The 120,000-nt window shown below is 42.9% G+C and overlaps 1 protein-coding gene across 1 annotated transcript; it reads left to right on the top strand.

Moving 5' to 3' along the window:
* The first annotated feature begins 31,438 nt into the window (after positions 1 to 31,438).
* Positions 31,439 to 93,236, top strand: LOC127907881 (uncharacterized). Its single transcript, XM_052464335.1, has 6 exons — positions 31,439 to 31,687; positions 52,991 to 53,134; positions 75,493 to 75,696; positions 78,860 to 79,549; positions 79,688 to 79,804; positions 93,018 to 93,236. The coding sequence occupies exons 1-6, from the start codon at positions 31,439 to 31,441 to the stop codon at positions 93,234 to 93,236; spliced, it is 1,623 nt and encodes a 540-aa protein (XP_052320295.1).
* The last annotated feature ends 26,764 nt before the right edge of the window (positions 93,237 to 120,000 follow it).

The raw sequence follows: 120,000 nt of genomic DNA, 5'->3' as shown, positions 1-120,000 counted from the left end.
ACGCAATGCCCTTCGGGGGTACGCCAAATAAAAATGTGATTCACATTTTCAAACAGTCCATTTAGATTTTCCAACGGGGCTATACATTTGGGTGAAGTTTTTTTCTCGCCTGAGTAGCCTCGTTTCACTGCCAAAAATAAAATTCAACCATCTACTGTTCTGCGAAATAACAACACAATGTCAAACACAAGTAGCCAAATAATATAGTAGTCAAATAACGAACATCCAATCACATGAATTAATAATTCACATCAATCACGCAGAGTATCCTGCCTTGGCAAATCGCGCTGTTAAGACACTGATGCCCTTTGCAACCACGTACTGATGTGAGAGTGGATTCTCGGCCCTCACTAGCATGGAAACTAAATACAGGCACAGACTGTGTGGAAAATGATTTAAGACTGAGACTCTCTCCAATACAACCCAACATTGCAGAGTTATGTGCATCCTATCAAGCACATCCTTCTAACTAACCTGTGGTGAGTTACTCACAATATTCCATGAACAAATAAGGTTTTATGTGTAAGACGGTTAAATAAAGAGCAAGATTATTGATTATTATTAGATTATTATTTGTGCCCTGGTCCTATAAGAGCTCTTTGTCACTTCCCACGAGCCGGGTTGTGACAAAAACTCACACTCATTCTTATGTTTAATAAATGTATCGTATCGTGTGTGTGGCAGGCTTACAATGATGGCAAAAAACAACATTTGAGAGTGCGCTGACCCTGGTGCTAGAGGGGATACGCAGCTGGAGGTTGAATGTTTGAAGGGGTACGGGACGACAAACGTTTGGGAACCACTACTCTAAGGAATAAGCCTGGTCTGTCTGGACTCAAGATCTGTTATATTTTGTTTTGCTTAGCTGACGTCCTTATCCGGCATAATTTCCACTCGTGTTTCTCTCCTCCGCTGATGACTGCTCTGGGTTTAAAGTGTTGTAGCCTAACAGTCAGTGCCCCTTTCGCTATTTTAACCCTGGGACCTGCCCTGTCATGCCACAGTCCGCTACCTTGTGCGCTGCTCTGTTGCCAAAAAAAAAACAGAACCGGCAGGTAAATAAACGGTTTTATGGGAGCAAAATGTTACGTCCAAGTTGCAGGCTCATTGGACAACAGATCATCTCAGCCAGTCTGTCCCGAACCAATCAAGACACTTCCTTCGGCTGGTTGGAAGTAATGGACCTGACCTTGGGGTTCTTGCTCTCAATGGTCATCACCAAGATTCCCCCAATAATCTGTGTAAGCACAGTAAACTATGTGATCCTTTAGATATCTGGTGTAACTGGAGTAAATAATTACCATAGTTAACTCTGGCCTAGATGTAACCCCACAAGCCGTAGAATTCCAACCAATATATTTGCAATATTCCATCGATACATTCCAAATAAGCATTCCTTGTCTAAGGGCCTCATCTGGTTATATCAAAAACAATGCGCTCGCTTGGCTAAAGCCCTGTTTGGTTCCATTTGGATCACTTCTTCTGTCTTCATATGCATGACTGGATTATGACAGGGGTGACAGAAAGCGAGTAGGGTGGCCCGTGTCTGTCTGTCTGTCTGTCTGTCTGTCTGTCTGTCTGTCTGTCTGTCTGTCTGTCTGTCTGTCTGTCTGTCATCACCTCTATACACAGCCAAGGTACTTTAATGTTATACAGTCCCTCTGCCTCTCAGACCTGTAGACACAAATGCAGATCATACAAACTGGGTTCAAATAGTATTGACTTCCTGTTTTCTTTCAAATACTTTAGCTGCGTTTAATTGAGTGCAATGAATCCAATGGAATGGCACAAAAGCGCAAAACTCACTCATCTGGTATTCCGGGCAATCAAATGGCTAAAATCAATAGAAAGATGAACAAACACTTGTTGAACCCAAGTCTGCTGCTGTAATGTCCATTCCCTCAGTCCCTCAGTCTCTGGGATAAACAGACAGACACCAGCGCAGTCTTGACATTTCAGTCTGAGAGATCAATATGTCGCTCGCATCCCGCTCACACCATTGGGGCGCCAAGAGTTTAAAGGCTCTTTCAGCGGCTCTCATTTAGAGCCCATTCATCTGGATAAAGTTGTCGGAGCTTGGCTCGTCCTCCCAGGGTCCAGAGTAGACTGGAGATGGAGATGATAAAGACACTCACATTCGCAAAAAAAAAAAAAAAAAATAAAAACTCTCGGACTCGTGTCCCGGCTTAAACCTTCCCAAAAATTGCAACAGGGCTATGTATTCAATTTGGAGGACCTGCACTGCTGATGACAGTTTTGTGAAAGAGCTAAGAAACCATTGTGTTTTGTAAACCCAACCAAAAAGGTTTCTACATCTGTATTTTCACTTCACACCAGAACTTCCAAAGTTCATTTTGACCGTTCATGATTTCTTTTTTTCCTCTGACATTTTTTAAAGTGATGCCCGACTTTTCCTGAAGAAGCCTTTATAACACACTGTCGGTGTTGGGATCTTAATATCACAAACAGAAATGGAGTTCTAACCAGTTCTAGGAGGACATAGCATTATTACATAGCACCTATTTATGGTTGTAATTTTCCCTTTTGTTTTTCAAACTAAAAGCATTGTCTGGAGATATAAGTACATCTGGCGTGATTCCTGATTTTCAAAGATAACATTCAGAAGTGCTGTAATTAGCTAAATATTCCCTATTCTAGTCAGCAACAAAACATATTTGTTAGCAACTGTAGTCCAAAAGGAATTTCTGACAAAACAGTCCATTTAAGTTGTAAAATGACACACAATAAAAAAATCTGCAGGAGGACAGTGATGAAACAACCAAGGAACATCTGGGAATTTCTATCATCTTTACTGAGCAAAACCTCTGGACAGCTCACAGATTAGCCTCCTTGTAAAAACAAGGCGACTACTTCCATGACAGGAGCATTGGGACACCGTCCTATTGCAGTCCACAGGCGAAAAAGGGGGAAAATACTCCCAAAGACTCCCAAAAAGGGTCAGGGACACCCACATACCACCTCACCTCCCACAACACTCCCTCTCTCAGCTGTGGGAAAATACTGTTAATGTCAGAGGAGCACAACCTCCCTCCGCCCCAGGACGGATATTATCAGCCAAGACAATAAACATCCCCATAGTTTGGGGCTTTGCCTCGGAGCATCAGGTTAAGAATTGAGTCTTAGCCTCCAAACTAAAGGGAAAACAAGGCTGGAGAGTCCAAGGGTGAATCTCAGTAGTCTTTGCATAATTCCTCTTGTCTCATTGCCTCCTTCTCAAATCCCATTGGAGGAGAAAGTCAGACAGGATGGACCTTGGAGCTTCTCCTCGAATAGGGTGTGAGGATGCAAGGAGAGAGGATACGAGGAACAGAGGTAATACTTGTCAGATTCACCCCAGTGTGCCAGCAGTCTCGATGCCATCAGTACAGAGGAGCCGTCAACATGCAGAAGGAAAGAGAAACTGACCCACTCTGAGAAGAAGTGCAATATAACAATGTCCAGACTGGTGGCATGAAATAATACAAAATAAACATTTTGTACATTTTGTCCATTAATCTTATTGCTGTAATATCTTGTTGCCAGTGAAAGTCAGGGTAACGTGTTTCCCAACTCCCTTTTTGTTCCCGTATTTGTGTTCCAAATCCTGTTTAAATAAACCATCCGGTAGTTTACAAGACTTGTTGAGCCAAGTCAAATAGGGTTTTGTGTAAACTTTTGTTCACGTCGCTTACTTCTCTGCTTCCCACCATGGTCTTTCTCATGGTGGTTTAATTACGCAGGTGAGTTTTAGTTATACTGGTTCGTTCCAGTAATCAAACACTTTTTTTTTTCACGTTTAGGCAACGTTAAAGGTTGCGTCCCATAGGGCGGCACACAATTGGCCCAGCGTCATCCGGGTTTGGCCGGGGTAGGTCAACATTGTAAATAAGAATTTGTTCTTAACTGACTTTCCTAGTTAGATAAAGGTTAATAAAAATAAAAAAAATCGAAATAAAAAGGGGAAATTCAGTGCCCCTATCACTTCTTTTGATTTTAAGCACGATGTGGCTAACGTTAGCGGAGGTTTGTGGTGGCTGTTTAAAGAAATCTGAACAACATGGATTAGAGTTTCCCCTGGCCCATAGACTACTGTCAAGGTGAGAAATAATCTGCTGTAGAATGACATTACAAAATAATTAACTGCATCTTTAACCTATTTCAAATGACTTCAATATAACTTAGATTATTGCTAGGATCCTACAAAAACTTGACACCGATATCCACACTTATTATTAATATTAATATTAAACATCCATTAATATTTTTTTTAGTATCAAGTTTAAGTACCCATTCCCACCCAATTCTCAAAGAGCATCTCTCATCCGATTACCAAAGACACGCTCATCCCTGTTACATTCTAAACCGAACGCATTTAAACACTTAGCGTTGTTGCTTTGTGAGCAGCTGAACGTAGTTCCTTGGAGTAGACTTCTGGGCCTGTATTCATCAAAAAGGGAAAGGGGGAAACCTAGTCAGTTGTATAACTGACTGCCTTCAACTGAAATGTGTCTTCCGCATTTAACCCAACCAGGTGCGGGGGGGCTGCCTTAATCGACATCGATGTCATCGGTGGCCGGGGAACAGTGGGTTTCACTGCCTTGCTCAGGGGCAGAACGACACATTTTGACCTTGTCAGCTCGGGGATTAGATACAGCGACCTTTTGGTTACTGGCCCAACACTCTAACCACTAGAGGGTCTCAGAGTAGGAGTGCTTATCTAGGTTCAGGTCTCCCCTGTCAATGGATTTTTTTCTCTCCATCGTGAACTAAAATGCTAAACTGATCCCAGATCAGCACATACACCCGAGAGTGTGAATACAGGCCCTGGGTTTCCTGCTTTCCATGTTTTTTAGTCACACTTTTCCATAAATGGATTCATCAGATTGAGACATTAAGTCAACATAATAGTTATGAAAGCTCACTGTATGCCTCGATGCAAAACATGGCGGATGTTCACAGCTATGTGTCTATGTAAATGTTTCCTTGGCCAAGGACTTAAAAAAGAAAGAAAAAAAGTCCTTTTGATACAACTGAAGAGCACTTAATGTAATTGTATGACTTATAAAATCCAATATTATGTGGAAGTGGTAGGCATACAGATCTTTTTTTGTTTTTTGTCCTCTGTGAGAATTCATCAGATATCACTTCCATTGCAGGGAGGACACACCATGTGAGCACACACCATGTGAGCAGAAGCGATAGGCAACCATCGACTTTCATTATTAACTCATGTCCGAGTGAAGAATGCTCCTGATCCTAACATGTAGCTAATCCCTATTGGTCACAGCAGCAGATATCGACTTCACCATCTCCATTACCGAGATTGAATGCCACCTGCCATTGAGAAAGACCTTTACCTGTTATATCAAAGCGCCATCCATCCGTTAGCCTTCTCGCTAACTTTAATGACAGTGTGATATAGAAGATGGATTGATGTGGTACTGATAAAGCCCATGCCTTGGCAATGATGCTAGTGTGTACAGCTCACAGCAGTCATATTGAATCATGATATAGGGCACTGTGTCTTTGAGAACGGGGGGGGGGGGCATGAGGCGTGGGCGAACCGGTTCCCCCTGTCATCATGCGGTGTAGTTTGTTACGAAGAGCAGTCAGTACATGATGCCATTTCTTGCGGCCGGCTGGCTAACCACTGTGTCAGCAGTATTGAGATTGGATTCCTTTGGAAGGGTGGCATTTGGATAAGACTAGAAATAATGAGTTTCATTAGGAAGAGATGAGAGAGAAAGAAGAGAGGAGAGGGGGGGGATAGAAGAGAGACAAAGGGCATGAGATTCAGGCCGCCTTCTTCAGTGTGTGGAGCAGTTAGAAGGGCGAGACCTGGGTTCAAATAGTGTTTTTCTTTCAAACAACCCAACTGCGCTTGATTAAGCACGTCTGGCGCAATGGAACCAATAGAGTTGTCCCGAAAGTGCAAACTCTGCCCATCCGGCGCTCCAGATCAGGCTCAATCAATATTTTCAACATATTTTAAAGAAAAACCAACACTATTTGAGCCCAGGTCCGGTTAGCGCCAACTCCTTCTCTGGTCTGAATCTCTGGGCCCAAGCTGAAGGAATGAGAGGAGATAAGAGGAGAAAATAGAAGATAATCAAGTAAGTAGGGTCCTTATTATCCTCCTGGTAAATAAGGGCCATATAGCCGCAGTCTTTGATTTAATTTCCTTCTGAATATAATTTGGCAGAACAGAAGCTATATTTTTGAATACCTTTTCATTTTCTCAAGTCTCTCATCAGTCGGAGAATTTCAATCAAACAGCTCTCGGGAGAAATATCTAGCCTTCACGAACTGTCCAGCCACCACCGTTGAGCAAGTTATTTATTTGTCTTGCAAAGTCACTATCTTTAGCCTATCTGTAACTTTTTCATCATAGGTTTCATAAACCGTGGCTTGTGGTATTGGACACTGATGGCGTTATGTATGGACACGGGTTGTGGCTGAGGGGAAGGGGAGCGCTTGGTTAGGTTTTGATGGGTTTTTACACGGCGGCACCATTTTCCTACCATGACAAATTGAAGCGCTGCAATCGGGAATCCTACGCAGCGAGAATCCTACGCACTCGCAAGTCCTAATCCCGCCCCCGTCCCGCTCCTGCCCGTTACCACGGTTACGGGGTGTCATTGTTGACTCGACTGCTAGGATCTCGTCAGTCCAGCGGAGAACTCAATAGCCTGAACAGAAGTCTCTTAAACCTTGACAGACCTCAGGATCTTACAAAGGGCAGCGATTAGCCCAGAGTTTTCTTTAGAGCACAACAAGGCCAAGTAAACTACTTCTACTGCGGTCAATTTATCCAAAATGTTTGAAAAAAAATGGATGTTTTGAAATCGAGCTAGTTTCTTCAGAGTTTCTGACGCTATACAGAAATCAAATGTCTTACCTGCATGTGACTCTGTAGGACATTTCCTCTTAAAACGGCTTAAAATACAAATTCTGTTTGTGATATCAAAATATAAACAAAAAATGTGTGTTATAAAATAGACTTATCCAGGAAAAGTCAAGGACGGAGGGCTGCATGACTTAAAAAATGGCAGAGATATTTCAATTTTGAATTAATATGCAGTCAGAATGACTGCCTCAGCACTTCTAGTGTTAAAGTGTATGCTAAAGTGACATAAATGAGTATTCCTCTTAAATCAGGGAGATTGCTCTTGTCTTCATGATCTGGGGATGTATTATATTGAATGTTGAATGATACAGCAATGCATCATCTCTAAGAACTAACTAAATGATCTGTGCTGGCTCTTGGATCACATTCAAGTCAAAGAAGGGAATTGGAATATGTACTTAGATGTTTAAGTGCTCGATTTGTAATCCAGAGTTGCCATGTCTCAATAGAGCAATGACACAGCCACTTTGTTGTTGTTCTGAAGTCTACCAGGCATATCATCCAATTAAAAAAAGACTTAAGTACACAAAGGAAAAAGCTCTTTTTTTGTGGCAGATCTCTCATCTGCTGTTTTCACAAGGCTGGACCCACACATTGACTTAGTCATAGCAAAGGAGTTTTCTAATTACCTGTATGTATCTGTTTTCTGACAAACTTTGTGAATGTTTGGTCAGGCTTAGACTGTCACGGACTCACCTTAGTTCATTTTTTTATGTCTCTGTTTTAGGTTGGTCGGGGCGTGAGTTGGGCTGGGCATTCTATGTTTGTATTTCTATGTGTTTGGCCTGGTATGGTTCCCAATCAGAGGCAGCTGTCAATCGTTGTCTCTGAATGAGAACTATACTTAGGTAGCCTGTTCCCACCTGGTGTTGGTGGGTAGTTGTTTTCTGTCTTTGTGCGTCTGCACCAGACAGAACTGTTTCGTTTTTTTGTTGTTGTTGTTCTAGTGTTCAGTTTTTTTATTCAATTTACCATGAACACATACCACGCTGCAACTTGGTCCTCTTCACCTTCTTCCACCTATGAATATCGTTACATAGATGGCTGACAAGATAGCCTCCTCTGATTTCCAGGTAATGGCCGCTCTAGGGGGTGAAACGATTTTCACAATCTCTGACTGCGCTAATTCTAGGACAGATTGGCAGGTCTCAAGGTCATTGGCTACCTATTGGCATTTGAACACACCTCTAAGCCCATGGCCTGTTGCCCTGTGGCACGTCACAATTCAACATTAGGCGTTGCCTTGAGGTGTGTATGGACTCATTCGGTACAACCCACAGCGTCACTCACTCCGTCTCAGTCTATACCGTCATCGGTCGCTTCCAGTAGACCACGAATTCATTGACCTTACTTGACCGTTAAATTATCTTTGAGGGAACATGTACACTAGTGCTTCGACTGATGTATAGGGTAGACTGAACGTTGAGTATGCCATTGGCGTTTCAGAGAGCCAGGTTTGTCATGATTAATAATGTTCTGAACGTCAATCTTATATGAAAATATACCCCCCTCTCTTTTGGAAGTTGAGCCATCTCTAGCCATCTCTCATCTCTCATTAAACAATTACCTTCATGAGCCCTCAGAAAACGTGTTCTCCTCCAAATGACACACTGAAAAGGGTGAACTTTAAGAGGAAGTCAAATATAAACAGCTGGTTAAATGTAAAATGTCCTTAAAAAAAGAGCAGTTTTTTTTGCCATGTCGTCTTGACTGATGAGTTTGTTCGCCGTGCATGCAATCAAATCAGAGACAGGTTTGACATTGGCGACAAAGTGAGTGTTTTTACAGTAGCTATTACACCTAGATACTGTATGCATATCTGATCCTCTCTCAAATGTTGGGAACAAATCAATACATTTGTGAACATTGCAAAATCAACAGTGGAAGTTGTGAAATATGTGCTCTGTCAAAATTGTACAGCAAACAAACAAAACAGATTGTATTCCTTCTATCCTGTAGTAATGTACTATGCCAGCTGTGTATAGAATTGTGCATTTACGGAAAAAAATAGCACACAATTGGATTATTTATGGAATCCTCCGATATATGTTTGATCTTGTTACTTTAATCCAATTTCATGGAAACCTTGTTTTACTGAACCCATAAATGTTCATATTGCAGGTTTCCAATCTTTGAAGCCAGGCATTCTCCCCCTTAGAATCATCCAACCCACTCAAGGTGCACACACATTTTTTTTCATGTGCAGAAAATCGGATTCACATCATAGGGGAACCAAACAAACCAGGACAGTTAGCCACACTGGCCGTCATACCATCAATCAAATGTATTTATAAAGTCATTTTTTTACATTAGCCGACGCCACAAAGTGCTATGCAGGAACCCAGCCTAAAACCCCAAACAGTAAGCAATGCAGATGTAGAAGCACGGTGGCTAGGAAACACATAGAAAGGCAGGAACCTAGGAAGAAACCAAGAGAGGAACCAGGCTCTGAGGGTTGGCCAGTCCTCTTCTGGCTGTGCCGGGTGGAGATTATAACAGTACATGGCCAAGATGTTCACAAGTTCATAGATGACCAGCAGGGTCAAATAATAATTCATCACAGTGGTTGTAGAGGGTGCAACAGAGGGTGAAACAGGTCAGCACCTCAAACCCATTGTGAACCTGCTATTCACATATTCTCAATGTGTTGCCCAATTTCCTGCCCCGAATGTACTTTCAGGCTTTGAGTAGGATTCAGTGGAAATGGAAAAGGAACTGAATATCACTTCGTTTCATCTCACTGATTAAAATCAAATCAAGTGCAGCTGGCTCAAACAGGAAACATGAGCATTGCATCAGCTGATATTACACCAATTAGATTGGTGCAGTAGGCTGCAGTCTAGAGGTTTTTAACAACACCAACTACAACCTCTTTGGTCCCACGGTCACCCTGGAACGTTTTGGACTAACCCCTTTTAAACATGTGCTTGAACGACAGACTGCTGTTGTTGCATTTGGATTTGTCTATTTACTCTGCAGCCGCTGATACCAACCATTAGTCTGTAATTGACGGGGGTTGAGCTAGGGCTGTGTTTTTGAGACAAGAGCAGATCCCCCAAAATGGTTATTCTCACAAAAAAAAATGTCTGGTTTGAGCTGCAAACTCTTATGACCCATCCACGAAAAACGCTGAGACTCACGAACGCTCACATGTAACCGTTTTTTCTCTCTGTGACTCTCACAATCCACACCAGAGTCCTTTGAAGGTAAAGAGGTTCTTCTACATCAAAGAGCATAGAAAATCCCAGGACATAGTGCCTATAACACATGGTTGCTGTCACGAACTCCGAACTCCATACCGTTGTCACTGACTAGTTAGATATTAATTTTCCACCGAGAAAACCATTTCTGTACTTATAGAAAGTCTTATAAAAACATTTTTGTAATCAGGTTTGGGTTTGGCGGAGGATATTTTTTTCTTGACATTTGTCATTATAACTCATGAATGCAGCTGTTTATGTCAAATCGTTTGGTGTTCTACTTATAGCCGTGGTTGTCCTGACAATAAAAGGGTGCAACACTTCAATGTGAGGCTAAATATGAGAGCAAGCAGATTAATGAAAGTAGTGATTTCAACTTTTTAACTGTGGAAGCCCTGGGACCAATGTAGTTAAGCCTGGGTAGTCCTGTAAACAGTATAGAATAACCATATTCCCATCTGTACGTGATACTGTCAATACCATTCATACTTACATTTACATTTACATTTAAGTCATTTAGCAGACGCTCTTATCCAGAGCGACTTACAAATTGGTGCATTCACCTTATGACATCCAGTGGAACAGCCACTTTACAATAGTGCATCTAAATCTTTTAAGGGGGGTGAGAAGGATTACTTTATCCTATCCTAGGTATTCCTTAAAGAGGTGGGGTTTCAGGTGTCTCCGGAAGGTGGTGATTGACTCCGCTGTCCTGGCGTCGTGAGGGAGTTTGATCCACCATTGGGGGCCAGAGCAGCGAACAGTTTTGACTGGGCTGAGCGGGAACTGTACTTCCTCAGTGGTAGGGAGGCGAGCAGGCCAGAGGTGGATGAACGCAGTGCCCTTGTTTGGGTGTAGGGCCTGATCAGAGCCTGGAGGTACTGAGGTGCCGTTCCCCTCACAGCTCCGTAGGCAAGCACCATGGTCTTGTAGCGGATGCGAGCTTCAACTGGAAGCCAGTGGAGAGAGCGGAGGAGCGGGGTGACGTGAGAGAACTTGGGAAGGTTGAACACCAGACGGGCTGCGGCGTTCTGGATGAGTTGTAGGGGTTTAATGGCACAGGCAGGGAGCCCAGCCAACAGCGAGTTGCAGTAATCCAGACGGGAGATGACAAGTGCCTGGATTAGGACCTGCGCCGCTTCCTGTGTGAGGCAGGGTCGTACTCTGCGGATGTTGTAGAGCATGAACCTACAGGAACGGGCCACCGCCTTGATGTTAGTTGAGAACGACAGGGTGTTGTCCAGGATCATGCCAAGGTTCTTAGCGCTCTGGGAGGAGGACACAATGGAGTGGTCAACCGTGATGGCGAGATCATGGAACGGGCAGTCCTTCCCCGGGAGGAAGAGCAGCTTCGTCTTGCCGAGGTTCAGCTTGAGGTGGTGATCCGTCATCCACACTGATATGTCTGCCAGACATGCAGAGATGCGATTCGCCACCTGGTCATCAGAAGGGGGAAAGGAGAAGATTAATTGTGTGTCGTCTGCATAGCAATGATAGGAGAGACCATGTGAGGTTATGACAGAGCCAAGTGACTTGGTGTATAGCGAGAATAGGAGAGGGCCTAGAACAGAGCCCTGGGGGACACCAGTGGTGAGAGCGCGTGGTGAGGAGACAGATTCTCGCCACACCACCTGGTAGGAGCGACCTGTCAGGTAGGACGCAATCCAAGCGTGGGCCGCGCCGGAGATGCCCAACTCGGAGAGGGTGGAGAGGAGGATCTGATGGTTCACAGTATCGAAGGCAGCCGATAGGTCTAGAAGGATGAGAGCAGAGGAGAGAGAGTTAGCTTTAGCAGTGCGGAGCGCCTCCATGATGCAGAGAAGAGCAGTCTCAGTTGAATGACTAGTCTTGAAACCTGACTGATTTGGATCAAGAAGGTCATTCTGAGAGAGATAGCGGGAGAGCTGGCCAAGGACGGCACGTTCAAGAGTTTTGGAGAGAAAAGAAAGAAGGGATACTGGTCTGTAGTTGTTGACATCGGAGGGATCGAGTGTAGGTTTTTTCAGAAGGGGTGCAACTCTCGCTCTCTTGAAGACGGAAGGGACGTAGCCAGCGGTCAGGGATGAGTTGATGAGCGAGGTGAGGTAAGGGAGAAGGTCTCCGGAAATGGTCTGGAGAAGAGAGGAGGGGATAGGGTCAAGCGGGCAGGTTGTTGGGCGGCCGGCCGTCACAAGACGCGAGATTTCATCTGGAGAGAGAGGGGAGAAAGAGGTCAGAGCACAGGGTAGGGCAGTGTGAGCAGAACCAGCGGTGTCGTTTGACTTAGCAAACGAGGATACTTGTTGAGAGAAGACTTTGACTAGGCTATTAAAGAATATAAATTAGTCAGGATATTTACTTGATCAAATTGTCTTTCAATGTTGATACGGTGTTTATATCATCAAACATTCTCTAGTGAGTCTAATATGCGTGATTAGTGGATTCAAATTGGTGATAACAAACTTTATTGAACTTTAAGTTACACCCTGTATTGATATTGCTAAAATATCAGCCATTGTTGTGACTGACTCAGCTCTTGGACCGTAGCCTTATTGCACATTTTGTTGTGTTACAGCCTGAATTCAAAATAAATTAAAAGCGTTTTTTTCCTCACCCTTCTACACACAATGCCCCATAATGACAAAGTGAAAACCTTTTAACACATTTATTGAAATATCTCATTTACAGCACATAAGAATTCACAACCCTGAGTTAATCGCACCTTCGGCAGCGATTACAGAGATTTTAAAAACCATGTTAAACACTATTATTGCACACGGAATGAGTCCATTCAACTTATTATGTGACTTGTTAAGCACATTTGTACTCCTGAATTATTTAGTCTTGCCTTAATAACAAATGGGTTGAATACATATTGACTCAAGACATTTCAGCTTTTCATTTTTCATTTATTTGGTTTCAAAAAAATCGAAAGACGTAAAGTCCAGTTTGACATTATTGGTTATTGTGTCAAGACTAATGATAAATAAAAATCTCAATGACTTATCTGCTCTAATGATATAGTCATTACGGTAATATGACTGTTTCAGCTTGAAAACGGATCCCCTTTTAAACATCTCAAATGAGAGTCAGATTCAAAATAATAACAAGTAACATTTGTTTTTGCCTGGGAGCAGAAAACAAATGATCAATTGCGTCAATATGTATTGATGTATAGATACACATGTGTATATTGATACTATCGATACACTATATATACAAAAAAATGTGGTCATCCCTTCAAATGAGTGGATTCGGCTATTTCAGCCCGCATCCGTTGCTGAAAATCGAGCACACAGCCACGCAATCTCCATAGACAAACATTGGCAGTAGAACAGCCTTACTGAAGAGCTCAGTGACCTTCGACGTGGCACTGTCATAGGATGCCACCTTTCCAACAAGTCAATTCGTCAAATCTCTGCCCTGCTAGAGCTGCCCCGGTCAACTGTAATTGCTGTTATTGTGAAGTGGAAACATCTACAAGCAACAAGCTGCAAAGTGATAGGCCACACAAGCTCATAGATTGGGTCCGCCGAGAGCTGACGCACAGAGCACGTAAGAATAATCTGTCCTCGGTTGCAACACTCACTACTGAGTTCCACTAGTGAGTGTTGCAGTTGTACTGAACATCTGGAAGCAATGTCCGTACAATAACTGTTAGTCTGGGGCTTCATGAAAGAGGTTTCCATGCCAGAGCAGCCGCACACAAGTCTAAAATCCATTGCGCAATGACAAGCGTCGGCTGGAGTGGTGTAAAGCTCGCCGTCATTGGACTCTGGAAAGGTGTAAACGCATTCTCTGGAGTGATGAATCACTCTTCACCATCTGGCATTCCGACAGAAGAACCTGGGTTCGGCGGATGCCAGGAGAACACCACCTGCCTGAATGCATAGTGTCAACTGTAAAGTTTGGTGGAGGAGGAATAATGGTCTAGGGCTGTTTTTCATGTTCGGGCTCCTAAGTTCCAGTGAAGGGAAATCTTAATGCTACTGCATACAATGGCATTTTATACGATTCTGTGCTTACAACTTTGTGGCAACAGTTTGGGGAAGGCCCTTTCCTGTTTCAACATAACAATGCCCCCATGCACAAATCGAGGTCCATACAGAAATGGTTTGACGAAATCGGAGTGGAAGAACCTAACTGGCATGCACAGAGCCCTGACCTCAACCCCATCGAACACCTTTGGGATGAATTTGGGATGAACACTATCTACCAGCCAGGCCTAATCGCCCAACATTAGTGTCCAACCTCACTAGTGCTCTTGTGGCTGACTGGAAGAAATCCCTGCAGCAATGTTCCATCATCTAGTGGGAAAGCCTTCCCAGAAGAGTGGAGGCTGTTATAGCAGCAAAAGGGGGAGATGAATGAGATGTTCAACAAACAGGTGTCCACATACTGTACCTGTGTTCATGTAATATACTATTGTTACTATCAATATATCAATAGTATAAATATGAGTATAAATATTCCAAAATGTTATTTAAATACATAGGAGGTCAGGGCACCTGGACAAGTGCTAAACCGGCCCTACACACACACACACACACACACACACACACACACACACACACACACACACACACACACACACAGAGAGAGAGAGAGAGAGAAAACATGTACACACACACTCTTCAGGGCCTATGACCGACCTCTGTTGTATTGGAGAAAATGGGGAGCAGCAACTGCATGAAGTTACCGTGGGACCAAGGTAAACAAAAGCAATTTTTCTCACTTCCACGCTATGAACAGTTACTGCATTTTTGCTTGGTAGAGCAGTATACTAAGTTACATATATGCCAGGTTGACGGCGAGACGTGTCCCAGCTCTCTTCTAGATATACCCTCTGATTATTCTTATCTCTAGATACATCCATTACAGCTGTGTGAAAGCCTGACCGTGTCGTAATGGGGCCTGATTGCTCCCCATTTGCACGAAATGGACATAATTTTGATGCCCCAATTACTTGCTCTCACACTGGGTGTGACGGGTAGCGAAGAGATGCTTCCTGTAATTTGATGGCCTAATGAATTGTTTTGCTCGTTGCGTGCCGCAGGGATTTCAGACGAGTGCGGGTGTGCGGTTTTATTCAATCCGGACGTGAACTCCTCCGCAGTCAATCTGCTGTATCTGCCAGGGTCTGGCGAGCTCATCCAATGTTTATACAACCCAAATGAAAACTAGCCCTGCTGTTGATAGGCTGTTTGTTGATGCAGTCAAACGAGTGGTATGACTGACCGCTGAACAGTCATTCTCAAAACTATGAACGTGCTGCCGGCCAGCTCATGTCAGCGAAATCACTCCAAACACTCTGTGCACCTACATGGCAATATATATGTGGTCTGCTGTCCCTCTATTGGCAGATCATGACACTTGCAACGCGATTTGCAATTTGAATCTCAAGAACACCCATATGTAAAATGCACGCGTGACTGTTAGTCGCTTTGGATAAAAGAATCTGCTAAATGGCATATATTATATTATCTGAAATTAAACCCAAAGGGGGATCAGTTTTGGAGAAGCATGTTTTATTCCACTTCGTCCGACAATTTGTACATCTGCTCCATTGATGGGAATAGCAAATGTGTTATGATGCTGTTGGTCCAGGCCCGGCACATTCAAGGGCTACCACTTCATGGCTCATTGAAGGCAGCTGCTTTTGTTGGTTTTATTAAAGGACTAGATCATGATGTTGAAGTATATGATTTTAAACCACGGTTGGCTCACCATCTCTGTGCATCCATCGTCACTCAGCGTCTCTACTGGGAGTGGCGTTTTTATTTTTCTAATCTAGTAATCATGTTCATTCTGAAGGTTGTAATATAGACTTCATACAATTACCAGGCTTTGAAAAAGACCGCCTCATCGTTTCCTTGCTGCCGAGATGATGTGAACATGCACAGAAAAGGGAATCACGCCGCATAAAAGTGACAAATATACAATACTTTTTTCAGTGCTGTACTTGAGTAGCTGTCGTGTCTATATTGACCTTGTCTATTCAAATTCCAATGAGAGGTTCTGCTTTTTCTGCTCCTTTTTTGATGGCGTTCCACCTAGCTGTTTCAACTCAGCCTGCTACTGCTGCACTTAAATGAGTATATCGTCATTGTTCATGTGTTAAATGAACAATTACTAGTGCCTCATTGTTTGAATAAAAACACTTGCCCTAGGTTTATTCAAATACAAGTATCCATTTTTTATTATTGCCATCTCAGAATGGTAAATACTGCTGTTTTAACTCTGCTAAAGTGGTTATACTCTCATCATCGGTGTGTGAACACTACGTACTTCAATAATGTCTAAATAAAAAAATCCTCCCCTGGGTTTGGAAATGAGGCACAGAGACATAAATATATAAAACGGGTTAGCATAATTGAATAAAGACCATTGTAATTTTGCTGGACATGACCAGTAGGTTTCAAAAAGAGATTAGGAACTGGAGTTACCACAGACCTGCACTAACACTCTGTGATCCCTTCTCCTCCATTTAAATTGAAGTGGAAAGTCAAATTCGTATTCATCAAGCTGCCGTGGAAGGAAGCGCAAGGTTACGCTGACCGAGGCATGCATGCACGAGCACACACACACACACGCGCGCACACACACGCGCACACACGCACGCACACACGCGCACACACACATGTGCACACACACGCGCACACACACGCGCACACACACGCGCACACACACACGCGCGCACACACGTGCACACACACACGCACACACACACACACATAAAGACACAAACACACACGCAATCGAATGAAGCATGTTAGCATGTCGGCCTGACATGACATTAATACGGTTGGATATGAAAAATCATGAGACAATACTCTCACTCAGACACTTATCTGAAAATGCTCTCCCACCGAGACATCTCATAGACACATCCCAAATGACAACCTACTCACTATTTAGTGCAATACTTTTGTGCAGAGCCCTATGGAGAATAGTATGCCATTTGGAATGCAGGCATTGTCAAGGAGTGATTACGAGTCTGTGACTGTACATTGGCTGTACAGTCAGAGGGAAGTCAGACATACAGTACCAATAGTATCGACTACCTATAATTCAATGTGTATCAAACAATGTAAAATACATACTTGACAAAAAACAAACTCGTTTGATGAGAAATGACGATGTCCCTGGAAAGCATTTAGAACGTTGTGGCTGCATCCAAATGGCACCCAATTACCTTTGAAGTACACTACTTTTGACCAGAGCCCTATGGGCTGTACTCTACATAAGTAATACTGTAGGGTGCCATTAGGGACATACACAGTACAACGTAATGCGTATGATGTACGAATGTACAGTATTTTGCCTGTAATGTAATTTGCTCATTGGAATAACGTTCCTGTCGGTTGCGCTCAGAGCCTCGATGTTGATGTCCCTCAGTGCACTTTGTCAGTTTGGTATTGAGTATGTGTCCATCAGTCTATCTCAGCTAATCTGTAAGCAAGGCACGAGGGAGTGAGTCACACAGAAACACACACACACACACACGGTTTACTCTCCTTGTGGGGACCAAAACATTTATTCCCATTCAAAATCCGAATTTACCTAACCGTTAACCTAACCCTTAACCTAAACCGAACTTCCATGCACGCTTCGAGGCAAGCAACAATAAACCATGCATGGGAGCACCAGTTGTTCCGGACGACAGTGTGATCTTGCTATATGTAGCCGATGTGAGTACGACCTTTAAACATAACATTCACAAGGCCACTGGGCCAGACAGATTACCAGGATGCGTACTCAGAGCAAGTGCTGACCAGTGGCAAGTGTCCTCACTTATATTTTCAACCTCTCCCTGGCCCAGTCTGTAATACCTACATGGTTCAAGCAGACCACCATAGTCCCTGTGCCCAAGAACGCGAAGGTAACCCATTTAAATGACTATCGCCCCATAGCACTCACAACTGTAGCCATGAAATGTTTTAAAAGTCTGGTCATGGCTCACATCAACACCATCATCCAAGACATCCTGGACCCACTCCAATTTGCATACCACCCCAACAGATCCACAGATGATGCAATCACTATTGCACACCACCCTGCCCTCTCCCACCTGGACAAGAGGAACACCTCTGTCTGTTCATTGACTATAGCTCAGTGTTCCACATTATAGTGCATTCCAAGGTCATCACTAAGTTCAGGACCCTGGGACTGAACACCTCACTTTGCAACTGGATCCTGGACTTCCTGACAGGCCTCCCTCAGGTGGTTAGTGTAGGCAACAACACATCCACATGCACACCCTTGACACAGGAGCCTCTCAGGGGTGTGTGCTTAGTCCCCTCCTGTACTCCCTGTTCAACATCATTAAGTTTGCTGACGACACAATGGTGGTTTGCCTGATCATGGTCGATGACCTATAGGGAGGAGCTCAGTGACCTTGCAGTGTGGTGCCAGGACAAAAAACCTCTCCCTCAAAGTCAGGAAGACAAAGGAGCTGACTGTGGACCACAGGAAACGGAGATAGGGCTTAAGTGGAGAGGGTCGAGAGCTTCAAGTGTCCACATCACTAAGGAATTATCATGGTCCACACACACCGACACAGTCGTGAAGAAAGCACCATAATGCCTCTTCCCCCTCAGGAGGCTGTAAAGATTTGGGATTTACTCGCAGATCCTCAAAATATTATACAGCTGCACCATTGAGAGCATCTTGACTGATTGCATCTTCGCTTGGTATGGCAACTGCTTGGCATCCGACCGCAAGGCGCATCACTGGGGCTGAGCTCCCTACCATCCAGGACCTCTATACCAGGCGGTGTCAGAGGAAGGCCACCGCCCCAGACAATGACGGCCTGAGCACGGATGGAGGGTTTGTGCGTTCCTGGTGTAACTCGAGCAGTTGTTGTTGCCATCCTGTACCTGTCCCGCAGGTGTGATGTTCGGATGTACCGATCCTGTGCAGGTGTTGTTACACGTGGTCTGCCACTGCGAGGACGATCAGCTGTCCATCCTGTCTTCATGTAGCGCTGTCTTAGGCATCTCACAGTAAGAACATTGCAATTTATTGCCCTAGCCACATCTGCAGTCCTCATACCTCCTTGCAGCATGCCGAAGGCACTAAGTTTTCATAACTGTGACCTTAATTGCCTACCGTCAGTAAGCTGTTAGTGTCTTAACGACCGTTCCACAGGTGCATGTTCATTAATTGTTTATGGTTCATTGAACAAGCATGGGAAACAGTGTTTAAACCCTTTACAATAAAGACCTGTGAAGTTATTTGGATTTTTACGAATTATCTTTTGAAAGACAGGGTCCTGAAAAAAGAGACGTATCTTTTTTTGCTGAGTTTATAAAAAATAAAAAATACATCTCTGCATTGTCGTGAAGGGCCAGTAAGCGAGCATTCACCTGTTGCTTACGAAGCATGTGACAAATACAGGCGATTCTGTTCTTGAAGTTAGGTCTTGACAGTCGAGTGCGATATTAAGAGTCGATGGCACCCTGCTTAGACAGCACCTGTATCTCCCCTGACAATCTACAGGCATACAAGATTAACGAGGGGGCACGGGACCCCACTAGTTTTCTTTCTTTCCCCCCAAGCCCTTTCTTTCTCAGTTGTTTACTGCACGTGATTAGAGTGATTCACCTCAGCCTTACTCCTCAAACCACACCAAGGTAACTGCTGCTTTAGAGTCTTTACTGCCATCCATAGTTGTTTGCCGTATGCGTTTCACCTCCGCTTCACACCTTCAACAGGACATTGGCAAGGTTGCAGCTGCTATGTCAAATCATGTTCGACGGGAGAATCACAAGGGAAGTAAAACAAATATGATGTGTGTGTGTGTGTGTGTGTGTGTGTGTGTGTGTGTGTGTGTGTGTGTGTGTGTGCGTGTGTGTTAATCAGTGGCGGTCAGTGCCATTTATTAAGATGAGGGAGGACTTTTTTTAATGAGCTTGGCCTTATTTATATCACAGCACATTGGATGGGGCGGCAGGGTAGCCTAGTGGTTAGAGCGTTGGACTAGTAACCGAAAGGGTGCAAGTTCGAATCCCCGAGCTGACAAGGTACAAATCTGTCGTTCTGCCCCTGAACAGGCAGTTAACCCACTGTTCCTAGGCCGTCATTGAAAATAAGAATTTGTTCTTAACTGACTTGCCTAGTAAAATAAAGGTAAAATTTTATTTAAAAAAAAAATGACTGACTGACATTCATATTCCATTCACCCAGCTCAATGTAACATTGATAGGTTTAGGCCACTACAAAGGTGGAGATAAAAATACATTGTAATCAAGGTGACAGACATACATTCAATACGGCCTTGCACATTCTTGCCTACATCTGGCTGATCTAGGGTGTACTCATTAGTCCAACAGCAAATGAGAGTTTCTATTGGATGAATTCAGGTATGTTTATCCCGGCTTTGTTCCATTTGCCTCCGTTAAAGAAATGTTTTTCAACAGAATTGATGGAATGAATACACCTCTGTTCACCGCAAATACAGTTCCCTTTCATAGCAGCCGCATACAAACAGCATGATCATTTGCTCATTATATAATTCCTTCTCGCATCACGCGCTCTCCTCCTCTTACCCTTTTCCATCACTTGATGACTTCAGTGCACATTACAACAGCTGTCTGTGACCAGGCGAGAAAAGAAAACATCATACCTTAACTGCTAACCACTACACACAGCCTACTTCATTGTCACCTGCTAAGCATTCGCTGTGGCATTGGCCAAGCAATCACAAGAAAACACTTGATTGTCCTGCTTTTAAAATGCTTTACTTCTTTTCCGAACCATGGCTCCCTCTTCTGTCTCTGAATGTAGCATGTAGCCTCAAATGTGACTCATTGCCAGGTGCTGTGTGAGAGAAGAGTAGCAGAAAGCTGGTGGTCTCATAACTCACCATAGATGAAAAATAGAGCCTTGTTCTCATGGCAACCAATTGAAATGCACATGCAGATCCCATTCAATTGTAAAGTTCATGGCACAGGATTTACATGTCCATTTATACCCTGCCCGTGTCCCAAATAGCACCCTATTCTCTACATTAGAGCCCATTTTTAGTAATTTAGCAAACACTCTTGACTTACACAAACAATGATGGCTAAGTGCCTTGCTCAACTTGTCAGCATTTGGGGATGAACTTTTTTGGTTAATGCCCCAATGGTCTTACTGTAACTGCTAGGCTACCTGCCACCCTGTGCCTGCTAAGAATTCTAGGGAGAGGGGACATTTTTGTAATCTAGTAATGTTTCCCTAATGTTTGAGTGTCAGTTTTCCGTTAGTTAGGGCAACATTCTGACTAAGTTAGCAAAAACGTTCTGAGAACCTTTTCAGCATGTTTTGGTAATAAAGCTAGGCGAACATTGCTTGAATGTCAAGCAGAACCCATCTAGAACGTTGGCTACAATGTTCTCAGAATATACAACAATAATGTTCACATTTGTGCACACTTTTCTCAAGGTTATTAGAATATTCTATCAACGTTCCACCAAACATGCACAGAACATGGTTGCCATGTTTTCAGAACGTAATATATTTATGTTCTAGACACGTTTCATGGGAACATAGCAAGAACATTCCCGTGTCCAGTTTTCTGAGGGTTAGAAGAATATTCAAACAAAAGTCACATCAAACATAATACACAGAACATGGTTGCCATATATTCTCAGAATATAACATATTAATATTCTGTTTCATAGGATTTTGCAAGAAACTTAATGTGCGGTTTTCTGAGGGTTAGGAGAACATTCTTTCAACGTCCCACCAAACATGGGTGCCATGTTCTCAGAATGTAGGATATTAATGTTGTAGACACGTTTCATGAGAATGTTGCAGTGTATCAGTTGTCTGATCGTCCAAAGAGACGGTCTCTTTTTTTTACACCTCGTTACTGTTGCCATCAAGGCCCTGATTGGTGAACTACTGATCCATCCAAAGCTCTTTTTGGTCTCTGGATATGGGATACTCACAGACAGTGTGCTTTTAACACACTTCAGCAAACACGATTGCATTGTGCATTTTCATTTATAGAGTAATTATTATTTCGTATGTTTTCACTTGGGATTTAAACTCACAACTTCTTGGTTCACGACATTCAGACCTTCCTGCTACACCACAACTTCAGTGTCAGTTAGCCGTCAATTTGACTATATTCTCTCATCATTGATCTGATTTACTTATTAAACAACTGCAGGGCTTTCTGTATTGTTGTCTAGTGTTGGTAGGGCATTTTAAGCTGTTTTAACGATACTCTTGAATCATGATCAATACAAGTTTTTCTTGAGTTTACTTTTAACAGAGCTGATATGTAATTCAAAAGGCATTCACCCTATTCCTTACACCTTTCAAGTATTTCAGTTATACACAAGTGCCTATGGGGGAGGGTTTAGGGTTTCTTGTGGACAGGGCCTAACTTTACTGGTCCAATAAGCACATCTCCTAGAGATATCCCTTATTGGGACAGTGGGTAGGGTGCTCGTCGTTGGTGGTCTGGGTTCAAGACCCTCTAGGGGAGTCACTCTACTCTTGCATTCTTAGCAACGTATGTTAATGTCATTATTTGGCAACAGTTACAATCTAATTCAAAGTTTCTCATTGAAAGATGGGAATCGTTAGAATTCTAGACAGCTGAGCATCTTGCTTTAATAGAACTCTCTATTGTAATTTCTGAAACCTAAAACACATATACCATGTAGAACAAAGATGTGTCTCTGATAAGGAATCAATCACACCATCGCTCATCATTGCAGTATCTACAGTATCTGTAACATTCCTAATTTGTTGCCAAAACATGGCCTGGGTGGTAGTGTTGCTTCTGATAGAAACATACCTAGAACATGGTAGCCATATTCTCAGGACATCAGAATTGTGTATATGTACAGTAGCATGTCTGTACTTTCTCACATTTGTCATGACACATTTTAAGCAGTGATGATGCACGATATACCGAAACAATACACAACAGAGAGTTCCATTTCAAAGGTTTAATGTGGAAACATAGACACATTGCAACAGAATCACTTGGGACCTGTGTTGGGGGTAATATATTACTTACACAACTTTTATGAGTAATGAAGTAATACAACCATAGACTGTCTTTAAATATTGTAATATTATTTGTGTAATATTAAAGTAACTTTTGCAATTAACCCGAATATTACTTTCAGAAGTATATATATATCTCTCCCGGCATGTTATATATATTTTATAAAGCCTTGTCTCATGCTGACGGATATCATTCTGTAGGCTAACTTGTTTCCAATAGGCTATTGTAAAGCGTCATCACGAAGAATGCTAACCCGCCTTTTCCTTGTGGTAATGCTCCCATTATTGTTGAGTTAATTGAGGAGAAGAGAGCAGCATTTTTGTCAAATGAAATAATCTGCAAAGGCAGCATTCAAATCAAATTTATTTATATAGCCCTTCGTACATCAGCTGATATCTCAAAGTGCTGTACAGAAACCCAGCCTAAAACCCCAAACAGCAAACAATGCAGGTGTAAAAGCACGGTGGCTAGGAAAAACTCCCTAGAAAGGCCAAAACCTAGGAAGAAACCTAGAGAGGAACCGGGCTATGTGGGGTGGCCAGTCCTCTTCTGGCTGTGCCGGGTAGAGATTATAACAGAACATGACCAAGATGTTCAAATGTTCATAAATGACCAGCATGGTCGAATAATAATAAGGCAGAACAGTTGAAACTGGAGCAGCAGCACAGTCAGGTGGACTGGGGACAGCAAGGAGCCTTCATGTCAGGTAGTCCTGGGGCACGGTCCTAGGGCTCAGGTCAGTTGAAACTGGAGCAGGAGCATGGCCAGGTGGACTGGGGACAGCAAGGAGTCCTCATGTCAGGTAGTCCTGGGACATGGTCCTAGGGCTCAGGTCCTCCGAGAGAGAGAAAGAAAGAGAGAAGGAGAGAATTAGAGAACGCACACTTAGATTCACACAGGACACCGAATAGGACAGGAGAAGTACTCCAGATATAACAAACTGACCCTAGCCCCCCGACACATAAACTACTGCAGCATAAATACTGGAGGCTGAGACAGGAGGGGTCAGGACACACTGTGGCCCCATCCGAGGACACCCCGGACAGGGCCAAACAGGAAGGATATAACCCCACCCACTTTGCCAAAGCACATCCCCCACACCACTAGAGGGATATCTTCAACCACCAACTTACCATCCTGAGACAAGGCCGAGTATAGCCCACAAAGATCTCCGCCACGGTACAACCCAAGGGGGGCAACCCAGACAGGCCGACCACAACAGTGAATCAACCCACCCAGGTGACGCACCCCCCCAGGGACGGCACGAGAGAGCCCCAGCAAGCCAGTGACTCAGCCCCGTAACAGGGTTAGAGGCAGAGAATCCCAGTGGAAAGAGGGGAACCGGCCAGGCAGAGACAGCAAGGGCGGTTCGTTGCTCCAGAGCCTTTCCGTTCACCTTCCCACTCCTGGGCCAGACTACACTCAATCATATGACCCACTGAAGAGATGAGTCTTCAGTAAAGACTTAAAGGTTGAGACCGAGTTTGCGTCTCTGACATGGGTAGGCAGACCGTTCCATAAAAATGGAGCTCTATAGGAGAAAGCCCTGCCTCCAGCTGTTTGCTTAGAAATTCTAGGGACAATTAGGAGGCCTGCGTCTTGTGACCGTAGCGTACGTGTAGGTATGTACGGCAGGACCAAATCAGAGAGGTAGGTAGGAGCAAGCCCATGTAATGCTTTGTAGGTTAGCAGTAAAACCTTGAAATCAGCCCTTGCTTTGACAGGAAGCCAGTGTAGAGAGGCTAGCACTGGAGTAATATGATCAAATTTTTTGGTTCTAGTCAGGATTCTAGCAGCCGTATTTAGCACTAACTGAAGTTTATTTAGTGCTTTATCCGGGTAGCCGGAAAATAGAGCATTGCAGTAGTCTAACCTAGAAGTGACAAAAACATGGATTAATTTTTCTGCATCATTTTTGGACAGAAAGTTTCTGATTTTTGCAATGTTACGTAGATGGAAAAAAGCTGTCCTCGAAATGGTCTTGATATGTTCTTCAAAAGAGAGATCAGGGTCCAGAGTAACGCCGAGGTCCTTCACAGTTTTATTTGAGACGACTGTACAACCATTAAGATTAATTGTCAGATTCAACAGAAGATCTCTTTGTTTCTTGGGACCTAGAACAAGCATCTCTGTTTTGTCCGAGTTTAATAGTAGAAAGTTTGCAGCCATCCACTTCCTTATGTCTGAAACACATGCTTCTAGCGAGGGCAATTTTGGGGCTTCACCATGTTTCATTGAAATGTACAGCTGTGTGTCATCCGCATAGCAGTGAAAGTTTACATTATGTTTTCGAATAACATCCCCAAGAGGTAAAATATATAGTGAAAACAATAGTGGTCCTAAAACAGAACCTTGAGGAACACCGAAATGTACAGTTGATTTGTCAGAGGACAAACCATTCACAGAGACAAACTGATATCATTGAGCATTGAGCATTGATCTCTTCATCCAGAAACGCCACATCAAACCTGATAAAGCATCTGGAGGTCGCGATCAAAGACGTGTGTGAAAGAGGAGAAATCTATTACACATGATGATAATAAACAAGGAAGAGAAATAATATTTCCAAGTGTTCTAACACAACTTCCAAATAAACAAATCGACGTGTCTGATGAATACAACTCAAAAAGGCAACAACCCCATCAACATATATCGCTAAGACTCTAGCGGGTCTCAAACCCAGGCCACCAATTGCATTGACAAATACCCTAACCACCGTGCTGGTAAGGGATATCTCTAGGTCATGTGCTTTGGCCAGTCTAGTTAGGGGCAGAAACAACTTGATAGGCATAAGCAATAGAGTCTGTTAAAAGTGCACTCAATGAAATGCTTGTTTGACTGTGTAATTAAAATGGGTTAACATGCCCCACCAACATTAGACAACTATACGGAAAGCCCGTCAGTTGCTGAAATAAGTACATCAAATCAATAACGAGAGAACAATCAGATTTCATGATACCTGACATGGACATGTTGTCATAACAGGAAGATAGGGATTCTATGAACCAACAGGTTGTGAGTTCAAATCCCCAGTGAGGACATGTTGAATAATAGTTACTCTATACTTACACAATGTAATGGTGAGTGGTGAGTGCGTTCGTTAAAAGCACTGTGTGTGTATTCATAACCTTGCCTACAAAACGAAAGGTTTTGAATGGATCAGTGGTTCACTAATTGGCTCGGTGTGATTCTTTTTTTGAAATGTATAGGAATGTTCTTGCAGCGTTCCTATGAAACGTGTCTAGAACATTAACGTGTTATAGTCTGAGAACACGGCAACCGTGTTCTGTGTACGTTTGGTGGAACGTCGATGGAATATTCGCCTAACACACAGAGAACTGGGCACATGAATGTTCTCGCAACGTTCCTTTGAAATGTGTCAAGAACGTCTGTGTCTCAAGTTCCGAGAACATGGTAACCAGTTCTATTTGACATTAAGGTAATGGTCTCTTGGAAACATTCCTTGCACAACACAGCAACATTCCTATGAACACATGAGCTAATGACCTAATGAGACTCTTAAGGGAGCATTCTCTAAAGTTGTGGGAATGTTTGTTGTTAGCTGGGATTGACCTATGGGGAATAGGGTGTCATTTGGGAAACAAGAAGCATATTGGCCCATATTGTCTGTGTGCCAACCTGTTTCAACTTAGACCAAAGTTAACTGCCTTATACTACAATGGTCCAATTCCACAATTCTAAAAAGTTTACTTTATAATTGGCACCTGTGGTGGGGTAGGCAGATAGTCCTGACTCGTGAGGTAATGGGGGTTGTCCGTAGGTTTGTACTCTGGCTCTCGTCTCTACCTGGATCTAAACTGTAATCCAAAATGCTATTATTTTCACAACCATAATTATTCCAGCTCATTTGATAAAGCAGGCCCACCTAGCACAAGGGGGGGCTGCCAGTAGTATGAATCAGAGACCAAGAAATTATGCACCATTATAATAAATATACCACAGAAAGACTTAATAATAGAGGGATGTAAGAGCCAAGAACAGCCTATCTTCCTTCCACGGTCATACCTACCTGTCACGCCTGCTCCCGCTCTTCCCCCCTGGCGCTCGAGGGTGCCAGGCTCCCCAGAATTACTCACTCCTGCCTCCATCATTACGCACACCTGCCCCCCGTCACGCACATCAGCGATTATTGGACTCACCTGGACTCAATCATCTCTGTCATTACCTCTGTCCCCCCCGCTCTGTTCCCCACTTCAGCATTGATTGTCATATACCCGTGTGCTGATGCTGTTCCTGTCTTGTTCCATGTCTGTTCCGATTAAATGTTTGACACCCCGTACCTGCTTCTCTACTCCAGTGTCGGTCCTTACACCTACCACAGCGTCCTTTACCTGCAAAGTTGGTGTAACTAGACTCTAAGTTGTTTAGGATAGTTTTGTTCCATCCTGATTTTACCCTGTTGTGTTACCCTGTTGTGTTACCCTGTTGTTACCCTGTTGTGTTACCCTGTTGTTACCCTGTTGTGTTACCCTGTTGTGTTACCCTGTTGTGTTACCCTGTTGTGTTACCCTGTTGTTACCCTGTTGTGTTACCCTGTTGTGTTACCCTGTTGTTACCCTGTTGTGTTACCCTGTTGTGTTACCCTGTTGTGTTACCCTGTTGTTACCCTGTTGTGTTACCCTGTTGTTACCCTGTTGTGTTACCCTGTTGTTACCCTGTTGTGTTACCCTGTTGTGTTACCCTGTTGTTACCCTGTTGTGTTACCCTGTTGTTACCCTGTTGTGTTACCCTGTTGTTACCCTGTTGTGTTACCCTGTTGTTACCCTGTTGTTACCCTGTTGTGTTACCCTGTTGTTACCCTGTTGTGTTACCCTGTTGTGTTACCCTGTTGTGTTACCCTGTTGTGTTACCCTGTTGTGTTACCCTGTTGTTACCCTGTTGTGTTACCCTGTTGTTACCCTGTTGTGTTACCCTGTTGTGTTACCCTGTTGTGTTACCCTGTTGTTACCCTGTTGTCACCCTGTTGTGTTACCCTGTTGTTACCCTGTTGTGTTACCCTGTTGTGTTACCCTGTTGTTACCCTGTTGTTACCCTGTTGTGTTACCCTGTTGTTACCCTGTTGTTACCCTGTTGTGTTACCCTGTTGTGTTACCCTGTTGTGTTACCCTGTTGTGTTACCCTGTTGTTACCCTGTTGTGTTACCCTGTTGTTACCCTGTTGTGTTACCCTGTTGTTACCCTGTTGTGTTACCCTGTTGTGTTACCCTGTTGTGTTACCCTGTTCTGTTGTTCTTTCATCATAGCGCTGTATTTCTCTATGTTGAGTCAAGCTTAACAGGCCACATACTAATTAGCGGAAAAACAAGGAGAGGGGACATAGTAGAGATTGTTTAAAGTTAATTTAACCTCCGAGGCCTTGCTGAAGACCAGGAAGAACAATGCCGACGTTAAACATTCTCCACTACGTCCAATCCCTCTTGTTTTCCCCGTAGAATGTAGAATACACTTTACTTTGTAGCACTGATTCTCATTATTGTACACAGCTCCTCATAAAAGAAAATGTTAACTACAGTGGGGTCCGAAATTATTCATATCCTTGATAAATATGAGCAAAAATGAATGTATAAAATTAGCAAAATGTCGATTTCGAGGTAAATGAACCATTTTATGGTGGATTATGATATATGCATCCGGTTATTGTCTTGCTGGAAGATCCACTTGCGGCCTAGTCTCATCCTCCTGGCAACCAGTTTTTTTGCTGAATTGTATTGGTACCGGGTAAAGTTCATGATGCTGTTGACCTTGACAAGGACCCCAGGACCAGTGGACATTAAAGATCCACCACCATATTTCACAGTAGGTTTGTGGTTCTTTTCTGCTCACGCATTCGCGTTTAGATGCCAAACCCACCACTGGGTGTGCGTGGCCAAAAGACCTCTATTTTCATGTCATCCAGCAAATGTAAACGCCTGGAGTTTGCTAAACGGCATTGGCACTTGGATTGGAACATGTGCATTGGTCAGATGACATGAAACTCGATTTTCAATCCATTCAGCAAACACCTTAGAAAAAGCTGTCAATTAAATGTGCAATCTGCATTTTGTTCTTGTCATTTTATGGAATGCTATATAGCCAACCCATTGATTCTTGAAGAATATAACCTATAAACGCCTCATGAGACCGTATATAAAACACAAGGACACTGATAACATGGGATATAAATCACTTTTCTTACGTGCCAAATGGCATCATATTCACTACAATGCAATACTTTTCCAAAGAGCCCTATGGGCCCCGGTCAAAAGTAGTTCACTATAATGAAAATGTCCCGTTTCCCGTCCCTGTATGTATCCATTCCACACTCTGAGTTCTGAGTTCCAAGCCAGTGTTCGTGGCGGCTAAAGCTGGTTCTATTAGCAGACTGCCTTAGCGCATGGCCCACCCGGTTTGAATGGGTCTTTTTAGCAATTAGCATCGATGCAGAGGAACACAAGGAGCTTTGACACTATGAAACGGCACTGCCAAACTACGGCACACACACACACACACACACACACACACACACACACACACACACACACACACACACACACACACACACACACACACACACACACACACACACACACACACACACACACACACACACACACACACACGCACACACACACACACACGGCAGTTAAATTGAGAGAGTTGGCGAATGGGAGAGGGCAGGAGAAAGAGTGAAGTTGGTGGAAATGGGGAAAATGAGGGGAAAAGAGGGAGAACGAGAGTGACAGTCAGATAGCATCATCAGAAAGAGGAAGAGGGACGAATCAGAGGAGGAGAGACGGAGGTAAAGGTAACAGTTGGCCTGTTATTGAGAATGTGTCACACAGATGACTGGGCATTCTAGTTGAGAGATGTCTGCTAGGCCTGCAGGTCACCTGTGGATATAAGATCCACAGCATTCATAAATATACAATGATCTGTCAAACTGCAGAAATGTATTACATTTAGGTACCAAAAAAAAATCCACAGAACTGCAATGCGTCAGGTCACTGTTCCTTCCCACTCTCAATGAGTATCTGGACAATTTCAGTTCATAGTGTATAGTGTTTATTTCAGAGTCGACATCTTTTTCAGTATCTTTACCATATATTCCATCAGTACCACATCGGAAACAAGCTAAACCACGTAACATGTTATCCTCTGGGATGTACTCAGTGACTGTGTTTACACAGCAGTGGTGTAAAGTACTTAAGTAAAAATACTTTAAAGTACTACTTAAGTATTAAAAAAAAAAAAATCTGGACTTTACTTTTTATATTTTTGACAACTTTTACATTTACTTCACTACATTCCTAAATAAAATAATGCACTTTTTACTCCATTCATTTTCCCAGACACCCAAAAGTACTCGTTACATTTTACATGCTTAGCAGGACAGGAAAATGGTCCAATTCACACACAACATATGGTCATCCCTTCTGCTTATGTTCTGGCGGACTCACTAAACACAAATGCCTTGTTTGTAAATAATGTCTGAGTGTTGGAGTGTGCCCCTGGCTATCCATACATTTTAAAAACAAGAGAATGGTGCCCCCTGCTTTGCTTAGTATAAGGAATTTGATACTTTTGAAACCTAAGTATATTTAGGACCAAAGACCTTTACTCAAGTAGTACTTTAGTGGGTGACTTTTACTTTTACTTGAGTAACTTTCTATTAAGGTTTCTGTACTTTTACTCAAGTATGACAATTGGGTACATGTTCCACCACTGTTACACAGGCAGCACAATTCTTTCTTTTTTCCAGTAATTGTTCTTTTGACCAATCACATCCGATCTTTTCACATCAGATTTTCTTTTAGGGCTGATTGGTCTGAAGAACAATTAGTGAAAAAAGAATTGGTCTGCCTGTCTAAACACAGCCACTGCATCTTGTTTTCCCTATCAATCAATCAATCAATCAATCAATCAATCAATGTATTATCTATTTCAGTATCTATTCCGATATCTATTTCAGTATCTCTTTCAGAATCTTTACTTATTTCAGTACCCATTTCAGTTTCCATTTGAGAATCTCCATCTATTTCAGTATCCATTTCAGAATCAGCATCTAATTTGACATTTCTTTACTTCTTTTACTTAGATGTTTAGGGGACTTTGAGCCGTTCTGGACCAGTTCCGACTGACATTTTGTTGTACAAAGTGCTCTGTGAAAATCGCAGGGTCAAGTGCCTTATCGTGCCAGAAAGTCCCACCTGTCTGCTTTCCTCTACCACTCTGTCAGTGGAGCTGACTTAAAGTGTCAGGTTTCACTCCCCACGAATTTAGTCGAATTTAAGTCGAATTTAAACACCATGTGGCACCATGAGAGGCATAGACAAAGTCGTGAATGAAGATCTCCCAGTGCAGCACCACGGACAGAGCCACCCACCTCAGCACAGGAGACAGGTGCGCTCACGTCAGCACCATGGACAGTGGCACTCAGGTCAGCATTGGCGAAGGCTGCATTACCTTCAGCACCAGGCCAACCAAAGCTCTGCTCACCCAACACAGCTGTACAGGATTACTAATCAGCACACCTGCAAGGCATTCTCTAATCAACGGACTGGCACAAGAGTGCAGGCTGGACCTCACTCAAGTAAAACAATTAGGGAGACACAGCGTGTCTACTCTCCCACTGTGTTTCGGGCTCTTGCCACAGACTCTGCTAGCGAGGCCATGCTGCTGCAAGAGACTACAGGTGCCGCAGTCTTTAACCAACCTCTTGTCTTAATGGCTTGTGGACTAGAGCGCCAGAGACACTAGAAGCTCAAGTAAAAGCAACTGAAACTTGAATGCTTTTGTTATGTGTTTACTCATTGCCGAATGTGTATTCGGGCACACCCCACTCTTCCTAACACCACCACTTTCTCTTGGTCACAGAGGGATGAAATCACTGTGTGTGTGTAAACTGAAGTTGTAACGACTCTGAAGACACTCGAATTGTGTCTCTGCGTCGCTCAGAGGAGATTTGACCGAAAATTATCTGTCAGTTATATCATGGAGCCAAATTTGTACTGTCACTAAATATCATATTTATGTTACAGTTATACGAAAGGTGAAATCTTATAGTAAGTCATTTGGAATTAGATTTTTTACTATATTTAGAAAGCATTTCAGTCATTTCAAATCCTATTTTGTTGAGTAGGGGAAAAAATCATATACATTTTGACATTTTCATAATATTTGTGCTTGAGCTTGTGTCCTCAAAAGTGAGTACACCTCAGCCATTTATAACTTATGTTTTCCAGAAAGGAGAGCTATGCAGCATTACTATTTATTATTTATTGCCATCTCGTTAAAACAAATGACTTTTGGGTAAGTCTATTAAAGCAGAAATCTACATTTTTGACTTCACGTTTTGACCTCTTGTGACGATCCAAAATTCCTCATTCCTGCCATCATTCATGTACACTATTTCAATTGTGTTTAGTTTTTTGCTTGGCTTTTGTCAAATATTGGCAGTCTCAACTTCTCTGTCTTTGGACCTGACCCAGGAACCCCCCCCCATTAACAGCTTTTATTTTATCATCCCTCACTTCTACTTTGTCAATGCATTCCAATGGACATCTGAAACGCACATGGTTAAACAAAAAGGGAAGTAAAACCTCCATTGGGATCCATTGAAATGTGCCATCATGCAGTCGTGCGTCATGAATGATACGTTTCAACTGAATCCAATGGAAGTGTTTCCTTTTTTCCCTTCTGTCCCTGCAGTCGTGCGTCATGAATGTAACTCCTGTGAATGAGGGTGAGAAGAGGCCGACATCACACACAGACTACCGGTTAAGTAGCACTGAGTGGTTGGAAGAGGTGGGCTGTGATTGTGCGTGTGTGGAGTGGGTGAGAATGCACTTTGGTGTTGAAAGTTCACTTCATTACGTTCTAAAATACATTTTACTGAGACAAATAGGATTCTTCGTGTTCTGAATCGTTCGTTGAGGTCTTTCACAAACATATTAACATTACATCCTAAAAGTTGGATTTGGTAAACTAATTATAATCACCTAGCTCTGTTGACATATCGGTGCAGGTCTCTCGTAACAACTTTTGGGGATTTGACATTTTGTGGTGATTGTTGGCAAAAAGCTAAAATAACATGACACGAGCTAAATGAATCGTGAATGGATTTGAAAATGGAAAGCTTGGTAGACGCTCAGTGCTCCGTTGACATTTCACAGAGATACTTTTGTTTTTGTGTGAAATCTCGGGGAAAAAAACTGGAATTTCAAATGAATATGAAAAGTGCATACTAAAATAGAGAAATTAACACAGCGTCAGATAGGCCCACACACATAGAAATATAATTACTAGATCTAGATGGTACAAAGCCCCTCAGCCCATGTATGGCAATCTGACCCCCCTCCGCCCCAAGCCAAGAAATTCAACACACACGGACTCTGATAAATAGCTAATATTCATGTCAAAGGCCGGGGCTATTTTTGGGTACGGCCTTTGCCTCGCTCCACCCAGACAGGCTGAGATAAAAGAGAGGATATAGGAGACAGGCGTGTCTTGGGGTTTTACTTATTAAGCTGTCGAGTGCCCCTTAGATATCATTCAGGATTGATTGTGTGTGTGGGTGGGTGCGCACGTGTGTGTGTGTGAGGTGGTGTGTGTGTGTGTGCGTGTGTGTGTGTGTGTGTGTGTGTGTGTGTGTGTGTGTGTGTGTGTGTGTGTGTGTGTGTGTGTGTGTGTGTGTGTGTGTGTGTGTGTGTGTGTGTGTGTGTGTGTGTGTGTGTGTGTGTGTGTGTGTGTGTGTGCGTGTGTGTGTGTGTAAGATACCATGCAGCCCAGCTCCCGCACTGATGAAGTGGCCCTCTGCCTCTTCTCTTGACAGACAGATGGCATGTGTCTCTGAGAGGGATCCTCTGGAGCTGCCCTTGCAGCTTCTGATTAAAAGTCGGATTTAAATCCAGGGGTGTTGGAGTAATAAAAAATGATCCACAAAAGAGTGAACAGCTGGAAGATGTACCATCACCGTGGACACCACTGGGTTCCTTTATTAGAGTATCTGCGTCTCAAATAGCACCTTATCTCCTAAATTGTGTGGGCCCTGGTCGAAAGTAGTATAGTATATAGGGAATGAGGTGCCATTTAGGACACTTGTTAAAGTGTCAGTCTTGTTTGCTGGCCAACTTTTTATCTCCAATCATGAAATGCTTCATTACACTAGATGGGTGTCTGAGACTGTCCCAAGTGCTTTTAAAAATATTTTCTTGGATCACAATTCAGAGATTAAAAAAAACTTGCATCAACTGTCACGTCATTCTAAGCTATAGGTATTGATTTTAATGTATTCTGCTTATATGGTCGCACACATACGCGTCATTGGAACATATACAGATGTATGTGACTTGTTCATGTAAATGCAGCCTCCTTCAGTCATGTCAGTCCTCCTTTTGATACTTTGTGACATGTTATCTTAACGTAATGTAAAATGTAATGTAGGTCTTCAGAATGCAAAAAGTGACTGATGTGTAAAATTGACAATCCCTGTCTAAAAGTGACTGATGTGTTCAAATCCCTGTCTAAAAGTGACTGATGTGTTCAATCCCTGTCTAAAAGTGACTGATGTGTTAAATCCCTGTCTAAAAGTGACTGATGTGTTAAATCCCTGTCTAAAAGTGACTGATGTGTTCAATCCCTGTCTAAAAGTGACTGATGTGTTCAATCCCTGTCTAAAAGTGACTGATGTGTAAAATCCCTCTCTAAAAGTGACTGATGTGCTAAAATACTGTGTTAAATAAAAGTGACTGGTGTGTTAAATCCCTGTCTAAAAGTGACTGATGTGTAAAACTGATGTGTTAAATCCTGTCTAAAAGTGACTGATGTGTAAAATCCCTGTCTAAAAGTGACTGATGTGTTAAATCCCTGTCTAAAAGTGACTGATGTGTTAAATCCCTGTCTAAAAGTGACTGATGTGTTAAATCCCTGTCTAAAAGTGACTGATGTGTAAAATCCCTGTCTAAAAGTGACTGATGTGTTAAATCCCTGTCTAAAAGTGACTGATGTGTTCAATCCCTGTCTAAAAGTGACTGATGTGTTCAATCCCTGTCTAAAAGTGACTGATGTGTTAAATCCCTGTCTAAAAGTGACTGATGTGTTAAATCCCTGTCTAAAAGTGACTGATGTGTTAAATCCCTGTCTAAAAGTGACTGATGTGTTAAATCCCTGTCTAAAAGTGACTGATGTGTTCAATCCCTGTCTAAAAGTGACTGATGTGTTAAATCCCTGTCTAAAAGTGACTGATGTGTAAAATCCCTGTCTAAAAGTGACTGATGTGTTCAATCCCTGTCTAAAAGTGAAGAGAAACAACAGCTGGCCAGTGCCCGTTATCAAATCAACCCTTTTTATGCTCTCACCCCTTTCATGGATCAGATGATGACCTTCTCATCAAAGCAGATGAACACAAAGCTTTGATGTCTCGGACATCAGTCTCAGTGTGCGACAGTTCCTTATGATCTTGAATACATTGTGGCGTTTTTGGCTGATCAGCTGGGGGTCTGTGTCAGCGAAATGGCACCTGTGGGGAGGAGAGATATGAAAACGGTGATGAAAAATAGATGATGGCGAAATAGAAGTCAGACAGCCACAGCTGTTGCTCCAGGTTAGTTGGTCTTTGGTCAAACCTAAAGTGTGAATATCCAGGATATCTATACATCCCGAGCCCACATATGAAGAGCCCCTATATAACTGTAAAGTGATGAAGCGGTGCACTTAAAAAGGCGGACAATGATGTTTCGTTATACAAATGATTTTGGTGGCGAGAAAAGTCTAATTAGCTGTTTCTAGTCGCGGATAGGGTGGCGTCAAAAATGAATATTTATGAGTGGAGGTGAAGGATTAACTAAACAGTTTTTGGAGAAAAATATAAGGAGCAATAAATTATGAACTGGGACATACAGATTTGAAGTGTTTGGTCTTGGGTACGCATTTGGGGCCCATTCAATCAAAACAGTTATAACTGGAACATTCAACCAAAACTGTTTTGATTGTGATACTATGAAAGCGTTGCTGTGTACAGCAATAAACCATATTTCAATTCAGTTTCTCTTTGTAAACAATGTTTTGTTGAGACCATACAGGGGCAAGAAGAATCTTTCTAACTTATTCCTGGAAACCACGTTACCGAAGTTGATTGGATAGGCGTCTTGTTGCGCACTTTGCAACAGAAAAGTAACAGGTGTTTAGATGTCGAACAGAATGTGTCAAAATGAAGACGTGCAAAATGTTATACACAGCTAATGGAGAGGACAACAACATGCAATTTGCTGTGAAACGATTTATGCCAGTGTGAAAGAGATTGGCTTTCATCTTTTTAAGCAGCCTAGGCTGCCAACACTGCATTCACTGGCTAATGTGTGAACAGCTTTAGGCTTCTGGCTTTTCTGGCTTCCTCTGCTTTTAAAGTTCTTGTTTCAGGGGGGAAGAAAATGGTTTAAGACTCGACGTGTTGGTGGATCTCTGCTTGCACCTTGTCCATTACGTGCTTTTAACGCTAAAACTTCAAGCCTCTTATGTAAACAGAATCGTTGCGCAGGGTTACCAGTGGCAGACTTGCTTCAGTCACCACACTTCCTTTATTCACTAATGGGTTCCTCTCTATCGACGACCAAACAGGTTTTAATTCACTCTGGTAGAACGAGGTGAGACTACCCCTCCTGTCTGCTCGTTCTCACATCTCTGTCCATGTCTTCAAAGAGCCACTGATCAAAACCATGGCTTTATTTTTGATTTTTTTTTACAGTCCTCTCCTCTTCTCCCATTACTCGCTCTCCCTCAAGGGACAGAACCGCCTCACTCCTCTATTTGTTGAAGTGTTTCATCTTGGGCTGATGTCCCAGGGAAGCAGGCAGCGAAAGCTTAACTGTTTACCTTCCCTGTTTATTTGCTCTTGAAGTGTGTGAGGACTGTGCACCCTATCGTTCGCACCCTCCCACTCGTACGGGATGCCTCTGGGACACAGTGAGGGTTCGAGGGTTAAGTCAAAGCTTGTGGGAACCGTCTCGAGTAAAGCATTCCCTTCCTCTCAGATTACATTATTTAACGCCGCAGGGCTTACTGGAGATGTCCCCTGTCTTTGATGGTGAAGTACGAAGTTGTGTTCTGATAAAGCTTTCTTATCTTGTCTATGTAGAGGATGTACATGCAGCAAATGTGTGTGCCGGTATAGCAGCCATCTCCACTCTTACATACACACAAACCCTGATCTCCGTAGCTTCCCCACCCCAACAAAAGTGGCATAGTCTGCAAAATGAATTACGTCCAATTCATTTATGTCACCATTCTCTCTAACATCCAGCAGAGAATGTATAGCTGGACAGAGGGGCTCTAATTCAAGCCTATGTGATTCCTCTGTAAAATGATCTGCATTATATTCTGTTGAAATGGCTTGGAAAGGAGGACAGGGCACATGAAGTGAATTGATGTTGTGACCTGCAATCATGTATCCTTTGTCTAACCCCCTATCAGTTCAGTGGCCAGATGTTATCTCTGTGTGTGTGCCACCACCTAAAAAGGAGTGATCAGGACAAAATCCATGGCAACCAATGTCCCAAGATGATTGGAAATGCATAACTTCTCCTTTAATTCACACCAGTGATTGTTGATTTGCAATTGTGGATGGAGAGCATGAATTTAGATGGAGATGTTCAGTAAAAAAAAAAAATAGTGACACAAGTGACACTGATTAAAGTGACATCCAAGGCGATGTGAAATCAAATCAAATGTTAGTGGTCGCATACACATATTCAGTAGATGTTATTGCGGGTGTAGCAAGATGCTTCTAACCAAAGTTGCTTAGGAGTCAGAAACAGAGTGGCCATGTCTATCAGCGTCATCTTGTCTATGAAAATAGTGTATAGATTGTTTATATAGAGTCATGTTTCCACAATATGCAGAAGCAACAGAAATATCCATCACTGGCAGGTTATGATGGTTTTCGGCAGTCCCTGAGGCAAACCCAAGCAATCGTACGACATGTTTCTTCAGGCCTCATACACAAGCAGTTCAATTAATGTCAACAATCAGGGAATCGCTGAAAACTGGGCAGACATGCTTATCCGTTCCAAACCTCAGCTGGTCTGAGAAAAGAGGACTGGGCATGAAGCGCTGTTGCAAATCTGAGCTATTTTATGATTTCCGGATGAAAAATTGCGCTGACAGAACACACAGGGACAAATCATTTAACACTTTGGGTAGAGATGGAGACATGCCAGGAAAAATTGTAATTGGGCAAACACCTGTTGATCATGAGATTGGGTGTTATCACGGTGTTCTGAGACTAGAGTTAAATCTGCGGGAGTTTGATTTATCACCCTTCACCTCACTCTCAGGACACAGTTTATTTCGGCGTCCCAAATGGCACCCTTTTCCCTATATAGTGCAGTACTTTTGACCAGGGCTCATAGGCTCTGCTCAAAAGTAGTGCTCTATTTAGGAATATAGTGCCACTAGGGATGCAGCCTCTGTTTCTTATGTCAGGAGTGTATTTAATGCGCAATGGCCGTTTGTATAGAACATCTGTGTTTAATGACGTCCATTCGCTGCTACCATGCGGCACAGCAGAGACACCTGCAACGTGAAAGATGACTCCCAAAACCTGCTATATAACCTTCTGTCTCTCGTGTACCTCACCTGTCAAATAATGACATTTGTCAATTGTCAAACAATGACACTTATTTTATTTTTTCCAGTAACGTCCTGTCGGGCAGCTCAGGTGTTTCCTGAGAAGCAGGGACAGCTGTTTCTCTGAAATTAGAGTCCGTATGGAATTAGGTTCATTTTGTGTTCAGACTGACATTGACAGACCTTTGAAAGCGTCGACCACTGCACACCGTAACCCAATAGGAACAACACATTAGAGGGGCATTTTAAAATGCCAATCTTGGCTAAAAATGTGTTCAGACGATTTTTTGTTTGTTTAATGTCTTCGAGAAAACTAAGAGCACTGATTACTTGAATCATCCTGATCCTCATCCTAAGTTCTGTATCTCAATTACGTGTTTGTGTTTCATCTCTCTTTGTCTATCTCCGTCTCTGATAATGTCAACCCCTCTTCATAGTAATTAGTTCAGTGACAGTGATTAAGAGACATATGCAAAGTTACAATTATCTAGCATCTTGCTTATGGCTCTCAGACGATACAGTATATTTACCAGGGTGGCATTGCCCCCCATGGCCTTCTCACACACACACACACGCAAACACAGTCACTCACACACACCGTCACCCCCGCCCACTTCCTAGCACACACAGACTGACAGATCCTCTGCTTGACTGAGTGTTGGGTGAGTATGTCACCTGTCTCAGTGGTCTAGGGTGGCAGGTAGCCTAGCGGTTAGAGCATTGGGCCAGCATACCTGAGCAGTTTGAATACCTGAGCAGACAATGTTAAAGATCTGTTGATGTGCTCTTGACCCTCATTTGTTCCAGGGGTGCTGTACTACTATGACTGACCCTGTAAAACAACACAATTCACTGCTCCTATCATACTACTATGACTGACCCTGTAAAACAACACATTTCACTGCTCCTATCATACTACTATGACTGACCGTGTAAAACAACACATTTCACTGCTCCTATCATACTACTATGACTGACCGTGTAAAACAACACATTTCACTGCACCTATCATACTACTATGACTGACCCTGTAAAACAACACATTTCACTGCTCCTATCATACTACTATGACTGACCCTGTAAAACAACACATTTCACTGCTCCTATCATACTACTATGACTGACCCTGTAAAACAACACATTTCACTGCACCTATCATACTACTATGACTGACCCTGTAAAACAACACATTTCACTGCACCTATCATACTACTATGACTGACCCTGTAAAACAACACATTTCACTGCACCTATCATACTACTATGACTGACCCTGTAAAACAACACATTTCACTGCGAAAAGAGACCAGGCCATTTAAAAAGGAAAAGATCCTTGGCTGTGGATGAGAGCACCGACATTTCTGACATTGCCCAGTATCATACTACTATGACTGACCCTGTAAAACAACACATTTCACTGCTCCTGTCATACTACTATGACTGACCCTGTAAAACAACACATTTCACTGCTCCTATCTGGTTCATGACACAGATGGCGGTGCTCTAAGCTCTGCTTTGTCTGAGGTAGATATTAATAATGATAGCACTTTATTACCAACTATAGCGTGCAAACAACTTGGGGTTTGTGATTAGGGTTGAGAAATATGACTATGAACTGTTAAGTAGTAATGACAGGTGTGTGTGTGTGTGTGTGTGTGTGTGTGTGTGTGTGTGTGTGTGTGTGTGTGTGTGTGTGTGTGTGTGTGTGTGTGTGGCTACTGATGGTGCCTTGAATACCGGTTTCTTTCATTTAATGTTCATGTTATGGGGATTTTTATATAAAGGAAATTTGTCTTTTGTGTCTGTTGAAAATTAAAGATTACTGACAGAGCCATAAGAAAATATTGCTTTATTTATCGCCGGCACGTGATTTATGAGAGTACGTGGCAGGGGGTGTCTACAGCATGTGCGTGCCGTGCGCTCATGTGTGAGTGTGTGGAGGTCACGAGGTTAAGGTTGGACGACTGAAGTATGAGGAGGCCAGATGGTATCAGGAGGAATGGTAGCCAAACAGAAGTGCATATAATCCCAGTGTGAAAACCCAAAGTCCCTCAGCAGTCACGGCCAAAACTAACACACCTCAATTTCCCCCGTGCCCTAGTCGTTGTATGTTTAGAATCCCTCCACCTCTTTACGGCATGAGGTTATATTACAGGAGGGGAAAGGCGTAGGAAAGGAGACAATGATATGTACATGTGCATTTTTCTTCTCCAGGGGTTGTACGTGCGAAGCGTCTCAGAGTTGCAGTGCTCACTTTGTAAAGAGACATTTACATTACATTTACATTTAAGTCATTTAGCAGACACTCTTATCCAGAGCGACTTACAAATTGGTGCATTCACCTTATGACATCCAGTAGAACAGTCACTTTACAATAGTGCATCTAAATCTTAAAGGGGGGGGGGGGTGAGAAGGATTACTTATCCTATCCTAGGTATTCCTTAAAGAGGTGGGGTTTCAGGTGTCTCCGGAAGGTGGTGATTGACTCCGCTGTCCTGGAGACAACTTGAAAGATTGGTAGGTGGCGGACAAGATCCCGAACGCTGCTGTGTGCGTCACAGCACAAGAACAAGACAGACCGAAAGAGAGAAAGAAAGAGAGAGAGAGAGAGAAAGAAAGTAAAGTGATGCCCTCACAAACCAACCCTCTGCAGAATTAAATGGACGACTGTTTCAAATCTTGAACCTTTCATTGGGGGCCAGACAGCACGAGAGTGCAGAGCGGTTTGTGTTATCAAGCAGTGCAACGCGTCTGTGTCCCAGAGGTTCAGTCTGATAGCTTGTCCAATCAGTGGAGAGGTGGAGGAAGGAGGTGGGAGGTGTCGCCATCAGCGAGCTATTTTAGCTCCCACCATGATTCATATGTCAAACACCTTCCTGATCACAGATGCACGGAGAAATAGAATGGGTTGAGTGAAGTTGGAGAAGGCACCCTTAGATTTTGGCCAAAGGAATTGCTTTTCAGAAAAATGCTAAGGAAATGGGTCATTTTTATCAGTCAGGTTGCAAAGTCAATATTTGCCTAACGAACAACATGGTGGCTCAGAGTCAGCACTCACTGGGCACACACTGTTTGAATCAACGCTGTTTCCATGTAATTTCAAATGAATTACCTCGAACCAACGTGGAATAGATGTTTAATTGATGTCTGTGCCCAGTGGGAATGTCAAGTGTATCCTATTAAATCATTATTAGCTTTTCCATGATTTCTTATATCAGATACCACATTAAATGCAAATGTGGGACTCGGGGCTCTTCACAGATTCGTACAGTCCTATGGTTATATGGCATACAGTGGGGCAAAAAAGTATTTAGTCAGCCACCAATTGTGCAAGTTCTCCCACTTAAAAAGATGAGAGGCCTGTAATTTTCATCATAGGTACACTTCAACGATGACAGACAAAATTATTATTTTTTAAATCCAGAAAATCACATTGTAGGATTTTTAATGAATTTATTTGCAAATTATGGTGGAAAACAAGTATTTGGTCACCCACAAACAAGCAAGATTTCTGGCTCTCACAGACCTGTAACTTCTTCTTTAAGAGGCTCCTCTGTCCTCCACTCGTTACCTGTATTAATGGCACCTGTTTGAACTTGTTATCAGTATAAAAAACACCTGTCCACAACCTCAAACAGTCACACTCCAAACTGCACTATGGCCAAGACCAACGAGCTGTCAAAAGTACACCAGAAACAAAATTGTAGACCTGCACCAGGCTGGGAAGAATGAATCTGCAATAGGTAAGCAGCTTGGTTTGAAGAAATCAACTGTAGGAGCAATTATTAGGAAATGGAAGACATACAAGACCACTGATAATCTCCCTCGATCTAGGGCTCCACGCAAGATCTCACCCCGTGGGGTCAAAATGATCACAAGAACGGTGAGCAAAATTCCCAGAACCACACAATGTGATTTTCTGGATTTTTTTCTTCTCATTTTGTCTGTCATAGTTGAAGTGTACTTATGATGAAAATTACAGCTATGATGGCCTCATCTTTTTAAGTGGGAGAACTTGCACAATTGTTGGCTGACTAAATACTTTTTTGCCCCACTGTATGTTGTTTGCCAACACAATATCCTAATATGATTTCCTAACCTGTCCATTATGTCCTCATTAAATGCAATCAAGCAGGAAACTCTGGGTTCTTCACAGATTCATACAGTCGTATGATTGTATTAACTATTGTTATTAATCTCATATGGCACATGTTATTTGCCAACACAATTTTCTAATGCAATTTCCTAACCTGTCCATTTGGTCCTCATAATATGCATTCAAGCAGGAAGACAATAACATGCAGAAGTATGAAGCAATTTGGCCCTAGTCTGCATGTTCGGCCTGCTGAATAGTGTCCCGAGTGTCACTTCATGGTCCCTGCCACAAAAAACACACACACACACTCCCTTTGCTACACACACAGTGTCATTTTACTGTCCCTGCAGTAGCTCAGGGCTATGCTGGGTGTGACAGAGCGGTCACAGTGGCTACCCACAATTCCAATCTCCATCCATATTATCCACATGGTCACATCTATGCGAGTCACCTGTTCTGTTTTCTGGGATGTTTTTCTAAAGTAATGCTGACTCAGGTTTCGATTAGTCCTTCGATTACACTTGCGCGCGCGCACACACACACACACACACACACACACACACACACACACACACACACACACACACACACACACACACACACACACACACACACACACACACACACACACACACCCCTCTGCTACACTTATCACAACCCATGATTAGTGGGTCCACAAAGGAAGAGTCGACAGATTTCAGAGTGAGGTGAGCAAGGCCATACAACAAGGCCCTCGCCGACTGAAATCACATCCCAATGACACCCACTACAGTACGCAGAGAAGGGCAGTATTTCTGTTACATATATTTCAAATATGTATTTCAATTACTTCAGATTATTTTGTCATTTGTATTACACTAGGATGAACTGCACTGCTATCTACACTGAGTGTGCAAAACACTAACCAGGTGAATCCAGGGGAAAGCTAGGATCCCTTATGGATGTCACCTGTTAAATCCACTTCAATCCGTGTAGATAGGAATAAAGGATCATTTTTAAGCCTTGAGACAACTGAGACATGGATTGTGTATGTGTGCCATTAAGCGGGAATGGGTAAGACAAAATATTTAAGTGCCTTTGAATGAGTTATGGTAGTAGGCAACATATCACATTCATAGCAAGTAAAGCATTTCTGTAACTGTTACTGAGAATGTTGTTGCTTTTCGGGCCAGCTAAAAGGTAAATGTATTTCTGTACTTGAAATTATACAAAACACATGCATTTTAATTGAATACATTTCAAAATACAATAATTTTGTAGTTTGCCACTTTGGTGGGAAAATGTTGATGCGACTAAATCATTGTGCGACGGTTGTCAAAAATATCCATTGTGGGTTATTATCAATCTGTTCATTTCAATCGTCCACATAGATTTCGTGGACAAAAATGTGCCAACGAGCAGAAAAAGAGTCCATTGAGCATTAATAAGAGATGCAGCGAAGGAAGTCTGTAACTGATTTATTTCGAGCCCATTGTCAATTCTCATTCGCTATTCTGCCATTAAAAGGCTAGTGAAGCGGAGGATTGTCTGAGAGAAATCACTTTGGTAGCACTATCACTTGCATAGACAGGTATTCAATACAAACACGGTAATCAGATGGCCTACCCTGCCTAAAACCAACAGAACGATCACATTCACTACATACTTACAGTACTTTCCCTAGCCTCATATAGTGTACAACCTTGTGCCGTACCGTGATTTACATTAATGCGACGACAGCTATTCATTGAATAATTACATACCACGGTCAATTATTAAGTGATTAAATTAATCATATAACAATTAATGAAGTATTAAAATCTGGGGCACCACGGGAAGTTACCGTTTCCAGAATTAACTAAAAAAATATCAGAAAGTATAGAGACAATCTGTCATCCATCAGTCATTTGCTCCTATTTCAGTCTCATTCTGAACGTTGTAATATCCTATAAATCTGCACGAACCCTTGTCTCCATGATGAATCAGCTTACACATATTGGCTTAATTATTTATTTACTAACTAAGGAAATAATCACACAGAAATACATAAACACACACACAGGATAGATTATACACTGATTACGAACATGATGCAATGAAAAGTCCCTAGTGGACTAACCCGATATGATGGCTTGGTACACAATGAAAAGGGGTGGGGAAGGAAAGAGCGGGAGAAGGAGAGACAAAGGAATTCAACTATCGTACATTCAGTTGAATAATACACTCATCGTAAATATGGATATATAGCACCCTAAAAACCGCTTATTCGGATTTAGAAATGCAATGTACAGTTGAAGTCGGAAGTTGACATACACTCAGGTTGGAGTCATTAAAACTTGTTTTTCAACCACTCCACATACAGTATATTGGTCCGCTAACACAGGACTAGTAAATGAATTTATGTATATACAGTTGAAGTTGGAAGTTTACATACATCTTAGCCAAATACATCGAAACTCAGTGTTTCACAATTCCTGACATTTAATCCTAGTAAAAATTCCCTGTCGTAGGTCAGTTAGGATCACCACTAACCACTAGGCAGGGTAGCCTAGTGGTTAGAGCATTGGAGGTGGGGTTATCGACAACACTCTGACAATACTTTAATTATTAATGAGCGTAACTGATGATTTGAAGCATCAATGTATTTTCTATTACCAAATCAATACAACTGAATAGACAGAATGTGTTCTCTCTCAATCTAAGATGCCATGCTTTAGATAACAATGTCACCAAACCTGTGCATCACATTAATGCTGAATCACTCCTTCCAACCCCTGTGCTCTCAATTGTCAGAACCTATACAGCCATTTTTTCCGAGACAATACTCAAATACCCTTTCAGAAAAGTATGACTGCAGACCATAATCAACTGCTGATTCACTGTGTGAAGATTCAATTGTGTGCATCCAATTATTGTGTCCCATTTCGACATGTGAGAAATGTGGCTGTTTTATGATTGTGCTTCCATCTTGCCTCCAAGGTGGCTAATACATCACTGCTGTAATGGATTACTCAGCCCCAAAAACATCGTCACTAAAAAATGAAATGTTCAAAGCATTTTATTTTTATCGCCCATTTTTAAATGAGTGTGTCTGTGTGTGTGGTTGTCCTTGAGCCGCTACCCAGATAAAGTAATGTCACTTTTGTTCAATTTGAAATGATTCTTTACGTTCAAGGATTTTTTGGTTTGTTTTGTTTGTTTCATCCGCAATTTCAAACGGATACAAATTCGGCATAATATACTTTTGGTGTAGAATTATGTGGATTGAAAGAGTTTTGAATCAAGTTGTTTATATATCAAGGTACATAAATGAAAGACCAGATGTCTTTGGTGTTTTGTAGAATATTACAACAACAACCGATTTCAGTGGAGTTGCAGTAAATGGCCGACTTCAGTTGGACTGAGCTGAACTTGCCTTCAACGTTTAGAAATCTAAATGTACTTCTTGCTTACAATTGACATCTGCACAATTAGACAGGTCTCCTTTTCAATCTCTTTCACATTTTGAGCATGTGGAAGCTGCTGAGGGGAGGCCGGCCATACTAATATCTGGAACGGAGCAAATGGAATGGCATCAAACATATGGAAACCATGTGTTTAATGCATTTGATACCATTCCACCTATTCCGCTCCAGCCATTACCATGAGCCTGTCCTCCCCAATTACGTTGGCACCAACCTCCTGTGGTTTTGAGCCTTCTGTGTTGTAAACAGAATCCATTATTTGACATGTCATGAACTGAACAGAACCACTTTGACTGACTTAAAATGATTTATTGAGTGCATTAGGAATATGAGTGCATTAGGAATATGAGTGCATTAGGGACATGTGCATTTAAAAAAATGTGTTTTAATTTTATTTGGATGCCCATTAGCTGTTGCAAAAGCAGCAGCTACTCTCCACACAACTTGAAACATGACCTAATACATAACATTAGTAGACAAGAACATCTCAAGGACAAAACTACATAAAAACATTTTTTTTAAGGCACACGTAGCCTAAATATCAAAACATACACACTATCTAGGTCAAACTTCTGACGGATGTGTAGCGATTTAGGGATAAGTAATGCATTAGGGATGTGTGGTGTATTAGGGATGTGTGTTGCATTAGGGATCTGTGGTGCATTACAGATGTGTAGAGCATTACGGATGTGTGGTGCATTGGGGATGTGTAGAACATTAGGGATGTGTAGAGCATTAGGAATGTGTGGTGCATTAGGAATGTGTGGTGCATTAGGGATCTGTGGCGCATTGTGGAAGTATGGTGCACTAGGGATGTGCGGTGCATTACGGCACCGACAGAGATGGCCGTCTCGCTTGGCGTTCCTAGGAAACTATGCAGTATTTTTATATATATTTCTTACATTGGTAACCCAGGTAATGTTAGGTTTTATTACATACAGTTAGGAGGAACTACTGGATATAAGAGCAACGTCAACTCACCATCATTACGACCAGGAATACGACTTTCCCAAAGCGGATTCTCTGTTTTGCCCACCACCCAGGACAATGGATCGGATCACAGCCGGCGAACCAAAACAACGATGCTGTAAAAGGGGCAGACAAAACGGTCTTCTGGTCAGGCTCCGGAGACGGGCACATCGCGCACCACTCCCTAGCATACTACTCGCCAATGTCCAGTCTCTTGACAACAAGGTTGATGAAATCTGAGCAAGAGTAGCATTCCAGAGAGACATAAGAGACTGTAACGTTATTTGCTTCACAGAAACATGGCTCACCCGAGACACGCTATCAGAGTTGGTACAGCCAGCTGGTTTCTTCACGCATCGCGCCGACAGAAACAAGCATCTTTCTTGTAAGAATAGGGGTGTGTGGGGGGGGGTGTATGCCTTATGATTAACGAGACGTGGTGTGATCATAACAACATACCAGAACTCAAGTCCTTCTGTTCACCTGACTTAGAATTCCTCACATGACCGAATACAAACAGTGTAGCTATTCCCCCCACAAGGCAATCAAACAAGCTAAGCGTATAGAGACAAAGTACAATCACAATTCAATGGCTCAGACACAAGAGGTATGTGGCAGGGTCTACAGTCAATCACGGATTACAAAAACAAAACCAGCCCCGTCGGGGACCAGGATGTCTTGCTCCCAGACTTACTAAACAACTTCTTTGCTCGCTTTGAGGACAATACAGTGCCACTGACATGGCCCGCTACCAAAACCTGTGGACTCTCCTTCACTGCAACCGACGTGAGTAAAACATTTAAATGTGTTAACCCTCGCAAGGCTGCAGGCGCAGCCGCGTCCTCCGAGCATGTGCAGACCAGCTGGCTGGTGTGTTTACGGATATTAAATCTATCCTTATCCCAGTCTGCTGTTCCCACAAGCTTCCAGAGGGCCACCCTTGTTCCTGTTCTCACTTCTGTCATTATGAAGTGCTTTGAAAGACTAGTCAAGGACCATATTACCTCCACCCTACCTGACACCCTAGACCCACTCCAATTTGCTTACCGCCCTAATAGGTCCACAGACGACGCAATCGCAACCACACTGCACACTGCCCTAACCCATCTGGACAAGATGAATACCTATGTGAGAGTGCTGTTCATCAACTACAGACCCTGGGTCTCAACCCCACCCTGTGCAACTGGGTACTGGACTTCCTGACGGGCCGCCCCCAGGTGGTGAGCGTAGGTAACAACATCCCCACCCCGCTGATCCTCAACACTGGGGCCCAACAAGTGTGCGTTCAGAGCCCTCTCCTGTACTCCCTGTTCACCCACGACTGCGTGGCCATGCACGCCTCCAACTCAATCATCAAGTTTGCAGACGACACTACAGTGGTAAGCTTGATTACCAACAACGACGAGACTGCCTACAGGGAGGAGGTGCCTTCGGAGTGTGGTGTCAGGAAAATAACCTCACACTCAACATCAACAAAACAAAGGAGATGATCATGGACTTCAGGAAACAGCAGAGGGAACACCCCCCTATCCACATCGATGGGACCGTAGTGGAGAGGGTAGAACGTTTTTAAGTTCCTCGGCGTACACATCACGGACAGACTGAATTGGTCCACCCACACAGACAGCATAGTGAAGAAGGCGCAGCAGCGCCTCTTCAACCTCAGGAGGCTGAAGAAATTCAGCTTGTCACCAAAAGCACTCACAAACTTTTACAGATGCACAATCGAGAGCATCCTGGCGGGCTGTATCACCGCCTGGTACGGCAACTGCTCCGCCCACAACCGTAAGGCTCTCCAGTGGGTAGCGAGGTCTGCCTAATGCATCACCGGGAGCAAAAACAACCTGCCCTCCAGGACACCTACACCACCCGATGTCACAGGAAGACTATAAAGATCATCAAGGACAACAACCACCCGAGCCACTGCCTGTTCACTCCGCTATCATCCAGAAGGAGAGGTCAGTACAGGTGCATCAAAGCAGGGACTTAATATAATGTTTACATACCCTACATTACTCATCTCATATGTATATACTGTACTCGATACCATCTACTGCATCTTGTCTATGCCGTTCTGTACCATCACTCATTCATATATTTTTATCTACATATTCTTCATCCCTTTACACTTGTGTGTATAAGATAGTTGTTGTGAAATTGTTAGGTTAGATTACTCGTTGGTTATTACTGCATTGTCGGAACTAGAAGCACAAGCATTTCGCTACTCACTTTAACATCTGCTAACCATGTGTATGTGACAAATAAAATGTGATTTGATTTGGATGTGTGGTGCATCACGGATGTGTAGAGAATTAGTGATGTGTAGTGCATTAGGGATGTGTGGTGCATTAGGGATGCGTAGTGCATTACGTATGCGTGGTACATCAGGGATGTGTGGTGCATTAGGAATGTGTGGTGCATTAGGAATGTGTGGTGCATTAGGGATGTGTGGTGCCTTAAGGATGTGTGGTGCATGAGGGATGTGTGGTGCCTTAAGGATGTGTGGTGCATGAGGGATGTGTGGTGCCTGAGGGATGTGTGGTGCCTGAGGGATGTGTGGTGCCTGAGGGATGTGTGGTGCCTGAGGGATGTGTAGTGCATTAGGGATGTGTGGTGCCTGAGGGATGTGTGGTGCCTGAGGGATGTGTGGTGCCTGAGGGATGTGTGGTGCCTGAGGGATGTGTGGTGCCTGAGGGATGTGTGGTGCCTTAGGGATGTGTGGTGCCTGAGGGATGTGTGGTGCCTGAGGGATGTGTGGTGCCTGAGGGATGTGTGGTGCCTGAGGGATGTGTGGTGCCTGAGGGATGTGTGGTGCCTGAGGGATGTGTGGTGCCTGAGGGATGTGTGGTGCCTGAGGGATGTGTGGTGCCTGAGGGATGTGTGGTGCCTGAGGGATGTGTGGTGCCTGAGGGATGTGTGGTGCCTGAGGGATGTGAATGCCTGAGGGATGTGTGGTGCCTGAGGGATGTGTGGTGCCTGAGGGATGTGTAGTGCATTTGGATGTGACCTGGTGCCTGAGGGATGTGTGGTGCCTGAGGGATGTGTGGTGCCTTAGGGATGTGTAGTGCCTGAGGGATGTGTGGTCCTGGGGATGTGTGGTGCCTGAGGGATGTGTGGTGCCTGAGGGATGTGTGGTGCCTGAGGGATGTGTGGTGCCTGAGGGATGTGTAGTGCATTAGGGATGTGTGGTGCCTGAGGGATGTGTGGTGCCTTAGGGATGTGTAGTGCCTGAGGGATGTGTGGTGCCTGAGGGATGTGTGGTGCCTGAGGGATGTGTGGTGCCTGAGGGATGTGTGGTGCCTGAGGGATGTGTAGTGCATTAGGGATGTGTAGTGCCTGAGGGATGTGTGGTGCCTGAGGGATGCTAGTGCATTAGGGATGTGTAGTGCATTAGGGATGTGTGAGCCTGAGGGATGTGTGGTGCCTTAGGGATGTGTAGCCTGAGGGATGTGTGGTGCCTGAGGGACGTGTGGTGCCTGAGGGATGTGTGGTGCCTGAGGGATGTGTGGTGCCTGAGGGATGTGTGGTGCCTTAGGGATGTGTGGTGCATTAGGGATGACTCATTTCATTCTTAGAAGAAAAATAAAAACACTTGAAAAGTTATGACAACAGACTGATTGCAAGATGTGAATGGATTGCGTAGCTCTGAAGCTCTCTCGCTCCAGGAATTAGCAATTCTTTTGCATGTAGACCTGTGACTAATGTGTGTTTCTGTGCATGCGTGTGTGTAGGCTGATGTCAACCGAAAAGCACCAGTCTGGGATGCATGTGTGTGTGGGTTTTCACCTGCGAGCCCCATACTGCGCATTGAAGTACTCAAGGAGAAGTGGGGCTGGAAGCTAGCTTTTCCTGTTTCTCTATTTCTGTCTGCCTACATGTGCTAAACTACCCCCCCCAACCGTACTCCACTCATCTTATCTCAGCCTGTGGCTCTGTGAGCTAGTCATCTTATCTCAGCCTGTGGCTCTGTGAGCTAGTCATCTTATCTCAGCCTATGGCTCTGTGAGCTAGTCATCTTATCTCAGCCTGTGGCTCGGTGAGCTAGCCACTCGTCCCCCACATCAGGCAACAGCCCTGGCGCACACACACACACAGCCTGGGAATGTAGCCCACACACACATCCACTAATCCAGGCCTACATCCTGCTACTGTAAGTAAAAATAATAGAACATTTTGTCACTAAGACCTTCAGAAGATAGATAAATGTTACGCTACAGTCAGTTGAGATGGTGATGAAGAAAAACATGTCACTAAATTCAGTGAATTACTGAGGGCTAATGAAAATATCCAACTACCTGAAGATTCCACATTCAATTCTGTTCTGGAGGCACCTAATCTGCACCCATTTCATTTCTGTCACCCCTCATTAAAATCAACAGTGCCTCTACAGTAATTTCCTTTCTTCTAAAAATATATCCTATGAGTTCAGATCTGTCTCTCTCTGTCTCTCTGTCTCTCTGTCTCTCTCTGTCTGTCTCTGTCTGTCTCTCTCTGTATATATATATAATGAGATATATATATATAAAAAAATAATCATGAGTGTCAGAAGCTGAGGCTGTAATAGACCGTGACTGTTGAAGCAGAGAAAGAACTCAATCAGACCATCATAAGAGTGTTCCTCTGCCATTTTCCTGGAGTCTGCGTTTAAAGGGACATTTCACTCATAAATTAAGGGTCATTTCACTTAAAACCAGACACCTGGTTTCAGTGTTTATTTTTTACAGTAATTTGGGATTGAGGCATATTTATGTCTACGCGACCGTAGGTGTGCATCGTGGTTTCATCCTGACTGTAGACTACCTCAGAAGTCTTGATTTGATTTGAAAGCGTAAGGTCCCTTTAAATGTTTTACTCTGTACATCCTCACCTCAAACTCTTGCCAATCCTATCCCTATTCCATACCCTATTCCTCCCCATCTCCAAGGCTCTACATTAGTTTCAGAACGGACTTATCAATTTCATCGGCAAACCCAGCATCCCAAACAGATTTCTTGCATATCTCTTGTTTTCACATTGTGTCTGTTGCCATATTAATTACGCTGCCTCACTCTCGCCATGGTAACGGCTTGTATTCTCTAATGAATCGCAGCCCGCCTGGGCTCCCGTCATGATTTATGTCTTGAAAACAAACGGCTCGTTTGTGTTGTCAATGAGCAAGAAAATGGTGTTCTTGTTGTTCTGTTCCCAGTAACAATATGCTCCTTATTGTTATATTGTTAACCTGTGTGTGTCGACAATTAGCATTTCGGTCTGAGGACTTGCAGGATTGTTGCACGAACCTGGTTTCCTTTGGCATACGTATGTCATTAACCTTCGTGTGAGGTGACAATTAGCCTTTTTTTCCCCGAGAACTTCAACCATGGCGAAACCTGAAAGTTTTACGGACTCATTGGTCGTTTTTTTAAAATCTTGCTATGAGATGGATGGATAACTCCCTAATAAGGTGACATACTGTACAGGATTTTCCGTGAAGTTGTCCTGTCAGACTGTTGCGTGAGATTGGATGTTATGATCCTCAGATTCCTACTGCAAGACTCATGAACCTCAGAGTGAGTTTAATCCACGTGAAGCTAGACACACCCAGAAGAACAATTGCTCCCGACTCTGGCAATTTCATTTGCCGCTCTACTTGTGCTATTTGTTTTTCTTCGGATGTTCTTTCCAACAGTCCTGGAGGATAGACGGAGCCTAAGATTGATGGACTCTGTCTTTTTCTCAACCTCCTCTGGTATGTGGATCGTGATGATATGCATGCGGCCGTCAGAAGACCCTCTACCTGAAGTGTGGAGCGAAGGCCCTGGCTGGAAGTCGGAGCCTGGAGCTAGAGTTGGGACCCATGCCCTGTGTTGATGTTAGCCCATGGGGCTGGAGGGCTTGCATCGGGTTCAGTGCGTACGTGCCCAAAAACGTACACACGCACACATGGCTGTCCATATGTTATGATTCCATGCATGTGAGCATGAGCACGTGTGTGTGTCCACACGTGTATGCAAGTGCACACATGTACGGACACACACACACACACACACACACACACACCCCTAAAGTACACGTACTCAAACATAAAGATTGCATATACTTTCGTCATAATACCCACTCGTCTCACCATATCCATCAAACAATTCACCTTAGTCTCCTTCTTCTGAATGATGACATTCAGCACAATTCATAAAAGGAAATAATGCCTTTTGGAGAAACAGTGGAAGGAACAAGCAAAATCCCTCATCATTCTTCACCTGTCTGAGTTTTTCGAGGATCAATTTTCGATTTGACGAGATTACGACGGGCTACTAAAAGAATCAAGCCACGGCATTACGGGATCATGTCGCACTTAACCCTCATTACATTCCTGCCATCACGTAATTGTACGATCATCACATTTTCCCATCTGTGGATTAGAGGCACTTTGCCTTGCACCCTAGTCACTTTAGCACACTACTGTTGACCAGAGCCCTATGGCCAATAGTACACAATGTAGTACACCCCCAGTCTGCGCACCAAACTGATTACGTTGTAACCCCAATTATGTTCATCAAAATCTATAGGAACACGGGAGTAGTACAACAACAGTGCTGGCTTTTGTTTATAGCTCGTCCAAAATGTATTAATGCACCCTGAAGACACTGGTGCGGTTCCAAAACACACTACGCTGTACGCTTGAGCTTGATTAGTACAGGTACGTGAGGCTAACCGTAAGCCTACAACCTCTGGAGGGGGTTGGTTGGGATTCACTGAACTCTGTTTGGAGAGTAACAACAGTGAACAGGAAGTTTATTAACTTCATGAACTAAACTCTGTTGAAAGTTGTGATGTAAAAGTCAGAGACTTCATTGGAATGGGTTTCAATCTCAGTTTCAATGGATCTTTGAACAAGAAGAATATTGATAGCGATTCCTTTTCACATCAAACATAATTTCACTTGTTTGATGAAGACACCACCGTTATATAAAACATTGAAGGGTAAAGCATTTCTTGAAAACAATTCAACTTTTTTTTCCTATCCGTCTGACCTGTCCCCCAAAAAAAGATGATCTACATACTGAAGAGATACTGGACTGACCACTCTAACAATGGGAAAAAATGACATCAAAAGGTGGAAGACAGGCGTGAGCAGGTGGGGAATATTTTGGCCAAAGAGAGGGCCGATACGCGCGTGAACAACCCCGGGGGAAAAACTCAGTTTTCAAATATTTGTTCTCAAAGTTGCCGGAATGACACTTGCAATCCACTAATATCAATACATTCGTACAAACCTGAACATTACAAAACGTATATCCTGGTCAGGTCACATTGTCCGGACAAACTCCGAGCCCTATCAGAACAGGGCACCCGAACAGTTATCCTCTTTAGACCAAGCCCCAGACCCAACTATATTACTCCCTATAGACGTTTGTTTGTGTGTATGGGATGTTACATTTGAGTCCAATACTAATAGGAGCTGGCGCACTGCCACAACACATATTACACACACTAATAGCTGCATAATCAATTATGAAACCCATTCTAATGGCAGTCTTCTGAAAAAGTAGACACCGAACAAATATAGAAACGCAACATCTACAGTTTTGGTCCCAATGTTTCATGAGCTGAAATAAAAGATCCCGGAAATGTTCCAATACGCACAAAAATCTTAGGAGGAGCATTTATAATAAAGCCCCATTGTGGGGTAAACTGCACCCCTGCCCAGTCATGTAAAATCCATAGATTAGGGCCAAATTAAGTTTTTTAATTTGACTGACTTCCTTATATAAACTGTATCTCAGCAAAATATTTGAAATTGTTGCCTGCTGCGTTTACATTTCTGTTCAGTATAATAACAGGGCTAAGGGCCAATCATCGGCAGCAGACAATGCAGAGGTGGCGCTGACAAGTTTCTCCATTTAGACAGTGAATTTCATCCAAATGAGAATCAAGGACATGAGTTTAGGACGTTGCTTGGCGACGGACTACATTTTTGGTTGTGTGTGGGACACTTTAAAAAGACCCAATCGGTGACATTTACAGCCGTTTTGGATCCTTTAAATGAATTATCATAAGATGTCAAAAACATGGATGTGTAATTTTCAGCAAGCATTAACAAGGAATTATGAGAACATGCTGGAGCGTAGCCATCAATATTGTTTGCCAGGGCAAGGAATGATTCCTTTGGATTACTTGTCAGAGAGAGAAATTGACCAAACGACGAGGTGAACAGAGTGCAGTAGAACTCAGTGCTAATTAACATTAATCAGCAGGCATAATTAATGATGCATTATTCATTATTTTCACAGAGAATGGCACCTGCTCCTCTTGCTGATTTTTTTTTACAAATGAGTCTACCCCACTTTTAGGCCTCACCCCCCTACCCCCCCACACACAAGACAGAGCACTCTCCCTGGGCTACTCTGTCCCTCCACCCCCTCTACCGGGGGCAGAAGAAAACGTGCTCTTTCACGTCCCAAATTTGTTTTCACAATTGGCACACAGAATGGAGGAAAAATAGTGCGCTCTTTGTTTCTTCACAACTTGCACACACTGTACACGTACAGTATATTGAGAAACCAATAGAATGAAACTAAAATAGGCTTCTTTCTCTCTACTAGCAGCGGCAACCTCCGTGATATGTATGGCTTATTGTGGGTGTTTTGACATTTGTCACTTGTCTGTTATTGAGTGGAGTTTTTCTCTTTTTATCCCCTCGTTTTCTACAGTGATTACACTCCATTTTAGAACAAATTACAAGATGCTACAAAAGTGCAATTCATTCATTGTGATGGGGAATTGTCACACTTCTCCCACACAACACATATTCTGGTGGATGAGTTCTAGGGTTATTTTTAGACCGTGTGATCTCTATTTAACAGCTCACAAAGACGAGAACTGACACAGTTGTCGATTTCAAGGCATCTTTTTTTCCCGGAGAGCGTGTGGCGGCAGGATTCCTCTGGTCTCATGTCAGTTCACGCCTTAGTGACCTCATCAGCATCTCTAACACTCTCACTCACACTTTCCTTCCATAAAATAATATGCAATGCAATTTGTTCAGGCGAAATTGAAGTTACCGCACTAACAATACTTGTTGTATTTTCTTCTCAAGGGGGGTTGTAAACTCGATGATACTTTATTTTCTGAAGGGCTGGTTCAAAATGAGTTCGTAACTAATGTAGTTTGTATGGCAGTATTTGAATTGTATAATGATATATCATACACATCTGACACCTGGCACGCCTACAGGTGCAAGGAAACAAAACGAAAGAGAACAATAGCTGGAGCCACTGAGACATTAACATTCAACATACACAAGCACACATCTACTAGATGCAATTACGCCCTTTTCCTTTGGTTCTCTCCTCTTCTCCTGTCCTCTCCTCATCCTCTCCCCCTTTCCTGATCCTCATCCTCCCCTCTCCTCCTGTCACGCCCTGGTCGAAGTATTTTGTGTTTTTCTTCATGTATTTGGTCAGGCCAGGGTGTGACATGGGTTTTTGTATGTGGTGTGTAGCTTAGTGGGATTGTAGCTTAGTGGGGTGTTCTAGGAGAGTCTATGGCTGTCTGAAGTGGTTCTCAATCAGAGGCAGGTGTTTATCGTTGTCTCTGATTGGGAACCATATTTAGGCAGCCATATTATTTGGTTGTATTGTGGGTGATTGTCCTGATGTCCTTGTGCTGTGTTAGTTGACACAAGTATAGGCTGGTTTCGTTTCGTTTATTGTTTTGTAGTGTTTGTGTTGTGTGATTAAACATGGATCGCAATATACACGCTGCAGTTTGGTCCGACTCTCCTTCACCACATGAAAACCATGACACCTCCTCTCATCCTCTCATCCTCTGCTGGCCTGAACGCATAATCTGTTGGAGGGAATTACAGACAGCAAGAGAAGGATGAGTCACACTGACAGAGACGAGAGAGAGAGAACACAAGACAAGGATGTGTGTAGGAAATGTGGTGTCAGACAGAGAGAAGAAGACACTAGAACAAAGACTCGCTGCGGAATGAGAGACGCTAACAATCTGTCTGATTCATAGACAGGGGACAGCATCTCTCTCGTCTTCTTCCTCCCACTTTTCACCAACTCCCTTCCCTCTCTTTGAGGGAAAACAACTGGCATGTTTCTAATTGGCCATTGTGCTGTGTTATAGACAAGACACTGTATAGAAGGCTGTTTATTCTTATGGATAGAATAAATGGCCAGATGACAAGAAGCTTCCATGAGGGGAATCGTAGGAGGTTTGTTTCGTTTTTCCATGTCTTGTATTGAGGTGCTTTGACTGATGTCACGTCAATGCTAATATGGTTAAAATTAGCTAGCTAACCAACAAATGTAACAATCTATTTGAGAGACAGCAAATGGTAATTGTGCAAATTGATTTTTGGTTTCAATAAACATTGGAGACAAAATATAGTATACATGTTGTCAATCTATGCTTAGGCCTCCCAAGTGGCGCAGTGGTCTAAGGCATTGCATTGCAGTGTTGCGAAGTCACTACAGCCTGGGGTTCGATCGGCTTCCGGGTTAAGCGAGCGGGTGTTAGGAAACTCAGTTTGGCGAGTCATGTTTCAGAGGACGCATGACTCGACCTTCGCCTCTCCTGGGCCTGTTGGGGAGTTGCAGTGATGAGACAAGATCATAATCACAAAAGTGGGGAGAAAAAGTGGGTAACAATGTATAATAATACAGAAATACATGTTGCTAAACAACCAGCCCATCTATGTTACGTTCCACTGTTCACACACACATGCACAGGACGCGTGCACACACACACACACACGTTGGCGAGATTAAAGTTTCAGTGTGAACAATCGCTGCGTGACCCCACTTGAGCTGGCTTTGTGTGTTCCTGTCATCTCCTTCAGAGTGGTTTAGATTCTTCACGTTACACTGTCTCCACAACTACAACGTCCCTGTCTGTTTGTATATCGTTCTCACCTGGACACTAGGATGTATCTTGTTGTGTATGCTGAGAAGAGTGTGGACATTGTCAGTGTTTCCCAGTGCTGTCGGTTAAGAACACCTTGAGACAGACTGCTGAATATATTGTCCTGGCAGTTCTAGCATAACATTGAGAATACGTTAAGTCGAAGAGGAGGAAGACAAAGAGGAGGAGGAGGGACAGAGGCAGGCCTGTTCAGAGGAGCAGTAGACACATCTTCCTTCCTCAAAGAAACAGATTTGCTCTCAGGGGAACGCCAGATGTGTCGGTATAGTTAAAGACAATAGCAGAGCTCCCTTCTCAACTCTAACCGTTTTGAAATTCGATTGAGGTCAAATCAAATTGTATTTGTCACACGAGCCGAACACAGCAGGTGTAGAGCTTACAGTGAAATGCTTACTTACGAGCCCTTAACCAACAATGCAGTTCAAGAAATAGAGTTAAGAAAATATCTACTAAATAAAGTAAAACATTTATTAAAAAGTAACACAATAAAATAACAATGATGATGCTATATACAGGGGGGTACCGGTACCGAGTCAATGTGCGGGGTTACAGGTTAGTCGAGGTAATCAATGTAAATGAATGATAATACAATTATTTAATATCAATGAACTAAGATTTCCCCAGCTTTTTCCTTCAGCTTTTCATATTTCCACAGACATTTTACATTCACGTTTAGAACAAGAATCAACATCCATATTGAGTATGATCCATATGTGGTATTCATCATCATCGTTTACCACGATGATTCTCATCTCAATCTAAGCATAAAGTGGACATGATTTAGTGGGAATTTATCCTAGGGCTTCACTGTTTTTACCCCTCAGCCATCATTACACACAAAAAAAATTGAATGCATTTCTGTTCCTTTTCCCTCTTGTGCCAACTGCCAAGCACCTGTTATTCTTCCAACCCAACCTCCAACTGAAAATGAACCTGGGTACAGTTTTGGAAGTGGACATTTTCTCTCACTTGCAAAACTGTACCCAGGCTCATTTTCAGTTGGAGGTTGGGTTGGAAGAATAACAGGTGCTTGGCAGTTGGCACAAGAGGGAAAAGGAATCTACCAGCAGCATACCACCCTGCATACCACTGCTGGCTAGCATCTGAAGCTAAGCAGAGTTGATCTTGTTCAGTTCCTGGATGGGAGACCAGATGCTGCTGGAAGTGGTGTTGGAGAGCCAGTGGGAGGCACTCTTTCCTCTGGTCTAACAAAATATCCCACTGCCCTGTGTAGCGTGCCGTCTTTCGTATGGGACGTTAAACGGGTGTCCTTACTCTCTGAGGTCATTAAAGATCCCATGGCACTTATTGTAAGAGTAGGGGTGTTAACCCTGGTGTCCTGGCTAAATTCCCAATCTGGCCCTCAAACCATCACAGTAACCTAATAATCCCCAGTTTACAATTGGCTCATTTATCCCCCTCCTCTCCCCTGTAACTATTCCCCAGCATATTGCTGCAAATGAGAATGTGTTCTCAGTCAATTTACCTGGTAAAATAACAGATTTTTAAAAAAGTAGGCTTATACCAGTGTTAGCCATGTGTGGTGCAATTTGCCTAGTGACTCACTGTTGTAAATCTTGTCATATTAATCACACTGTAATAACCTGTGACTCTACAGCAGAGTTATTGTCCAGAATTAGCATAATTCAACCGGCATCAACATCTGTTTGTTACATACTTCTGTTCCCCCCCGGCTGCATCTGCGGTGGAAGATGACAGAGCTACTGCTGTGTTAGTCAGACCAGGAGAAATCTGAAATTAAATCGGTGATTTAGATCATTCATATGTGTGAAACATACTTCAACTGATAATAAATAATAAATTGTATTATTCTACCAAACACTGAATAAACAGGGCTGGGATGAATGTCACGGCTCTGAAACACTACTTAGAAAACAACCACACAGCAATAAAGCAACATTTGTGTGATGAAGAGCTTCGCTGATGATTTTGGCTTATTTAACTACTGATAGGGTTTACATGTCATCGTCATTGCCGCCACGTTTGAGATGTTCTCACAGCAGTCGGAATTGTGCACAATGTGTCTGACCCCAGTCACCTTTGACCTCACACACACACACACACTCCTTAGTTGTCAGACAAAAAAATGACACACCAGTGTCACGCCCTTCACATTGACTACTATTATTATTTATATGATATACTTTGGGAAGGGTGAGGAAGCATTGGTTTCTTTTGTGAAGTTTTTACCGTGATAGGAATTAAACAATTTCTTGAATGCATAACATACCAGCAGCAGTGGCTGGAAGAGAAAGAATGGAATTGTATCAGATACCTTAAACACATGGTTTCCATGAGTTGGATACCATGCCATTAATTGTCATTGATTCACATTCCAACTGTTACTATGAGCTGTCCTCTTACTTTCCCCTCACCAGCCACCACCGACGTACCAATCTCTTGTAGGCAAACAAAATCTCTGGCCTCCGTCTCATATGCTTAACTGTGACATTTCTATGCTATTGTCCATATAGGGTTCTGTTATGCATTCAGGAAGAAGGTAGAGGCCAAAGGAAGGACACATACTGTGCATGCCTGATGCGGGGAATGGAGACCCACGCACAATCACCGAACCAGTGGATCGTGTTACTGTGGAAACTAAGGTAAATGAGCCGAGATGGATGTCAGAAGCCATCAGGCCAGCGCGTCGGGGGCAGAACGCCTTGGATTACGTCTACGTGCCAAATGGCACCCTATTTCCTATTTAGTGCACTACCTTTGACCTTTCTCTATACAGGGATTAGGGTGCCATTTGGGAGGCATCCTGCCAGTCTCCTTCACTGCCGAGACCATGTCTGCCCTTTTTCCTGAGGCTCAAGAATGGACGACTGGCTGTCACTGATAGCTACGACACAGGCGCAAAGCTAAAATGTAGACACAAAGAAAATCGAGGTGCACAGGCGCACACTCGCAGCTAAGATAGTGAACAACACACTTAAGCCTTTCACGTTATCACACACCCAACTTAACTCTCCGTCCGTGGCTACTACGATGCACGAACTTGGCAATTTGCCAGCCGGGTCAGAATAGGATCAGGTCCGATCGTACTGGCCAAAATGTAAAAGTCCATTTAAAAAAATGTTTGTCTTCTTAGAGTGGGGGAAAAAAATGGAAAACAGTATGTGAATATTTTTGAGCGGAGATACAGACTTTCTGGGACTGGTTGCCATCTGACTGAGAAAGAGGCCTTTGCGTCGGCACAACCCTGCTCGCAGGTCCTAATCCAGGCACTTGTCATCTCCCGTCTGGACTACTGCAATTCGCTGTTGGCTGGGCTCCCTGCCTGTGCCATTAAACCCCTACAACTCATCCAGAACGCCGCAGCCCGTCTGGTGTTCAACCTTCCCAAGTTCTCCCACGTCACCCCGCTCCTCCGCTCTCTCCACTGGCTTCCAGTTGAAGCTCGCATCCGCTACAAGACCATGGTGCTTGCCTACGGAGCTGTGAGGGGAACGGCACCTCAGTACCTCCAGGCTCTGATCAGGCCCTACACCCAAACAAGGGCACTGCGTTCATCCACCTCTGGCCTGCTCGCCTCCCTACCACTGAGGAAGTACAGTTCCCGCTCAGCCCAGTCAAAACTGTTCGCTGCTCTGGCCCCCCAATGGTGGAACAAACTCCCTCACAACGCCAGGACAGCGGAGTCAATCACCACCTTCCGGAGACACCTGAAACCCCACCTCTTTAAGGAATACCTAGGATAGGATAAGTAATCCTTCTCACCCCCCTTTTAAGATTTAGATGCACTATTGTAAAGTGACTGTTACACTGGATCTCATAAGGTGAATGCACCAATTTGTAAGTCGCTCTGGATAAGAGCGTCTGCTAAATTACTTAAATGTAAATGTCCCCCGTACGAGCTGACAACAAATGTTCCCACGACTTTAAAGGACTTTCCCTGAAGAGTCTCATTTGGTCGTTACCTAACGACTTCGTAGGAATGTTCCAGTGACGTGCAAGGACGGTTTCCAAGAGACCATTCCTTTAATGTCAAAAATAACTTATCCAGAACGTGGTTACCATGTTCTCAGAATGGACAATATTAATGTTCTAGGCACGTTTAATGGGAACGATGCAAGAACATTCCTGTGTTTCAGTCGTCAGGATGTTTCCTGGTGGTCCCAAAGAAATATCCCCCCAAAAAAAAAAAAAAAAGTTTAATTTGTACACTTCACCCCTTGCTACTGTGGCCGAGCCCATCAAGGCCCTGATTGGTCAAACACTGGTCCATTCACAGCTCTTTGTTTGTTGGCAAGGCTAGTGACACACACAAACAATGCTTTTAGCAGACAGTGCTTTCAACATACACTTTGACATACATATGCATGTTCATTTATAGAGTAATTAGTAAAGCTCTGTTAAAAGTACAATCAAGAAAATATATTTTATTGATCCTAGTGATTCAGAAGTTACATTAAAACAGGCTAAAATGCCCCACCAACATTATATCACTATACATAAAGCCCTAAAATTGATGAAATAAGTCAATCAAATCGATGAGAATAGAATAGTCAGATAAACAGACATGGTGGCGCTGCAGAAAGCCCGGAATGCCGTGAACCGGAATGTGGAGTTCAAATCCCGTGTTGATTAATAATTATCGCATAAACGAGCATGTCAAATGCAATCATGTATGTCAAAGTTTGTCAAATGTGTACGTTGAAAACATTATGTTAATTAAAAGCACTGTGTGTTTGTGTCCCTAACCTTGCCAGCAAACAAAGAGCTGTGAATGGATCAGTAGTTTACCAATCAGTGCCTTAATAATGGGCTCGGCAACAGTAACAGGGCTTCATGTGTAATGAAACACTTTTTTAGGGGAGAATGTTTCTTTGGGACCATCAGGTGAGCTGCTGGCAAATGATGCACAGAGAAGTTCCTGCAATGTCCCCATGAAACATGTCTAGAACATGAATATCTTATATTCAATCTGAGAACATGGAAACCAGGTTGATGGAATATTCAACTAAACTGGACACAGGAACGTTCTTACAACAATCCAATGAAACGTGTCTAGAACATTACTTTTGGATATTCTGAGAACATATCAGTCACGTTCTGGGTAAGTTCTGTTTGACAATTATTATTAGCTTTGCCTCTAGGGTGTGAAGGAGCCTATCAGAAACCGTCTAAATCTAACCCCTCACTGGATTAGTCGATCACATTAAGCAACAGGGGGCCATTACCCATAATGCCCAGTCTCTTAAAATCATCCAGGAAAACTTTGCCAGTGTCCCAATACACACTGTACTTAGAACGCATGTCCAATACCGTACTTCATACTACAAATTGTACAAGTTTGTACATTGGAACACAGTTAGGTCACTGACTGGTAGTCAGCATAACATAGAGGAAACTGCCAATAATTTTATGTTGCCCTAAATTAACACACCTTGATGTCTTTGGTTGTTGCTAATTCAGTTAGATTTTAAGAGGATATCATGAATCTCGGACGGAACTATTTGTCACTTGTGTTCACTTTGCTTATCCATGGGGAATGTTTTTTTGCAGTATCATGTGCACATTTAAAGTGCCGTTTAAATACAGTAGGCAACAAATTGTCAATAAAAAAAATCATAACAGTTACACACAGTAATATCAATGAAAGACAGTATCCTGCTGGCTTTACAGGGTGGATAGGAACTTTAACCCAAGCTGTTTAGGAGGGATATCACACGTGGCACAAATGATTGTCTTGTTCTGTTTTTCTCCCGGGTAGTGCCCTATACACACACACAAAATAAAACTAAATCCTATTAGGTGGTACATGTATAAGAAGACAGCATATAGTCATTACAAGCAGTGTAGTTAAGCCAAGAATAACTGTTGAGTGGAGTACAGCCCAGAGTAGCAGCAGATCGTCAACCCAGTTATGAAGCGGGACTAGACCAGTTATCCAGTATCGGCTGACATATTTTGTAAAACACAGGATTTCTATTGGAGGTATTGTATCGAATCTTTTCCATATGTATTACATTCCCTAAATCCCGTAACCACATTTCAAAGGTAGGTACAGTCTCCAATTTCCAAAATTACAATATGAGCCTTTGGCTAATAGAGTACAAAGAGAGACAGATTTCCCTTCCTAGTTATTCCCATCAACTGTCCCAAACAGAGCGATCAATGGGTCTGGGGCTAGAACTCTATCAAAGGCTTTAGATAAGTAATCAAAAATGAGAGCCCAGTAAGCATGTAACTTAGGGCATGTCCAGAATAAGTGAGTCAACGTCCCCTCATCCTGCTTGCACCTCTCATACAGTGGTGAGGTGTCCGGGAATAGTTGATGTAGTTTTACTTTTGAGTAATGTAACCTGTGTATCACCTTAAACTGTACAAGGTTGTGTCTGGCATTCACTGAACTGTGGTTAATATTACTGAGAGCTTCTACCCAGTCCTCATCTGAGCTTTCTGAACCAAGTTCTTGTTCAAAAGCCCTTTTAATAGTGTCTGTGGATACCTCTATGTGGGCCTGTAGCACATCATACAGTCTAGAGACCGACCCTTTCGAATGGGGTTTGGCAAGGATCAAGCTATAACATGTAGGACTATTTGGCTTCATTCCATACTGTGGGATATGTGTCCTTAAGAAATTCCTGATTTGGAGGTATCGGAAAACATGTGGCACGTTGAACTTTCCCTGTAATTGTTGAAATGAAGCTAACTGACCATCTATGTATAGATTACCAATAGTTATGAGCCCCTTCTCCCTCCACTGTGAAAACACCACATCATCCAATGCAGGGCGGAAAGCATGATTCAGGCAAATTGGGCTGACTATGTAAACAGTGGGTATGTTAAGAAAATACCTATACAATATCATCTCTCTCCATCACTCAATACCTAGGTTTACCTCCACTGTATTCACATCCTACCATACCTTTGTCTGTACATTATACCTTGAAGCTATTTTATCGCCCCCAGAAACCTCCTTTTACTCTCTGTTCCAGACCTTGTAGACGACCAATTCTTATTGCTTTTAGCCGTAGCCTTATCCTACTCCTACTCTGTTCCTCTGGCGATGTAGAGGTGAATCCAGGCCCTGCAGTGCCTAGCTCCACTCCTATTCCCCAGGCGCTCTCTTTTGATGACTTCTGTAACCGTAATAGCCTTTGTTTCATGCATGTTAACATTAGAAGCCTCCTCCCTAAGTTTGTTATTTTCACTGCTTTAGCACACTCTGCCAACCCGGATGTTCTAGCTGTGTCTAAATCCTGGCTTAGGAAGAGCACCAAAAATTCTGAAATTTTCATCCCAAACTACAACATTTTCAGACAAGATAGAACTGCCAAAGGGGGCGGTGTTGCAATCTACTGCAAAGATAGCCTGCAGAGTTTTGTCCTACTATCCAGGTCTGTACCCAAACAATTAGAACTTCTACTTTTAAAAATCCACCTCTCTAAAAACAAGTCTCTCACCGTTGCCGCCTGCTATAGACCACCCTCTGCCCCCAGCTGTGCTCTGGACACCATATGTGATTGATTGTCCTGCAGAGCTCGTGATTGCCCTGCAGAGCTGATCTATCTGCAGAGCTCGTGCTGCTAGGCGACCTAAACTGGAACATGCTTAACACCCCAGCCATCCTACAATCTAACCTTGATGCCCTCAATCTCACACAAATGATCAATGAACCTACCAGGTACCTCCCCAAAGCCTTAAACACGGGCACCCTCATAGATATCATCCTAACCAACTTGCCCTCTAAATACACCTCTGCTGTCTTCAACCAAGATCTCAGCGATCACTGCCTCATTGCTTGCATCCGTAATGGGTCAACTGCATTAGCATCGAACAGCCCCTGTGATATGCAGCTGTTCAGGGAAGCTAAAAACCATTATACACAGGCAGTTAGAAAAGCCAAGGCTAGCTTTTTCAAGCAGAAGTTTGCTTTCTGCAACACTAACTCAAAAAAGTTCTGGGACACTGTAAAGTCCATGGAGAATAAGAACACCTCCTCCCAGCTGCCCACTGCACTGAAGATAGGAAACACTGTCACCACTGATAAATCCACCACAATTGAGAATTTCGATAATCATTCTTCTACGGCTGGCCATGCTTTTCCACCTGGCTACACCTACCCCGGTCAACAGCACTGCACCCCCCACAGCAACTCGCCCAAGCCTTCCCCATTTCTCCTTCTCCCAAATCCAGTCAGCTGATGTTCTGAAAGAGCTGCAAAATCTGGACCCCTACAAATCAGCCGGGCTAGACAATCTGGACCCTTTCTTTCTAAAATTATCTGCTGAAATTGTTGCCACCCCTATTACTAGCCTGTTCAATCTCTCTTTCGTGTCGTCTGAGATTCCCAAAGATTGGAAAGCAGCTGCGGTCATCCCAATCTTCAAAGGGGGGGACACTCTTGACCCAAACTGCTACAGACCTATATCTATCCTACCCTGCCTTTCTAAGGTCTTCGAAAGCCAAGTCAACAAACAGATTACCGACCATTTCGAATCTCACCATACCTTCTCTGCTATGCAATCCGGTTTCAGAGCTGGTCATGGCTGCACCTCAGCCACGCTCAAGGTCCTAAACGATATCTTAACCGCCATTGATAAGAAACATTACTGTGCAGCCGTATTCATTGATCTGGCCAAGGCTTTCGACTCTGTCAATCCCCACATCCTCATCGGCAGACTCGACAGCCTTGGTTTCTCAAATGACTGCCTCGCCTGGTTCACCCACTACTTCTCAGATAGAGTTCAGTGTGTCAAATCGGAGGGTCTGCTGTCCGGACCTCTGGCAGTCTCTATGGGGGTGCCACAGGGTTCAAGTCTTGAACCGACTCTCTTCTCTGTATACATCAATGATGTCGCTCTTGCTGCTGGTGAGTCTCTGATCCACCTCTACGCAGACGACACCATTCTGTATACTTCTGGCTCTTCTTTGGACACTGTGTTAACAACCCTCCAGGCAAGCTTCAATGCCATACAACTCTCCTTCCGTGGCCTCCAATTGCTCTTAAATACAAGTAAAACTAAATGCATGCTCTTCAACCGATCTCTGCCTGCACCTGCCCGCCTGTCCAACATCACTACTCTGGACAGCTCTTAGAATACGTGGACAACTACAAATACCTAGGTTTCTGGTTAGACTGTAATCTCTCCTTCCAGACCCACATCAAACATCTCCAATCCAAAGTTAAATCTAGAATTGGCTTCCTATTTTGCAACAAAGCATCCTTCACTCATGCTGCCAAACATACCCTTGTAAAACTGACCATCCTACCAATCCTCGACTTCGGCGACGTCATTTACAAAATAGCCTCCAATACCCTACTCAACAAATTGGATGCAGTCTATCACAGTGCAATCCGTTTTGTCACCAAAGCCCCATATACTACCCACCATTGCGACCTGTATGCTCTCGTTGGCTGGCCCTCGCTTCATACTCGTCGCCAAACCCACTGGCTCCATGTCATCTACAAGACCCTGCTAGGTAAAGTCCCCCTTATCTCAGCTCGCTGGTCACCATAGCATCTCCCACCTGTAGCACACGCTCCAGCAGGTATATCTCTCTAGTCACCCCCAAAACCAATTCTTTCTTTGGCCGCCTGTCCTTCCAGTTCTCTGCTGCCAATGACTGGAACGAACTACAAAAATCTCTGAAGCTGGAAACACTTATCTCCCTCACTAGCTTTAAGCACCAATTGTCAGAGCAGCTCACATATTACTGCACCTGTACATAGCCCACCTATAATTTAGCCCTAAACAACTACCTCTTTCCCAACTGTATTTATGTATTTATTTTGCTCCTTTGCACCCCATTTTTATTTCTACTTTGCACATACTTCCACTGCAAATCTACCATTCCAGTGTTTTACTTGCTATTTACTTGCTATATTGTATTTTACTTTGCCTTTACCTCCCTTATCTCGCCTCATTTGCTCACATCGTATATGGACTTGTTTATACTGTATTATTGACTGTATGTTTTTTACACCATGTGTAACTCTGTGTCGTTGTATGTTTCGAACTGCTTTGCTGTATCTTGGCCAGGTCGCAAATGTAAATGAGAACTTGTTCTCAACTTGCCTACCTGGTTAAATAAAGGTGAAATAAATAAAATAAAATAAAACTCATCTGTTTCCAGATCCTAAGCATATGACAAATGACTGGATTAGAGTCATACGTGTCTTTTTTCACATATGATGGGCTATTAACAAGTGCAAGGAGTGAGGAAGGTTGACAGGAGGCCTGCTCGATCAAAAGCCATGAAGACATATCCTTTTGTCTCATCGCAGGTAAACTTTCCCTCCAGAAAGACACAATGTTCAGATTAGCAACCCAATAATACAGTTTGAAGTGGGGAAGGCCAAAGCCCCCCTCTATCTTGTACTTTCATAAATGCTTCTTTGAAATTCTGGCTGCCTTGTTATCCCATAAAAATAGAGTTATTATTGAATCCAGTTTCTTAAAATAGCTTTGTGGCATGAAATTGGGTAAACATTGGAAGATGTAAAGAAACCTGGGTAGGACAACCATTTTAATAGCGTTTATACGACCAACCAAGGAAATAGGTAGTTTTCCAAAAATCTATATGTTGTTTAAGCTGATATATTTTCATGTCCCAATTCGCTTTCAATAGCTGATCAAGGTCTCTTGTCACTACAATGCCGAGGCTTGTGAAGTTGTCCCTCACTGTTCTAAACGGGGTAGATTGCAGAAATTGCATATCCACAGGCCGTGATATTGGCATCAACTCACTTTTTTGCCAGTTTATCTTGTAGCCAGAGAAGGAGCCGGATGTGTTTATCAAGTTAAGTAAGGTTGGAATAGAAGTTTAAGGCTTGGACAAAAACAAAAGAACATCGTCTGCATATAGGGAAATGTTGTGCTGTGTGTCTTATTTTAACAGAAGCCATATCAGCACATGCCCGAATGAGAGTAGGAAGGGGTTCCATGGCTATAGCGAAGAGAGCAGGTGAAATAGGGCACCCCTGTCGGCACCCCTTGAACAGGCGGAATGACTGCAACATTTCCTGATTGGTTACCACGGACACCATTTGGTTGTGCATAAATAATTCTTATCCAATTAATACATTCCTTGCCAAACCCGAAATGCTGCAGAACCGACATCATATACTTCCACTCAATCTGATCAAACGCCTTCTCTGCATCAAGAGCTATTACCACTGCCTCAACCTTGTGATCGTGATACATTACGCTGAAAAGGCGTCTCAAATTGTAGTATATGTCGGCCCGGCATAAAAACCTGCCTGGTCAGGGTGTATGATGTCGGAAATATATTTTTTCAATCGGTTTGCCAATATCTTTGTCAACACCTTGTTTTCTATGGGGAGCAGCGACACGGGGCGAAAAGACGACATCTCCATGGAATCTATCTTTTTTTCAAGATCAGTGCTATTGTAGCCTCATACAGTGTTTGCTGGAGTCTGGCATTTTCTTTGGAGTGTTTAAACATTCACAACATAAGTGGAGATAGACTGGCGCAGCACTTCTTATAGAATTCAATTACATATCCATCGGGCCCAGGGGCCTTGCTGTTTGGAAATGGTGCTATCGCTGTGTTAATTTCCTCTAAAGTTACCCCTGCATCGAGTGCAGCAGCTGCCCCCCTGTCTAGTTTAGGAAGTTTACATTCAGCGAGAAAGCGTTCCATAGTTTGTGGATCAGTAACATCGCATTTTGATTGGTATAGCTCTGAGTAAAACTGCGCAAAGCATTTATTAATATCCTGCGGATCTGTAAATATTTTACCCTTCTTGTCTTTTATTTTGTGAATAGCTCTAGATGCCTGTACATGCCTTAGCTGTCTTGCTAATGATTTATGTGGTTTGTCACCCAGTTCAAAAATAACTTTGTTGCGTTCTAGCAAGTAAAGAGCCCACCCGTTTAGAAAGGATGATAATTGTATTCATATTTTAACTTTGATCTTCTCAAGGACTGTACATGAGGAATTATTCCTAAAAACGTTCTCCTGTTCCCCTAACTCTCTTTCAATTTCTCTCAGCCTAGTATTGGCGCGTTTCTTCCTCTCTGATGTATAAGAAATAATGTAACCTCTAATCACAGCCTTTAGAGATTCCCAAAGGGTGGAGTCGTCAACATCCCCTGTGTCGTTAGTTCCGAGGAAAAAGGCATTCTGCTCCTTCAAATACTGACAAAAAGCCTCATCTTTCAGCAGGTATGCGTCTAAGCGCCACGGTCGACGACCTGTCGACATATTGTCGAGTTTCAGCACCATGGACAGAGGAGAGTGGTCCGCAATTAGAATAGGGTTATAGGTAACTGATGAAAAGAAAGAATAATGCCTGTCTGTTGGGTGCGTCAGTCTCCAAATATCGACAATGTTAAGGTTTGTCATCAATGTATTTAGACAGACACTGGCATTTGATTGTTGAAGTGACCTTGATAGCTGTTTATCTAAAAGAGGATCTAACGTACAGTTAAAGTCCCCTCCCACAATAACACTTGTATCCCAGATATTTGCTATGGCCTTAAATACCCTTTGAGAAAATAATGGATCATCGAAGTTGGGTCCATATAAATTGACCAAGGTTATTGGTTTTGAATTCAGTGTACCAGCCACAATAATATACCGACCATTAGGATCTGAAATCGAGGATGAGTAAACGAAAGGAGTGTTTTTCCTTATCAGGATTGCTACCCCTCTCGCTTTTGCATCAAAGTTAGACTGGTATATCTGACCGATCCAGCCGACTCGTAGCTTGGCCTGAGCAGAGCGTTTAATGAGTTTCTTGAAGAAACACTATGTCAGCACCCAGTGATTTAAGATGAGAGAGAACCTTAGCTCGTTTCACCACACGCCCTGAGCCATTACAGTTCCAGCTGACTATCTTTATTCCCCCAGGCCTACTCTGTGCTAGGTCACTATGTGGCATTTCTTATTTTAGAGCAAATTGTTGCTGTCATACAAAACCCAGAAGAAAAATGTCCCGCCGTGCGGGAGCTTGTCATGCCACCTGTATTAATAAACGTGAACATAAAACACAGACCCCATCCCCCCTCCCGCCCCTACTCCCGTCCCTTTACTGAGTGACTTCCCCAAACGAAGCACTCCTTGGCTAACACACAAACCTTGTCTAGACATACAGCTTGAACTAACTCGTCGTCTATAGATGCTCCGCATATAAACTAATATTAAATAACACTTAACTCTCGCGTTAGGGGGTGAGAGGCGCTAATACATGATATGATAAAAACAAGGCTATATTAGCCACAACATCTCACCTATCATATACTGTAAGTCCTTATGTCTGATCTTCTGATCAAAAATACATAGGCCGGAAATTCAAACACATTGATGGCCTGTATTTGGCCATTTAGCTGGCTGACACAGCCATTCTGTGTCCTCAGCCTGCTTGTCAAGAACAGACCGGCCTCTTTTGGGTTGTCAAACGTACGTGTTGACCCCCCCCACATATACATGGTTAGCAGATGTTATTGCGAGTGTAGCGAAATGCTTGTCCTTCTAGTTCCGACAGTGCGGCAATATCTAACAAGTAAAGTAACAATTCCATAACAACTACCTAATAAACACAAATCTAAGTAAAGGGATACAATAATATATACATATAAATATATATGGGATGGGCCATGACCAACCGGCATAGACGAGATGCAATGGATGGTATAAAATACAGTATATAAATCTGGGATGAGTAGTGCAAGATATGTAAACATCATTATTAAAGTGGCATTAATAAAGTGACTAGTGATTCATTTGTTAGTGGCCAATGATTTCAATTCTGTATGTAGACAGCAGCCTCTCTGTGTTAGTGATTAACAGTCTGATGGCCTTGTGATAGAAGCTATTTTTCAGTCTCTCGGTCTCAGCTTTGATGCACCTGTACTGACCTCGCCTTCTTGATGGTAGCGGGGTGAACAGGCAGTGGCTCAGGTGGTTGTTGTCCTTGATGATCTTTTTGGCCTTCCTGTGACATTGGGTGCTGTAGGTGCCCTGGAGGGCAGGTAGTTTGCCCCCGGTGATGCGTTTGTGCAGACCTCTACCTCTCCTATGGCGACGTTGTTTTGGGTCAGCCTCTGGAAACAATTTGAATGCCTTGGGTGTTGCTTTGGGAAAGTCATATTCCTGGTCGTAGTGCTGGTAAGTTGGTGTCGCTCTGATATCCAATAGTTCTTCCCGGCTGTATGTAATAACACTTAAGATTTTCTGGGCTAACAATGTAAGAAATAATACATAAAAAAATACTGCATAGTTTCCTAAGGACTAGAAGCAAGGAAACCCTCTCTGTCGGCACCATCTTACCTTGCTTGCTGTGGTGATAATTTTTCTTAGTATATTTTTATGTCTGACAGTGGCATTGGCAAACCAACAAACAATATAAAAAGTTTAAAAACTCTCAATGAACGATTTTTAAGACAGAGTCAGTATGGTACAGTCAACAATAAAACATCCCGGCTAATTGAGAATGTGTAGTCTCCGTTGACTCTTTTTGTAGATAAAGGCCGGACATTTACTCCACTGAAGCATATAGTCAGAGGACACCCAGATATTTGTATTCCTTTCAAATGTTTTTTTTGTTCTAACCCTTGAGAGATGTTGCAGAGGTAGGCGTTGTTCGTTTCCTGAAGTCTATGCATATCCATATCTTTGGTCTTGTTGGTATTGAGGACCAAGTGTGATTTATCACATCGCTCCACAAAGTTGTTTAGGACCAGGCAACGGTGTTGCTCATCATGCAACAGGCTGATCAGGGCAGTGTCATCAGATATACACAATGTACAAGGTGCACATGAGTGGGAACAAAACACATCCCTGTGGCAAGCCTGGCGTTCCAGCTAACAATACTAGGGAGAGAGTTTTTGTAATGTTACCCATAATGTTCCCATGAAGTTTGAGTTTCTAGTTGTCCTTTAGTTAGGGGAAACATTCTATGTATGTCAGCAAAAACCTTATAACCTATTTAGCATGTTTTGGCGTTAGTTAGGAGAATATTCCATCAACTTCACACCAAACAGAACATGGTTGCCATGTTCTCAGAATATACACTACCATTCAAAAGTTTGGGGTCACTTAGAAATGTCCTTGTTTTTGAAAGAAAATTACATTTTTTTTTGTCCATTTAAAATAACATCAAACTGATCCTAAATACAGTGTAGACCCTTTAGCTGGAAACGGCTGAATGGAATATCTACATAGGCGTACAGAGACCCATTATCAGCAACCATCACTCCTGTGTTCCAATGGCACGTTTTGTTAGCGAATACAAGTTTATCATTTTAAAAGGCTAATTGATCATTAGGAAACTCTTTTGCAATTATGTTAGCACAGCTGAAAACTGTTGTGCTGATTGAAGAAGCAAAAGACTAGACTAGTTGAGTATCTGGAGCATCAGCATTTGTGGGTTCGATTACAGGCTCGAAATGGCCAGAAACAAATAACTTTCTTCTGAAATTCGTCAGTCTATTCTTGTTCCGAGAAATGAAGGATATTCCATGCGAGAAACTGAAGATCTCGTACAACGCTGTGTACTACTCCCTTCCCAGAACATCACAAACTGGCCCTAACCAGAATAGAAAGAGGAGTGGGAGGCCCCAGTGCACAACTGAGCAAGAGGACAAGTACATTAGAGTGTCTAGTTTGAGAAACAGAAGCCTCACAAGTCCTCAACTGGCAGCATTATTAAATAGTACCCGCAAAACACCAGTCTCAATGTCAACAGTGAAGAGGCGACTCCGTGATGCTGGCCTTCTAGGCGGAGTTGCAAAGAAAAGACATATCTCAGACTGACCAATAAAAAGAAAAGATTAAAATGGGCAAAAGAACACAGACACTGGACAGAGGAATTCTGCCTTAGAAATAGTCTTTGCACATCACTGGAACATTCATATGAAACCGTTAGGCAATGACCTAATATGAATCTTAAGGGAATATTCTCTAAAGTTGTGGAAACATTTGTTGTTAGCTGGGGTTAATTTGCTTCACATGTGAATTAGCACATGGCCATCTCTATGATGGGATTGGACATGTCTATAAATATGATATATGGAGGTAACTGATATCAACCAATTATCGGGGAAATACATGTCTGAAAGCCTTAATGCTGAAATTAGCTCCATTATGAATTGTACATTTTGCATCAACTCCATTTTGTCTCTATTATATATTTCTTCAGTTGAGGCAGAACATCTGAACTGGGTTAATAATAGTATCAGTGCTTTCATTTTTCTCCCCTTTGATTGAGCTATCCATTCTCATTCCCTTTGTCTGTGACGGACTTTTGTTTTATTTAGCTTTGTAGTCCTGGCGCTCGTCCAAAATGGCACCCTATTCCCTATATACCGCACTACTTTTGACCAGGGCCAATATGGCTCTGGTCAAAAGTAGTGCACTATGGGAATAGGGTGCCATTTGGGATGTAACCCTGTGCTTTGAGGGGAAACCTAACTGAGTATGACTAAAAGTACTGCATCCACGCATCTGCACCAAATAAGGAAAACCCACACAGAGGTTCCATTACGACTAATTCAGCCATTAAACTTATTGGACACATCATCCTTCTTTCTGCTAATGACACTGTAATCTAGACTTCAGAAGGAAGAGAACAAAAGGAGAGCAGACCAACAACTAATATCATAGTCATTTTCAGATAACTCTGCTGTTTATCACGTAGAACTCAGCTGTGGATATTTCCAAGAACCTCTATAGGCTGATTACTTTGATTTCTCGTAATGTATTTTTTAATTGGGCAAAGGATTATTATGAATACTGTTTACTGTCTTGAGCACCTTCCGATATCATCTATCCACATTTGCGGGAACATAAGTGGCTACACTTTAAGTCATTTGTAAGTACCAAACCTGCAGTTTCACAAATTACTTCATTCGGGTTGAAAATGAGATATGGTCTTTTGGTTTTGAATTATGGCCCACAAAGCCTACCAACTCTACTAGGCCTTTTTGTTCATGGACACAAACATTTGACCTTTCATTATTACAGCCCTCCATTTCCTTTCAAGTAAAGATTTTAGGCAAATTAACATTTTCAAAGCCTTAAAACAGGTAACACTATTTGGAAAGCCCATGTAGATGCTCAACAGGTTATCAGTAACATTTACACAAACGAACTACTAACCTTAGCTCTAGCCCTAACCTTAAACCTTATCCTAACCCTAAACTTACCCCTTACCCTAACCTTAACACTTACTTAGCCCTAACCCTTATTGTAAATCTAACCCAAACCCTAACCTTAGCAAGCAGTTGCTCATCAACAGATAGTTTGTCGATAGTATGACCATCTGCAGAAAGATGCTTTACAGATTATCATGTTTTAGGAATGACTCAGATGCAGACGGTGTCGAAGTAAAAAAACGTGTATTACTAGAACAGGGGGCAGGCAAAACAGGTCAAGGGCAGGCAGAGGTCAATAATCCAGATCAGAGTCCAAAAGGTACAGATCGTCAGGCAGTCTCAGGGTCAGGGCAGGCAGAGGTCAATAATCCAGATCAGAGTCCAAAAGGTTCAGAGCGTCAGGCAGTCTCAGGGTCAGGGCAGGCAGAGGTCAATAATCCAGATCAGAGTCCAAAAGGTACAGATCGTCAGGCAGTCTCAGGGTCAGGGCAGGCAGAGGTCAATAATCCAGATCAGAGTCCAAAAGGTACAGAGCGTCAGGCAGTCTCAGGGTCAGGGCAGGCAGAGGTCAATAATCCAGATCAGAGTCCAAAAGGTACAGAGCGTCAGGCAGTCTGAGGGTCAGGGCAGGCAGAGGTCAATAATCCAGATCAGAGTCAGAGCATCAGGCAGTCAGAGGCAGGGTCAGGGCAGGCAGAGGTCAATAATCCAGATCAGAGTCCAAAAGGTACAGATCGTCAGGCAGTCTCAGGGTCAGGGCAGGCAGAGGTCAATAATCCAGATCAGAGTCCAAAACAGGTACAGAGGTCGTCAGGCAGTCTCAGGGTCAGGGCAGGCAGAGGTCAATAATCCAGATCAGAGTCCAAAAGGTACAGAGCGTCAGGCAGTCTCAGGGTCAGGGCAGGCAGAGGTCAATAATCCAGATCAGAGTCCAAAAGGTCCAGAGCGTCAGGCAGTCTCAGGGTCAGGGCAGGCAGAGGTCAATAATCCAGATCAGAGTCCAAAAGGTTCAGAGCGTCAGGCAGTCTCAGGGTCAGGGCAGGCAGAGGTCAATAATCCAGATCAGAGTCCAAAAGGTCACAGTCTCAGGGGTCAGGGCAGGCAGAGGTCAATAATCCAGATCAGAGTCCAAAAGGTACAGAGCGTCAGGCAGTCTCAGGGTCAGGGCAGGCAGAGGTCAATAATCCAGATCAGAGTCCAGAAGGCAGTCTCAGGGTACAGAGCGATCAGGCAGTCTCAGGGTCAGGGCAGGCAGAGGTCAATAATCCAGATCAGAGTCCAAAAGGTACAGAGCGTCAGGCAGTCTCAGGGTCAGGGCAGGCAGAGGTCAATAATCCAGATCCAATCAGAGTCCAAAAGGTACAGATCGTCAGGCAGTCTGAGGGTCAGGGCAGGCAGAGGTCAATAATCCAGATCAGAGTCCAAAAGGTACAGATACAGGCAGTCTGAGGGTCAGGGCAGGCAGAGGTCAATAATCCAGATCAGAGTCCAAAAGGTACAGAGCGTCAGGCAGTCTCAGGGTCAGGGCAGGCAGAGGTCAATAATCCAGATCAGAGTCCAAAAGGTACAGATCGTCAGGCAGTCTGAGGGTCAGGGCAGGCAGAGGTCAATAATCCAGATCAGAGTCCAAAAGGTACAGAGCGTCAGGCAGTCTCAGGGTCAGGGCAGGCAGAGGTCAATAATCCAGATCAGAGTCCAAAAGGTACAGAGCGTCAGGCAGTCTCAGGGTCAGGGCAGGCAGAGGTCAATAATCCAGATCAGAGTCCAAAAGGTACAGAGCGTCAGGCAGTCTCAGGGTCAGGGCAGGCAGAGGTCAATCAAAAGGTACAGAGCAGGCAGTCTCAGGGTCAGGGCAGGCAGAGGTCAATAATCCAGATCAGAGTCCAAAAGGTTCAGCAGGCAGTCTCAGGGTCAGGCAGGCAGAGGTCAATAATCCAGTCAGGCAGTCTCAGGGTCAGGGCAGGCAGAGAATAATCCAGATCAGAGTCAATAAGATCGTCCAGAGGTCAGGGCAGGCAGAGGTCAATAATCAAAGGTACAGATCGTCAGGCAGTCTCAGGGTCAGGGCAGGCAGAGGTCAATAATCCAGATAGGAGTCCAAAAGGTACAGAGTATCAGGCAGTCTCAGGGTCAGGGCAGGCAGAGGTCAATAATCCAGATCAGAGTCCAAAAGGTACAGAGCGTCAGGCAGTCTCAGGGTCAGGGCAGGCAGAGGTCAATAATCCAGATCAGAGTCCAAAAGGTACAGAGCGTCAGGCAGTCTGAGGGTCAGGGCAGGCAGAGGTCAATAATCCAGATCAGAGTCCAAAAGGTACAGAGCGTCAGGCAGTCTGAGGGTCAGGGCAGGCAGAGGTCAATAATCCAGATCAGAGTCCAAAAGGTACAGAGCGTCAGGCAGTCTCAGGGTCAGGGCAGGCAGAGGTCAATAATCCAGATCAGAGTCCAAAACAGGTACAGAGTCAGTCAGGCAGTCTGAGGGTCAGGGCAGGCAGAGGTCAATAATCCAGATCAGAGTCCAAAAGGTACAGAGCGTCAGGCAGTCTCAGGGTCAGGGCAGGCAGAGGTCAATAATCAGATCAGAGTCAGGCAGTCTCAGGGTCAGGGCAGGCAGAGGTCAATAATCCAGATCAGAGTCCAAAAGGTACAGAGCGTCAGGCAGTCTCAGGGTCAGGGCAGGCAGAGGTCAATAATCCAGATCAGAGTCCAAAAGGTACAGAGCGTCAGGCAGTCTGAGGGTCAGGGCAGGCAGAGGTCAATAATCCAGATCAGAGTCCAAAAGGTACAGAGCGTCAGGCAGTCTCAGGGTCAGGGCAGGCAGAGGTCAATAATCCAGATCAGAGTCCAAAAGGTACAGAGCGTCAGGCAGTCAGGGCAGGGAGGTCAATAATCCAGATCAGAGTCCAGGGCAGGCAGTCTGAGGTCAATAATAATCCAGATCAGAGTCCAAAAGGTACAGAGCGTCAGGCAGTCTCAGGGTCAGGGCAGGCAGAGGTCAATAATCCAGATCAGAGTCCAAAAGGTACAGAGCGTCAGGCAGTCTCAGGGTCAGGGCAGGCAGAGGTCAATAATCCAGATCAGAGTCCAAAAGGTACAGAGCGTCAGGCAGTCTGAGGGTCAGGGCAGGCAGAGGTCAATAATCCAGATCAGAGTCCAAAAGGTACAGAGCGTCAGGCAGTCTGAGGGTCAGGGCAGGCAGAGGTCAATAATCCAGATCAGAGTCCAAAAGGTACAGATCGTCAGGCAGTCTGAGGGTCAGGGCAGGCAGAGGTCAATAATCCAGATCAGAGTCCAAAAGGTACAGATCGTCAGGCAGTCTGAGGGTCAGGGCAGGCAGAGGTCAATAATCCAGATCAGAGTCCAAAAGTCTGAGGTAGGGCAGGCAGAGGTCAATAATCCAGATCAGAGTCCAAAAGGTACAGAGCGTCAGGCAGTCTGAGGGTCAGGGCAGGCAGAGGTCAATAATCCAGATCAGAGTCCAAAAGGTACAGAGCGTCAGGCAGTCTCAGGGTCAGGGCAGGCAGAGGTCAATAATCCAGATCAGAGTCCAAAAGGTTCAGAGCATCAGGCAGTCTCAGGGTCAGGGCAGGCAGAGGTCAATAATCCAGATCAGAGTCCAAAAGGTTCAGAGCATCAGGCAGTCTCAGGGTCAGGGCAGGCAGAGGTCAATAATCCAGATCAGAGTCCAAAAGGTACAGAGCGTCAGGCAGTCTGAGGGTCAGGGCAGGCAGAGGTCAATAATCCAGATCAGAGTCCAAAAGGTACAGATCGTCAGGCAGTCTGAGGGTCAGGGCAGGCAGAGGTCAATAATCCAGATCAGAGTCCAAAAGGTACAGAGCGTCAGGCAGTCTCAGGGTCAGGGCAGGCAGAGGTCAATAATCCAGATCAGAGTCCAAAAGGTACAGAGCGTCAGGCAGTCTCAGGGTCAGGGCAGGCAGAGGTCAATAATCCAGATCAGAGTCCAAAAGGTACAGATCGTCAGGCAGTCTCAGGGTCAGGGCAGGCAGAGGTCAATAATCCAGATCAGAGTCCAAAAGGTACAGATCGTCAGGCAGTCTCAGGGTCAGGGCAGGCAGAGGTCAATAATCCAGATCAGAGTCCAAAAGGTACAGATCGTCAGGCAGTCTCAGGGTCAGGGCAGGCAGAGGTCAATAATCCAGATCAGAGTCCAAAAGGTTCAGAGCGTCAGGCAGTCTCAGGGTCAGGGCAGGCAGAGGTCAATAATCCAGATCAGAGTCCAAAAGGTACAGATCGTCAGGCAGTCTCAGGGTCAGGGCAGGCAGAGGTCAATAATCCAGATCAGAGTCCAAAAGGTACAGATCGTCAGGCAGTCTGAGGGTCAGGGCAGGCAGAGGTCAATAATCCAGATCAGAGTCCAAAAGGTACAGAGCGTCAGGCAGTCTGAGGGTCAGTGCAGGCAGAGGTCAATAATCCAGATCAGAGTCCAAAAGGTTCAGAGCGTCAGGCAGTCTCAGGGTCAGGGCAGGCAGAATGGTCAAAACCGGGAAACTAGAAAACAGGAACTTCAGAAAAGACAACAGCAGCAGCTTGATGAACAAAACGAACTGGCAACAGACCAACGGAAAACACAGGTATAAATACACAGGGGATAATGATAGGAGATGGGAAACACCTGGTGGGGGTGGAGACAAAGGCAGGTAAAACAGGGTGTGACACAGATGGAAAATTCTGGCTATCCAAATAAAGTGTGACCTTAAAGCCATTATGGTTCTGCATTTTTTTTATTCAGGGTTACAAAATGTGGACTTTTACAGCATTACAGCCCCATCTCTTTTCAAGTCAAATTTAAGGCCCCCGAAAATATGGTATTTTTGTATTCAGAAACGACTCATTATGGCTCATTTCAAGGCAGATATTTCGGAACAGAGGTTGGAGAAATCTTGTTTACCTCCAAAATTTGCCATGACGTAGATGGATCAGTTGGCTGACCTATTTTTCGGCAGCCATGACAGTGCTAATCCCTGTCCCAGCAGGGTATTTATCTCCCTCTGTCTCCCTGCGTCAGCGCTGGTTCTGATGAATCAGGCCTTTACCTGACTTTGGTTCAAATAGTATTTGTTATTTTTCAGTGTTTGAAAGAAGGGTTTGTTTGAGCCTGCTTGGAGTGTCTAATGTTGGGGTTTGCACTTATTGGACAACTCTACTGGTTCCATTTCACAATGCAAGTTCACTCAAGCACAACTGAAGTATTTGAAGGAAAAGAGATACTATTTTAACCCAGGTCTGGGCCTTATGGGGTAGATGAGGTATCCCACTCTATGGGCTCAGGCTGGCATGGTGCTTTAGTATCCTATTTATGTCATGGCTTTTCAATTATGAGAACAGAAGCACGGTGCTTTTCTGAATGGATCAGCGTTGAGCCTCCTCTTTGTCTGTCCTCCTATTGGAAACTGAGATTTCTGCTCCCCGTCTTCTGCGTTGAGAGAAGACAGCTCTACAACTGAGCCTTATTCGAGGCCTCGTTCTCACTGATAACATCTATTGGTACACTGTCGAAGTTTTGTGTTCACTAATGGTGCTAGACAGTAGATTACACTATGCTCAGCAGGGTATTCCCAGTGGGCAAACGACGTCAGGCAACGTTGCATTTAAGTACAAGGACCAAGCCCGGCAACAGGTTTTTGATGCCAGCCTCTGACTACGAGCTTTACCTTCCATCTCCTTTACCTTCATTTGACCCTAGCTTTACATGGAGTCTTGTAAGTACAGTATGTGCTGATCTTTTGGGGAAATAAAACGTTTCTTGGTGATATGGAGTTGATGGAGCAGCTACAAGCACGAAAGCCGTGTTCGACTGGAGAGCCCTGTCCGAAGCAAGGCCAAGTTATGAGCAGCGTGCCTCTTCAATTTTACATGGATCATTTTCACTTACTCTTCCTCTTACTTTAGTAACGTTTTTGAGCTCAATGGGCTTTGATCTGTGGTAAGAAATACAGTAAATTACGTTGACAGAAGCCACAATCTATTTGCACTATTAAAGCTGATCCACCTCCCTAAACATTTTTTTTATCATACTAAATCAAATACAGGAAAGCAATCAGAACATATCTGTAAGGTCTTATTGGCTATGTCTCAAGAGACACTCTATTGCTTGTATAGGGCACTATTATTATTATTATTATTATTATATTACTTTTGACCAGGGCCATAGGGCCCATGGGGCTCTGGTCAAAAGTATTGAATTATAAAGGGAATAGGGTGCCATTTGGGATGCACAATGCCATTTATAAAGGGAATAGGGTGCCATTTGGGATGCACAATGCCATTTATAAAGGGAATAGGATGCCATTTGGGATGCACACATATAGTTAATAGAATGTTTGACAACATTCATTTCCTTCACTGAACAGGGTAAAGTGATTACATGACTCTTTAAACTGTCACTATTCATACTGAAATAGGCAGGGTGATGGAGTGTGTCTTCACACAATTACCCTCACCCGACACCTTTCCGCTGCTATTTAATTTCTTTGACTTTATTTCACCACAGATTGTCCTTGGAGAGGACTGCACGGCCACAGGAATTAACCGAACTGACAGCAAGCTTAGTTTTAAGAGAGATTTGACAGTAAGTAGAATGTTTGGAAAGACACAGCTTCCATTTTGACAGATGTAGTCTTCTCTTTTGTGATCTTTGATGAGATCCAGATCGTATTACTAAACATTGCTTTGTGAGTGAATCTGTTTATATGCTCACATGTCTGAGGTGTTATTTCAGCTGAGTGACATAACGTGTCTTTCTCTCTTGTTTTGCTACATTTGAGTGAAGGTTAACATTTCCCAGTCTCTCCGAGGTAAAACTCAGAGGTAAAACTCCATACTGCAATGAACATTTTCGGAAAGTTAGCATTTATTCATATTGTAGTACACCACAGTTATATTATTGGGAGCTTAAACCCCTTTCCTGCAGTCAAATTACCAAATTACCCTCTAATGGCCTCATAGGTGGAAGGTTATTCATATTTCAGCTCAACGGTTTTGTTATACTTCAGTCTTCTGTGTTGTATATAAAGTGTAATATTGGGATGCAAACTCAGAATTGAATACATTTCAAATCCATGTCTGGCATGGTACCAATGTCTTCTTTTTTTAAGCCCATAACCATGTGTGTGAGGTATATACTTCTGTTTCGAATTAGATTTGTTTTAAGACTACCAAGAAATGCTCTGTGTAAACTTGATTTAGCCCACTGCAGTAAAGATTTCAAAAACAGGATTTTCACAAACGATGTGTCTCCTATTGTGTGATCCATTCCCCTTTATAGCCACTCATCTCCCCCCTGCTTGCTCTGGTAAATCTCTCCTGCCCCCTTGTGTATCCTAGAGAACATAGATTTATGGAAGAGCCGCCTTATAAGTACTCAAGATATTCAGTATGCCTGTCGGCCTTGAATAAGAGCCCCATAAATAAATGAATGACAGCAGATAAACCATGGAAAAGTCTGTTTTACCTCCGATGACTAGAAGGCATGAAAGGATATAAACGGATATAGTCTACCATTTTCTTCTTATTATTTTTTTAGACAGGAAGTCTTGAAAACATGCCATGTTCGTCTGTCAATGGAGGGTCTTCGGTCATCGGAAAGGATGGAAGGAAGGGGGGTTGGAAGGGGGATAGAAGGGAGGCGGCTACTTCAGGCCAAGTGCAACATCAGTCATTGTAGATGTGTCCCAAATGGCACTTTTCCTGTATTGCACCCTATGGTCCCTGGTCAAAAGTAGCGCACTAGAAGAATAGGATGCCATTTTGGGATGCAAACATTTCCTCTCTCCAACTGTCTTTCTGGAAAAGATCCATTCCATACACACTGAGTATACCAAACGTTAGGAACTACACATAGGAAACTGCAGCATTGCAGTTCTTGACACAAACCGGTGCGCTTGGTATCAACCACCATAGCCCGTTCAAAGGCGCTACATTTTCTGCATTCACCCTCTGAATGGCACACATACACAATCCATGTCTCAAGGCTTAAAAATCCTTATTGAACCCGTTTCTTCCCCTTCATCTGCACTGGTTGAAGTGGATTTAACAAGTGACATCAATAAGGGATCATACCTCTCACCTGGATTCACCTGGTCAGTGTATGTCATGGAAAGAGCAGATGTTCCTAATGTTTTGTATTCTCAGTGTAGATCTAAAAGGGTGGTGGAACACATGAAACATTTTACACCTTCAACACTGTTGGATTACAGCCATGTTGATTTACACACTCTGGTTGTTATTGGCCTCTCAGAAACTCAACCGAGCACTGATCTGAATCGTTCATTCAAGATATGATATATGCCCGCTAATATGGCCCCAAACCAACGACAATGCAGAATGTGGGAGAGCATTATGATTTGTTAAGACACTTCAGGACCAAAAATGTTTGGTTAAATTTAATTTTGATCATGTTAATGTATAGTACGTTTACTGGCCAGATGATCCATTTGATATAATACAGCAATATGATTTGCATGGTTTGCTATTTGTGGCCGTGTTCTTTCAGGTATTCTGCCACCTAGTGGATATTTATATTATTCATTCATTTGTTCAAATGTGAGACAGAGGCACTGATGTAATACGATCAAAAAAGTCAATCAAATCTGTGTTTTTGTTCTTTAAATCCCTAACGCAATCGCTTATGCTCATTGAGAGATTAAGTTTTCAAAGTAGCTACTGCCTTCGAAAAGTAATTTCAAAAACTATCAGTAAAGACAAGGTTCAACTCTACTGCATTTTGTTAAGAATATTTTATTTACAGTCCAAGAACCTACAGTGCCTCAGGCTGCTCGCATTTTCACATTTTCAAAGGACTAGAGCTCTAACTCAAAAAGTAAAAACAACCATTGATTTTTAATAGCAATTCTGGCTGCCCTTGCTTAAAGGGGCTATCTGTGATTGCTACACACATTTTTTTGGACTTTTAAATTAATAATATACACATTATTTATTGAAGAATACAACTTATAAATGCCTCATGAGCTTAGTTCAATTGTCTTATCCCATCAGGACCTAAAATATAAACTCATTTTACTCCTTTGTTCCTAAACAAAGTCATTAATAAACCAACACTGTACAGCTTCAAAACATAGTTTCGAACTGTAATTGTGATCTTGTGGATGGTCAGTTATTGCCCTCAGCTCTGTCTATGTATTTGAGTCATTACATTTCTCCAGCTCCATTCCTCAGCTACTGTATTTTACCAAATCAGCAGTGATGTGACACTTTGCTATTGTTGGAACTGCACATTGCTCCTTTAAGTACAATTTCCCTCTGAACCATTTTTAAGTCGGAATGAAAAGAGTGACAGGAAATTGGAGAGAGAGAGAGGGAATGAAAGAGAGAATAAGGTAAGAGAAGGATGTCGTTGGGCTTTAATTGTCATTACGCAGACGTAGTGAAGAAAGTGCAAAAAAAACAAACACAAAATGTTATATTTTGTGATCTGATGGGGTAAGGCAGTTGAACTAAGCCCATATGGAATTTCTAAGGTATATTATTCAAGAATCAATGGCTTTTATGAATAATACAAAATAAAATGGATCTACCAATTTCAGATTGCCTCTTTAAAAGGCAGCAAAGGGAAATCTGTTGTTCTGCCACTCAGCCAGGCAGGTAAAACCCACTGTTCCCCCGAGCGCCGAAGCTGTGGATGTCGATTAAGGCATCCTCCCGGACCTCTCTGATTCAGAGGGGTTGGGTTAAATGCGGAAGACACATTTCAGTTGACTAGGTATCCCCCTTTCCCTTTGCTGCCATTAAAGTGGCAATCTGAAATTGGTAGATCAAGGTTTTTTTGTAATCAAAGTAGGAGGCAGTAGGATCAGGTGTAAAATGTCCAGTTTACAGTTCAAGGGTGCTTCCATGTGCTTCCAGAAGGACACGTCCCCCCACCACACACACATTTTTTTTTTTTTAATTGCCCCCCCCCAGTTTTATCACTGGAATGTGATACAAAACGAGTCTCGGTGTGCTTTGGGACCTTGCGAAAGCCTTTAAGCGGTTGGGTAGGCTGTTTGGAGAGATTATAAAAAAATATATTTATATGCCCCCCCCCACTTCTAAAACCAAAGTTGTGCCCCTGATATAAATGAACAAAATTCATATAGGTTCAAATATAATCTCGCCCATCAGTTGGTTCTCTCTCCAAACATAGCAATTGAGCCTGGGAGGTTAACATCAAAGGAAAATCAAACTCTCCCAACAGGTACAGATGACAGGTAGACAAAGACAGACAAGGAGCTCTGGAGTTTGGCTGAGATGCGCAAATTGAGAAAACAAACCAAATGTGTGTTCATGTGCACCTGAACATCGCAATCAAAGCCTAGGACCATAGAGAGACCGTCTTTAGTTACTATGCCCCCAGTCTCTGGAATAGCCTGCCATAGAACCTGGGGGGAGGAGAAACTAGACATTTTTAAAAGATATCTTAAAAACACACCTCTTTAGCTTTGCTTTTCCTTAGGGTGCTATTTAGTTGCGCTTGTGTTTGTTGTGTAGTAAAGTTATTTTCATTATTATTATTTTCTGTTAAGCACATTGTGTTACATTCCATGTCTGAAATGTGCAGTATGAATAAAGCTTGATTTGATGATTCCAAACGGGTGAATTAGTGTTAATACATTGTTTTGGGTGTGTTTTTATATCCCCAGTAATTAATTCCTCATAGTGTAATATATTGTTGTTCTTTTCCCCTGAGTATTTACTCTGCACAACTAATCATGAGTTGAAGAAATGTTTGGTCATGTTTGCGCATTTCATTGAAACATTTAAGTGCATTAAAATGGAATTCGTGACTAGAGCATCGAGTCCCCATCTGAACATTAGCTCCCTAGGTTTTGGATTAAGGTCTATTTAGGCCGCAATATATTTTCAATTTTTAGCCGCAAATAATATTCCCATGCTGTAATTTACTGCTGCTTCTGTCACTTAGTCATTCAGCCTATCACTTCTATTCCGGTCGTAGTGTAGGCGTGTAACATGTAATCCGTCTCCGAAATACCATTTCACTCTAATCGCTTCTTGGTGATGTTCTTTATGTTCAATTTCTATCTCTAAATGTAAAATCCACTCTACAGTGACAGGGAATAAATGCGATGACAAGAGAGAATTTATTAGAATAGAGACGCAGTGTAAAGCCACTTGTTATTCGTCACCTCGGCTGTCAACACTGTTGGATAGTGCGGTGAAATCCTCACCACCATCAAATGTGTACGTATATTAGATTAATATTACACTAATGATTAACTTTCAATTACAGTGGGAGACAATGTTGCATTGAGGCCGAGACAAACGCCCAAGAGATGTGCCCTGTTCAATCCAACCTGTGTGCGCATGCGCGTGTGTGTCTGTTCCTATTTAACAAACGTTGCCCATACAGCAATAGAGCTAAAGTTAAACAAATAAACAAGAAGAAAATAGCCACAACACCATCTGAAAGATCATACAGTAATGAACAATAGCATAGATTACTCAAATGTTACTCAAATGTACTCTGTATTATTGTGAGATTTGGATAATAGTGATTGATTAGCAATGCGGCTGCCTGGCGAGTGCCCATAAATTGGGTTGTGTCGCGAGATAATTGAGATGGTGATTACCTGATTACCTGGGTGCCTTGGGGATGTAGTGTGCGGGTCATGGTAGGCTACTGCTAGATCATCTTTATGAACTCCGGTGGTTTGAAGTTGGAAAAAGATACATTCTGAGTTCAGCAGAAATCAAGTAGAGATGGAGGGAGCTAGCGTAATTTAGACAACCTGATTGTGTTTCTGTATGTTCATCGTTAGAAGGTGCACGATAGTGGAGATGGTGGTTTCCTGTCGATAAGTAATGTCTTGAGGAGCTCCTGTATTGCTGCCTCTGGTCTTAACTTTCGTTGAAGTTGAGGTTCCACTCTCTGATTGCCGTCACCTCAACATTGACTCCTTTGACCAATGGAAATGAGTCAGATGCATTTCTTGAATCTACTCTGGATTTATCAGAGTTTGAATGGTCCCAAACGGCACCCTATTCGTCATAGTGCACTACTTCTGACCAGAGCTTCATGGGCCCAGGTCAAAAGTAGTACACTACATAGGGAATAGTATGCCATTTGGGATGTAGTATCTTTGGGTTCGTTTTGGGTGCATATCTGAATGGGCTTGGGATCTCTCTGGTCTGAAGACAAAATGAAAAAGAGACCCGGACCTGTATTCATACAGCGCCTAAGAGTAGTAGAGCTCTAAGATCTGTTTCAGATCACAAAGCATGAGATTACTCCTACTCTGAAACGCTTCATGAAATCAAGACATGATTAAAAAAAATTCTTTGCCACCAATGCAATAACAATGTATTTAATGTGGGAAGGAGACTGGGTTAATGACTAAAATGGCTGTCCAAATAAACCTTCTGACTCTACAGAGATTAACAAAATAAGTATGTTGCCAAATTTGAGAGAGCGAGAGAGATAGATATGGCAATGTTAACATATGTTTCCCGTGTCAATATAGCCCCTTGAAGTGAATGAGCCTCACAGGGATTTGCATAGCTTCCCCACAACAGTAAAGGCGAGGAAGTGTGTATCCCTAAATGGCACCCCATTTTCCATATAGCTCTGTGGGCACTGAAGCAAACTCTTTCACACGCATGGATAAACCATATTGACGGGGCTGCAGTGGAGCGGGTCGAGAGCCTCAGGTTCCTCTGTGTCCAAATTACTAAGGAAGGGAGGTGGTTCCCCCTCATCAGGAGGTTGAAAAGTTTTGGCACGGGCCCTCAAATCCTCAAAAATGTCTACAACTGTACCATTGAGAGCATCTTGACTGGTTGTAATCACTGCTTGGTATGGCAATAGCACCGCCCTCGATCACGTGGCGCTACAGAGGGCAGTGCTGACAGCCCAGTATATCACTGGGACTGAGCTCCCTGTCATCCAGAACCTCAGAACACCAACGAGCTCCTGAACAGCTTCTATCCCCAAGCCATAAGACTGCTAAATGGCTGACTAAATGGCTGACCCTTGTACTTTATTTATTTTTTGATCGATGCACACTCACAGGGCCCTACACACTCACGCCCACTGACACTCCAAAACACACACAAACACTCACTCCATCATTTGCTCACACACACATAACATGACTCACACGCTCACACCCACTCACATACAATCATCATATATGCTGGATGCTACTCTCCAGCACTTCAATCAAAGACTCAATCATGGACACGCTTACTGACAGTCGTGGCTGCTTCGCGTGATGTATTGTTGTCTATCTTCTTGCCCTTTGTGCTGTTGTCTGTGCCCAGTAACGTTTGTACCATGTTTTGTGCTGCTCACATGTTGTTGTCATGTTGTGTTGCTACCATGTTGTGTTGCCACCACGTTGTTGTCTTAGGTCTCTCTCTATGTAGTGTTGTCGTGTCTCTCGTCACGATGTGTGTGTTGTCCTAAATTTGTATTTTATTTTTAATTTTGAATCCCAGCCTCCGTCCCCGCAGGAGGCCTTTTTGCCTTTTGGTAGGTCGTCGTTGTAAATAAGAATTTGTTCTTAACTGACTTGCCTAGTTAAATAATGGTGTGTGGGTGCTTTGCTGCAGGATGGACTGGTGCACTTCACAAAATTGATGGCACCATGAGGATGGAAAATGATGTGGATATATTGAAGCAACATCTCAAGACAGTCAGGAAGTTAAAGCTTGGTTGCAAATGGGTCTTCCAAATGTACAATGACACCAAGCATACTTCCAAAGTTGTGGCAAAATGGCTTAAGGACAACAATGTCAAGGTATTGGAGTGGCCATCACAAAGCCCTGACCTCAACCCTATAGAGAATTTGTGGGCAGAAAAAGCATGTGCGAGCAAGGAGGCCTACAAACCTGACTCAGTTACATCAGCTCTGTCAGGAGGAATGAGCAAACATTCACCCAACTTATTGTGGGAAGCTTGTGGAAGGCTACCCGAAACGTTTGACTCAAGTTAAACAATTTAAAGGCAATGCCACCAAATACTAATTGAGTGTATGTGAACTTCTGACCCACTGGGAATGTGATGAAGGAAATTAAAGCTGAAATAAATTCATTCTCTCTACTATTATTCTGACATTTCACATTCTTAAAATAAAGTGGTGATCCTGACTGACCTAAGATAGGGAATATTTACTAGGATTAAATGTCATGAATTGTGAAAAACTGAGTTTGAATGTATTTGGCTAAGGTGTATGTAAACTTCTGACTTCAACTGTATCTACTACCTCTGTCATTCCATTCCATTATCCCTGTAAATGATAAATATGGTACTGGAACGGACTGATCCTGTATATGGCTTACTTTCTCGTTCTTATTTTTTTCATCGTATGTTATTTTTTCTATTACATTGTTATGATTGCGGCATTGTTGGGTTTAAATCTTGCGAGATAGATACACTGTACATGTGACATTAAAACTTGAAACCAATGCGCGCGCACACACAAACACAGAGAGAGTGCCACACACACATGTAATCTCCCAGGCGGTGGCTCAATCATGTCAGGATTCTGTCTCCAACACAAAGAGCTTCTCGTTAATAACTGTGGGCCTCTGAGACCCCCAGTCCCTGTCATACCAACACGGTGACATTAATACACTACAGTTAGGCTCTCCCTTGTGTGTAGCTGTCACAATGTGGGACAGTTACAATGGTATTCTGCAGTTCTGGTCCTGAGGATAAACAGAGGTCATGTGCAGACCTTTTGTTCCAGCTCAGCGCTAACACATCTGTCTGCTTCAATTGATCAAGGGCTTAATGGGTAATTGATTCGTTGAATCAGGGGGTGTTAGTGCAGGGCTAGTGCAAAATATTTCACACCCTGTTTTAAAAGTGGTCGCTGAGTGGAGTGAATTCCTGAATTATCCCCCTTCTTCTCCTCCTCCTTCTTCCTACATGGTGTGTCTTATGGGATACAGAGATGGGTAGTATTTCTGTTACATGTATTTGAAATATGTATTTCAATTCCTTCTGAATATTTTGTACATTTTTATAACACTGGGCTGAGCTACACTGCAACATATTTTGCAGCAAGATACTTTTGAGAGCTGTAATTTGCATTTTCAAAATACAAAATACCATTCTACACCATTTTGTATAGCGGCTCACAATTTCGTGGCCCCTTTCACCTATTAGAAGTCTGATGGCACTGTGGTGTGATAACAGCATCTGCTAAGTTAACTAAATGTAAATGTCAAAATGAACCATTGCAAAGCATGCAGAGTGTTACACTAATGAGCTCCGCCCGAAACAAGGCCAATAGTAATACCCAGTGTGCTTTGCAGTTCATTTTGGTGTGTTTATTTTCACAGCAGACACTGCTATCCGGAGTGACTTGCAGTCAGTGCAACTAAGGTAGATAAACAGCAACATTTCACAGTAATAGCAAGTAAGTTGTTTTCTTCTCTCTGAATACTTAGTATTTTATATGAATGAATTTAATAGTAGCATTGACTGAGCAGATTAAAGTTAGACAACACACACTGTTGTAACGGATGTCGTCGGGAGAAAGAGAGGAGGACCAAAGTGTTCATGATGATTTTTAAATCAAACTCAGAACACTAAACAAAAAATAACAACGTGAATTTACAAAACCAAAACAGTACCGTTTGGCCAAAACACTCACACGGAAACAAACACCCACAAACCAAAAGTGAAACACAGGCTACCTAAGTATGATTCTAGTAGTGCACTAAGACATAGACAGTGGGGCAATTACTATGCAGTGGCTGATTGACAATTACTGCAGAAGTAGTGCACTAAATAGGGAATAGGGTGCTATTTGGGACAAAGAGAGTGGGGCAATTACTGCAGAGGTAGTGCACTAAATAGGGAATAGGGTGCCATTTGGGACAAAGACGGTTGGGCAATTACTATGCAGTGGCTGATTGAAGATTACTGCAGAAGCTCAACCTATTGATATGCCTTTTCCGCTCTATGGGATGACAAGAGCTACTTCAGACGGCGACGGCAGTCATTTGAGTATATCTGATGGGAGAGAGAGTTTGCATTCCAAATATCACTCTATTCCCTATATAGTGCACTACTTTTGACTAGGGCCCATATGGCTCTGGTCAAAAGTAGTGCACTATATAGGGAATAGAGTGGCATTCGTGAGACAGCCAGGAATCATCTGCTCTCCGAGGCATTTTAATTGGGTGACATCTTTTCTGAGGTGTGTGTGTGTGTGTGTGTATATATATATATGTGTGCGTGTGATGGTATGCATCTTCACATTTGTTTGTGTGTGTCACTATTGAGCAGGACAGCTAGAATGATGAGACAAGGAGCCATGTCCAGACTGAGACAAAGGTGAATGAATATTAATAAGGATTCATGGTTGATTAGATACTTGATAGATAAGCCCTTTTGATTGCATCAATGAAAATGTTCAGCGATTGTTTGCGGGGGGGATTTCTTACCGTCTCTAAGAGTCAGTTGAAAATAATCTGCTTTCCCACCAAGTATACAGAATTTACAAATCAATTTAGATTGGACAGAGCCAATTGCTCCAAGTCAACCCATTTTGAATGTCATTCAATTTAAATAGAATATCACCTTTGTTGGTTTTGTGTTGGTCTATGCTAAGATTCCTACTGTATTGCAGAATCACAAGTCAATACAGTATCTAATGAAAAGCTCCTTTCTAAGAAAGGTCATGCTTATGAATCAATACACACTATCAATGCTGTTAATACGATAACCAGGAACCGAAGGAGCCATATTGATTGCTATACAGTATTTATCCTACCCTCAAAACTCTAATGAACATCATCCACAAATAATTAATTGAAGCGTGCTGATTCTCTCTCTCTCTCTCTCTCTCTGGCTTTGAAGATGCCCAGTCCACACAGAATGCTTTCAGGACACACAAACCATGCTAAAAATCAAAGATCCTTCATTCAGTATAATAAAATAAAAGTAAAAAACTAGTCTTAGTCTGGTAGGAAAACCACAATCCTGTGCAATGCTTTTCTGAAGGGGGAGAGTGACTTGTTGCTCCACTTCTCTTTGTTGATTTTTCAGTCTGTCAACTCCTCGTCTGAGGCTGAAGCTAGCCTGGTTCCAGATCTGTTTCAGGAGGCGTCTCACCATTTACGTAGGTCGTCTGTCTGTAAGACAAGGAAGAGGGGTTGGGACTGGAAACAGGAGACAAGGGGCAGTGAGACATGGTTTTAACTCTAGACACAGAAAAGGTAGGAAAAATACAGAGGGAACGGGGCAACAGAGGACGAACAGCAGAGGGGCTAATGATCTTAGAGCGGGAGGAAAGGTCTCGGCTTCTGAGGTAGTAGCCGCGGCACTATAGCGGCATGCCAGTGCCTCAGGCTTGACCTTCTTGGATACCGGTCGGTTCTGCGGAAGGGATGTGGCCCGGGCCCTACTGAACCCCTCCTGGAGGTTGTGGTACTCTGCAAGCGGAGAGATCCGGGGCAATTTCCAAGCCCTCAGGAAGACATTCCGGGGCAGGCAGAGATGACTTCAGGCAATGAGTGTGGCAGGACGTGCTACAGCCCAAGATGGCACCAGTAGCCCAGGCAATGGAGGGATTGTATCGCTGGAGCCAAGAGAACCCGCGGGGACTCAACCAGCAGGAATTGGATCGTCTCGATGGGGTTCCCCGACACTCGTAGATTGACGGGTGTGGTCTGGTGGGTGACCTGTGGTATTGGGTAGGCTTATACATTGGGTGGACAAAGACTGAACAGGTGAATCCAGGTGAAAGCTATGATCCCTTATTGAGGTCCCCTGCTAAATCCACTGTCCAGTGCTCTAACACCTATGGAAATGGAGAGGGTTTGAGTGGGGATGCCCAGCTCGGACGTCAGGGTAACGTCCATGAGACTCACATCAGCTCAGAGTCGATGAGTACCCGGCGAGACTTGGACTGGTCGCCCCCACAGCAGGGTGGCACGGAGAGGGGAACGAGTAAGGGGAGAAGAACAATTATCTTTAAGACCCACCAGAGTACTCAGTCCAACGAATGAGCTGGGTCTCTTGAAGGGACAGGTAGAAACATAATGACCGACAGTACCGCAATACAGACAACTCTGGGTGTTCAGTCTGTGCACGAGTTCGGCTGAAGGCAGCCTAGCCCTGCCGAGCTGCGTTGGCATGGGAAGAGGCAACTCGGCAGTCTTCGGAGGCTCTTGGAGGAACTTGGGTAAGCACAGATCAGATGCAAGGTCTGTCCTCGTGCTCCTAGACCTTAGTACTGCTTTTGCCACCATCGATCACAACATTCTTTTGGAAAGATTGCAAACCCAAATTAGTCTACACAGACAAGTTCTGGCCTGGTTCAGTTTGTCTCTGTGGATGGTTTGTCCTCTGACAAATCAACTGTAAGTTTTGCTGTTCCTCAATGTTCCATCTTAGGACCACTATTGTTTTCACTATATATTTTACCTCTCGTTAACTTTCACTGCTATGCGGACGATACACAGCTTTACATTTCAATGAAACATTGAAGCCCAAATATTGCCCTCCCTGGAAGCCTGTGTTTGAGACATAAGGAAGTGGATGGTGGAAAATGTTTTGCTTTTAAACTTGGACAAAACAGAGATGTTAGTTCTAGGTCCCAAGAAACAGATCTTCTGTTGGATCTGACAATTAATCTTGATGGTTGTACAGTCATCTCAAATAAAACTGTAAAGGATCTCGGCGTTACTCTGGACCTTGATCTCTCTTTTGACGAACATATCAAGACTATTTCAAGGACAGCTTTTTTCACCTACGTAACATGGCAAAAATCTGTAATGTTCTGTCCAAAAATGATGCAGAAAAGTTCATCCATGCTTTTGTCACTTCTATATTTAACTACTGCAATGCTCTACTTTCCGGCTATCTGGATAAAGCACTAAATAAACTTCAGTTAGTGCAAAACACGGCTGTTAGAATCTTGACTAGAACCCCAAAATGTGATCATATTACGCCAGTGCTAGCCTGTCTACACTGGCTTCCTGTTAAGGCTAGTGCTGATTTCACGGTTTTACTGCTAACCTACAAAGCATTACATGGGCTTGCTCCTACCTATCTCTCCGATTTAGTCCTACATACAGTACCTACATGTATGCTGTGGTCACAAGACGCAGGCCTCCTTATTGTCCTTGGAATTTCTAAGCAAACAGCTGAATGCAGGGCTTTCTCCTATAGAGTTCAATATTTATGGAATGGTCTGCCTATCCATGTGAGAGACGCAGACTCTGTCTCGACCTTTAAGTCTTTATTGAAGACTCATTGCTTCAGTAGGTCCTATGATTGAGTCTCTGCCTGGCCGATTCCCCTCTCTCCACATGGATTCTCTGCCTCTAACTCTATTACGGGGGCTGAGTCACTGGCTTACTGGTGCTCTTCCATGCCGTCCCTAGTAGGGGTGCATCACTTGAGTGGGTTGAGTCAATCCTGTCCTGGTTGGTGCCCCCTCGGGTGTGAATTTATGTGTGCTCCTTCTAATTCTCTCTCTCTTCCTCTCCCTTCCCTCCCGGAGGACCTGAGCCCTGGGACCAAGCCTAAGGACTACCTGGCCGGATGACTCTTTGCTATCCACCTGGTCATGCTGCTACCTTGTCCCGGACCTGCTATTTTTGACTCTCTCTTTTCCGCACCTGCTGTCTCTAACTCTAAATGATCGGTTATGAAAAGCCAATTTACATTTATTCCTGAGGTGCTGAACTGTTGCAACCTCTACAACCACTGTGCTTATTATTATTTGACCCTGCTGGTCATCTATGAACGTTTGAACATCTTGGCCATGTACTGTTATAATCTCCACCCGGCACAGCCAAAAGAGGACTGAGACCAGGCCCTCAGAGCCTGGTTCCTCTCTAGATGTGACATCAGCTGATCCTTGACTAAATTGAAGACAGCTGTTGTCCTTAAGAAAGAAATTGGACCTCCTATAGGAGTGGGAAGTTAAGAATCCCAATTCAACAACCTCTAAGGCTACAACCCAAGTGTCTCCGGCACCCTATTCCCTAGGGCACTACTTTTTACCAGGACGAGCTTGTCATTTGTGACGCAGCACAATAGTATATAAAGGTAAAATAATAATAATAATAATAATAGACATGGGGTTTGTCTGCTGTGAGGTACAAATCTAATTTGAGCAGGTCAGAATCACACAGGAGATTTTTCAGAGTATCCACACTAAAAAGTTTTAGTAGTCCAATAGACACCAAGCACCGCTCTCTGCTCTCCTCTGCATTTTAACCACTTTTACTTCACAAACACTGGCTATGCCTCTCTTTTTGAAGCCCATTCTCTTCGCTGTAAAGTTTGAAGATTTAACAAGGGAGTCCTTGACTGTCTAGTCAGACCCTCTTGACACTCATTAACTTCAATTGAGTGGGATGGTGATGAGGGAGTTTGTACACAGCTGTTGCCAAACCAACAACGGGAGGTAAACAGTAGTAGACAATCACTCTCTCTCGCCACCTGCTGTTGCTATTCATAATGCAAGCTCACAAAAGGACCATTATCCTCATAAGGGACAGTTCACCTTGCTGCTGAGTGTTTAGATTACACCAAATGCTTTTTCTTTCTCAGAATTATTCATTCATTCAGACTTTTATTGTCCTTTGTACAGTATATCCATCGCTCTCATATTATTGTTAGTTTCTTTTGTTTTTCCAACCAGCCCGCATAGGCCAGCTATTTGTCCTGTAGAGTAAAGAGTGACATTTTGTATTCATTTCTGAACATTTATATTTCAAATAATATTATAATATTTTTTTTGCAGGAAACTATTGAATATTTAATAGTTTTATTAGACGAAACAGGGAGACCAAAGTGACACTTCTGCAAGGTTCATAATAATCTGCCTGCTCCAAAGGAAGGGAAGGCTTATACATTGGGTGGAAAAGACTGAACAGGTGAATCCAGGTGAAAGCTATGATCCCTTATTGAGGTCACCTGCTAAAGCCACTTCAATCAGTGTAGAGGAAGGGGAAGAGAAAGGTTAATATAGAAGGGTTTTTAAGCCTTGAGACAATTGATTGTTTATGTGTGCCATTCAGAGGGTGAAAAGGCAAGACAAAATATTGAAATGCCTTTGAACGGGGTATGGTAGTACCCTGTTTGAGTGTGTCAAGAATTGCAACTCTGCTGGGTTTTTCACGCTCAACAGTTGCTCCACCACCCAAAGTAGGAGTGGCCCTTGATGGTTTCTGTAGCGACCTTAACAAACTAACGCCAATAATTAAACCAAGCGTGGCTGCACATGCCTCGTTTAGCTACAGTGGTTAACGGCATGTTGCCGTTAACGAGAGAGAGATCTTCCTGGAATTATACTGTCCGTTGGCTAAGGGCCAATTCTTAGAAATATTATTTTCAGGTTTTCAGCCCAGTTTCAAACACAGTGTGCACATATCCAATAACCTGCCGGTGCTGCCTAAAAAAATACTCATGAAGGAAAGATCGATTGGTCTTCGAGAGGTTCAGCCCTTGCAAGTGCCATGCTCTACCAACTGAGATAAACCTAATAATAATAATAATATATGCCATTTAGCGGACGCTTTTATCCAAAGCGACTTACAGTCATGTGTGCATACATTCTACGTATGGGTGGTCCCGGGAATTGAACCCACTACCCTGGCGTTACAAGCGCCATGCTCTACCAACTGAGCTACAGAAGGACCACCCTGTTACACCTGGGTGAGAGAACTGAACCTTCCATATAATGTCAACTCTCATCTCATAGAAGCAGTGCTGTGGCTCAGCAGTGTGAGTGAGTCTCCAGCCTGGTATGAGTTTATATGCATCAGAAGGGAGCTGCTGTGCTCTGTGCTGGGGTTCACATACCAGAGGAGTGAGCCATGTGTTCACAGTGCACAGGGAGCTACCAATCAGTCTATTCCCCCAAGGAAATAGAAGCCAGAGTGGCCAACGGAAAACATTCCCATGGGGATGTATGTTAGAGGAATTTCTCAGTTTGGTCACCATCCCTTTGGGTCATTGATAAAGCAGTCATTTCAACTGACTTCCTCTCAAGGGCTTCACGTTGCTCTTACTGTGGTTGGATGACTCTTAACCTTGATCTGTTCATTCCTGCATGCCAAAGTGCGTCCAAAATGGCACCCTGTTCCCTATGGGCCCTGGTCAAAAGTAGTACCCTATAAAGGTAATAGGGTGCCATTTGGAGCGTATTTATTAGCTGTTGACCGATAGCAATTATTTCACATTTACAAGTGGTAAAAAACTTGCTGTATGCATGGAGCCTAAAAACACATTTATTTTCCTGGGAATTATTTGCTATCATGGAACTCTGGATCGATAAGGCAAGGTCAGAATGAGAGTTTTTCAAAAAGATCAGCGCTAACATGCTGGAGTAGTGCTAACGAGTGGGCATTGAGATCAGTGCTAACAAGCTGGAGTAGTGTTAATGTGTGGTTATTGAGATCCGTGCTAACAAGCTTGAATAGTGTTAATGAGTGGGAATTGACTTCTTTGCAAAAATTCTGGACTAGTGTAAATGGGTGGGCATTGAACTGCGTGCTAACAAGCTGGAGTAGTGTTATTGATTGGGCATTGAGAGCTGTGCTAACAAGCTGGAGTAGTTATTGAGTGGGCATTGAGAGCCGTGCTATCAAGCTGGAGTAGTGTTAATGAGTGGGCATTGAGATACGTGCTAACAAGTTGGATTAGCGTTAATGAGTGAGTATTGAGATCTGTGCCAACAAGCTGGTGCAGTGTTAATGATTGGACATTGAGATATGTGCTATCAAGCTGGAGTAGTGTTAATGAGTGGGCATTGAGATACGTGCTAACAAGCTGGAGTAGTGTTAATTGGTGGGTATTGACATCCATGCTAGCAAGCTAGCATGGATGTAGTGTTAATGAGTGTCTGTTGAGATACATCCTAACAAGCTGGAGTAGTGTTAATGAGTGGGCATTGAGATCAGTGCTGATGAGCTGGAGTAGTGTTAAAAAGTGGGGAATTGAGATTCATGCTAGCAAGCTGGAATAGGGTTAATCGGTGTGTTTTCAGATCCGTGCTAATAAGGAGTAGTGTTAATGAGTGGGCATTGAGATCAGTACTAACAAGCTGGAGTAGTGTTAATGGGTGGGAATTCAGATCCGTGCTAACAAGCTGGAGTAGCATTAAAACGTATTGTGGTATAGGGGACGGTTGCGTCCCACTTGGTCAAAAAACAGGGAAAATGCAGCGCGGCAAATATTAAAAAATGATATAAAAATCAAACTTTCCTTAAATCACACATGTAAGATACTCAATTAAAGCTACGCTCGTTGTGAACCCAGCCAACATGTCAGATTTTAAAAAGGCTTTTCGGCGAAAACATAAGAAGCTATTATCTGATAATAGCACAACAGTAAACAAAGAGGGTAGCATATTTCAACCCTGCAGGCGCTACACAAAACGTAGAAATAAAATATAAAACATACCTTACCTTTGATGAGCTTCTTTTATTGGCACTCCAATATGTCCCATAATCACAATTGGTCCTTTTGTTCGATTAATTCCGTCCATATATATCTAAAATGTCAATTTATTTGGCGCGTTTGATCCAGAAAAAAACAGCTTCCAAAATGCGCAACATCACTACAAAATATTTAAAAAGTTGCCTATAAACTTTGCCAAAATATTTCAAACTACTTTTGTAATACAACTTTAGGTATTTTTAAATGTTAATAATCGATCAAATTGAAGACGGGTCTATCTGTGTTCAATACAGGAACACAACAAACCAAGATACTTTTCACGTCTTGCACAACTCTGCGAACAAGCTGGAGTAGTACTAATGAGTGGGCATTGAGATCCGTTTTAACAAGCTTGAATAGTGTTAATGAGTGGGAATTGACTTCTTTGCAAAAATTCTGGACTAGTGTAAATGGGTGGGCATTGCACTGCGTGCTAACAAGCTGGAGTAGTGTTATTGAGTGGGCATTGAGAGCCGTGCTAACAAGCTGGAGTAGTGTTAATGAGTGGGCATTGAGATCTGTGCTAACATGCTGGAGTAGTGCTAATGAGTGGAAATTGAGATCAGTGCTGACAAGCTGGAGTAGTGATAATGAGTGTAAATTGAGATCAGTGCTGACAAGCTGGAGTAGTGATAATGAGTGGAAATTGAGATCAGTGCTGACAAGCTGGAGTATTGATAATGAGTGGAAATTGAGATCAGTGCTGACAAGCTGGAGTAGTGATAATGAGTGGAAATTGAGATCAGTGCTGACAAACTGGAGTAGTGATAATGAGTGGAAATTGAGATCAGTGCTGACAAACTGGAGTAGTGTTAACGGGTGGGCATTGAGATCCGTGCTAACAAGCTGGAGTAGTGTTAATGAGTATGCATTGAGATCTGTGCTAACAAGCTTGAGTAGTGAGATGAAGTGCTAACATGCTGGAGTAGTGCTCATGAGTGGGCAATGAGATGAAGTGCCAACAAACTGGAGTAGTGTTAATGAGTGGGCTTTGAGATCCATGCTAAGAAGATGGAGTAGTGTTAATGAGTGTCATTGAGATCCGTGCTAAGAAGCTGGAGTAGTGTTAATGAGTGGGCATTGAGATCTGTGCTAACAAGCTGGAGCAGTGTTAATGAGTGGGCATTGATATCTGTGCTAACAAGCTGGAGCAGTGTTAATGAGTGGGCATTGAGATCTGTGCTAACAAGCTGGAGCAGTGTTAATGAGTGGGCATTGAGATCTGTGCTAACAAGCTGGAGCAGTGTTAATGAGTGGGCATTGAGATCCGTGCTAAGAAGATGGAGTAGTGTTAATGAGTGTCATTGAGATCCGTGCTAAGAAGCTGGAGTAGTGCTAATGAGTGGAAATTGAGCTCAGTGCTGACAAGCTGCAGGAGTGATAATGAGTGGAAATTGAGATCAGTGCTGACAAACTGGAGTAGTGATAATGAGTGGAAATTGAGATCAGTGCTGACAAACTGGAGTAGTGATAATGAGTGGAAATTGAGATCAGTGCTGACAAACTGGAGTAGTGTTAACGGGTGGGCAGTGAGATGAAGTGCTAACATGCTGGAGTAGTGCTAATGAGTGGGCAATGAGATGAAGTGCCAACAAACTGGAGTAGTGTTAATTAGTGGGCTTTGAGATCCGTGCTAAGAAGATGGAGTAGTGTTAATGAGTGTCATTGAGATCCGTGCTAAGAAGCTGGAGTAGTGTTAATGAGTGGGCATTGAGATCTGTGCTAACAAGCTGGAGCAGTGTTAATGAGTGGGCATTGAGATCTGTGCTAAGAACCTGGAGCAGTGTTAATGAGTGGGCATTGAGATCTGTGCTAACAAGCTGGAGCAGTGTTAATGAGTGGGCTTTGAGATCCGTGCTAAGAAGATGGAGTAGTGTTAATGAGTGTCATTGAGATCCGTGCTAAGAAGCTGGAGTAGTGTTAATGAGTGGGCATTGAGATCTGTGCTAACAAGCTGGAGCAGTGTTAATGAGTGGGCATTGAGATCTGTGCTAACAAGCTGGAGCAGTGTTAATGAGTGGGCATTGAGATCTGTGCTAACAAGCTGGAGCAGTGTTAATGAGTGGGCATTGAGATCTGTGCTAACAAGCTGGAGCAGTGTTAATGATTGGATATTGAGATCTGTGCTAACAAGCTGGAGCAGTGTTAATGAGTGGGCATTGAGATCTGTGCTAACAAGCTGGAACAGTGTTAATGAGTGGGCATTGGGATCCGTGCTAAGAAGATGGAGTAGTGTTAATGAGTGTCATTGAGATCCGTGCTAAGAAGCTGGAGTAGTGTTAATGAGTCGGCATTGAGATCTGTGCTAACAAGCTGGAGCAGTGTTAATGAGTGGGCATTGAGATCTGTGCTAACAAGCTGGAGCAGTGTTAATGAGTGGGCATTGAGATCTGTGCTAACAAGCTGGAGCAGTGTTAATGAGTGGGCATTGAGATCCGTGCTAAGAAGATGGAGTAGTGTTAATGAGTGTCATTGAGATCCGTGCTAAGAAGCTGGAGTAGTGTTAATGAGTGGGCATTGAGATCTGTGCTAACAAGCTGGAGCAGTGTTAATGAGTGGGCATTGAGATCTGTGCTAACAAGCTGGAGCAGTGCTAATGAGTGGGCATTGAGATCTGTGCTAACAAGCTGGAGCAGTGTTAATGAGTGGGCATTGAGATCTGTGCTAACAAGCTGGAGCAGTGTTAATGAGTGGTCATTGAGATCTGTGCTAACAAGCTGGAGCAGTGTTAATGAGTGGGCATTGAGATCTGTGCTAACAAGCTGGAGCAGTGTTAATGAGTGGGCATTGAGATCTGTGCTAACAAGCTGGAGCAGTGTTAATGAGTGGGCATTGATATCTGTGCTAACAAGCTGGAGCAGTGTTAATGAGTGGGCATTGAGGGGGTGATTGTTTTTGTGGTGTAAATACTGTTACATTTTGAGCTCTCTTTCCGTCTTCCTCTGTCTGGAATATGCACTCACTCATGCACGTACACACACACACGACCAAGCACACGCACGCACACACAGAAACACACACACACATCATCTCTCTCTCTGTCTCTATCTCTGTCTCTCTCTCTGTCTCTCTCTCTCTCACACACACTCAGGACCACCTCAGTACCACCTCAGACCCACTCTGCATGACCTAGTGATGAAGTTAATAATTGAGGACTTAAGTGGATTTTTTTGACCATCCCACACCTGCCTTTTGCCCAGCCAGGTCTTGTAGCTGGCGCTCTACAGGATGCCCCGTGGTTGATGGACTCTTCAATGCCATGAGTGTAAGGGCCCGGGGTCCCAAAGGCAAGCTGAGATGTCATAATGCATAGTATACACACTGGTTGTGTAAGGGAGTGTGTATCTGGTGGCAGGGAAGTCGGGCGCAGGAGAGCAAAACTGGGTAATCAATGGAGCAGTTTTATTCATAAAACCACCGGAAACCAGAACAACAAACAAATGGATACAAAACCCGTCGCGCACCAGATAAAACGTGCACATGCACTTACAATAAACAATTGCGCACAAAGACATGGGGGGCAACAGACGGTTAAATACACAACATGTAATGAGGGAATTGAGACCAGGTGTTTGGCAAGACAAGACAAAACAACAGGAAAATGAAAAGTGGATCGATGATGGCTAGAAGACCGGCAACGCCGAGCGTCACCCGAACAAGGAGAGGAACCGACTTCGGCGGAAGTCTTGACAGGTTGTTTCTCTAATGGCACCCTATTCCCTATCTAGAGCACTACTTTTTTATCTTACATATGTGATTTAAGGAAAGTACTACATTACACAATATAGGGGATACAGTACCATTTGGGATGCACTCAGTCTCTGTCAAGTTTAGGAGGTTAGTGTGTGAGTGAACCAGCAGACGAATTAGCAGGTTTTGGAGGGGACATTTATTTTTTAAGTATATGTTGAGAAAGTTAGAATATGGAAATGTTTTCATATTTTCATAGAAAAGGGTATTTTTTTCTGGTATTAACTCATACTTTTACCTGGGGCCATATGTACAGTATCAAGTGTCTCAGACTAGTGTTGATCAAGGATCAGTTTGGTCTTTTTGATCACAATGAATAAGATTACACAGAGAGGAATTTATTCTGGATCAGCACACACTCTGAGACTAGTGATACAGACAGCACCTGATCTGTTGTGCTTCACCGTATGTGGGCGCCAATGTGGCTTTTTGACAACCCAACATTTATTCACCTTTCCCAACTTAGTCAAGTGTGTTGTTTACATCCACTTCCATAATCAGAAGCATCTTTAACGATAAAGGCCTGACAGTGTTGGCTAATAACTTACTCCATATGTCTGCTCTGCTGTCACACACACACACACACACACACCATGTCATGGTAATGAGATGCAGACAGAGGCTTGATGGAATTCTAATTGGAATTCATATAGGAAGAGGCATATGGTGCACAGAACCACAGACATCACAGCGGGGACAATGTAAAGCAACCAGCAGGTAGCAGCCACAGGGAGGAGGGACACAGCGGGATGGAGAGGGGGGGTGTCCATGCTGCATTTAGCTATGCGCACCAAACTTTGTGTTTGGATCCAACTCCAGACTTGGCACATAATACTATTTCTTCATTTACTCTGGGCACTTCCCGGTCTGTCTGCCTCCTTGGTTAGATTTGTGCCGACACCATATTTCGTTATTCATTGAGATAACATCACCATTGTGGGTCCAGGCCAGGCCAGACAACCTTCCCAGACTGCGCCAAATTGAATCCTATTCCCTATGTAGTGCACCACTTTTGACCAGTACCTTACATATGAAATATGGTGACTTTTGTGAAACACACTTTGTCTTACTCCATACTCATTCTCCTGCTACACTGACTCAACTTAAGTTCCTTTTCTAGTGGAGTGGGACACACACACTCTTTTACCTTTCCCTGTCCTCCCCATCATCCCACTAAATCATAACCAGACCGCATTGGTCCCACTGTCCTCTGTTTCAGTAGGCCTTAATAGAGTTTCGCGCGGCTGATTTATGGTGCTTTAATGCTGAGTGTCGTGCCAGCGAGTAATAGACCACAGCCTTCACTGGGAGTTAATGGATGCTGGCACTGGACCACACAACTCAGGCCCACTGGTAGATCCAAAATGGTGTCTAAGGGAGGAAGTGGTGCCACCCACTGTATTCTCAGGCCTACTTGGAGATTCAAAATAGCGATGAAAAGAGGAAGTGGGGCCACCTACAACTATACTGAACAAAAATATAAACGCAACATGCAACAATTTCTATTATTTTATTGAGTTACAGTTCATTTAAGGAAATCAGTCAATTAAAATAAATGAGGCCCTAATCTATGGATTTCACATGACTGGGAGCCAGGCCCAGCCAATCAGAATACGTTTCTCCCCACAAAAGTGCTTTATTACAGACAGAAATACTCATCAGTTTCATCAGCTGTCCAGGTGGCTGATCGCAGATGATCCTGCAGGTAAAGTAGCCGGATGTTGAGGTCCTGGGCTGGCTTGGTAACATGTGGTCTGCGGTTGTGAGGGTGTTTGGACATACTGCCAAATGATCTAAAACAACGTTCTATTCTCTGATAACAGCTCTGATGGACATTCCTGTAGTCAGCATGCCAATTGCACGCTCCCTAAAAAATGGAGACATCTGTGGCATTGTGTTGTCTGACAAAACTGCACATTTTAGAGTGGCCTTTAATTGTCCCAGCACAAGATGTACCTGTGTAATGATCATGCTGTTTAAGCAGCTAATTTATATGCCACACGTGTCAGGTGGATGGATTATCTTGGAGAAATGCTCACGAACATTGATGTAAACAAATTTGAGCACAACATTTAAGAGAAAAAGGCTTTTTGTGGAAAAAGTTTTTCTTTCCAAAGTAGACAATAAAGCTTCTAGGATTTCTTTCCAAAGTAGACAATAAAGCTTCTAGGATTTCTTTCCAAAGTAGACAATAAAGCTTCTAGGATTTCTTTCCAAAGTAGACAATAAAACTTCTAGGATTTCTTTCCAAAGTAGACAATAAAACTTCTAGGATTTCTTTCCAAAGTAGACAATAAAGCTTCTAGGATTTCTTTCCAAAGTAGATAATAAAGCTTCTAGGATTTCTTTCCAAAGTAGACCATAAAACTTCTAGGATTGCAGCTGCAACACCTTTTGGGGGTTGCCTCAAGGAGAGGCAACTGAACTATGGGACAGTTTATTTATCTTAGACTCCAAAATGGCAGGACCCATAGTGAATAGTGTGCCATTTGCGCCACATCCTTGGAGTGCATTTATAGCAGTTTTTAGCATTGCAACCTCTTCCCCAGACATTTTCTATGTTCCTATAGAGATCCATCCTCGTTTGTCTAAGTCCGTTCTATTGGTTGGAGGAAAGAATAGAGAGCCTAGCAAATCTGCCTTTATGAGTAATGTCATTCATCCCCCTCACATTTATGCTGATCAGCTTAAGATACAATGTGTCCCTGTTGGTTTGATCATGGAAAAATACTGTTTATCATTCATTTATTTTAAGTGACTCCCAAATGGTACCCTATTCCCTATGTAGTGCACTGCTTTTGACCCGGGCCCTGGTAAAAAATAATAATAATAGTGCACTTCATATAGACTAGGGAGCCATTTGGGATGTAGACCAACATCGAAGGTCGTGAAAGGAAGCTCCAAGGATTCTCTCATCTTTTCCCTATTACTGTTGTACTGTTGTCCCTGCAGAGCAGAAATCAAGTGTATATTTTACTGTCTCTGTCCCTGGCCAGCAGCATACCACCCTGCATCCCACTGCTGGCTTGCTTCTGATGCTAAGCAGGGTTGGTCCTGGTATCCCAATACCCCAGGCCAGTGATTGGGGACATTGCTCTGTGTAGGGTGCCGTCTATCGAATGGGACGTTAAACGGGAGTCCTGTGGTCACGAAAGATCCCATGCCACTTATCGTAAGAGTAGGGGTGTTAACCCTGGTGTCCTGCTAAATTCCCAATCTGGCCCTAATACCATCACTGTCACCTTATCATCCCCAGTTTACAATTGGCTCATTTATCCTCCTCTCCACTGTAACTATTCCACAGGTTGTTGCTGTAAATGAGAATGTGTTTAAAAGGGTAAAATATATAGTGGCAGTGTATCTGCCTTGAGTTGAGTCATTTATGGTCCATGTGTAGTTACAGGCGTTGCAGTATTGTTTTGCAAGGGAGGCCTTCTAGGTGGCTGCCAAGGATATGTCCCAAATGGCACCCTATGACCTATATAGTGCCCTACTTTTGACCAGAGCCCTATGTACAATGTTACCTAGTGTGCATTTTTCAGTGTAACATTTCTCGTGTTGAATGGATTCAGGAGTTGAATGGATTCAGGAGTTGAATGAACACCCTAAGAGTGAAATTAACACTCAGTGGTGTAAAAGAACCCCAGTGTTGGTGTAAATATCCAGTGTTGAGTGTGATTGTGTCATTTTACTCTGCAGAGAGTAAAACATTCCCATCAAAACCACGCCCTTCATTATCATATTTCCCAGCATGCTCTACTGCAGCGAGAATTTTCAGGATAGTTTTTCCTATCTGTGTTTTTAAATGTACATTGATGTAGCATAAGATTGATAAATCAAAGATAAAAAAAATTAGATTAGATTTATTCATTAGATTTATTGCACCCATTTTCAAAATGGTTGTTTCTGTTTAATATTATTATTTAAATAGTCTCCTTTATCAATGTTTCAAAAAATATTACAGCTGTCGGATGTCCTAACTCTGTCTGGATTCCAATAGGAATGACAGATCACTTTGCAAACCAGCCTAATGTGACTTAACCTCTTGAAGCTAGGGGGCACTATTTTTATGTTTGGAAAAATAATGTTCCCAATGTAAACAACTTATTTATCATGACCAGATGCTAGAATATGCATATAATTCTAACACACCCCCCGTCCAAAAAATAATTATTGATTAATTTGTTTTATTTTTTATAATAATAATAATATATATATATAAATAAATAAATAACCAGGGTAACTATTTACACACTTTCAATATTTGGAAGACCCTCAGTCCTCTATCAAATCAAATATATTTATATAGCCCCAGCCTAAAACCCCAAACAGCAAGCAATGCAGGTGTAGAAGCACGGTGGCTAGGAAAAACTCCATAGAAAGGCAAAAACCTAGGAAGAAACCTAGAGAGGAACCAGGCTATGAGGGGTGGCCAGTCCTCTTCTGGCTGTGCAGTTTGTGATTATGTTATGCCTGTGCTAGTTAAATTTTTTTATTTTTTATGGGGCTCTATCCTCAGATAATCGCATCGTATTCTTTTGCAGTAAATCCTTTTTTAAATCTGACAACGCAGTTGGATTAGCAAGATTCTAGGCTTTCGATACATGTGAGACACTTGTATTTTCATGAATGTTAAATATGACTATTTATGTAGCGATCACCGTATGTTGTGGAATTTCAGCCCGCTAACGGGTTCCGTGCGCAGAGAGGTTATTAACAAAAGGCTAAGCTGTGTTTTGCTATATTGCACTAATTTCATGAATATAAATATTTTTTGTAATATTATTTGAATGTGGCGCTATGGAATTCAGCGGTTGTTGATGACAATTATCCCGCTAAAGAGATGGGTAGCGTCAAGAAGATAAAGGCCTGACGGAAAACCAGAAGGCTCCTAAACCCATCAAAGTTAGGCCTTATAATATATATATAAACAGTTTAATTTTAATGATAACATTCACGTCCAGTAGGATGTCACTTGGTGAAGTTCACAGGACTGAAAATGAAAGAATTAAACAACCATGTTTCTGTCACAAGTGCAGTCATGAGTGGGAACTCTTGAATTCACTCAAAAAGGCAAGGCACACTGGAAAATTATATTAGTTATTTTTGGCCCGTGAGTGGAATGATTCTACTAAGCTACACTTCCGGTTAAAAGTTTTACAACTCCTACTCAACACCTACTAGTTTTTCTTTATTTGTACTATTTTCTAGATTGTAGAATAATAGTGAAGACATCAAAACTATGAAATAACACATATGGAATCATGTAGGAACCAAAACTGAAGTGTTGAACAAATCAAAATATATTTTATGTTTGAGATTCTTTGAAGTAGCCACCCTTTGCATTAATGACAGCTTTACACACTCTTGGATTACAGGTAACATCCACACTGAGCTAAAGGGTAGAGCTGCCGCTTTCAAGGAGAGGAACTCTAACCCGGAAGCTTATAAGAAATCCCACTATGAACTCTGACAAACCATCAAACAGACAAAGCGTCAATACCGGACTAAGATTGAAAAGTACTACACCGGCTCTGAAGCTCGTTGGATGTGTCAGGGCTTGCAAACTATTACAGACTACAAAGGGAAGCACAGTCGCGAGCTGCCCAGTAACACAAGCCTATCAGAAAAGCTCAATTACTTCTATGCTCGCTTTGAGGTAAGTAACAATGAAACATGCATAAGAGCATCAGCTGTTCCGGACGACTGTGTGATCATGCTCTCCATAGCCGATGTGAGTAAGACCTTTAAACAGGTCAACATTCACAAGGCCGCAGAGCCAGACGGATTACCAGGACGTATACTCCGAGATTGCGCTGACCGGCAAGCGGTACTGGAGTACCAAGTCTAATTCCAAAAGGCTTCTAAACAGCTCCTACCCCCAAGCCATAAGACTCCTGAACAGCTAATCAAATGGCCACCCAGTCTATTTACATTGCCCCCCCCCCTCGCCCTTTTACGCTGCTGCTACTCTCTGTTTATAACATATATGAATAGTCACTTTAACTCTACCTACATGTAAATATTACCTCAATTACCTCGTCTAACCAGTGCCCCCACACATTGACTCTGTACCGGTATCCCCTGTATATAGCCTCGCTATTGTTATTTTACTGCTGCTCTTTAATGATTTGTTACTTTAATTATATTTTTTTGACTTATCTATTATTTACTTAACATGTATTTTTCTTAAGACTGCACTATTGATTAAGGGCTTGTAAAAGTAAGCATTTCACTCTGAGGTCTACTACACCTGTTGTATTCGGCGCATGTGAAAAATACAATGAGATTTGATTTGAGATACACTTCCTTGTGTTGAAAATAATATGAGGTCTTATTGCATAACATTGAAAGTGTTCATTTCCTAATATCGACCAAGTGTAACAGTGTCAGCAATAAGCACACTCAAAAGTGTGGGCCCATATAGACACTCTCCCAGTGTTAAATGTAATGTTTTGATTTAACATTGGAGACTTTGCTTTGTGGGATATAGGGAAGACCCCCTAAAATCGAGTTATTTCCAGGTTTTTGTGGGATTCGTAGAAGGAAACTTCACCACTTGTTGTATAGTACACAGTGACTGTAGCCATATAATGCATGAGGCTGTGGGAGACTCAAGGCTGTGAGTGCAGGATCTTAGAAGGCTAGCTGTCAGCTAGTATAGCATCGTAGTCTGTCCTTCAGCTTTTATAAGGCTGGGCTCTTTTAGATATACTGCAGCAACAACATAAACAACCAGAGGCAATAGGAACAGGTCCCAATTGGCACCCTGTTCACTTTTTATCGCACTACTTTTGACCAGGGCCCCTTTTCTTTGGGACAAAGATCATTGAAATGGCTGACCTAGCCTTTACCAAGCAAAGGGGTTGTCTTCACAGACAGTTCTTGTTGTACAACTAGTTTTTTCAATGGAATATTTAAGTATAGCATATGGCATTTTTTTTTATATGAATGGATTACATTTTTACTCATAAGTTCAACACCGCAGAAGGAGGAGGACAATGTGTTCTTGATGGGACTACTGCCATTGCATAAAAAAAGTAGTGACGAATGAAAATCAACAGACAAAAGTTGCTGAAGCAAGAGAAGCTCAAAAATGCTATTTTGTGTGTGTGTGTGTGTTTGTGTCTGTATGGGAGGGGGGTAGAAAGACAAAAGACATCTTCTCAGTGATAGATGATAGGGGATGCAGTGTCATCAATTGAAGTTAGCTGTCTTCCTTGAGCACACATTGCTAACTTTAAAAAATGGTGGGTTAAGGATGCCAGCAATTTATTGATAGGTAAATACCCTTCAGGAACGCATAGTCTGAGTCTGAGTCCCAAACTACACCCTATTCCCTATACACTGCACTACTTTTGACCAGACCCTTATGGGCCTTGGTCAAAAGTAGCGCACTACATAGGGAAATAGGGTGGCATTTGGGACAAACTAAGAGTTGAGACAGTTTTATGGAAGGGGTTCAGCAGGGAACCCAGCCAACTGTGCATTGTCAGAATTCCTTTGTTTAGGATCCATCGCACCAAACAATAGTGTCGTGTGTGTGTGTGTGTGTGTGTGTGTGTGTGTGTGTGTGTGTGTGTGTGTGTGTGTGTGTGTGTGTGTGTGTGTGTGTGTGTGTGTGTGTGTGTGTGTGTGTGTGTGTGTGTGTGTGTGTGTGTGTTAGAGTTTGCCTCTGAAAACTGTAGTTTGTGCCACAAAAAGGCCAACTAAACAACAACAATTTCTAACAAAGAACATTTTGAAACTTTTCTCTGACAAACCTCAATGAAAAGTATGTCTTGTGTGGTAGGACTGTGTAATGTTGTATGCTCCAGTTATTTTCTTTCACAATGATTCTCCTTCACTTCAAGCTAAAACGTTTTGCACAACACTTTGTATTCTCTGATCGGAGCAAGATAAAGGAAGTGGTTATGGGCCAATTGTAATCAGACAACATTATGAAACGGGATTAGAAGGCTCCTTAACTTTGAGCCAAACAGAAATATAATTCCCATTAAAGCTTTTAATCATGTCTTCCTCTACAACAGCAGGGAGCATCACAGAGCCAGGTGAGTATTATAAATGTGTGTGTGTGTGTGTGTGTGCGGCATGGGTGTGCGCTTTTGTTTTGTTCCATTCTGCGTAGTGGGCGTAGTGGGCTATGAATGAATAAACATCTGGAAGCTAATTAATACACAGTTATTGTACATGACCAGATTCCTTGTTCGCAGGTGATTATTTTAACGTCCATCTAAATACTGACGTCTTGATACTATTTTGGATGAATAAAATGGATACATGTATATTACTGATGTGCATATTCTATTTGATTATGGATCATCAACATGGAATAGAGTTATTCATATTACTTCATATGTTTTAATGAGTCCACTGATAGATAATAACCAATGCATCAGATTTAACTAACAATGACAGCTATTTGATTATGGATTCATTTGATTTCTTTTCACTAAATGTGGATCATCAAAATTGAATCACTCCTATTATGTACTATATGCTGAGAGAGAGAGAGAGAGAGAGGGAGAGAGAGAGAGAGAGGTGTGTGTTTTTACTGTTAATTATATGTACAGTAACTGTGTTGATAGCTCGTTATTGTTTTAATTTCTTCAGTAAGTGGGAAAGTATGTAAACGAGAATTTGCAGGGAATGTTGTTTGTCAATGCACAACTCACATAATATACTGTATGCAAAAGGTAATATTTGCTAATGGTACAGTATGTATTTTTACATACAGTATTGTCGTAGCCGGAGGGTTGTGGGTGTCAAAATGTGCGAATATGTGCTACTTACCTCCATTTTTGCTCCCAGAATGTGTTGTATATTTTGTTGCATGTCAAGTTGGGTACTGTACCGGTAAAATAGAGGAAAATGTCTGTGCAAATGGACCAATAAAGGTTGTATGTATGTTTAGTTACTGTACTGAAACAATAACAAGAGTAAACATTCATTACAGTGCGATGCAGAGTAGTCAATCGGATTCAGCAACACTAACGACATAATCAATACACTTCTTTTACTTTTTAATTAGGATTTAATAGCACTCATCCACACATACTGTATTTAGGTCGCCTAGTGGTTAGAGCGTTGGGCCAGTAACCGAAAGGTTGCTGGATCAAATCCTCCACGCTGACAAGGTAAAAAATCTGTTGTTCTACCCCTGAGCAAGGCAGTTAACCCACAGTTCCCTGGGTGCTGTGGATGTTGATAATGACAGCCCCCCACGCACCTCTCTGATTCAGAGGGGCTGGGTTAAATGCAGAAGATGCATTTCATTGTAGAACTGACTAGTTATCCCCCCTTTCCTTATACACCACATTTGTGTTTATGTTTATGGGAGACATTAGATTGATGTATAACCGTGTTCCGTGTAATGTACAACTCCAAAGAAATCTATTCAAAGCTTGTTTGGCTTGTTTAACTTTGGGCATCATATCAGCATCCCAAAATGGCCCCCTATTCGCTGTATAGTGCACAACTTTGGAACAGAGCCCTATGTGCCCTGGTCAAAAGTAGTGCACTATATATGGAATAGGGGGGCATTTGGGAAACAGCCAGGTAGTGATGATGAAACAGACAGAAACAGTGAAGTTGTTCTTCATGTTTTTAGTGCTGCCATGTGGAAAATTAGCCACGGTCTCTGAGTAAAAGCCAGAGCTGTTGTAATGGCGGTTTGGCGGTGTAACGATGTGCGCTGAGAGTCGGGAAGCAGGTTCAGGGAGTGAGTGTTTTAACACAACATAATACAACATAAGAAACACGAACAACACACAGACAAGACACAGGGACATAAACAACGACGCCTGTGGAAGGAACCAAAGGGAGTGACATATATAGAGATGGTAATCAGGTGCGCGTAACGATGGTGACAGGTGTGCCCCATAATGAGCACCCTGGTGACCTGGAGGGAGCACACCTGACAGGCGACTTCCCTCGGCTCTGTGGGAATGATTCTATTGTGTGTGTGTGTGTGTGTGTGTGTCCCCCCCGAAAAATGCCTTTGTTGCTACGAAGAAGTTTCATAAACAAACGAAGCTTCATGTCCAAAAGGAAAAAACATTGAAAACTTTTCTTTAAATGACACATAGATTGACAGTTTGAGTGCTTTTATTAAACTGTGTTTTAGAGACGAGAATCTCCCACTAGAGGACCAGAGACGTATAAATCATTAACGACCCTCCATCTTTGTTTTGCTCTCTCTCTTTCTGTCTTTTTCTTTCCCTTTTCTCCATCCCACCCTGTGTTCTCTCATTCTTAACAGCTCTGAGAAAATGCCTCTGCCTGTGTCTGTCTGTTGGCCTCTCTCTTAAGGAGTGAGTGGGCGCTGGCTCTATTGCTTCTTGTGTCATGCTTGCTGTATCAATAGATATTCACCCTCAAGCCTCATTTCTGTTCAGTTGGGAGAAAACACTGAACAAAGATACGTTTTCCCTACGATGTGCCTCATGGAATACAACCATTCATTTTGGTTCAACTACTACGTGTCAGGAAACAGCCACAAACAAGGAAAACACCCGCAAGGACTCTTTTGAATTCTGTCTTTCCTAGAGCCTGGCTGACAGGTATCAGTGCAGAGTCGGCCATTGCGCCTACTTTATGCAGATTGGCAGTGCTCTAGCACAATGACATGGCATGAATCATTCATGCTGCAAAAGCTGACACAGCGAGGTTGTGTGTGTGTGTGTGTGTGTGTGTGTGTGTGTGTGTGTGTGTGTGTGTGTGTGTGTGTGTGTGTGTGTGTGTGTGTGTGTGTGTGTGTGTGTGTGTGTGTGTGTGTGTGTGTGTGTGTGTGTGTGTGTGTGTGTGTGTGTGTGCGCGCGCATCTGTGTGCGACTGTGGGCATTTGTATGGGCTGGTCTCATGGTCCCTCTGTGTCTGCACTGACGTAGATGTCTACAATCCTCTCCTCAGCTTCACTTCTGTCAAACTGGACCTTCTTGGTCATGTCTACTCAGGTTCTGAATCTATCACTGCCCCTGTGTCTGTCTGCTTTGTGTCCATTTCTGTGTTTTTGATATGTTGTCACCAGAAGAAAGGGAAATCTAAAAACAGGAACCTAAAAGTAACGTGGTGGTTGAGGTTGGGACATGTTCTTTTCCTTTTCAAATGTTTATTTGATTCCTGAGAACTGAGTGCAGACCTGGGTTCAAATACTAAATGAAATCATTTAGAATTCAAGCTGTGCTTGATTGAGCTTGCCTGTTGCAATATAACATCTCCAGGCAGGCTACTAAAGCAAATGCTTAAAGTATTTGAAATGTGTCAAGTAGTGTTTGAACCCAGGTCTGGCACATCTGATGTGCACGTAAAAGTCTGTACTAATGTAATAACCTCAGTGTTGTGTGTGTGTGTGTGTGTGTGTGTGTGTGTGTGTGTGTGTGTGTGTGTGTGTGTGTGTGTGTGTGTGTGTGTGTGTGTGTGTGTGTGTGTGTGTGTGTGTGTGTGTGTGTGTGTGTGTGTGTGTGTGTGTGCGCGCGCGCATCTGTGTGCGACTGTGGGCATTTGTATGTGCTGGTCTCATGGTCCCTCTGTGTCTGCACTGACGTAGATGTCTACAATCCTCTCCTCAGCTTCACTTCTGTCAAACTGGACCTTCTTGGTCATGTCTACTCAGGTTCTGAATCTATCACTGCCCCTGTGTCTGTCTGCTTTGTGTCCATTTCTGTGTTTTTGATATGTTGTCACCAGAAGAAAGGGAAATCTAAAAACAGGAACCTAAAAGTAACGTGGTGGTTGAGGTTGGGACATGTTCTTTTCCTTTTCAAATGTTTATTTGATTCCTGAGAACTGAGTGCAGACCTGGGTTCAAATACTAAATGAAATCATTTAGAATTCAAGCTGTGCTTGATTGAGCTTGCCTGTTGCAATATAACATCTCCAGGCAGGCTACTAAAGCAAATGCTTAAAGTATTTGAAATGTGTCAAGTAGTGTTTGAACCCAGGTCTGGCACATCTGATGTGCACGTAACAGTCTGTACTAATGTAATAACCTCAGTGTTGTGTGTGTGTGTGTGTGTGTGTGTGTGTGTGTGTGTGTGTGTGTGTGTGTGTGTGTGTGTGTGTGTGTGTGTGTGTGTGTGTGTGTGTGTGTGTGTGTGTGTGTGTGTGTGTGTGTGTGTGTGTGTGTGTGTGAAAGCGTTTGCTTCTGAATACCGTAGCCACGCCAAGCTCACTATAGATCTATAGAGCTACGGTCAAAAGTAGTGCACTATGTAGGGAATAGGGTGCCATTTGGGACAAACTTCCAAAATGTTCTTGGGAAAAGCAGAACTTTCCCCTGAACAAATCATGTGTAAGTTCAATTGAACCGGGACACTATTTGATATGAGCAATACATTCGAAGGGTGAACAACTGAAGTGAAAGCATGGGAGGGTGCCACTCCCTCAGCTGTTACTGTTGTTTGGATAAAACCAGCAAAAGAATATGCCTGGTTGCTTCATTTGAGATATGCATCAAATTTGACTATCAGTAAATATTAGGTGAATAAACGTGTGATTTACATTCATTGAAAAAAGAACACAGTTTCATGTCTCATAGTCATTATGTATTTTTACATGTTGACGTCAAGATTGTGACCTCAGGGCTGTTTTCCTGTACACATACTTCCGCATAACACTTTGTATTCTCTGATCGGAGCAAGATAAAGGAAGTGGTTATGGGCCAATTGTAATCAGACAACATTATGAAACAGGATGAGAAAGCTTCTTAACTTTGAGCCAAACAGAAATATAATTCCCATTACAGTTTTTTTCAATTGTTTAAGCACAATTTTGAAAACAGGGCCTGGTTTGTCAAAACACTACACACAATTAGCACAACTCTACACCAAAGTAGCACAACACTTCAGATCATTTGCAAAATGGAACACTTTTGTCAAAACTGTACAGGACTTCATAAAAATAATATTTTGTTACAATACAAAACACACACATTTCATATGACTTCCATCTTCTTGAACCAGTTACACACTGCTGTTGCTAACCTAAAACACTGCTGTTGCTAACCTAAAACACTGCTGTTGCTAACCTAAAACACTGCTGTTGCTAACCTAAAACACTGCTGTTGCTAACCTAAAACACTGCTGTTGCTAACCTAAAACACTGCTGTTGCCAACCTAAAACACTTTCAGCAAGTCCAATTGTCAGTGATTAGAGTACTGTAAATGAAGTACACAGAGAAAGTGCAAGTATACAAAACACTGTACAAGACCAATGCTGCAGACTGAGGAAAACATCATTTATTTCTCTCCATGTACCCAAATCAGTCAACATGGAGACTCACAACAAAACATGTCCCAGTGTTCATGCTACTACAGTAGTGTGCATAACACTGTTAGCTCAGCAAACAGACAAACGTAAAATACTGTATCCAGTACAGTTTACAATTACAGTAAATAACAACGACAACAAACGTTAAATACTGTATCCAGTACAGTTTACAATTACAGTAAATAACAACGACAACAAACGTTAAATGCTGTACCCAGTACAGTTTACAATTACAGTAAATAACAACGACAACAAACGTTTATAAAATATCATCTGAAAAAAACGGACAATATTTTACAGAAAATACTACAGTAAACATACTATACATTATCTCTTCTCCGAGCTGGATCTGGCCAGAGAATTTCATCAACATCACAAGCAATATCGTCATTAGCAAGACAACGCGGGGAGAACCGTCTTGAATGTCGAATCCATCCTTGAACAGCTGCGGCGTCGACCAGCTGGGGCTGGAGATCGTAAAACCTTCCACCGCCATGCAGAGAATAACTCTTCGATAGGGTTTAGAAACAGAGAGTATGGTGGAAGGTATAGTACTGTCAACTGTGGATGGTGTTGAAACCAGTTCTGGACCAAAGCAGAGCGGTGGAATGACACATTGTCCCAGATGACCGTGTATTGCATCTGGTGCATTTCATTACCTGCTGTGACGATGTGGTGCAATCGGGCCAAAAATGCAAGAATGTGAGGTGTGTTGTAAGGGCCCATTTTGGCATGATGGAGGACAACCCCATGCTGTGAAATGGCAGCGCAAAGGGTGATGTCACCCCCACGTTGCCCCACGTTGCCCTGGGACATTGATTAGAGCCCTGTGGACAATGATATTTCTGCCTCTCCTTCTTGCTTTTGTGAGGTTGAACCCTGCCTCATCAATATATATGAATTCATGCAGGTTATCCTCAGCATCAATCTACAAAACTCCCTGAAATACAGTGAAAGACAAGATTGTGTAGTTCAGGATAGAACTAGTATACAGTCAGTGTAAAAAAGTCATGTGTGCAGTATGCAACACCACGGTGCTAAAGTGAACAATACAAACCTCCACATGCTCCTGCCGCAGCTGCTTGACCCTCTCTGAATTCCGCTCGAAAGGCACTCGATAAAGTTGTTTCATTTGAACCTGATGTCTCTTCAGGATGCGTGCCAGTGTTGACTGAGAGACGAGAGACCTGATGGATATTATTGAAAATGGCTTGGCTTGTAGTTCTCTGAGCCTGATAGCGTTATTGGCCAAAACCATGTTTATTATCTCTCTCTCTTGCGTGAATATGGGCCCCCTTCCTCCTTGTCCAGCCCGACCCTCAATCCTATGTAGAGAATAATACATGTAACTTACTGTACAATGTCACAGGAAGGGGTATCACAAGTGCTGATATGGTGCAGACAATAAGCTGCTGATTACTGTAACTGTTGACAGATCTTCTACCTGTTTTCTTGTCTAAAAGCCCTTCTGACAGATGCCACTGTATATCTGCTAAGATTTGTCTGAACTCTCAGTCCAGCCTCCCTCAGCGTCAATCCGTGGTTCACAACATGGTCCACTAGTGTTGCACGAATGTCATTTGATGAGTTTGGTCCTCTTCTTCTTTGTGCACATTCTCCTCCTGCTTCAGGTCTTCCTCGACCTCTGCCTCTTCCTCTACCTCCTTCTCCACCTCTGTGTACTCCTCCTCTCTCCCTCACTCTTCTTCTGGCTCCTTCCATTTTGGTTGAAGGCAGGTGAACCTACCTGCTGCATTTTTATAGTGCTTAAACCTGATTGGTGTGTCTACAATTTAGCAGTCATGTGTTTGTGCACCTGATGGCTGTGTTAAACAGATTGGCTCATAGGTGTGGTAATTTGACAGTCAGTGCTTTGGAATTGCAAAGAAGTGACATCATGATATACATCTGTGTCATTAACATAACATTTAACATTTAAGTCATTTAGCAGACGCTCTTATCCAGAGCGACTTACAAATTGGTGCATTCACCTTATGACATCCAGTGTCTGATGTATACAAGTGTGTTTAGTGTTTTGCAAATCACTGTGTGTTATGTTTTGCAAATAGTGTGAAGCTGACAATGTGCTTACAGTTGTGCAAATCTAGCCTTGTGTTTTGCTCCTTGAGTGTAAGGTTTTGCTAATTGTGGGAAAAGTTACATTTTAGTGTGTAAGCAGTCGTAAAAAACTGTAAAGCTTTTAATCATGTCTTCCTCTACAACAGCAGGGAGCATCACAGAGCCAGGTGAGTAAATACAGTATTTTATTTGGTGTGTGTGTGTGTGTGTGTGTGTGTGTGTGTGTGTGTGTGTGTGTGTGTGTGTGTGTGTGTGTGTGTGTGTGTGTGTGTGTGTGTGTGTGTGTGTGTGTGTGTGTGTGTGTGTGTGTGTGTGTGTGTGTGTGTCCACGGCATGGGTGTGCACGTTTGTTTTAAAACGCCATTCCTTTGTGCTGATATGCACATTTTTCCAGAGGCATAATGGGCTATGAATGAATAAACATCTGGAAGCTAATTAATACACAGTTATTGTACATGACCAGATTCCTTGTTCGCAGGTGATTATTTTAACGTCCATCTAAATACGTCTTGATACTATTTTGGATGAATAAAATGGATACATGTATATTACTGATGTGCATATTCTATTTGATTATGGATCAATGAGTCCACTGATAGATAATAACCAATGCATCAGATTTAACTAACAATGACAGCTATTTGATTATGGATTCATTTGGATAGGATTTTCTTTCTAATAATGACCTATTCCTATTTGATTGTGGATCACCAAAATGGAACAGAGAGAGCGAGAGAGAGGGAGAGATGTGAGAGCCATCTGTGTTTTTCCTCTTGATTATGATCATACACAGTATCGTTATTGTTCTAGTTTCTTCAGAAAATGGGAAAATGTGTAAACAATAACTTGCTACTGTTAGACTGCAGGGAATGCAGCATGTCAATGCACCACAATACTGCCTGCTAAAGCTAATGTTTGCTAATGATACATTATGGGGCGGCAGCGTAGCCTAGTGGTTAGAGCGTTGGACTAGTAACCGGAAGGTAGCGAGTTCAAACCCCCGAGCTGACAAGGTACAAATCTGTCGTTCTGCCCCTGAACAGGCAGTTAACCCACTGTTCCCAGCCTGTCATTGAAAATAAGAATATGTTCTTAACTGACTTGCCTGGTTAAATAAAGGTAAAAAAAAAAATGTATTTTTACATACAGTAGTTGTACAAGCTAAATTGTCCAATATAATATTCCCAATACAATTGCCATCCTTCATTGGAAAGGAAAAGGTGTAAAGCTTTTAAAAGGTCTCAGTTTTATTAAACAAGTTTTATCAGGTGTGAAGGTAAGACCCAGATGCAGACAACAAATTAACAATGGTTTAATAATTTAACAGGGGCAGGCAAAGGTACAGGTCGGCAGGCAGGCTCAGGGGAAGGCAGAGTGGTCAGGCAGTCAGGCTCAGAGTCAGGACAGGTAAGGGTCAAATCCAGGAGAGCCAGAAAACGAGAGACTGGAAAAAGCAGAAGCTGAGACACAAAAACACTGGTTGACTTGACGAAAGACTGTGCTGCCATTCCAGTCACTCCCAGTAGGCCTTGGAGACTGTAGGCCATTTAACTGTATGCCCAGTCAGCCTTTCGAGGCGGAACACACCCATGACAGTGGCAAACACACATGCAACAGACATTCCTTATGAATCTGGAACATACAAATATACAATATAACCTGTTGGCAACTGCAGTAGTGTTTAGGATTAGGCTTATTAGGATCCCCATTAGCTGTTGCACATGCAGCAGCTCCTCTTTATCGGGTCCACATGAAGCGTAGAATTACATGCCAGAACATATGATAATATTACATTCAATTCACAATGTAAATCAAATCAAATAAGAATTAGCTATATATTGTCAAGACACCCAAAAATAATATTTACACACTGTTCTTATTTACATGTTCATGTACTTACGTGAAGTACAGTTAAGTTAGATCTTTAGAAAGAGGAGAGGTGCTGTGACACAAGATGCTTTTGAATCTGTTTTTTTGTTTGTTGAGCTAAGCTGGAGAGATATCCTATGCGCTACCTACTGCCATTGTTGCTCCCATTCTGTGTTGTTGTGTGTCAAGCTGAAAATAGATAGAACGTCTGTACAAATTGTTAGGTTCTTATTTTTCAGAGTAAATAACTCACGGACACTAGAGAAACTTTAACCAAGTTTAATCATTCCCCAAAGTTTCTGTACAGCTGAAAACAGACAACTCAACATTTGTCCCACTCAGATATAT

Source organism: Oncorhynchus keta, chromosome 16 (genome assembly GCF_023373465.1).
Source record: "Oncorhynchus keta strain PuntledgeMale-10-30-2019 chromosome 16, Oket_V2, whole genome shotgun sequence".
NCBI classification, from domain to species: domain Eukaryota; kingdom Metazoa; phylum Chordata; class Actinopteri; order Salmoniformes; family Salmonidae; genus Oncorhynchus; species Oncorhynchus keta.
The sequence above is the reverse complement of the archived record's forward strand: the minus strand, read 5'-3'. Positions and strand labels throughout refer to the sequence as shown.

Excerpts from the sequence above, each read along its gene's own strand:
- LOC127907881 (XM_052464335.1), top strand. The coding sequence starts at position 31,439 with ATGAAGATCTCCCAGTGCAGCACCACGGACAGAGCCACCCACCTCAGC. Across the intron at positions 53,135-75,492 it reads GTGCGTACGTGCCCAAAAAC|AACAGGGGGCAGGCAAAACA; the intron begins GTACACACGCAC and ends GTGTATTACTAG. Across the intron at positions 79,550-79,687 it reads TCCAGATCAGAGTCCAAAAG|GTTCAGAGCGTCAGGCAGTC; the intron begins GTACAGATCGTC and ends AGAGTCCAAAAG.